Source organism: Prionailurus viverrinus, chromosome B4, assembly GCF_022837055.1.
Source record: "Prionailurus viverrinus isolate Anna chromosome B4, UM_Priviv_1.0, whole genome shotgun sequence".
In the NCBI taxonomy this organism is placed as follows: Eukaryota; Metazoa; Chordata; class Mammalia; order Carnivora; family Felidae; genus Prionailurus; species Prionailurus viverrinus.
This window is the reverse complement of record NC_062567.1, coordinates 129507883-129614615: the sequence shown is the minus strand read 5'-3', so window position 1 is coordinate 129614615 and position 106733 is coordinate 129507883. Positions and strand designations below refer to the sequence as shown.

General features: G+C 44.3%; 3 protein-coding genes across 13 annotated transcripts; 2 read left to right on the top strand and 1 right to left on the bottom strand.

Annotated features, from left to right (window-relative positions):
- The first annotated feature begins 7056 nt into the window (after positions 1-7056).
- On the top strand, positions 7057-57768 carry DMC1 (DNA meiotic recombinase 1). 9 transcript variants are annotated; one of them, XM_047868289.1, is made up of 14 exons: positions 7057-7225; positions 8500-8585; positions 9192-9236; positions 10151-10297; positions 12783-12865; positions 18612-18664; positions 20818-20859; positions 21981-22053; positions 26855-26946; positions 27759-27832; positions 27962-28076; positions 28432-28492; positions 40720-40836; positions 56223-57768. In XM_047868289.1, the coding sequence occupies exons 2-14, from the start codon at positions 8535-8537 to the stop codon at positions 56245-56247; spliced, it is 978 nt and encodes a 325-aa protein (XP_047724245.1). In that variant the 5' UTR covers positions 7057-7225; positions 8500-8534; the 3' UTR covers positions 56248-57768. The 9 variants fall into 9 exon arrangements, with proteins under 9 accessions (XP_047724245.1, XP_047724247.1, XP_047724241.1 ...); XM_047868291.1 differs by lacking the exon at positions 56223-57768 and adding an exon at positions 53896-54113; XM_047868285.1 differs by lacking the exon at positions 56223-57768 and adding an exon at positions 48349-49166.
- Positions 57769-66976: 9208 nt separating this feature from the next.
- DDX17 (DEAD-box helicase 17) lies at positions 66977-87675 on the top strand. 3 transcript variants are annotated; one of them, XM_047865106.1, is made up of 13 exons: positions 66977-67365; positions 71714-71864; positions 72747-72846; positions 73702-73835; positions 74130-74195; positions 75679-75820; positions 76179-76339; positions 76427-76599; positions 76919-77029; positions 77153-77214; positions 78854-78913; positions 82995-83237; positions 84616-87675. In XM_047865106.1, the coding sequence occupies exons 1-13, from the start codon at positions 67316-67318 to the stop codon at positions 85119-85121; spliced, it is 1959 nt and encodes a 652-aa protein (XP_047721062.1). In that variant the 5' UTR covers positions 66977-67315; the 3' UTR covers positions 85122-87675. The 3 variants fall into 3 exon arrangements, with proteins under 3 accessions (XP_047721062.1, XP_047721063.1, XP_047721064.1); XM_047865107.1 differs by having other exon boundaries at positions 66978-67365; positions 82995-83231; XM_047865108.1 differs by lacking the exon at positions 66977-67365 and adding an exon at positions 67439-67996.
- KDELR3 (KDEL endoplasmic reticulum protein retention receptor 3) lies at positions 87673-100068 on the bottom strand. The gene is made up of 5 exons (XM_047865109.1): positions 99747-100068; positions 94729-94829; positions 90298-90456; positions 89414-89666; positions 87673-88633 (listed from the first exon to the last, which is right to left on the bottom strand). The coding sequence occupies exons 1-5, from the start codon at positions 99835-99837 to the stop codon at positions 88593-88595; spliced, it is 645 nt and encodes a 214-aa protein (XP_047721065.1). The 5' UTR covers positions 99838-100068; the 3' UTR covers positions 87673-88592.
- Between the last annotated feature and the right edge of the window lie 6665 nt (positions 100069-106733).

The following is a 106733-nucleotide window of genomic DNA, read 5'->3' as shown; positions in this document are numbered from 1 at the left end:
TGCTAGAAATCTGTGCGGAATAAACAAAAAACCAAATCGAGAAAGACTTCACCGATGTTGGGGTTCTTGAGCAAATGGCTAAGAAAGAATTCTTGAGACATCCTTGGTGCAAAAAGGTGATTTTAATAAAGCATGCCAGGACCTGTGGACAGAAAGAGCTGCCCTGGGGTTGTGAGGAGTGGCTGATTATATACTTTTAAGTTTGTGGAGGGAGGGGTAAAGATAAAGTAAAGTTACTAAGGAACTTGGAAGCAAGGCTTTCGTGACCTTGAGGGGCTAGCTACTGGTAAGGTAAGGCTACTTTTAGTGTTTAATAAAACATCAAGGAAGTAAGGCAGCCATGAGCTGCTTGGGTAAGGTCACATTTTGCATGTTTCAGGTGTCTATCGGTGGGCTACAAGCTGTGAGATTTAATTTAAGCTACATTTCTCTTGCCTTTGTTCCCCTCACCAACTGAGACGCAGAGGGACAGGGGCCAGTGTGGGGAAGGACCTGTGGCTGGGCTGAGGGGCTTGGCTTTTATCACTTGGGCCTCAGGGCACAAGGGAGTGACCTGATCTGTTAGAGAGGTCTGCCTGGCAATGCCGAAAGGAAAGAAATCAAGCAGATGGCTATTTGCCTAAACCAAGAAGAAAGTAAGTGCGTTCTTGGGACCTAAGGTGTCTCCCACAGATATGCATATTCACTTGAACCCTGAGTGTAATCCTAGGTGACCCCCTTGGAGAATATCCCAGGTGAAGAGATGGAAGAAGGAGTTCGAGCTTTGGCCCCAGAAAATGCAGGGCCTTGAGTCCTGCTTCATAATAGATATAGGACTTTAGACCTAGTAGCTGTGGGGCTTGACCTTTCCTGAACTTGTTTTCTTTCTTTCTTTCTTTCTTTCTTTCTTTCTTTCTTTCTTTCTTTCTTTTCTTTTCTTTTCCTTTCTTTTTTCTTTTTTTTTAATTTAAATTTTTTTTTTTTTTAATTTACATCCAAATTAGTTAGCATCTAGGGCAACAATGATTTCAGGAGCAGATTCCTTAGTGCCCCTTCCCCATGGAGCCCCTCCCCCCTCCCACGACCCCTCCAGGAACCCTCAGTTTGTTCTCCGTATTTAGGAGTCTCTTCTGTTTGGTCCCCCTCCCTGTTTTTATATATTTTTTGTTTCCCTTCCCTTATGTTCATTTGTTTTGTCTCTTAAAGTCCTCATACGAGTGCAGTCATACGATTTTTGTCTTTCTCTGACTAATTTCGCTTAGCAGAACACCCTCCAGTTCCATCCAGGCACTGTCACAGTGCTTTACACAAGGGAAAAGACGGAAACCTATAGAATTTTCAGAAAAGGGTCCAAAGGCATCAGTCGGTTGCCACGCGTAGACATTTTCTTATCCCAGTTGAAACAGACAATATACGGCACTGATGAGATAATTGAATATTTGAACGCTGCCTATATATTTGATATTAAAAGTTATTATTTTTTAGGTGTGCTAATGGTATTATGGTTCTGTTTGAAAAGAGTCCTTATCTTTTAGGGATACATACTGAAATATTTCAGATGAAATTGTATGATGTATGAAATTTGCTTCAAGATAATATGAGAGGGATTGGGGCACCTGGTTGGCTCAGTCGGCTAAACACCCAACTTCCACTCGCCCAGGTCATGATCTCGTAGTTCATGAATTCGAGCCTCTTACTGGGCTCTCTGGTGTCAGCATGGGGCCCTCTTGGGATCCTCTGTCCCCTTCCTTCTCTGTCCCTCTCCTTCTCTCTCTCTCTCAAAAATAAATAGAGATTACAAAAAATAATAATATGAGAGGGAGTAAGTGGATGGAGTTATAAGTGAAATAAGATTGGCCATGTGACTTAAGAAATCTGTGAGCGTCTGGGTGGCTCAGTCAGTGGAGTGTCCGACTTTGGCTCAGGTCATGATCCTGTGGTTCATGGGTTCAACCCCAGCCTCGGACTCTGTGCTGAGCCTGATTTGGATTCTGTGTCTCCCTCTCCCTCTCCCTCCCCTGCTCTCTCTCTCTCTCTCTCAAAAATAAATAAACATTAAAAAAAAAAAAAAAAAGATTGGCCGTGTGTTAAAACTTGTTGAATCTGGGTGATGGAAATGTATTATTTTACCTTTGTATATATTAAAAATTATCCATAATAAAACAATTAAAGGTATTTACTATGAACTAAATAATTTTTTTGAGATTTTATTTATTTATTTTTTTTTAACGTTTATTTATTTTTGAGACAGAGAGAGACAGAGCATGAACAGGGGAGGGGCAGAGAGAGGGAGAAACAGAACCCGAAGCAGGCTCCAGGCTCCGAGCCATCAGCCCAGAGCCCAACACAGGGCTCGAACTCACAGACCGCAAGATCATGACCTGAGCTGAAGTCGGACGCTTACCCGACTGAGCCACTCAGGCGCCCCTGAGATTTTATTTTTAAGTAATCTCTACACCCAACGTGGGGCACCAACTCACAACGCCCTGATCAAGAGTCTCACACTCTACCAACTGAACCAGCCAGGTGTCCCTGAACTAAACACTTTTAAGCATGTTTTCACACATTATTTTATTGCCTTCTCACTATAGCCCTGCGCATGAGGCACAACTTTCCCCATTTTCAAGAGGCCTTTCTTGGATGAAGTCGCCCCCGGCTTTGACTTATACAGTCTTCTCCTAGGTACTCATTCTTGCCCTCTGTCTCTTGCCCCCTTCAATCCATTCTTCACACAGCAGCCCAAATACTTCAAGTGTATTAATTTAATTCTCACAACAACTCAGTACTATTATCATTATTGGTTTTCAGATGAGAAAATTAAGGCACAGACGTTAATGTCCCCAAGACTACACAGCTAGTAAATGGCTGAGCTGTACTATGTTAAGCCTGGCTCAGTTGCCACTCCTAAGTGTGCTTAAACCAGGCTCCTATAGGGGCGCCTGGGTGGCTCAGTCGGTTAAGCGGCCAACTTCGGCTCAGGTCATGATCTCGCGGTCTGTGAGTTTGAGCCCCGCGTCGGGCTCTGGGCTGACAGCTCAGAGCCTGGAGCCTGTTTCAGATTCTGTGTCTCCCTCTCTCTGACCCTCCCCCATTCATGCTCTGTCTCTCTCTGTCTCAAAAATAAATAAGCGTTAAAAAAAAAAAAAAAAAAAACCCAGGCTCCTATAAATGAAAAAAAAAAAATCATATATGAATATACAGGGTCTGCCATATACTGGTTTAGTGGATTGGTTAAGAACATGGGCACAGGAGCCAGACTGTGAGCCTTGAGCAAGTTATTGAAACTTGTGATGCCTCAGTGTCCTCATTTGTAAATAGGGGTAATAATAGTCCCTACCTCATGCTGTCTTTGTGACGAGTGGTTGCATTAATCTGTGGAAAGGAGTAAGTGCTATGAGTGTGGACTGTCATCAAATGTTACCTTGAGCTTCTCTCCTTTGCTTCTGAGAGCTGCTTTCTCCCTAGCACCTTCCACTCCAGCAAAACCACTTGCAGTTCCCTAAAAGAGCCTCTGAGTTGCCTCTGCCTTTCCCACCCGGCCGGGCCAGCAAACCCTCACCCATCCTCCCAGCCCCAAAGTACGGGTCACTACCTCTATGAGGATCCCGCGGGGAAAGGTTTCCTTGTTACCCGACTGCATGTCTGATCTCTTACCTTACCTTGCCCTGTGTGTGATTACCTGTTTCGGTATCTGTCTCCCCCTACTAGACTCAGGGCCCCTAAAGGGCAGAGACCTGCCCAGACCTGTCTTCATCTCCTTCTCCAGCAGAGAGCTGGGATCACGCAGTGCTTAATAAATGTTGGTTGAGGGGTGCCTGGGTGGCTCAGTCGGTTAAGCGGCCGACTTCAGCTCAGGTCACGATCTCACGGTCCGTGGGTTCGAGCCCCGCGTCGGGCTCTGGGCTGATGGCTCAGAGCCTGGAGTCTGTTTCCGATTCTGTGTCTCCCTCTCTCTCTGCCCCTCCCCTGTTCATGCTCTGTCTCTGTCTCAAAAATAAAATAAACGTTTAAAAAATAAATAAATAAATAAATAATAAATAAATGTTGGTTGAATAAACTGTCAGGAGCATGCCTCTCTGGGGAGCTGTGTGCTGAAGTTGGAAGGTGTTCAAATGTGGAAATAAATCTAAATAAATGAGAAAGCCCCCAAATGACTGGGGTGTGTCTGTGTGTTTCACTGTAATTGCCTAGAAACTTACCAATCTAGAGCCCCATTAGGGTTTGTATCTCCTTTGTTCTTTAAACCCTGGAACTCGGGGCGCCTGGGTGGCTCAGTCGGTTAAGCGTCCGACTTCAGCCAGGTCACGATCTCGCGGTCCGTGAGTTCGAGCCCCGCGTCGGGCTCTGGGCTGATGGCTCGGAGCCTGGAGCCTGTTTCCGATTCTGTGTCTCCCTCTCTCTCTGACCCTCCCCCGTTCATGCTCTGTCTCTCTCTGTCCCAAAAATAAATAAACATTAAAAAAAAATAAAAAATAAAAAAATAAACCCTGGTACTCAACACCTCCCAGTGTCTGACAAGTAGTAGGGATTCAGTAAACATCTTTTGGATGAACTATGTTTAAGGGGAGACGCGCCCAGTGAAGTTCTTTTTGTGTGCGTATGATGGTCTTTCATTCTTTAGTTCTCTACCAAAGCACTTCTCATATTTGAGCTCTTGAAACTCCCAGAACATACATCCGCAGGCACCGGTTTCCAGACGGTGGGATCATGTGCCTTTTTCTGATTATAAGGCAGTTGTCCACAGAGGGGCACTAAAGTGTAACGGTTTCAAATTCAGGTACTCCCACTGCCTGGTTGTTGTTGTTTTTAGAATCCCATAAAAATGACACAAATTTTTAAAATTCTGTATAGAACTTGTGGACTCACTGAAGGATTTGAGACACTGGGAAAGCTTTTTGTCACAATTACTAATTGATACACAAGCTCTGGCTTGCGGGACTCTGCATCTAAAATAGGAAAGTAGCATTTTGGAACCCAAGTTTTTCTGTTTTTGTTTTTTTAATGTGGTCGTTTTTATAAGTCTTTTGTGGCTTCTGGGTTTTGTGTCATATTTAAAAAGATTTTTCTTATTCTGAGATAATAAAAAAAAAGTCTCCTTTTCTTCTAGCACTTTTATTATTATATTCAGATTTAATTTCTTGATCCATCTGGCATTTATCTTGGTATAAGGTGTGAAGTTTGGTTCCAATTTTATTTTTCTTCCAGATGGCTACCTAGCTGTTCCAACACCAGTCACTGAATTCATCATTTCCCCACTGATTTGAAATACCACTGTCATCATATTCAAAATTTTTAGGTGATAGGAAAGGCTACTTTTTTTTTTTTTTTTTTTTTGGTCCTGATTTGAGTAGAAATGTCTTCAAGTGTACTTTTTAACTATCCTGCGTTTTGGGCTTAAAAAAAAATTTTTTTAAGTTGCATACACTCATCAGTATCCTATCCAAACATGATTTTTTATCCTCATTTCAAGGATCTGTCATTACCACGCTCATTTCAGTTTCTTTCGGTAAATGTACTGCACACAACCTTCAAATATTATGAACATTTCTCTCTCCCAGCTGTCACTACACCAAACTACATATGTTCTATTTCCCTAAATCATCTTGCTGTGCTCTTTGCAGCTCTACCATTACACTGGATGTCCTCACCTAACAAGTTGTGCAGAAGTTACTACAGTTATTTCAGGTGAGGTCACAGGGCGAAAGCCTACGGTCCCTACCCAGTTGACCCCAAAACTGGGCATCGGTTTCCATTCAACACGAAGGACAGGCTCTGTTTCTGGAAAATAAGACTTTGAAGAGCTGAGGCAGTTATTTGTTGGCCCTTTAATTTTTTTTTTTTTAATGCTCTTATTTATTTTTGAGACAGAGAGAGACAGAGCATGAGCGGGGGAGGGGCAGAGAGAGGGGGAGGCACAGAATCCGAAGCAGGCTCCAGGCTCCGAGCAGTCAGCACAGAGCCCGACGCGGGGCTCGAACTCACGGACCGCGAGATCATGACCTGAGCCGCAGTCGGACGCTTAACCGACTGAGCCACCCAGGCGCCCCATTTGCTGGTCCTTTAAAACAATCCACTGCGGGGGGGGGGGGGGGGCAGGAAATGTCCTATAAAATGCCAACTGCTATTGTGGGAACTTCTTTTTTTTTTTTTTTTTTTTTTTTTTTGCTCTTTATTCCTGCAAAATGATTCAGACGCCGAAGGAAAAGCGTCGCCCTGTACTGGGGCTTGAACTCCAAGAACTGTCCGCACAGATGTGCATCGTAGCCTCCACCTCAGCAGATGCTCGTTCAAATGCTTCCTGACTCTTGTCAACAGTCAGTCACCGTCTCAGGGGAGGAAGGCGACGCTGCCAGAGACGGCTGGGCTGGCAAGGAGGCGGCCCTAAAAGGTCTATTTAGAAGCTGGACCGAAATATGTTTGGCCGCCCTTGTCTATTTCACGTTGCGAGTTAAGTCGCAGCAAAATTCCTCTCCGTCCTGAATGGGCCTCGAGACGAGAGAGTGTCACAGAGAGAGATTAGGAATGCGGGGACATTGGCTAAGACCCCAGGTTCGACCTCCTCACCGGGGGTCCCCAGTAAGATAAGCATTTTGCCTGGCACCTGTCGCCGAGTACCCCCTCCCCGCCTTGGTTTTCCACCTCGTGACCCCTTCCCAGAGGCCTCTCTCCATCTCGGAACAACCCGCACCTTAGAACCCTTCTTTCTCACAGCAGCCCGCCTTCACCTCAGCGCCCGCCTCAGTGCCCCCGCTTTGGAGGCCTCTCCCTGACTTCAGCACTTCCCTCAGCTCCGGGGAGCCCCTCTCCTCAGCACATTTCTCCCCGCCTCAGAAGCCCTCCCTCACCCTAGGGAGCCCCCGCCCCCACCCCCCGCGAGAGGCTCCTTCGGTAGCCCCTCCTCCCCCATACCTGCCCCGCCCCGGACCCCGCCCACCGAGGGCCGGACCCTCCACCCCCTTGCTCTCTGCCCCCCGCCTCCGTCCCAGCCGCGTCCGGGGACCCGCCCACCGTGGACACACCCCCTCGCACTCCGCCCCGCCTCCACCCCGGCCCCGCCCCACCGTGGGCCCGCCCACTCCGGGCACGCGCCCGGACTTTCGTCGGTGGGCGCCAAACCCCGCGGTCAGCGACGCGCGGGCTGCGGCTCTCCGCTTTCGGGTTCCGAGTCAGAACCCCGGAGGATTCGAAAGCCCGGGCGGGGGGCGCGGAAGGGATTCCGCCTTGAAAACCTCGGGGAGACTGTGGGGTACGAGAGGGGTTTGTGGCAAAAAAAAAAAAAAAAAGGGTAAGCGCGTGAAGAATCTGAGGGGAAACCAAGGGTCCGTTTCTTTGGTGTCGCTTGGCGGTCGCCGCTGGGCCCCGGGCTCGTGACTTTGTGCGGCCCGTCCCCGCCCTGGGAGGGAACCGGAGGTGCGGAAAATGCCCGCGGGCGGCGCGGGGGTTTGGCCCTAACCCTGCTTTAAGATCCAGCTCTTCAGCCCATCAGTGGCCACTCGAGACAGAACCATCTTTTCGTTTTATCAAGGGGGAGAAGACACGGACGATTTTTTTTTTTTTTCCTCCTTCCATGAGCACAGCCAGTGTGGAATTTGTGGTGGTCATACACCTGATTTACCTATCCGGGGACAGTGTTCCAGAAGATTCCTTTTACGTGGTCTCCTCTTTACCTCAGCTATTTTGCTGTTTAGAGGTATTAGGTGGCAGCCGTCATACCTCTCTGTCCTTTCGTGGTTTGTTCCCCTTCTGCTGGACCCCACGCGTGACTCCGATGTGAAGCCAGAAAATGCAGTAGACCAAGAAAACGGATTGCTTGGGCTGCACTTCAGTCTCCAGTCATGCCCTGTAGATTCCTGAGATCTTGGAACGAACGCCACAGCGTTAGAGACTTCATGTAGCTGCTTATTGGTATCCTAATATTGGGTATCCACCATAATTGTACATCTTAAAAATAATTATGAAGCTAGCAAATACTATAAAGCAAAATGTGCCTAATGTCTTGTGAAAGAAATCTATTGCGAGAGATCCCGTTCATAATTAGGAAGCGGGAAGGCGTTCATCATCCCTGAGAAAAATAGATAATGTATTGACCGAGGGTAGACTAAGTTCTCGGAGCCAGGGAAGATTCAGGAAGAACGACATGAGGTCAACATTCCCAGAGCATTGTGAGCACAAACCTGAAAGGTTAAGTCGCAATGTGCAATACTAACTAGCAACCCAAGACGCACCAAAAAGGCATTATCAGACAGTCCTGATATCTGTGCTATAGGAAATCAAAAGATGAGGAAAAAGTTACCAGTTTTGAGGAAAAAGAGAAGAAACCAAGTCTCCCACCCTCACATACGTAATTTCAGGGGCCCAGCGAAAAGATGGGCCAGCCCAGTCATTCCAAACCAAATGTTTCCCTAATTGCTCTTCTGGTCCCTGGCGACTTTGAAATGAAGTCAAGGAGGCCTCCGGGCAAAGGCCCTTGGACTGTCTGATCTATGACCGCTTCTTGAATAGTATTTCTTTTTTTCCCAGAACTGATTCTTTTTTCTGCTTGCTCACCTTTCAATATGAAGGAGGATCAAGTTGTGCTGGAAGAACCAGGATTCCAAGATGAAGAGGTATGGCTAGAGTGTTGAACCGTGTAGACGTGCAGTCAGTCCACAAAAATGAAGTTCCTTCTCTGTTAGCTATTATTTTTAGAAGCTGAGAGTGGAAAGAAAGCATAGTTCCAGGGAGAGGCAATATTACAAATATGTGACAACTTGTTTGGCAAGGGATGCTAAGATTAGCTACTTAGCAACTAGCACGAAAGTATTTTAATAACCTAACAACTGGTGTGGCCATAATGGTAATCTTTGCATGCTGGTACCCAATAGCAGAGGAAGGAGTTCAAGGTCTGGTGGGGCAGAAAGCTGAGAAGACATATTTTAAAAGAGGTTAAGTGTTGTTCCATGCCTTTGGGTTAAGGTCTAAAAAATCTGGACAGGACAGGACAAAAGTATCGGGCTTCCCAGCCCTTTCAATGTTGGTGCACCTTCTAAGTCTATAGCACCGTGTTTGAAAAAAGCATATGGATCCTACCTCGATCTGTTTAGAGAAGTGGAATTGGAGGCGTTTTGGAGTGACTCATAATGCTGAATTAACTCTATAAAATATATGATACAGCTGGATATGAAGAATCAAAGCTCCTTTTTTTTTTTTTTTTTCTGTTGCATTTCCTTCAGGAATCTTTGTTTCAAGACATTGACCTGTTACAAAAACATGGGATTGTAAGTATTTTTTCGATGCTGTGTGAAATCCTCCAATTCAGGGTTTCTTAGCTTTGTCCCCATTGGACATTTGGGACTGGGCAGTTCTTAGTTGTGGGGGTTGTCCTATGCATCATAGGCTGTTCAGCAGCATCCCTGGCCCCTGACCCCTCACTACATACCAATAGCACCCCTCTAGTTGTGACCAACCAAAAATGTCTCCAGACATCGTCAAGTGTCCCAAGGGGGCAAAATGGACCCCAGTTGAGAACCCCTGGCCCAACGGGAGGTGTTCAGAGCTATCTACCCCTGTTTTCATCAACAAAAAATTCAGTTCTGTGGCAGGTGATTGGAGCAAATGATGATGACAGAAACCAGACTCGGAGTAACTAGATGAATTTCAACAGCAGTTCATTGATAGTAAAACTTCTCTGACATTTTCTTTTGAAGCCCTCACATTTAATCTCTTTCAGCTGGATTGAGAAAATAGGAGCAAGAGAAAATCCTGGCCCTTTGGCGATGTAGCTATTTGCATTCCCCAAGGGTAGAGGGAAAAAAATTTTAATTTTAAAAAGAACATATTCATAATGAAGTTCTCTAGAAGGAAAGCGCTGAACTGAGGGGGCGAACGTGTGATAAATTCGCTAGCTTTTCTACCAACAGACTTTTCTTTTGAATTCCTTGTTACATTGCCATGGTCTCACTAACATTCTCGGGAAATCAGGGCACAGCCAGAACATTTGGCAGCGTGCTGGGTATGTTCTACTCAGATATTTCCAGAACATTTGGCTACATGGTGGGTGGGTTCCACCTGGCTGCTTGTATAAAATTGGCATCGTGGTGGCAGGAGATGGACACAAAAGCACATGACATAGTATGGGAGCCTTGCAAGCTGGCATTTTATCAATCTGCTGCATCCATTCTTTTATTTACAGAATGTGGCTGACATTAAAAAACTGAAGTCAGTAGGAATCTGCACCATCAAAGGGATACAAATGACAACGAGAAGGGCACTATGCAATGTCAAAGGGCTCTCAGAAGCAAAAGTGGACAAGATTAAAGAGGCGGCCAACAAACTTATTGTAAGCAAAATCGATTCTTTGTTGTCTTAGCTTAGAAGGGCCCTGTGAGGGGCGCCTGGCTGGCTCAGTTGCTTAAATGGCCGACTCTTGATCTCAGCTCAGGTCTTCATCTCAGGGTTGTGAGTCCGGGACCCAGGTCAGGTGTGAAGCCTACTTAAAAAAAAAAAAAAAAAAAAAAAAGGAAGAGCCCTGTGAGACTCTATAGCCTTTCTCATTCAATGCTAGAAACTTCTGTAAATCACAATCTGTTATACTCCTCATGTTAACTTTTTATCACTTCAGTTTCAAAGTAACAGCAATTAATTTCTGACAGATTGAGACAGGGGTTAAGAGACTTCAATACTATAACGGCAGTTATTTTTACCACAACTTTCTTTTTTTGCTCTCTTTTTGTATTTTTTCTCCCTTTCTGTTTCTCTGTTTTAAGTCCTCTTTGGTTTTGCTTTGTCTCCTCAAGTAATATGTCTTTGGTTGTTTCAAAACACTCAGCACAAAAGAAATTGCACTCTCCTGGTATAAGCCAGTTGGTAAGAGAGCGTTGGGTTAGAAAAAGATTAGCAGTGTGGGTTTACCTGTGTACAGTTGAGATAAATATGACCAAGAAAAAAAAATGCTCAGTGAGGCAGATGAGCTAAAGCTAAGCTGAACTTGTACCTTGTAGCTGGTTCAGAGACCACGAAAGGCCCATGCAGCTAAGAGGTTCCAAGCAAAAACATACACCTTTGACACAACCTTTTGTGTAGAACTTTTGGGGACTGACAGAGACACTAACTCTGGAAACAGGAATGTGTAGAAAGATAGTCACCAAGTCTCTTTGCAAAAGAACAAGGCTCTCCATGTCTACATGTGTATATGAGGGTCTCATTCCCAGCAAGTCCTAGAAGCTCTCTTCACTGACAGCCATTTGGTTTCTTTCCCCAGGGGCAGTGGGGGTATGAGAGTGATGATGGTGGCAGTGTGGTCCTGAACTTGGAGAGGACTTGACCAAACTGCTCTGCACCCAGCTCAGTTGTTCTAACTTCTGAGTAAACTCAGGCAGTATACTCACAGGTCAATTCCACAACTGCCCTGAAGCAGTACCCAGAGTTTGGGAAACTGCCACTTGATAGCCCCTAGGCATTAGTCTTTTTTTTCTTTGCAAACTAAATCCCTTATCAAAGAAAAGAACCCCTCTCCTTCTTAAGCATCACTACTGTACCTAGAGTCTGCATCCTTTCTTAACTAAAGCTGTTTATTCTTAGAGATTTGAGAGGTACAAGGAGAGAGAAAAGGAAGTTAATTTCGTAGTACAGTGGTTCCAAATATTGGTGTGTATCGGAATAACCTGGAGTGGCTTCATAAAGAAAACATAAGCCCGGATTCATTGAAATAGGATAGGCCTGGGCTTTTTTTTACCCACCCCACCCCCCTTTAAGTTCTCCAAAATTTGAGAACCACTGTCATAGTATAAAACACAGAGGGAAATCCATTAGACCATGTCATTAGAGCACATCAGGGCCTAGTCTCACTAGTTCTTCTACTGCATCAGCTATAGCTCATTAATTCAGCAGATAAGTAGTATTCCTACCATGTGAAAGATAATGTCTCCTAAATAGTGAAAACTAGAATTTCTGTGCTCCTTGAAACTTGCCAAGCTGGGCGGGGGGGGGGGGGCATGATGCCATTCAATGAAATCAATGGAATCATTTAGTAAAATACCATTCTGCTTTATGACATAAATATACTTCATTTAAACTTTACAGCTACCCTATTAGAGAGACAGTTTCCTTATCCCCATTTGATCCAAAAGCGGAAGTTAAAGTATAGCCAGATTAAGTAGTTTACTCCAAATCATATAACTAGTGTTAGAGACATTTCATTTTTCTTAAATTTTTACTTATTTTGAGAGAGAGAGAGAAAGAAAGAGAGTGGGTGATCAGGGGAGGGGCAGAGAGAGAGGGAGAGAGAGAATCCCAAACTAGCTCCGAGCTCAGTGCCTGATGCAGGGCTTGATCTCACAACCGTGAGATCATACCTGAGCCGAAATCAAGAGTAGGATGCCCAACTGACGAGCCACCCAGGCTCCCAAGACATATTTTGAACCTAGATAGGATAGCTCCAGAGTCTGTTTTCTTTTTTTTTAATTTTTAATTTTAGAGAGAGAGTACAAGTGGGGGAGAGGGGGCAGAGGGGGAGAGAGAGAGAGAGAGAGAGAGAGAGAGAGAGAGAGAGAGAGAATCTCAAGCAGGCTCCACCCTCAGTGAGGAGCCCACTTGGGGCTTGATCCAACAACCCTGGAATCATGACCTGAGTTGAAATCAAGAGTCAGATGCTCAACTGACTGAGCCACCCAGGTGACCCCAGAGCCTGTTTTCTTAACTATGCTCTTGTGCTGCCTTCAAAGACAAATGAACTGTAGCTTGTATCAAACGATGACTCTGATAATCACGTGAATAGTTTTGGGCAACGTATACCCTTTTGAACCTTTCCTTTTGTCTTTCTGTAGGAACCAGGATTCTTGACTGCCTTTGAGTATAGTGAGAAGAGAAAGATGGTTTTCCATATTACCACTGGGAGCCAGGAATTTGAGTGTGTATCTCGTATTTTTTACAACTACTAGACACAATCTTCGGAATATAGTATTTCTTTTCTTGAGTTTGTTCAAAATAGCTTTTTCTTTTGAAGTAGTTTTTTTTTCCTCCTGAAAGGCTACTGAAGCAAACAAATTCCAAACGATTTGTAGAAGCAGGATTAAATTCCTTACAAGAAATTCAGATCCAAATTATAAGTAGTTTCTGAATCAGCCTGTATTTAAAAACCATTTTGAAAATCAGTTTAACTTTTCATTTCCTTTTCTTTTTGTTGATAAAGGCAATTCCATTTCACTTTGGGTTTTATTTAAAAATCAGTTGTTAGACTGAATATTTTAGAAGAAATAATTCAGGGTTGTTTTTGTTCTTTAGCATCAGCGGTTTTAACTTCCCCTTTTACTTAACTATCTCATGATTCCTGAGACGTAGTCATCATTTTCCTAATGCAAGTTGACTAGCATGTGTTTTTTTATTTTCCCTACCTTACTAGGCAGAATTACTAATTCATAAATTAGATGAGTGGCTAAGATTTGAACAAAAGCAGTATTTCCACAAAATATTCCTCAAAACCCTGGCCTCACAAGATACTCCAAGAAGAAAGGATTTCATAGTCAAATATTGCATCCAACTAATTGGATGTCTACTAGGCAACTCAGACTTCACAGATCCAAATCCAAACTTCTGATATCTGCCCCAGATCTGTACCTCTGAAAGCCTCCCTCATCTCAGATCTGCCTCTTTTCTGATCCTCAGAACTAAAATCTTGGTGTCATCCTTGGTGCTGTGTTTTTTTCCTTTCACTCCCTAACTCTTCCTCATTAACAGATCCTGATGCTCTACCTTCAACAACAAACCACCCAGTTTCTTCAACAAGTAAATCACAAGGAATCAAAACAGTCAGGAAGAAGACCCAGAGATTAAAAGAGATTTAGAACACCTTTTACCTAATCCCAATATGTGGATTTTATTTGGTTCCTGATTCAAGCACACTATAAAAAATAAGATATATATGAGACGGAAAATTGAACACTTACTAAATAGTTGATATTAAGGAATTACTACTCTTTTAGGTAATAATGGTACTGTGATTGATTATGTTAAGAATAAGAGTATTCATCTTTTAGAGATACCTACTGAGATATTTAGGATGAAATGGTATGTTGCCTAGTATCTACTTAAAATAATATGAGAAGAGAGGGAAGTGGTTGAAGGTTTATATGAAAAAAGATTGACATGAGTTCATAGTTGATAATAGTTGAAGCTAAGTGATAGGTACGTGATGGCTCATTATTATACTGTTTTTGTCTACTTTATGTTTGAGACTTTCCATAATAATGTTTATATATTTGTGTGTGTGTGTGTGTGTGTGTGTGTGTGTGTGTGTGTGCAGGAAAAAAGAGGAAATAAAAATTCTCACCACCTCCTCCACTGTTACTGTACTGGTTCAAACTACCTGTTAATATCTCCTCTTGAGTATTATAATAACTTCTAACTTCTCTCTTTCAGACCTTGCTGTTTGTTCTTCACACAGGAGCCAGAATGATCCCTTTAAAAGTTAGGTCAGATCATAACACTTCTCTGCCCAAAACTACTCCAGTGATGCCCGCAAAAGCCAAAATCCTCTCTAACTTCTAATCTAATCTCATCTTTTAATCTTTTTTTAGTTCGCTATGCACGAACTGTACTGACTTCTCTGCTATTCCTAGAACATGCCAGATACTCTCCTGCCTCAGGGCCTGTATACTTACCATTTCCTTTGCCTGGAACACTTTTTCCTCCTGTATCTACATGGCTTGCTGTCATTGCTTTCAGGTCTTTGATAAAATGTCCACTTCTCAGTGAGGTCTCTCATCACTTTATTTAAATATTTAAACCCCCTGCCTTCATCTTCTGTACTTCTTATCTCCTTTCTGGATCTAATTTTTATCCATACCATTTAATAATATCTGACATACTACATATTTTACTTAAGTATTTATTGCTATTTATTGTCTGTTCTCCCACTAGAATGTAAGCTCCACAAAGTAGAGAATTTCTGTCTTTTGTTCACTGCTTTACCCCAAGTGAATAAACCATCTCTAGCATGAACTAGGTTCTCAGTGAATATTTATTAAATGACTGAATGAATAAACAAATAGTGGATGAAATAAGTTGGTGAAGGGTAGTATACTATATATTACTCTTTTGGAGATTCACAGTGCACACTAGCCTATTAAAGGGTATGAAATCCTACTGTGAAACAAAACACCTCTTTAACTTAACATTGCCCTAAATTTAAAAAATCACAGGGGCGCCTGGGTGGCGCAGTCGGTTTAGCGTCCGACTTCAGCCAGGTCACGATCTCACGGTTCGTGGGTTCGAGCCCCGCGTCGGGCTCTGGGCTGATGGCTCAGAGCCTGGAGCCTGTTTCCGATTCTGTGTCTCCCTCTCTCTCTGCCCCTCCTCCGTTCATGCTCTGTCTCTCTCTGTCCCAAAAATAAATAAACGTTGAAAAAAAAAATTAAAAAAAAAATCACAGAATCTTTTTTTTCAAGTAACAGCTAAGGAAGAGTCTTTGGGAATTCCTACCCCAAAGTTAATTGGTCAAAATCAGGTCGGTCACCAAAACAACTTGACTCAAATAATAACTTGATATTCTCCAGTTGCTCTACCACATCCTGATTTAAGCAACGTTGGGCTAAAGAAACTATTACTGTCATAGTGAGTTTTCCGGTGTCCTCAGTATTGAGTTTTAGGCACAGAAAAGATTACTCAGGAACTAGGTTTTTAAAAATTAATATTTGACTTATTAACATGTTGTGCATTTTTCCTTAAGCTGCAAGTCCACTTATAGATCCAGCAAATTGTAAGGGGGCTTCTTTTTTTTTTTAATTTTTTTAATGTTTTTTATTTATTTTTGAGACAGAGAGAGACAGAGCATGAGCAGGGGAGGGGCAGAGAGAGGGGGAGACACAGAATCTGAAGCGGGCTCCAGGCTCTGAGCTGTCAGCACAGAGCCCGATGCGGGGCTCAAACTCACGGAGTGTGAGATCATGACCTGAGCTGAAGTCGGACGCTCAACAGACTGAGCCACCCAGGTACCCCAAGGGGGCTTTCATAACATGGTTAACTAAATTTCCTTAAACATTTTAGGTTATATTTGTGATTTTAATATATTTCCTTTAAGGACCTTATTGGTATAATTATTAAAATTTTCCAATTACCTGAATGTCTTTCTAAATCTAATAAATTAAACTTATAAGTATAATGAATCTTCAGCACTTTTAAATGTTCAGATACTTTGCATAAATTTAGTTATCAACTCATTTAGTCAATTAGAGGCTAATCTGTTCTAATAAAAAAGTCAAATTCTCTTAAACTTTAAAAGTTCTCAAACAGGGGCACCTGGGTGGCTCAGTTAGTTAAGCTTCCAACTCTTGATCTCTGCTCAGGTCTTGATCTCAGGGTCCTGAGTTCAAGCCCTGCACTGGGCTCCATGCTGGACATGAAGCCTACTTAAAATAATAATAATAATAATAATAATAATAATAATAAAAATGAAAGTTCTCAAATACTAAATATGTAGATTATTCCCAAATTTAATATGAAAATGGTCATCTGTGGGTGTGAGTTGTGGCTCTATTTTTAAATATCTAGCTTTAAAAACACTATTCCTATACTTAATTCTAAATTTTCTTGAGTTTCACAGTGAACAGTTATGCTATCCGAAGTAATTTGGGGTACCCTGTCAGGTAAACCTTGGGGTTACTTTTTCACCTGATTAAGATTGCATATCAACCAGAAATTTTGTCCTAGATTTTCTAAAGCCACAGCCTTTTAGAATTTTTCTCAAGGTGAGGAGGGACAAGTAAACCTCAATTTAATAGTTTATAGATTTATAGATCTTCAAGTGCAAGCCCTCCAAATGGGATGGTCTTTCAACCCATGGCCTTTAGATTCAAGTTATACAGGTGGTACCTAGATTTTTCTTTTTTTCATTAAAGTACATAGTCCTCATTAAATTTATGGGTAACTTCTGACATTGCCTCAGTTTACACTTAAATTGCCCTCTTAAACTATGTAAATATAAAATCTATTGGATTATCCATATCTATTAATGCTTTGTCTAATCTGTGATCATGTCTCAAAATTCATGCTAGTATAAACAGCGAAGTTTTTAAAAATTTTTTAAAATGTTTATTTTTGAGAGAGAGAGACAGACAGATGGAGCACAAGCTGGGGAGGGGCAGAGAGAAAGGGAAACACAGAATCTGAAGCAGGCTCCAGGCTCTGAACTGTCAGCACAGAGCCCGGCTGAGGGCTCAAACTCACAAACCATGATATCGTGACCAGAGCTGAAGTCAGACGCTCAACCAACTGAGCCACCAAGGCACCCTAAAACGACAAACCTTTTTAAAGCGCTCCTTCTGGGTCTTAGTAAACACAATATTTGTTGCATTTAATGAATGAATGACATAATGACTTAACCTTAGGTCTTTTCACATCAAGAATATTAAGTAGGGGCTTCTGGGTGGCTCAGTGAGTTAAGTATTCGGCTCAGGTCATAATCTCATGGTTCGTGGGTTTGAGCCCCATGTCAGGCTCAGTGCTGACAGCTCAGAGCCTAGAGCCTGCTTCAGATTCTGTGTGTGTCTCTCTCTCTGTTCCTTCCCCTGCTCATGCTCTGTCTCTCAAAAATAAATAAACGTTAAAAAAAAATTTTTTTTAAAGAATATTAAATACACTGAAACATTGGGTTACCAAATAAATGTATGCTGCCAAAATCTGACCATTATTCTCCTAACTGCTAGCATTACCTATAACACCTTTGAATATTTCCTATCCTGACATGTTCTTTTTTTTTTTTTTTTTTAATTTTTTTTCAACATTTTTATTTATTTTTGGGACAGAGAGAGACAGAGCATGAACGGGGGAGGGGCAGAGAGAGAGGGAGACACAGAATCGGAAAGAGGCTCCAGGCTCTGAGCCATCAGCCCAGAGCCTGACGCGGGGCTCAAACTCACGGACCGCGAGATCGTGACCTGGCTGAAGTCGGACGCTTAACCGACTGCGCCACCCGGGCGCCCCATCCTGACATGTTCTTCATAGAGTGGTTTGTGTGAAATAAACCAATCATGGTGACAGTCAGTGAATTCTCCTAATATCTATTTTACATACGTTTCTCCTTATATTTAAACACTGAATAGTCCCAAGCACAATATGAACAACCCAGTTAATAACTAAGACCGTTTATTCAAGCTTCAATTCAGTTGTAAAGAATGAGACTTAAGGGGCCCCTGGGGGGCTTAGTCTGACTTGGGCTCAGGTCATGATTGCATGGTTCCTGAGTTCAAGCTCTTGATCTGGACTCTGCTGTCAGCAAAGAGCCCTCCTGGATCCTGTCTCCCTCTCTCTCTCTGCCCCTCCCCTGCTTGTGTGCGTGCTCTCTCTCTCTCTCACTCTCTCAAAAATAAAATAAACGTTAAAAAAAAAAAAAGAAGAATGAGACTTAAAGCCCATTTCCTATTGGTATCCAGAAGTAAGAACAAGAACAGCAGGGCTTATATGTTGTTTTGTTGATCCACCCTGCCCACATGCAGCAGAACCTGTGGTCTAGACAGGAAGAGTGTCATCCATTCTGCCAAGAATTCCCATTCATGTTAGATGATAGATAGATAGATAGATAGGAGACGTATGATATGCTTTCTCCTTTCTTGATATTTCTATTTCTGTTCCTTTTACTAATGCTTACTTTCTATTTCCAGTAAGTTGCTAGGAGGTGGAATTGAAAGCATGGCAATCACAGAAGCTTTTGGAGGTTGGTAAAACCTTCGTATTTTGTTATATGAAAAGAAGTACACACACATGCATACATATATAATTAAACAAATAACAATTAGTAAATTGTATCTATTTTGAAACTTATGGTGAAGTCTTGGTTATACTACAGGATCATTCTGGGCAGCAGTTGAAACAAATTCCAACGTTAACAGATAGGTCTGGTTGGCATTTGTCCTCTTTTTCTCTGACTTCCCTAAAAGAGTAGACATTTTTTCTATCATTCCTTCAAAAGGTAGTTGAATACTGGGATCAATTTTATTTCTAGGATACGCATGTTCCATGAACGTAGAGAGTAGATTTTCTCTTCCCTGATCATATCTTCTATTTTTCTTCAAAACAATTCATGCATAGCTATTTTATATACTATGTCTGGCAATTCCAGTATCTGCAGTCCTTAGGGGAACAAAGTCGTTTTTTTTGTTGTTGTTGATGTTTCCGTCGATGTAGAGAAATAAATCTGGTTTTTGTTATTTCTGTTGACTGTCAGTCTTACTGGCTCACTCTCTTGTGTATTTACTGATATTTGTGACCTTATTGCCTGATTTTGATCTATGGGAGTTCACTGGACCTAAACTGGTGCATGGGGAAGTTTTTCTCTAGAAAGGATTTGCTTTTGTTGGGAGGTAGGGCATGCCACCAATCTGAGACTACTTCAGCTTTCCCTAAGAGGATCTCAGTGCAGTGGGAGGACCTGAGGCTCTCCTTCCTTAGTAGTAGGGTCTTAAACTTTCATTTATATGTCTAAAATGAAAAACCTCAGTATTTTTTTCCCTATGTAGTGAAAACTCAGTTCTTTCTTACTGTGTATTTTTTCCTGTGAGTCTCCTTTACTGCTCACACAATACACTTGACTTCTGACACTTCTGGTCACCAAATATATGGATGTTTTCCCCCACAACAGTAAGCAATTCTTGGATACCTGCAGGGTATCTAAGAACTCAACTCAATTCTGACACTATCTACCCAGAGATAGCATCAGATTCCATATGTTTACTAAGGGCTCAGTCCCATAAGAATCCCCTCCCCACCTGTCCCCTGCCTTCAGATGCCATTCACAAGCCCAGGTTATTACCTGCTTCTGACCAACCAGCTGTAGATCCAAGATTCCAACATCCGCCCCCTCCCCGCCCCCGGGGTTGATTAATTTGTTAGAGCAGCTCACAGAACTCGGGAAAACACTTACTTACATTTACTAGTTTATTAAAGATATGCTAAAGGATATGGATGAACATCAAGAGGGAAGAGATGAGTAGGAAAAGGTATGAGGGAAGAGGTGTGGAGTTTCCATGTCCTCTCCAGGCGTGCCCCTCTTCCAGCACCTCCATGTGCTCACCAACCCGGTAGCTCTGTGAACCCCATCCTGTTGGGACTTTTAGGAGGCTTCCTCACACAGGCATGATCAATTATTAACTCCACTTCCAGCCCTTCTCCCCTCTCTTCTCTCTAGAGAAGAAGAGTGCTGAAAATTCCAACCTTCTAATCATGGCTTGGTCTTTCTGGTGACCAGCCCCCATCCATCCATCAGAAGCCATCAGGAGTCCACCCAGAGTGGCCTCATTGAAACAAAAGATGCTTGTAGTGATCTTATCACTTAGGAAATTACAAGGGTTTTAGGAACTCTGTGCTAAGAACTAGAGGGCAGAGACCAAAATATACATATATTTTTTTTCTTTTTCTATTATCTCACAATGATTAATCAATCCTAAGGAAAACTTGGTTTAAATAATTTTTTTTTTCTAAAGGGCAGTTCTGTGAACAAATACCTTTAAAATGTTGTTTTTACTGGGGTGCCTGGGTGGCTCAGTTGGTTAAGCATCCAACACTTGATGCTCAGGTCATGATCTCACTGTTGTGAGATCCAGCCCTGTGTCAGGCTCTGTGTGCTGAGCATGGGGCCTGCTTGGGGTTCTCTCCTTCTCTCTCTTTACGCCGCTCAAAATAGATAAATGTTTTTTAAAGTTATTTTTACTACTGGTATTCATATTGTAGAATGCACCCATGACATACCAGTACTTTATATGTAAGTTTTGATAATTGGAAAGAAAATCATACTCGGAGGCTGTATTTTATTCTTTATGAAAACATCTAAAAATGAACTATGTGGTTTTTGTTTTTTTCTGTATTTTACAGAATTTCGTACTGGAAAAACCCAGCTCTCTCATACCCTCTGTGGTAAGGATGTATAACAACAATAACAATAATTATTGTAGCTATCACATACTAATTTTATTTTGTGCCTGGTACTTTATATGATCTCATGTAACCTGAACAAATTTGCAAGGAAACTAAAGCTCAAGAAGCTTAAGTAAACTGCCCATCGTTACACAAATATCAGAGCCAGTCTTTGAATGCGTGATGCTTGAGGTAATGGGATATGTGCTGCATTCTGAACACCTGAATGGAACCAGGGAGGAAGTGAATAGGTATATGAGGGTTGATGGTGGAGAGAGGCCCTCACTGTCTCCATTTTTCCCATTTCATCTTTTCTGTATTCTATTGACAAAAATGTCACAAAATCAGCTGAGACCTAGAATCTCTAACTTTCCATGGCGTAAGGTTGGCCTTAGCTACGACTTAAAAATAAACGTTACTAAAACAAATAAACAAACTATCTCCTTCTGTACAAAGACATTACTCTGCATTTCTTTGACCTGAGTGGAAGAAGCATGGCTAAGCAGTTAAGAATGGGATTCTGGAATCAAAATACCTGGCTCCAGTCTTGGCTCTACCACTGCTAACTGTGTGACCTTGGGCAAGTGGCTTCACCTGTCTTATTTTCCCATCAGTAAAATAGGAGTAATGATAATGCCAAGTTTAGGGTTGTTTTGAAAAATAAATGAAATAACACTTGAACCTAATATAAAGAAATTCCTTAGTGTCAGCTACTACTACCTAGAGAGACAATGCATTTTAAAATTTGACATGCATTAATTGAAAGCTTACTTAAATAAGTTATTTAGCATAAATTATATTTGTGATTGTTTCTTATAGGAAGAAAGTAATATTTAAATTCTCTTCTCTAGAAGAGAACTAACTTTCATGAATATCTCCCATTGTGAGAGATACTGATATTCTTTGTTGAATTGCTACCATGCTGGTGGAATATTTATGATTTTACCGTTGGTTAGTAATACAAGAATATAACACGCTTTTAGAAACTAAAGGATCATGATTCTTTGCCAGATTGACTACAGAGTTGCAACCAGTGCAAATCCTATGTTAATTTATATATTCACTTGTACAAAGGTTATTCAATCCTATTAATATTATTTAATTTTTTAATTGCTTCCTAGTGACAGCTCAACTTCCAGGAGCAGGTGGCTACTCAGGAGGAAAGATTATCTTCATTGATACAGAAAACACTTTGTAACCTTTTTATTTAAACAAGTTGCTAGCATAATTAGTATGATGTAGTAATGTTACTATAAAAGAAAGTCTGTTTGAAATATGTCATTTGTACAATCATCTCCTAAACCAGCAGTAATGAGAAAAGCCACAGGAAAAACAGTTGGTAGAGTTTTCAAGTCACTTTTTATTTCAAAAGGTTTCAGTTCTCCAGATGAGTTTGGTGTAAAATTCACAAAATGAATATATGGGAGAAAATTATATTTTATTCGTTTTTTATCCTCTTATTTCTCCAAAGATTGTACCTAATAGTTAGGAAGAAGATTGTTGACTCTCTCAAAGTCATGGTTCAAAATAAAGGGAAAGGTAAGAAGAGAACAGAAAAGCACAGAAGAGAAAAGGGCAGAACCTGGTTGGGTGACAGAAAGAATTGTAATTTAATTGAAATGTGTTTCAGAATTAAGGCTGGAAAGGTGATTTGGGTTTTAGATATGAAGGGCTTTAAAACCAGGTGAGGGGTGTAAATTGGATACTTTTGCGATATTGCAGGCAAGTAATGAGAGCTTGATCTAGGCTGGAAACAGTAGGAATAAAAAGAAAAGGACAAGGGTGCGTGACTGGCTCAATAGGTAGAGCGTGCCACTCTTGATCTTGAGGTTGTAGGTTTGAGCTCCATGTTGGGGGCAGAGATTACTTAAAAATAAGATTCTTTAAAAAAGTGGGGGACAAAAATATTAGGGAGGAAAATTGATAGGATTTGATGACTCTGTTTGGTAGACAGAAGAAGGAGAGGTTTGAAACACTACTGTCAGGTTTTTTGTCTAGATGCTGGGAGGATAATCATGCCGAAAGTAGAATTGGGAAGATCATGTTTCAGACAAATGGTGTGTTTCATTTTACTGTGTTAAATGTGAGGAACAGGAAGACATCCATGGAAATGTTGAATTCTACCCGAGAAGAGGTAGAACATAACTTTGGGGTGTGCCTCAGCTTAGGAAGAGGGACTAAAAAGAAGATGCCATACAGACAGAGGAAGTAGGAGAAAATCCAGCTGTAGAGGCTTAGCCAGAGAAAAATTTCAAGAAGAAAAGCGTTGTCAGTACTGTTCCACAAAGAAAGAGCGAGAAGGTGGAAGCTGAGAAAGATCACTGAGGTTTGACATTAGGAATCCAAGAGAGCATTTGCAGTAAAGTAAGATGATGGAAGCTTGTTGTGAATAAACAGTAAGGAATGGAGGCAGTGTTATTAACCAACAAATAGAAGATGAAATACAGTAGTTTGAGGTTATCAGGTTCAGAGGAAATTTTTTGGTTTTTTGTTTTACACGCATAGGGGGTGGGTGGGGGGGTGGAAGGGGGCAGAGGACAGAGACAGAATCTCAAGCAGGCTTGACACCCAGCCCTGACAAGGGACTTGATCTCATGACCGTGACATCATGACCTGAGCCAAAATTAAAAGTCGGACGCTCAACCGAGTCACCCCAGAGGAAATTGTTGTTGTTGTTTTAAATGTTTATTTATTTTGAGAAAGGGAGAACGTGATTGCTGGTAGGTAGGGACAGAGAGAGAGGGAGAGAGAGAATCCCAAGCAGGCTCCTCACTTTCAGTGCAGAGCCCGACTCGGGGCTTGATCCCACAAACCATGAGATCATGACCTGACTCCAAAACAAGAGTTGGTTGCTTAACCAATTGAGCCATCAAGGTACCCCAGGAAATTGTTTTTCTTTTTCTTTTTCTTTTTCTTTTTCTTTTTCTTTACTTTTTCTTTTTCTTTTTCTTAAATGCTTTTATTTATTTTTGAGAGAGAGAGAGAGATCAGGGGAGGGGCAGAGAGAGAGGGAGACAGAGGAACTAAAGAGGGCTCTGTGCTGACAGCAGAGAGCCCAATGTGGGGCACAAACTCATGAACCGTGAGATCATGACCTGAGCCAAAACCACGAGATGACGCTTAAGCAACTGAGCCCACCCAGGGTGCCCCGAAAATTACTTTTAACAATGGAAAAGTCTTGCACAAGTTTGTAAGGCCATTCACAATGAAGCCCCAGCCTAGCTCTCAGATCTCATTACTATTACTATTGTTAGAAACAAATGGATGCAGTCTGTTCTAGTCCAATGTTATTGTCTCTAAAACATGGAAACATTGTATATCAGCAGTTAGTTAGATTTAACTATAAAGGTACTCATTTCTCTGTTCATTATAGTTGCTTGCATCCCAAATCTTCCTTCCTGTATTTTTGTTTTATTGAAGTACCTGCTCAAGTCATTCTTTCAGAAAAGTAATGCAGGTGGTAAACTTTGAGCCCTAGCTTGTCTGAAAATGCCTTTATTTTGTTCTCACTCTTAAGTGTTAATTTGGCCAGTCCCAGAGAAATTTGTGGGCTATGTTTCTTTAATTAATTAATTAAGAGAGACAGAGTGCAAGCGAGGGAGGGGCAGAGAGAGGGGAGGCACAGAATCAGAAGCAGGCTCCAGGCTCTGAGCTGTCCGCACAGAGCTCGATGTGGGGCTCAAAATCACAAACCATGAGACCATGACCTGAGCAGAAAGTTGGACCTGTAACTGACTGAGCCACCCAGGAGCCCCTGCAGCCTATATTTCTATCCTCCTCCTTCATTATGTGATCCATCTACCCCTACCTCACAGTCTTTCTGAATCATACAAATCCTTTAAAGCTGTCCTTTGAAGGCCTGCCTTTTCTAATCTTCTCTAACTACTCAACTTAAAAAACCTGGTCCTTCCTAAGCTGTTATAGAATCTACTATCTAAAATACGCTAGTAGAAGGAAAAAAAAAAACCAGAACCGTGTGCAGAAGACTTTATTTGGAAATAGCAGGCATGAGAAGACTCTGAAGGAGACTCCAAACTTGGGGAAGGAGGGTGGAATGCTGTGTAGCGCTGTAGCAAGAGGAGCGCAGCTGGAGTTCAGCTAGTTTCAGAAATAGTTGATTAAGAATGGTTCTTAAAGAGGGAGGAATTGTTCTTGCAGATGAGCAGCCACTGTTTGGGCAATTTGGATTTTATCAAGAATGGTGGAGGGGACCGGTTTGGAGCTAAGTCATACGCAAGAGGGAGTAGGGAGGAACAGCTGGGGTTGGGGGGAACAAGGACATTCAAGAGCCCCATTGGAATGTCCTCATTCCTTTGGTTTCTCTTACAGGTACACTGCTCCCTCTTGATATTTTGTTTTTTATATGTTTATATTTTGCCTTCTTAATTTGTTTTATGTTTACCTATAATATGGATTGTCTTACAACTCCTTATGTTGTCTTACAACTCCTCCTTCCACAATGCATTGGTAATTGGTTAAAATGATTATCAATTCCATATGGTAATTGGTTAACAAATATTTTATAGGTTGATTTGAACCTTCTTCGGCATAAGCCCACCTTTTACACACCCAGTCACATAGTAACTGGGTTCTGTAAAAAGTAATGTAGTGAAAAACATTTTTATTAGTCTTCCAATTCTTTGTCTTCTTTGACTTGTCCACCAAAAACGTCTATGGGGTATAGTCAGTAGCAATGGAAGATTTTAGTGGTTATCACTGAAGCTCTGAAGAAAAGAACATACTACTGCATTAGAATATGCAGATTTCCCAGATGGCTGGGAAATCCTAAAGACAATCCAATTCAACGTATGTGGAACCAGTTGGAAATGTCACAAATAAGATTGTAAATTGTCCTTGTTTTACAGTTAGTTATAGTATGATCAGTATTATAAAAGCAGTGTAAACAAAGTGAAACGAGACCGTGGATAAGACCTAAAAGAATGTTTATTACTCCTATATAGTTCAGATAGATATAAGTGATTATTAGCATCTTCCAAAATACCTTTGCTGGTGCGCTGAATTTGCCTCCCAATGAATTTACTGATTTTAGAAAGCTAACACAAGTCCTTTAGAAGAAGGTAGATTTTAAACTCTAAATAAGCCAAAAACCATAGGTTGATAATTTCCTTTTGATCCTTAAAATTACTTTTTGATCCTTCGGTTCATGTAGTCAAATTTATCATTTGTTGAAAACTCATGGTTAATGATATATTAAATTATTTCATATTAAACACATAAGTAGTTTAAAGAGAGTGAATTAATTCACTGTGAAGTGACTTGAATTATATAATTCAGTGATATTATCTTCTTAGGATAGATCTATTTTTATAGAACTGAGATCAAAAGAGAGATACAAATCTTAGTCTCTAGTTTTCCTCTTGTAACTGATTTGCTGCATGATCCTGAGTCATTTGCCTAATCTCTATTGGTCAGTGTCCTTATTTGTAAAATGTAATATAGGCCATAACAAGCAGCTTCCAAAGTTATTGTGAAGATTAGATTATTTAATATTTATTTCATTTATTTATTTATTATTTATTTATTTATTTTAGAGAGAGAGTGTGTGCACAAGGTGGGGAGAGGGGCAGAGAGAGAATCTTAAGCAGGCTCCACGCTCAGTGTGGAGCCCCACACAGGGCTCGAGGGGGGCTCCATCCGATGACCCTGGGATTGTGACCTGAGCTGAATTCAAGAGTCCGAGGCTTAACCGATTAAGCCACCCAGGTTCCCCTAGATTATTTAATATTTAAATTCATCGCTGCCTCATCATTTCTATCCCTGTTATCACTACCTAAGGTATTTATTAATCTGGACACTTATGAAAAATAAAATCTGATATAGATTTTAAGTGATTATTAGTATCCTCCAGAACACCTTTGCAGGGATGTTGTTTGCCTCTGTTAGTTTACTTAATTAAGGTATTATTTTTTGTAGTTGTTACCTAAACTTTTTTTTGAAATTGATTTATTGGATCCTTAATCTTGGCATACTCCAGCCGTCCAGATCGTCTTCGGGACATTGCTGACCGCTTCAATGTAGACCATGATGCAGTACTGGACAATGTACTTTATGCACGTGCATATACTAGTAAGAGCCCCATGTTAATTTAATGCTTGAGCTGTTTTAAGGTTGGCAGCACTGATTTATTATTTGGGTGATACTTATAACATTTTGGCACTGTTCTTTTTCTTAATTTTACTTTCCTCCAAATATATTTAGCCCATAAATGTTACCTATCATCTGACAAGCCCTTAGATATTAAAATGCTCTCAAATGAGTCCTTGTTCTTTGTCTTTGAAATGGAGAGTAACATTCTTTTTAGATAATGTAGCATTTGGCATGCATGCTAAGGCAGAATGTGAAATCATATTTAATAAAGCCTTAAGTAGGGGTACCTGGGTGACTCAGCTGGTTGAGTGTCTGACTTCAGCTCAGGTTATGATTACATGGTTCATGAGTTCAAGCCCCACGTCAGGCTCACTGCTGTCAGCGTGGAGCCTGCTTTAGATCTTCTGTCCCCCCCTCTCTCTGCCCCTCCCCCCGCTCAAAACATGAATAAACATTTATTTTTAAAAATCCATAAATAATTAAGAAAATCCTTTCTTCTTTTTTTTTTTTTAAGTCTTATCTATTTATTTTGAGAGAGAGAACACAAGCAACAGAGGGGCAGAGAGAAAAGGGAAAAGGGAATGCACTGTCAACGTAGAGCTCAACACGGGGCTTGAACTCACAAAACCATGAGATTACAACCAAGAGTCACACACTTAACCGACTGAGCCACCCAGGTGCCCAAGAAAATCCTTTCAATACTCTCTTTTGCCTGACTGCAAGGACATACATGATCTTAGCCTCTGCTTCTTCTAGCTTTTGTAACATTTTCTCGCTGCATTTCCCACCAGGTGAACATCAGATGGAGCTACTTGATTATGTAGCAGCCAAGTTCCACGAAGAGGCTGGCATCTTCAAGCTATTGGTACAAGCTTTTAAATACTGCTCCCTCACAGAGCCACTTAGCATATTATTTTTCTTCTATTGATTCCAATTCAAATTAACTTCTTTCCTTTGCCGAATGCACATTTATTTTTACGTGAATCCTGTGTAGATCATTGATTCCATAATGGCCCTTTTCCGAGTGGATTTCAGCGGTCGTGGGGAGTTGGCTGAACGGCAACAAAAATTGGCCCAGATGTTGTCACGACTCCAAAAAATCTCAGAAGGTAGATTTTTAAAATAAATGGTACTATCAGAATAGCATCTGTGACTGTTGAGTAGGCTTTGCAGAGAACTCAGAATAATGTCAGGAGGCAGTACATTTTTAAAAACTAAAATTCATGGGACTACAACTCTTTTATTAAACCAAAATACTGACTTTAAACCAAAATAAGGTACCTAAAAATAATAATAACAATAATAACTTTAAATAAATTAATTTATGTTATCAATGAAAAAATAGGAATGTAATATTATTTACAAAATAAATTTAAAGCACAGTATTCCTAAACTCTGAAATCTAAACAATGAACTGTTTATATTGCCATTCTCTTAGTTTGTCAATTTTATTTATTGATGCAGAATATAATGTGGCTGTGTTTGTGACCAATCAAATGACTGCTGATCCAGGAGCAACTATGACGTAAGCCCCAATATTCTACTTTTGTGTTTCAATTAATATCAAAAAGGTTAGAGTGAAGAATAGAAAATAATTCCAGAATGATCAGTTCTGATGTGGGCACAAATATATCACAAATCACTTTATTGCACAGTGCATATTACTTTATAAATGCAAATATCACTTGTTTTCCAGAATCTCTAGTTCTTTACAGGATGAAGCAATAGTTTAACCATTTTCAGAGATACTTTGGGCTCCTCATTTGTCTCGGACTAAAAAGATATTGGAGGACAATAAGAAAAAGATAAAAATTTATATTGCATATACATGAATGGCTTCTATTGTGCTAATCTGTCAGCCAAAAACAAAAAGGGAGGCTCTCTATAGGAGATACATAAGAGGTCCTATGAGAGAAGTCTCCTGTTAGAAGAAACAGAACTTCAGTTCACACTAGGCATATTCAGAATCTATTGAGGTGTCTGTGCACGTTACATACTTATTGATGGCTCTGCTTGACAGATGGCAGTGAACAGAAAGGCAAGGAGACCTAAAATAGGATGATGAAAACAGAAGATTCAAAGAAAAATTAGTTGCCACCATCAAATATTTTGAACATTATGTATCTGAATAAGCAATCAAAATAACCCCACATTCGTGATGTCAGTCTTTTCAACAAGCCTATATTTAGAAAAAAATTTTAACCAGAGAAAATTTGCAAGACTAGTACAATGAATACACATATACAATTCACCAAGGGTCATCTATTCTTAACATTTGTCAGATTTTTTCTCTCTCATGATTGTGTGTGTGTGTGTGTGTGTGTGTGTGTACATGTGTGTAAAATCTCTTTCTCCATAGGTACACATGCATATTCAAATATGTGTGTGTGTGTGTGTGTGTGTGTGTGTGTGTGTGTATTTTCTAGTGAACCATTTGAGAGGTTTTCCACCGGAACAATTGAGAATTATTTACAGATGTTATGACACTTCAGTTCTTAATACTTCTGCATATTTCCTGTAAGAACAAGAACATTCTCCTACATAACCACAATATAAGTATCAGTCAGGAAATTTAACATCGGCACACTAGTGTTATCTGATATACATTTGTATCCAAGTGCCTCCACTTGTCTCAATAATGTCTGTTATAGCTGGTGGGGTTTTTACATTTTGTTTTTGATTCGGGACTAATGAGGATCACGCACTACATGGAGTTGTTCTGTCTCTTTGGTCTCCTTTAATCAAAACAACTCTTCAGTGTTTGTTAGGCTTTTATGACACTGACGGTTTTGAAGAGTACAGGCCAGCTGTTTTTCAGAATGTTCCTCAATTTGGAGGGTGTTTTTCCTCATTAGTTAAAATAGTAAACACTTTTGGCGGGAAAATTATTAAGCAATAATATGACCTTCTCTATAGATCGTATCAGGGGACACATGATGGCAGTTTGTCCCATTATTAATGATGAGAAGTTTGATCATGTGATTAAGATCGTGTTCACAAGATTTCCCACTGTAAAATACCTTTTCACCTTTTTAATGAATAAGCAGTTTGTGGGGTGATACTTTATGTGTGTAAATATCATGTTCTGCAATAAGCTTTCACCATTTGGTTTTAGCATCCATTGAAGATTCTTGGTTAAATCAATTATTACTCTGGTGATTGCAATATAGTTTTATTTAAAACCAAGATGGGGCACCTGGGTGGTTCAGTTGGTTAAGTGTCCGACTTCGGCCCAGGTCATGATTTCACAGTTCACGAGTTCGAGCCCCGTGTCTGGCTCTGTGCTGACAGTTCAGAGCCTGGAGCCTGTTTTGGATTCTGTGTCTCCCCCTCTCTCACTGCCCCTCCCCCACTCATGCTCTGTCTCTCTCAAAGCTAAATAAACATTAAAAAAAATTTAAACCAAAGCAATATATCATTTAATAACAGATAAATGGGTCATTGACATATGTTCTTGAGGATATTTGATATGCCAATGTAAATTTTGTAAATTGTACTGAAATGTATGTGTCTCTTTTTAGGCATTTTCTTTATTTTTTTAACTTTTTAACATTTTATTATTTTTTTATTTTAGAGAGAGAGAGCGCGCACAGGCAGGGGACAGGGGCAGACGGAGAGAGAGAATCTTTTTTTTTTTTTTTTTTTTGAGAGAGAGAGAGAGAGACAGAGAATCTTAAGCAGGCTCCACACTCAGCATAGAGCCCAATGCAGGGCTCTGTCTCACAACCATGAGATCATGACCTGAGCCGAAATCAAGAGTCTGAGGCTTAACCGACTGAGCCACCCAGGCACCCCAGGATTTTATTTTTAAGTAATCTCTGCACCCAATGTGGGGCTAGAACTCACAACCTCAAGAGAAAAAGTCACATGCTCCACCAACTGAGCCAGCCAGGCACCCCTCTTTAGGCATTTTCTAAACTAACCCTAAGAATATTGCTGCATCTTTTACAATTTATACTTGCACTTTTCAATACGCTTTTATGAGTATTTTCTACTTAATCACAGGAGATTCCAATGTGAAAGACATTAACTGCATGAATGGTATGAAGCAACTTAAAAAGATTGAGAAGGGGAAGCCGATCACTTATTCACTCAATAAATACTTATTGAAAAATCTACTATGTACCAACCTTCTGGGAATTCACTAGTGAGCAAAAGACTATGTGCCTTGCCTTCATAAAGAAGAAAATAAGTGATGTCCACTTAACTCAAAATTGTGAAGACTTGGTAGGTCACGCATTGCCTGTAGTCCTTGAGTGGTTAAGGCAATCTTCTCTGTTTTATAGGGTGTCTTTCATACACAGGACATGAAGTACTTCACAAAGAGTGTAATTTTAAACTGAAGAGAAATGGAAGATTTTTAGGGCTCACTTTAAAAAGAGAAAATGACTCATTGGCTCAGAGGGAGGAAGTGGGTTGCATTCAAATAAAACAGTACAAGTTAAAGAGCAATGTTCTTTCTTCAGGTGTGAGGAGGGAACACTGCAGAGGCCAAAACTGTCTATCTAGCGTTAGAAGGCAAAGGAGATCTGTGGAAATTGGGTCAGATAGGGGTTCTTTTTCTTCTATTTGTAGAAAGTTTCAAAAAGAGTAAAACCATTTTGAATGGACTCCAATAAGACACTAAAAGGAGAAATAGAGAGGTGACAGAGAGGAAATAATTGAAGGAACTGAAGAGAGGAGATTTATAACGAAGTGAGCCAAGAGCCAGAGAAAGTAACAAAGACTAGTATTTTTGCTGGGTGACTCTGCTTTGAAACATCATCTCCTCTATTGAGCCAAGTTGTGAGCAATCAAACTTCACTATAATTAGTATATTCTGAAGTATGTTAAATTATAACAATATAAATTAAATGCATGCCTTCATATAAAGCACATAAGTTGCCACAACTCAATCAACAACAACAACAACAACAACAACAACAACAGTACAGTTTTAAACTAAAGGATCTCAAATGCTATTAGAAAACCTCCCATAAAGAAAATCTTTGTTTCTCAGTGTTGAAGACCTCCAAGCTGCAGCTCGCCTGGGACCTGTCAGAGAAATAGCACTATAATTGGTATGAGTCCCCAAGTATACTGACAATAATTGAGGCTTATATCCCATGCATTATACTTGATGGCACATCGTATTAAAAAGGAACAAAATTATAGAGGCAAGGAGCTGCTGTATCATACAGCAGAGCGTTAGCTCTTAGACGAGGCTTACAGATACAGATTTTAGAACTAGAATGATCCAGCTGATGAAGGCTTGGAGATAAAAAGTGAAGGTATCAGCCTGCAAAGCCCCATGCCAGGGCAAATAATAGGAGCAACAAATAAGACCGTGATGTTGCCACCTACTCCATTTGTGTATTTGTTTTGCTAAGACAAGAAGTCATCTTAGAACATTTGTGGTCTTGTAAATGTGCAGTTTATTCTCTAGGGGTGTCACCCACTGATTCGACATCATTTGCATAAATTAAGAGGCAATATGGTTAAAGAGGAAATATTAAGCCAAGTCCACTAGCCTGGTGACCATGAGCAAGTCATTTAAACTATTTGAACTTCAGGGGTGCCTGGCTGTCTCAGTTAGAAGAACATTCCACTCTTGGTCTTGGGGTTGTGAGTTTGAGCCCTATGTTGAGTGTAGAGATTACTTAAATAAAATAAAAACTTAAATAAATAAAAATAAACTATTTGAATTCCATTAAGGGATTAAGAGAACTTTTATTTATTGATTGCTCACCATGTGCCAGATGCTTTTATGCATCATCTTACATAATTCTCATATCAACCCAGCAAATCTCAGGCTCCCTAGGCCTCCCTGTTCTTTCTATGAAGCAAATCTCAGAATGGTGCTATGTGTCCCCCTAGCTCAAAACCCAGAATTCCATCTTCAAACTTTTGAAAAAAGTGTAGATTTTTCTGCATACTTTATGAGAAAATGGTGGGAGTGGGGGGAATTACTTAACAAAACTTCTTAAACATAACCCTTTTAAAAAACCATCTTTTCTTGGGGCACCTGGCTGGCTTAGTCAGTGGAACATGACTCTTGATCTTGAGGTTGTGAGTTTGAGCCCCATGTTGGGTAGTGTAGAGATTACTTAAAAATAAAATCTTCTAGGGGAGCCTGGGTGGCTGAGTCAGTTGAGGGTCTGACCTCAGCTCAGGTCATGATCTCACAATTTGTGAGTTTGAGCCCCACATTAGGCTCTGTGACAACTCGGAGCCTGGAGCCTGCTTCGGATTCTGTGTCTCTCTCTCTGCCCCTCCCCTGCTCACACTCTGTCTTTCTCTCTCAAAAAAAAAAAAAAAAAAAAAGAATAAATGAACATTAAAAAATATTAAAAAAATCTTTTAAAGTAAAGTTTTGGGGGCACGTGGGTGGCTCAATCAGTTAAGCATCCAATTTTGGTTCAGGTCATGGTCTCACAGTTTGTGAATTTGAGCCCCATGTCAGATGACCTTGAGCCCTGCTTTGGGGTTCTTTCTCTCTCTCTTTCTCTCTCTCTCTCTCTCTCTCTTTCTCTCTCTGCTTGCTCACTCACACTCTCTCTTGGCCTCTCTTCATACCCACCCCTCTCTCTTCCTCCCACTCATCATATTCTCCCATCCCCTGAGAAAAGGAGGAAAGAAGAGAAGAAAATATGAAAGAAAGGGAAATAAGAATAGGCTAAAGGAGGGATGTGGGTGGTTTTCTGAAGCTGTTTTTACTGGATCAGAAATAGAAGTAAATTAAAGCCTTCTCAAAGGATGCGGAATTCTATACCTTGTCGTACTTAACTTCAGTCCTTAGTTATAACTGCTAGAATACTCAGGAAGTTCAAAGAAACTTTAAGAAAAGTTTCTTGGTTTACATGTCATTGAAAGAGTGACTGTTTTAACTGAATCATTTAATTAAATAATTAAGTTACCATTTATTTGGTATCTCTCATGTGCCGAGATTAGTGTAACGGTAGAGCTAATGTGCATAAGTGACCTGACTCAGCTCCTGGCATGTAGTAGGCTTTCAATGAGTTATATTAAATATATCTCGAGAGGCGCCTGAGTTGCTCAGTCGGTTGAGCGTCCGACTACGGCTCAGGTCATGATCTCGTGGTTTGTGAGTTCGAGCCCCGCGTCAGGCTCTGCGCTGACAGCTCAGAGCCTGGAGCCTGCTTGGGATTCTGTGTCTCCGTCTCTCTCTGCCCCTCCCCTGCTCACACTCTGTCTCTCTCTGTCTCTCAATAATAAATAAACACTTAAAAAATTATATATATATATATATATATATACATATACACATATATATATGTGTGTATATATATATATATATATATATATATATATATATCTTGAATCCCCATGGTAGCCCTAAGAGGTAAAGTCTTTTTGTTCCCATTATACAGTTAAAGAAACCAAAGTTCATAAAGCTAAGTAACTAGCCCATGGTTACACTGACAATATGTGTTTGAGTCAGGATTAGGAAAACAGATGATTGTAGCCACTGGGCTAATGCCTTACAGATACCCTGTATTCTTACAGATACCCTACCAGTTAGATACTTTTACTACCCCCCACCCCTTTCAAAATGAAGAAACAGACACTTACAATGCTTAAACTTGAACGTGGTCTAACTCCGAAGCTCATATATCACACAGTACATCAGGGCCCTATATGCTTGGGGAGAGGCTGGCGAGCTGTCATTTGAGAAACTTTGCAGGGATGTATCCATTACCCTGGTGAATTGACCAGAGTTCAGAGCCCTCAGCCTTACAGGCAGAGATTTAATTGGGTTGCCTACTGAAAACCAATCCATTTCTCAGGGGCAGACTCACAAGCTCAAGAGGCTCCATGAAAGATCAGAGGGCCAATGAAAAATGTAACTACATTTGGGGTTCTTATAACCAGTGCATTCTCTCCTTGTAGGCAGACCTCTGTAGGAATTCAAATTTTAATCCAAAGTTATTTACTAAATATGGAATTGAAGCAAAAGGAAATCACTGGATAAGTTAAGAAGGGCATCTGCCACATAGTAAGGATTCGATAAATCTTCACTGTTATTATTATAACTAATAGCCATTGACATCAGAGGAGAGAGAAACCATGAATCCCTTAAACTTACATGAAAAGTTTGGGTGTGTACACATGTGCATTTTTCTGGGGAAGAGTCTATATCTCTTAATAAATTAACAAAGTGTCAGTGACCTATAAGAAAAGTTAAGAGCATAAATTCTATGCAAAATTCTATACAGAATCCTGAACACCTTGATGGATGTAAAATTCAAGTAAAATTTGACTTGGCTTGGTATTCTCCCAGAGCTAAGGCTGTTATGGTATGTTGAAATCTATTTGAATGACATATAACCTCTTAGTTTATGAATCACTTTTGAGGACATTTTTCTTCCCATAATATCTTTGCTGTATGTTTTCTTAGTACTTTTGCATATTCTGTAATTTATTTCCCCTCTTAGTCCATTCCAAATCATCTCCCTTTGGAGATAATATTCTTAACATTCAGGCTCCTCACCTACAGTAATCAGTAATAAGCAGTAGTACCTATTCTCTTTTGTGCATAAGATACCACATTGGTAGGGGCGCCCGGGTGGCTCAGTCGGTTAAGCGGCCAACTTCGGCTCAGGTCATGATCTCACACTCCGTGAGTTCGAGCCCCGCATTGGGCTCTGTGCTGACAGCTCAGAGCCTGGAGCCTGTTTCGGATTCTGTGCCTCCTTCTCTCTCTGACCCTCCCCTGTTCATGCTCTGTCTGTCTCTGTCTCAAAAATAAATAAACATTAAAAAAATTTAAAAAAAAAAGATACCATATTGGTAACAGCAAACAATAATTTGCTAAGAAAACAACATGGCTATCCATCTAAATGCTCCACCTTTCTGTTCTTTAAATTATCTGTCATGGGGTGGGGTTGGATTACTTCCATTAGAGAGAAATTCTGTCTCCTTTTACATTTACCTTTCTGTCAGAACACCTTTCAAAATTTCCTTGAATTATAACTTCTTTGAAGGTGTGTCACAAAATCTGTATCCAGAAAGATCTAGACCAGGGATACCCAAACTGTCCTCCTCTCCGTTCATTCAACAGTATTTATCCAGTGCCTTTTACATTATTGGCACTTTCCTGGGCACTGGAATGGCAAAGATGAATAAGGATTTGGAGTATAGTAGGGGACTGAGACCCATGGATTTAAAATTCCAACGCACTATTCTTTGAAAGGAATGTGTGGTGGCATGAAAGCACAGACAAGGCAGGCTCTACTCTGTTTCAGAGAGTCAGGCAAGGTTTCCAAGAAGGGCTAACACTTGGTGGGTAAGTGGGTAAATGAACAAACACAGTGGGAAAGGGGCTTTTGTTTACAGGGAAGTATGTGTGCAAAGGCATCAAGGTGTGAGAGGACTTGGAATAAGAAAAAAGAAAAGTTGGAGAGGGAAGTAGGAAGGATGACTACAATCGTAGGTAAGTCTGTAAATGGCAGATAGGAAGAAGGGAAAGTTGAGGGAGTTTCTTCCTGAGAGCATTCATTTTTTTGTTACAAAGAAGCAGGCATTGTTATCCAAGATGAAGGGACAAGAATGGACAAGGGGGCTTAAGGACACCAACCATGCTCATATAGGAGAACTACTAAGCAGTACTGAGAGACCATCTGTGAGAAGCAGTAACCATAGCTGTTGAAACCTGTCCTCACCCATTTATTTAGCTTTACTCTCCTTGTCTCCCCTTGACAGAAATTTCTAATCGGTCTAACTTGTGGAAGCACTAATCTTTCTATCATCCAATATTCTTGATATTTTTTGTAACTTCCATATCTTATGTTCAAAAAAATTTTTTTTTATTTTTTTAATGTTTATTTTTGGGAGACAGAGCGTGAGCAAGCGAGGGGCAGAGAGAGAGGGGGAGACACAGAATCCAAAGCAGGCTCTAGGCTCTGAGCTATCAGCACAGAGCCCAATGTGGGGCTCAAACTCACGAACCGTGAGATCACCACCTGAGCCACCCAGACACCCCTCAAAAATGTTTTTGAGGACCCACTGTGTAGGTGCTTGCTACAAACTTAAATCCAGTTTTGTCTGCCCTTAAGGAGCTTAGTGACAGGTAATAGAAGAGAGATTGAGGGGGAATATAATAGGTGAATAATAATAGCACTAAGGGCACAACATGAAAAGTGCATTAGGGAAGTGTAAATATAGTATTTGCAAGTTCAGAGGGCACAGACCTGTTTGATATCATCAGCACCTCAAGCAGCCTATCTGTATAGAACATAGGATTCTTTTAAGACCTTGAAGAACCACTGATAATGTAGGATGACAATTTAATTCCATTAAAAAAGAGTGGTATCGATCTGTAAGCATTATACAGACAACTCACCTCCAGCTATTTTATCCAGCTGAGATCATTTTATTGCTTTCTACCCCTTCAGCTGCCTTGCAGAAAGCAACCTAACCTTCTGACTTTTTTTAAAGTTTTTATTTATATTCCATTAATTAACATACTGTGTGATACTAGTTTCAGGTGTAGAATTTAGTGACTCAACAGTTCATACAGCTCCCAGTGCTCATCACTCCTTAATCCCCATCACCTATTTAATCCATCCCCCTCCCCTTCCCTCTGGTAGCCATCAGTTTGTTATTTAAATCTTTTTTTTTTTTTTTAAGGTTATTTATTTTGGCAGAGAGAGAGAGCATGAGCAGGGGAGGGGCAGAGAGAGAGAATCCCAAGCAGGCTCCACGCGGTCAGCACAGAGCCCCACACGGGGCCTGAACCGACGAACCGACAAACCGTGAGATCGTGACCTGAGCTGAAATCAAGAGTCAGACTGGGCCACCCAGGCACTCCCATCAGTTTGCTTGCTATAGTTAAGAGTCTGTTTCTTGGTTTACTTGTCTTTTTCCCCCATTTGCTCATTTGTTTCTTAAATTCCACATATGAGTGATCATATGGTATTTGTCTTTCTCTGACTAACTTATTTTGCTTAGCATAACACTCTCTAGCTCCCTCGACATTGTTGCAAATGGCACTACTGGGTATTTACCTAGAGGATACAAAAATACTACATAGAAGGAAGGCATGCGCCCTGATTTTTATAGCATTGACAACAGCCGAATTATGGAAAGAGCTCAAATGTCCACTAACTGATGAATGGGTAAAGCGGATGTGGTATATAGCTTTCTGACTTTTTTTTTTTTAAGTTTATTTATTTTGAGAGCAATAGAGACAGAGCAAGTGGAGGAGGGGCAGAGAGAGAAGAAGAAGAATCTCAAGCAGGCTCCACACCAGCACAGAGCCTGGTGCAGGGCTTGAACTCACAAACGGTGAGATCATGACCTGAGCTGAAACCAAGAGCCGCTTAACCAGCTGAGCCACCCAGGTACCCCAAGTCTTCTGACTTAACTGCTGTCAGTCTCAACTTTCTGGCTGCTGCTTTCTTGATAGTGGTTCACTTCAAAATGAACGATCTGTGTTTGTTCCAACATTGGACCTGCTGAATCTTAACCAATCCTAACAGCCCCAGCCAGGGATCCTCCGGTCCTAACCCCCGAAACCATTTAATCGAGCAGCAGCTTATAATAGCAGATTCCTTTCCCAAAGAGCTTCTTATCCTCACTACCCTACAATCTATTTAACCTCATGCCAGTCAGCCACATCCTTACTACACCATGCTCATGCTTCGAGTAACTAGAATTCTCAACACCTTCACGGAACAAGCAGAATTTAAAATGACTTGTAACCATATTCTCCCAAAGCTGAGGTTAGTATGCTATGTCACAGTTTATTTTGATCAAGTATAACCTGTTAGTTTATATTCAGTTCCCCTTCTTTTTTTTTTTTTTAATTTTTTTTTTCAACATTTATTTATTTTTGGGACAGAGAGAGACAGAGCATGAACGGGGGAGGGGCAGAGAGAGAGGGGGAGACGCAGAATTGGAAACAGGCTCCAGGCTCTGAGCCATCAGCCCAGAGCCTGACGCGGGGCTCGAACTCACGGACCGCGAGATCGTGACCTGGCTGAAGTCGGACGTTTAACCGACTGCGCCACCCAGGCGCCCCTATTCAGTTCCCCTTCTTGATTTCAAAGCCTAGGTTTTCTTCTGCGTCAGCTGGGAAGATTATGTGGGGGTTTTTTTCTCCTCCATTCTGTTGATATGGTATGTTACACTGATGATTTTCCTATGTCGAACCACTCTTGTATTCCTAAGGCATATCCTACTTGTTCATGATGTATAATCCTTCTAATATGCTGCTGGGTTTGGTTTGCTAGTGTTTTAGTGAGGATTTTTGCACTTGGTTTTTGTAAAGGGTTCACTATTAGGGTTATTAAGAACCTTTCACTTCTTGCCAAGGAAGTGTTAGTCCCCTAGTGAGTAGATCTCTCATGGTGAGCATCAATAATATTTGTAACTACCTTGAAATCATATATTTTTTTAATCCATATGATCAAATGTAGTAAGAACTCCTCTGTTCTGCAACTTATTTTAGAAGAATAAACTTTAGGCTTAAGTAATAAAGACACAGATATTTCCAAGATTATTCTCACTGAAAATTCATAATGAGCGCAACATCGAAGGCTTCCAACATACAGTTAATGACTAAGAAGGAAGTTCTTTTTTTAAATTTTTTTTTTCAACGTTTATTTATTTTTGGGACAGAGAGAGACAGAGCGTGAACAGGGGAGGGGCAGAGAGAGAGGGAGACACAGAATTGGAAACAGGCTCCAGGCTCTGAGCCATCAGCCCAGAGCCCGACGCGGGGCTCGAACTCACGGACCGCGAGATCGTGACCTGGCTGAAGTCGGACGTTTAACCGACTGCGCCACCCAGGCGCCCCAAGAAGGAAGTTCTCAATCTGCTCTCATTTACATCATGTCCTCATAGGGATAACTGGGTATTTTTTATTCATTAGACTAGAATAGTGCTTGGGACATAGTAGGCCATTAATAAATATTTCTGATAAGTGAATGAATAAGTTCAATCTTTGTATTTTATAAAGAAGAAAAATCACTTACCCCCAAGAATTATCCTAAGACAGTGAATAATGTTTTATTTGTGTTTTGTCCTTTTAAAAAATTAATCAAAACATAAACAGTTCGGGGCGCCTGGGTGGCTCAGTCGGTTAAGCGGCCGACTTCGGCTCAGGTCATGATCTTGCGGTCCGTGAGTTCGAGCCCCGCGTCGGGCTCTGTGCTGACAGCTCAGAGCCTGGAGCCTGTTTCAGATTCTGTGTCTCCCTCTTTCTCTGACCCTCCCCCGTTCATGCTTTGTCTCTCTCTGTCTCAAAAATAAATAAAATGTTAAAAAAAATTAAAAAAGAAAAAAAAACATAAACAGTTCATCATAGGACTCTCAAAAGCCTGAAGTGGATGACAATGGGGTACATAGCAGCTCCAAACCCTACCCCACTCTATAGTTAACAAATGAGCCTCTGCTTGCTTAGAACACACACCAATCCCATCCCCTGCTGTTCTCCACAGAAAAATTCCCTCCTTATTGCAGATTTTACTGTATATAGTCCATATGATAAAACCTGAAAAGGTGTAGGGGCACCTGCATGGCTCAGTCTGTTAAGTGTCTGACTTCAGCTCAGGTCATGATCTCACAGTTCATGAGTTCGAGCCCCTTATCAGGCTCCACACTGACAGTGCAGAGCCTGCTTGGGATTCTCTCTCTCTCTCTCTCTCTCTCTCTCCCTTTCTCTCTCTGCCACTCCCCCACTTGTGCTCTGTCTCTCAAAATAAATAAATAAACTTTAAAAAAATCCTGACAAGGTGTTTATTAATTCAGTTTTCAGGCAGACCCCAAAAAACCCATCGGGGGACACATTCTGGCTCATGCTTCAACAACAAGAATAAGCCTAAGAAAAGGAAGAGGAGAACTGAGAATTGCCAAGATTTATGACAGGTAAATATTTTCTTTTCTTTTCTTTTCTTTCCTTTTTTTTTTTTTTTTTTTTTTGTTTATTTTTTGAGAGAGAGAGAGCACAAGCTGGGGAGGGGCAGAGAGAGGGAAAGAGAAATCCCAAACAGCCTTCGTGCTGTCAGTGCAGAGCCAGATGTGAGGCTCCATCTCACAAACCATGAGGTCATGACCTGAGCTGAAACCAAGAGTCAGACGCTTAACTGAGCCACCCAGGCGCCCAATATTTTCTTATTTTTAATCAGATTCTTGGGCATATGGCATTAAATAGAATTGCCTCTCCTAAGGGGCTGTAATTATGCCACTGGCAGATACTACGTGCTTGAATTTCCTTCTCAGAAAGTATTCAATTCATTGTGACGTCCCTACTATGGACTAGGTTCTAGGGATTCAGAGATTCTGTTGACACATAGACTTGGTCCCTGGCCTCCCAAAGTTACAGTAAACCTAGATAATGAAAGAATCAATTCCAACCAAATTGTGTCCGTGCAGGGAAAGCACAGAGTATGATAGAGATATATTATTCTCCTTTCTTCTGCCAGGTTTTGTTTTGTTTTTAGGTTTCAGTTTAAACATCCCTTCCTCAGGGAATCTTTCCCTAACCCTTACAGTCTAGGCTGTACCCTTTACTGTACTATATATTCTTTTGTGGTACTTTACGTATTTAATGAAAAATTATAAACAATAAATTTTAAAAAAAAATTTTTTTTAACATTTATTTATTTTTGAGACAGAGAGAGAGTGTGAACAGGGGAGGGTCAGAGAAAGAGGGAGACACAGAATCTGAAACAGGCTCCAGGCTCTGAGCTGTCAGCACAGAGCCCGACGCGGGGCTTGAACCTACAGACTGTGAGATCATGACCTGAGCCGAAGTCGGTCACTCAACCAACTGAGCCACCCAGGCACCCCAAACAATAAATTTTTACAGAGAGACATACTACATACCAGCTACTTGAGGTTCTGAGGATAGAACAATGACTAAAACAAAAAGTTAAGGCCCTACCATCATAGAGCTTATATTCCATTGGTAATGATTTATATAATGTATCTCATCCTTGCTAGACAGCAAATTCCCTGAGGATAGAGACACGATTCTCTTGCTCACTGCTGTATTCCATCAGTGCCTGAGATGTAATACGTGTGCAGTATTTGTGACTGATTTATTAGCCAACCCTGAGCAACAAGGCGAAGATTTGTAATAACTCTACCCAAAGGAGGAAAAATCAGCAAAAGGAAATCACATGAGCTCTTAATCTGGTTTTTGCCATGTATCACAGTACTTATTATGAGCTGTCATCAAATAAACATTAAATAATCAGTTTTCCCATTTATCTGATTTTTATTTAGACTATTTTTTCATGACCCGTCCCTATAAGCTATAATATACAAATTCTGTTTTATGAAGCTTCAGCAATCTAAATGTTCTTTATTGAATTAAATAGGTAGTAGGATTTTTCCATCTTTTCACAGATATAAATTTCTTGGTCTGCATCTTAGACAGATTGCTGTGCTTAGAACTTTCCCTAAACACTTTTCACTCTGAATTACATCAGCTGGCTACATGTACCTCTCCCTCACAATAGGAACTGAGTCTGGTTCACCAATGTCCCCAGCACCTAACATGGTATGTGGCACATAGTAGGAACTCAATTACTATTTGTTGAATTAACAAATGAATGAACTCCATCTATATGTTCAATCATTTGCATATTTTATCAGATCCTCCCTATTTGTAGGAACAAGTAACTCCTCAGTTCTACAGTCTTGAGAGAATACTAGGGTTCTGCATACTCAATAAAGGGTAATTAAAGTTATCATAGAGGTTAGTAATGTCAAATTTCCATAAATTTGAATAAAAACACCAAAACTAGATCAGAGCTTAAAATGTCAAAACTTAATTTGCTATGCAGCTTGTCCTCCCTTCTTTCTGGTCCCTAAAGATTTCCCACAAAGAATTCTTGACTTTAAAGGAAACTTTTTGGTTGAGAAGTTGATGATGCTAATAATAATGGTAGCTAATACCCATTGAGTGGCTGCCAAGTCCTGGGCTTTGCACCAAGTGCTTTATATATATATATTTCATCACTTATAACAACAACCCTAAGAGATGGAGGTCATTATCCATAGTTTCCACATGAGGAAACAGGTAACCATTGCCTCTCTACAGTCCATTCCATTTTTTTAAACTCTACTCATTTTGAGAGAGAGAGAGAGAGAGAACACAAGCAAGGGAGGGGCAGAGAGAGAGAATCCCAAGCAGGCTCCCAACTGTCAGTGCAGAGTCCGATGCGGGCCTCAAACCCATGAACTGTGAGATCCTGGCCTGAGCCGAAATCAAGAGTCAGACGCTTGAATGACTGAGCCACCCAGGCACCCCTACAGTCTATTTTAAACATAGAAGCCAGAGTGAACCTTTGTAAAATTAAGTCAGATCATATCTGTCCTCTGCTTTAAACCCTCCACTGGCTCCCCATTTTAACTCACAATAAAAGCTCAAGTCTCTGCAGTGGTTTACAGAGCACTATGTAAATATCCCTATCCTGTTTCCCCTGTTCTCCCCCTTCTCACAGCACTGCAACCCCAGAGGGCACTTTGCTGTTAGAAACATGCCAGGCACACTTCTACTTTAGGGGCCTTGCACTTAGTGTCATCCCTGCCTGGAATACTCTTTCCCCACATAGCCCTCATTCTGGTAACCAGTCTCTCCTCCTTCAAGTCTTTGATCAAATGTTACCTTCTCCGCAATACCTGTCTAGATCTCCCTATTTAAAATCGCAACTCCTCCCAGTTCCCACACTTCTGTCTCCCTCACCCAGCTCTATTTTTTCTTTCCCCATAACACTCATCATCTTCGAACATATTACATAATGTATTTATTATGTTCATTATTTATTATCCATTTCTTCTTCTTGCCAAATATAAGTTCCACAGGGCAGGAATCTTTGTCTATTTTTTTCACTTCTAGATCTCAAGCGCCTACAATAAGGATGTAGCAGGTCCTCAATAAATATTTTCTTAATGAGTAAATGAATGGACTCCCCCGAAATCAATCAATAAAGATTGGAATCAGGATTAGAATCTGTGCTGTCTGAATCTAGGGCTGACGCCTTTATTTGTTTCTTTTTCTTTTTTTTTTTTTAAGTTTATTTATTTTGAGAAAGAGAGAGAGCATGCATGAGCAGGGGAAGGTCAGAGAGACAGGGGGAGAGAGAGAATCCCAAGCAGGCTCCATGCTGTCAGCACTGAGCCTGACATGGGGCTCAAACTCACAGAATATGAGATTATGAAATCAAGAGTCAGACACCCAGCTAAGCCACCCAGGCACCCCTAAGGCCGACACTTTTTTTTTTTTTTAATTTTTTTTTCAACGTTTATTTATTTATTTGTGGGACAGAGAGAGACAGAGCATGAACGGGGGAGGGGCAGAGAGAGAGGGAGACACAGAATCGGAAACAGGCTCCAGGCTCTGAGCCATCAGCCCAGAGCCTGACGCGGGGCTCGAACCCACGGACTGCGAGATCGTGACCTGGCTGAAGTCGGACGCTTAACCGACTGCGCCACCCAGGCGCCCCCCGACACTTTTAATCTTACACCATTTTTTAATTTGTTGAAGATGATCTATTTAGGACAGTCATAGCTAGTCCCATGGCCTCAACTACTACTTTATACAGATGTAGTAGAAAGACATTTCCTGTTCAGAAAAAAAACACAAAATTCTCAAGGAATTGAACAGAAAGGGGTTATCAGAAGAATTCTCAGATGTACAGGAGTGACTACAAAAAGGGACTCAGTTCTTTCCGTAGGATGTCACTATAGTTATTGCTCCCATAAGTAACTATTGCTGGCCCCCAAGTATACATTATTCTCCCTTTAAAGCTTTTGAATCAAGAAAAACCCCATTTATTTTATTCTACTTAGCATATCTGAAGTCAGTGGACAGTAGAAACAAAGAATCCTGCTGAATTCAAAGGAAAAACAAATTTTAAATAATTACCAAAAATTGAAAAGGTACCCAAATGGTCAAGTTTCTGAAGTGATTTTTTTTTTCTGTTTCTAGAACAGAATAAAAAAAACACCAGTTCAACTTTGTAGATAGCTTGCGAAGCTTCCCTCTTTCTCATCTCCTTATCTCCCTGCCATTTGTAAGTGGCCAGCTGAGTATTTGCCATCAAACATTCTTTTCTCATTCTGTTTAGGCCTTTTTAGCAGCTGTAGTTTTAGCTTAGCAAGCCTTATTTATAGCCCATTTGCTATCCTCAGGGGAACCCCCCCCCTGCTATTTCCTAAGGGAAGTAACCTGACCCATAGGGTGCTCAGAGTGTATAGCCTAATCTCTACCCCTCTAACAAAACAAAACAAAACAAAACAAAACAAAAAACAAAAAACAACTTTGAGAGGTATTTTAGTCTAGTGGTTAAGAACATGACCTTTGGGGGCGTGGCTTAAGCGTCTTGCTCTTGATTTCAGCTCAGGTCACCATCTCACGGTTCGTGAGTTCAAGCCCCACATCAGGTTCTGCCCTGACAACACAGAGCCTGCATTGGATTCTCTCTCTGTCTCTCTCTCTCTGCCCCTCTGCCACTTGTTCTGTCTCTCTCTCTCTCAAAAAAAAAAAAAAAAAAAAAAAAAAAAGAACATGAGCTTTGGAGTCAAATACTTTAGTCTCTAATCTGGCATGATCATTTACCAGCAGTGTGCCCCCTGGTTACTTCTCTCTGAACCTCAATCTTCTCTGTAAAATGTGGATAATAATACATACCCAAGGGTTCTCATAAGATTTAAGTAAAATAATATAAAGGAGCCTGTAGTAAATTAGTAAATACTTAATAAATGAAAGCTATTAATATTACTAAACAGTCACCACAACTTGGATATAATAACAGTACAAAGTAGCAGTAGGCTCTTTCTCTTGTGATCAGTGATTTTCCAATTTTTATTTCTTGTTTATTAACCTTTTACTCAAGCTTTAGATATTCACTTCCAACTGCTTATAGAACTCCTCTACAGGAGTATCCCACAGGTACTTTAAACAGAACATATCTAAAGCTAACTTCTTAGTTTTCTCTTTCTTATCTACAAAACAAGTATCTCCATTCCAATTTTTTATTCATGCTATTCCCTCTACTTGGAATACCACCCAATTCTGCCTCAAAAGCCTCTTCAGAGGCTTATCTATGAGGCCTTCCCTAATCAACCTAGTTGGGATAATGCCTCCTCTCTTCAGAGTTCTATAATATATATATTGACTTTATGAAATTTACCTTACTTTGCATATCTGTCATTTGTCATAGTTCCACCTGTTAGACTTTTTTTTTCTTTTTCTTTTTCTTTTTTTTTTTTTTTTGAGAGAGAGAGAGAGAGAGAGAGGGCACAAGTGAGCAAGGGAGAGAGAGAGAAGCAGGGTTTGTGCTCACCCAAAGCAGGGCTCAAACTCACTCATCCCAAAGCGGGGCTCATGCTCATGAACTGTGAGATCGTGACCTGAAACAAATTCTCATGCTAAACTGACTGAGCCACCCAGGCGCCCCTCACCTGGTAGACTGTCTATTTTTGTGAAATCTGTAGGATCTAGTATATAATAAGGTATGATTTTCATAAGCTTAAAAACATTACTTTCTTGCAAGTAAATATAAAACATATGTCAAAGTCTTGTTTCAACTCCTTAATTGATGAAGACATTGATTCAAAGGATAATTTGACAGAAATTTACGTAGTCAATCAAAGGAGTGATGAAATAAATTTGCAAATAGATGGAAAACTGGTTAGTATCCTACAAGGTGATAAATTATAACATTTGAAGTTGTCTTTTCTACTGGAGGGAAATCAGTTGCTTCTCTACACAATGATTCCAGTGCTATAGCCTGGCATCATTTGCATTACCCCCAGACAAAACTCATCTCCATTGCTATCGGTTTCCTACAAATTAACCTTGACTCCTACAGTGTTGTAGAATAAATTAAAAGGTAAAATTTTAGGGGTGCCTGGGTGGCTTGGTCGGTTAAGCGTCTGACTTCGGCTCAGGTCATGATCTCACGGTCCATGAGTTTGAGCCCCGCGTCGGGCTCTGTGCTGACGGCTCAGAGCCTGGAGCCTGTTTCAGATTCTTTGTCTCCCTCTCTCTCTGCACCTCCCCTGTTCATGCTCTGTCTCTCTCTGTCTCAAAAATAAATAAACGTTAGGGGCGCCTGGGTGGCGCAGTCGGTTAAGCGTCCGACTTCAGCCAGGTCACGATCTCGCGGTCCGTGAGTTCGAGCCCCGCGTCAGGCTCTGGGGCTGATGGCTCAGAGCCTGGAGCCTGTTTCCGATTCTGTGTCTCCCTCTCTCTCTCTGCCCCTCCCCCGTTCATGCTCTGTCTCTCTCTGTCCCAAAAATAAACGTTGAAAAAAAAATTTAAAAAAAAAATAAATAAATAAATAAATAAATAAACGTTAAAAAAAAAATTAAAAAAAAAAAAGGTAAAATTTTAAAGACCATACAATCACATACAAATATGAAATGTCAAAGATTTTATTTAACTCATTAATTAATGCAGGAACCAATACAATTTTATAACCAGATCAAAGAAAAAATCAAATGAGCACACATATGGAGCCAAATGAGGAATGCTAACATGAATTATAAATTGATCAAAAGCAGGTCAGTATCCACAGGACAATAATCCATTGTATTCCTCCTCATACAATTTACATTTCTATGGACAAGAATAATTTGTATTACTCTTGGTTACCTACAATTTACAGAGTTGTAAATAGCTCAAAGACAATGGAAGGCAGAGTCCTCACAGAACTGGGGAACTGGGAAGGGTGTCCTGGGCAACCTATTTTTCTTTTCTTTTCTTTTTTCTTTTTTTTAATGTTTATTTTTGAGAGAGAAAGAGAAAGTGAGAGAGAGACAGAGTGTGAGTGGAGGAGGGGCAGAGAGAGAGGGAGACACAGAATCCAAAGCAGGCTCCAGGCTGTGAGCTCTGAGCTGTCTTCACAGAGCCTGACGTGGGGCTCAAATCCATGGACCGCAAGATCATGACCTGAGCCCAAGGCAGACAGACGCTCAGTTGACTGAGCCACCCAAGCACCCCAACCTATTTTTCCACTGAAGGCCCTCAGTAATCTTTCAGTTCGCTTCAAAGCCTTTCACAATTTTCCCCTGCGTTAGTTTAGTCAGTAGAAATGTGCACATCCCTTTCAAATCGGGGCCCCTAAAGGTCTGCTACCCAATGCCTGAGAGTATACTAAAAGAACTCCCTAGTTATTCCTTCTGCCTATTTCCAAGTTTGGGGTAATTTTTCTTGATATTCAGAACCTTGCAAATGGAAGTTGTTCAGTAAGTGTGAGAGTTGATAATACTTGTGGGTAAATTTCTGTAGTCCACATTTAGCTCTAGCAACTCTGAAATGTCTCTGGAGACTCAGACTGATAGGAGTGTGATGCTTGTGACATGAATATGGTATTTATAGAAATGGAGCTTTTTATAAACTTCTGTTCCCTTGTATTCTGTTAGCCCCGAGATGCCTGAAAATGAAGCCACCTTCGCAATAACTGCTGGAGGAATTGGGGATGCCAAGGAGTAGGTGGCGAATTGATGCAAATTGCTTCTTAGTGCTTATTAGGAGCTAAAGAAATGGCAAAGCAGTCTCAAATTTCAGGTCTCGAAGTAAGAGTTTGTTTTTTTCATGTGTTATTGTTAAAGGAAAGTCAGCAAAAGAAATTGAAATCTTACATTTATGCTAAAAGTCTCTGATGTGTAATAACTATACATTGAATGTCAATTCAGGAATATATATAAACTATTGAAATATATATAAACCTATTGAAAACTAACAGGGATAACTGATCCCCTCACTTTAGTGTCCAAATGAGACACTAAACAGATGGAAAACCTGAGTTCGAAAATGTCCCATTCCCTCTTGAACACTTAACAGGGATAGATACACTTCCAAAGGAGGGAACCATTTAAGGAAGGAATGTTTACAGGACACACAAAAAAGTTTTTGTTGTATTTACAGCATTAAATTGTATATTCACCTTTAGCAACAGAAAGGAAATATTAAACTAAATTTTAAACCATTTGACTTTTTGACAAGTTGAAATTACTTTTAAAAAACGTGTTTTTTAATTTTTTATTTTTTACAAACATTTTTTATTGGGAAGATAAAGAGGAAGGTAGCTAGGATCTTTATAGTTCGGGGTAATCAATAGTGCATGAGTTTTATATTTTAAGTTTGGGGTAGAGAATTCAAAATATTAAAAAGATATATTAAAGTTAATTTCATGTAAAATTTCTGAGTACTAATTTTAGAAATGTACAAAAAAATATTATTTTTCTGTGACACAAAAATAAAATGTAGTTTTCAAAATGATATATGATTAAAAGTATTTAAAAATTAAAATACTAGCAATATTTACAATGACAATCTTTATTGACCACAAAAAGATTTCATAGCTTATGTTGCATCACTTCATATCACTTCATATGAAAATACAAGTATTGAAAGTACCATTTGTTACAAAAGGTATTTGATTATCCATTGTCATTCACTCACCAATGCTTGGAGCTACAAGATGTACAAGGAAAGTATGATTCCTGTCCTCAAAGAATGTGAACACTAGTTAAGATACTAGTGTTAAAATACTAATAGTTGTGAAAGAATGAGAGAGAGCAAGTGATTATATAATTAATCAGTAGTGTGGTCTTGGATTATAGGATTGCAAAAATGGGAGAGGAAAGGTTAAGCTGTGGGACAGCATGTGCAAAGGCAGAGAAGCTGGGATTTGGAAACAGAGACCCGCCTGACAGGCAGAAATTGTTCAGAGTGGTGTACTGGGAAATAAGAGCTTTTTTTTTTTTTTTTTTTTTTTTACTTTTTTTAAACCACAGAAGCCGCTTCTCTGAATAAGCAGAGACAAAGTCATCTAGGAGCAGATTTTCTGTATTCAGCAAAGTCAAATGGCTTCTTTTCGTATACAAATATAAATGCATCCTTTTGTCCTGGGGAAGGGAAGATTTTGTTACTTGATAAAAACTGAATAACAACTAAAGATACCTCGGTAGGTAGAGCCCTGGAGGGGAATGGACTAATTTATGTAGAAGCCCAGAGCCTTTTTGGTAGGAAAGAAAATAAAAGTCCCAAGATTGGAAATTCAGAAAAATTTTCTGGGTTAAACTGAGTAATCCCCTCACCAGTGAGAATTTACCAAGAGGTGGGTAGTGGGTTTGGAAACCAGGGCTTAATACAAGAAAGAGCCTATATAGTTCTGTGGAGAGGCTAGTTTTAATATGGCATGTAGCTAAAGCTCTCTGGGTCCAGCTACTCTTTTGTGTCCTGCTCTGGAGAACAGTAGCTGAGAACTGAGGACAGTGAATTAAGAAGCTGTGACCTTGGGGCCCAACTTTGGGACAGCACAGCAGATTGTGTGGCACCCATGGAATTCTGCTAGGCCAGGGTTCAGTTTGTCAGGGCTTTCAGTCCTCCCTCTCCACCTGACTATAGAAACAGCTCTCGCCCCTTATTCTAAGGGGGACAGAAGAGCTCAAAAAAGAGATTTTATTGGTCAGAATTCGTTTGGTTGCAAGCCACAGAAACTCAGGGCGGCAAATGGAAGACACGAATACATTGGCTCATGAAACTGAAAAGTCCAGAAGTAGTGCTGACATTGGCCACAGATGGAGCCAAGATCTCAAAAAGCATCATCAGGACTTACTCTTCTTGCCTCCTTTTCCTGTTCTGATGATTTCCATGCTGCTATTGTTTTCAGACAGGCTTTCCCCACACAGTAGCCAAGAAGCTGCTTGCAGCTCTAGGCTTACATCCCACGAAATTAAAAAAACCCACTAGAAAAAGCATGCCTTCTTCCCTCCATTATTCATTCTGTAGAAAAACAAAAAACAAAACCAAAAAACAAAGACTACCAAATGAGGACAGAGGCTATGTATTCGCAGTTTGCTATGGCAAGAGAGTTAGTGACCTCCATTTGCTTTTGGTAGAGACTCAAAGGCAGGCAGAGGAACAGGAAAGCTTTATAGTAGAAAAAAGGAAAGGCTTTAGGTGTGCTCTGGTTGGAAGTTGTGGCCATGGGAAGTTGGGGGATTAATCTGATGGTGATGTGGAAAATGGATAAAGGAAATACCATTGGCATCAGGGAGACAATTAGGAAACAGTTATAATAACAAAATTGTGAGATAAAGAATGGGACTGGAGGGGTAGCAGTGAAATAGACATTTCAAAAGTAATTAATGGGGCACCTGTGTGGCTCAGTCGGTTGAATGTCAGAATCTTTGATTTCGGCTCAGGTCTCATGATTCCAGGATGGTGAGATCAAGCCCCATGTCGGGCTCCTCACTGAGCATGGAGCCTGCTTAAGATTCTCTCCCTCTCTCCCTCTCCCTCTCCCTCCCTCTCTCTCTCTCTCTCTCTCTCTCTCTCTCTCCACCCCCCCCCGCCTGCCTCTCCCCTGCTCACATTCTCTCTCTCTCTCAAATAAATAAATTAAAAAAATATATTTTAGAAAAAAAACAAAAGGTAGTTAAGAATTGGTGTGAGATTCAGTAAAAAACACGAGTCACAGGTGACAAAGTTCTCTGACCTATGAGAGGAGATTATGTTTGTATCATGAACAGGAATGAGGAAGTGTCAAATAGAGATTAGGGCTTTTACCTCGGAAGGTTAGTGTATTTGTTTGCTAGGACTGCCAAAACAAAGTACTACAACCTAGATAGCTTAAACAACAGAATTTTATTGTCTCATGGTTCTGGAGGCTAGAAGTCCAAGGTCAAGGTTGGTTCCTTCTGAGGTCCATGAGGGAGAATCTGTTCCATGCCTCTTCCCTAGCTTCTGGTGGTTTCCTGGTGATCTTCAGCATTCCTTGGCTTGTAGAAGAATCACCCCATCTCTGCCTTCATCTTCACATGACATTCTTACTGTGTGTGTGTCTTTGTGTTCAAATTGGCCCTTTTTAAGGATATCAGTCATGTTAGATTAGATGCCCACCCTACTCTAGTATGACCTCAATTTAACTAATTACATCCATAATGACCTTATCCCCAAATAAGATCACATTCTGAGGTTAGGACTTCAATATATGAATTTTAGGGGGGGGACACAAACCCATAATAGCAGTGAGTAAGAATCAGGTGCAGTCAAGGGTCAACCACTGATGGCTTGTAACTTCCTCAGGAGCTTCCTGGGGGTCATCTGAAATCGGTTCCCAAGGTGGAAGGCAGGGGGAGACTGAAGAAAGAGGCAGGGCTTTCTGTTGGTGGGTGGTCATGTTAGTAAGCAAAAGGAGCTTAAATATGAGGCTTGTCTTGGGCAGCAGTAAGACAAATGGATCCCTGCCCCTGCCGGCCAAATCTTAAAAGTATATGTAGAGGCCTTAACTGGGTTCAATTACGTATTATACCATGCAGGTGTTCTCAACTTCACATCACCATCTCAAGGCTATGTCCTTGGCAAAATGGGAAATACAAGTGAAATCCATACTCCAAGGACAGAGGAAGGGCAAGGAGCCTCTGATCACCTGAGTCCAGCTCACAGGTCAATAGGCATTCAGGTCTTCTCCATGACCTCCCTGCAAACCCTCCATGACCATCCCCCCAGGATGCACAAGACACAACCTCTACTCAATACTGGCTACAGTCAGAAACATGTAAGTCAAGATCTGGGGAAACCTAGTATCTATTTAGAAAATGAAGAGGTTGAGGGGCCCCTAGGTGCCTCAGTCGGTAAAGCATCTGGCCGACTCTTGATTTTGGCTCAGGTCATGACCTCACAGTCATGAGATTGAGCCCTGCCTTGTGTTCCTCGTTGGGTGTGGAGCCTGCTTAAGATTCTCTTTCTCCTTCTCCCTCCATCCCTCCTCTGTGCACTCTCTCTCTCTCTCAAAACATAAAAATAAAAAATAAAATAAAATAAAAATGGCCTTAGAAAATGAAGGCGTTGAAACAGAGTATCTCTGCCACCCCTTTCTTACTTTCCTGTTCAATTGTTCCTTAAAGAGCAAAGAAAAACCAAGTTCAGAAAGCCAGAAGATCAGAATAAGGTGGCCAAGTCAAAAATAGGGAATCCAGTAGACAAGACACCCGAGAAGAGATATCTTTCATGGAGAAAAGAGGGGTTGGGACCTTGGAAACCAAGCTGCGGCCAGTCAAGTGTTCTTCACCTGACACTGACTTGGATATAGTGAATATGTATACTTTTTTGGTTGTGCAGTTTCCATTTCTCCATCATAATAGCACCCTGGTTTTCTTTTCTTTTCTTTTTTTTAAGTTCTTCTTTATTTTTGAGAGAGAGAGCACACAGGGAGGAGCAGAGAGAAAGGGAGACAGCACAGAGCCCAACGTGGGGCTCAAACTCATGAACCACGAGATCATGACATGAGCCTAAACCAAGAGTTGGATGCTTAATGACTAAGCCACCCAGGTACCCCACTCTGGTTTTCTTTTAAAGAGTTACCTCTCAAAAAAAAAAAAAAGAGTTACCTCTCCCCTAAAAAGATTTTTTTTTAACAAAAGGGGAGGGCAACTGGGTGACTCAGTCGGTTAAGCATCCAAGTCTTGGTTTCGGCTCAGGTCATGATCTCACCATGATCTCATGGTTCATGAGTTTGAGCCCTGTGTCAGGCTCTGCACTCATAGTGCAGAGCCTGCTTGGGATTCTCTGTCTCCCTGTCTCTGCCCCTCCCCCACTCACAGTCTCTCTGTCCCTCTGTCTCTCTCTCTCTCTCAAAATAAATAAACTTAAAAAAAATTGTTAAAAAGAGTTACCTCTCCCCAATTCATATGGTCTATCCTGAGACATTGGACACTGAGTGACAGTTGCAAGGATTAAAACATGGGTTAGAAGCTATTCATTCGTGCAGTGACAGCAGGGCGGCAGAGCCAGCAGCAGTGGCAGTGACCTGGCAGTCTGTTCCTGCTGCTAGACTGCAGGTTTCTGAAACCTAAACTGCAGTGTCGCTCAGACTCCCGTCCATTCCCAGGGTGGTTTTCCAGCCTCCTGCCAATTCAGTGACTCCTAATGTCCTTCTGACAAATTTTCCTTTGTTTCAGTTAGCCAGAGTTGGACTATACTACTTGCAACCTAGAATTCCAACCAAGGCACAAAGAAAGTGACTCCCAAATGCTGCTTCTGGGGAATGGAGAAAAAAGAAGCCAGGAGAGGCTTGCTTAACACTCAGATGAGAGATTCCTCCTCTATACCGGTCTTTAATGGTTTAATTTTTTTAACATTTCTTTCTTTTTTTTTTTAACTTTTTTTTAACGTTTTATTTATTTTTGAGACAGAGAGAGACAGAGCATGAATGGGGGGAGGGGCAGAGAGAGAGGGAGACACAGAATCAGAAGCAGGCTCCAGGCTCTGAGCCATCAGCCCAGAGCCCGACACGGGGCTCGAACTCACGGACCGCGAGATGGTGACCTGAACTGAAGTCGGGCACTTAACCGACTGAGCCACCCAGGCGCCCCAACATTTATTTCTTATTGAGAGACAGAGAGAGAGAGAACATGAGCATGGGAGGGGCAGAGAGAGGAGGAGACACAGAATCCGAAGCAGGCTCCAGACTCCGAGCTGTCAGCACAGACCCTGACACGGGGCTCGAACTCACAAACCACGAGATCATGACCTGAGCCGAAGTCAGACGCTTAACCCACTGAGCCACCCAGGCGCCCCAACCAGTCATCAATAGTTTAAAAGGAAAGTTGAGATTTTACGTGGCTGAATATAAAAGAAAAACTGAAAGATAGCAGTGTCTTAAAATCAAGGTTTGTATTTCTCTCATCGGCAAGTAGCCTGAAGCCAGGCAGTCCAGAGATGCTATGGTGCCTCTACTTTCTCCTCAGGACCCCTGCTTTGTCATTAGGCTCTGTCTTTCTGCTTGACCACCCTAGCTCTTGGCTTCCGTCCTCAAGGTCACCTTATGGCCTAAGATAGTGCTTGGAACTCTAGTCAGAGAAACCAAGCTGGGGGAAGAAGCATGAAAGGCAGAAGGGAAAAAAAAAAAAAAAAAAGGTTCCTTCCAGCTGAGTCAGCCCCTGTGAAGCAGCCCTCCCACACAACACTTCTGCTTGTGTGTCATTGACTTGAACTCAGTCACACGGCCTACAAAGAAGTAGGGAACTAGTCTTTTGTTCTAGACGGCAATATGCCCAGCTAGAATTTAGAGTTCTGTAATTAAGGGGGAAGGGGAGAACGGCTGTTGGGTAAGCACACTAGCAGTCTGTACCACAAAATCTTTCACTTTCTCAGCAAAGACACACTGATCAGTAGTCTGTCTACTTGTTTTCTACTTGTACAGGTAGAGCTGGTTGAAGAGTGTATCAGTTAGAATGCCTTCAGCTGCGGGGGCACTTGGCTGGCTCAGTGGAGCATGTGACTCTTGAGCTCAAGGTCATGCGCTGAAGCCCCACATTGTGTGTAGAGATTACTTTAAAAAAAAAAACAAACAAAAGAATGCCTTCAGCTGCAAATAACAGAAAACCCAGCTCAAAGGAACTTAAGCAATGACGAAATATGCCATTTCATATAATAAAAATTTCAGAAGTTGACCTTACTAATCAACTAGTAAGTTCATTAATGTAACTAATATTAAGTTAATAGCAACTATATCATGTCATCAAGGGCTCACACTCTTCCTGTTTCTTCACTTTCCCATCCTCAGTGCTGGTTTGTTCTCCAAAAGTTCCTCTCATAGTCAAAAGATGGCAACAGCTGTTGTACCTTCACATCCTAGCATGACAACACCTAGATAAAGTGGCAAGAAAGCAGCCCACCTGCACAGCTGCATTCAGCTCGTGGGTTGCCTGGAGGGTCTAAGATGGCCTCACCCGTATGTCTGGGGTCTTGGCAGGGATGGAGGGGTGAAAGGGTAGGACTTCTCTCTGTCATCATTCAGTAGTCTAGCCAGAGCTTCCACCTGGGAGCTGGGTTTCAAGAGAGCAAGTGCTTATCAAACCTCTGCTCGTCTCATGCGTGCTAATGTCCCATTGGCCAGAGCAAGCCAGGCACCAAGCCCAGAGTCCTAGTGGGAGGGGACTGCCCAGGGGCTTGAATGCCAGGAGCTGGAGTTCCTTGGAAGTCATCAGGATAACAGTCTTCTACAGGGTATTCTGTTGGGCCTTTGCAGGTAGGGAGACTTCATCTTCAAGAGCTTACAATAGGGTCAGAAACATGAGACACAAGCTCTTAGAAAGTTAAACAGCAACACGGGATTTAAATATTTAAATAACATTTTAAGACGATGTAAGTCTGATGGTAGGCTCAGAGAAAGGGTTTTGACCTGGGAAGGCTAGCTGGAATTTTCCCAAGAGGTCTTATATAGTGGTGAATGTTTCATGCTTCAGGGGCAGGCCTTCAAAGTCTTCCTCTTCAATGTGTTTAGTGCCCCAGTATTGATTAATTTCTAAAGAAATGGCTCAGTCTGACTAAGCAACATAAGCTGCCAAGGAGAGTATACCAGAATGCCTGTGATACGGAAGAATGGGCTTTAATGGCAAGCAGACCGGATGTAAAGATTGACCTGAACTACGCATTGCCTCCGGTGAGCAAGTTCAAGTGAAGTTAAGGTTGCTTGATGAACATGGAATCAAAATAAGGTTTCTTGGGTATAAATCTTAAATTCTTAATGGGCTCTGATGGCCCACTGCATTTATCCTCATTCATTCATTCACATGTATATTTTAAATATGTTATGGAGTACTTAAGACAAAAAAGTATAAGAAATAATGCAATGAATTATTTGTGAAATGAAATATTACCAATATAACTGGAAGACCCCTGAATATCCTCTAGGATCGAATCTCTTTCCTCCCCCACAGAATTATTCACTTTTATGAATTTGTTTTCAAATACTCCCATATATTTCTTTATTCTTACATTACATATATGTGCATCCCTAAGTTACGAAGCATACTGTCTTGTATTCCACCAATACTGAAACACCAGTTAGTTGCCAAGTACAACAGATACAGTAATGATTAATCAAGACAGTCTCTGAGGCATGAACTTGCAGGGAAAATCACCCAAATCACCCAAATCACCACAAAGCAAACAGCAAACAGCTACAAAGCAAAAGGCCAGGTAGCTATGAGAGTATGCACTGAGGGAACTGCCTTGTCTGGGGTTGACCTGACCAGGTTTGGGGCAGATACGAAGACCTGCCAGGCAGCCTGGACATTCACATTGTCTGGACAAGGCACCCTCTGCCTTGGGTAGCTCTTGGATGGCTACTTTGCCAACCTTCCCTCCACCCACTTCCTCAAATACTTTCACTCCTTGTTGGCAGAGAGCAAAAAAACCTGTCCTGAACACTACAGTCCCAATTCAATTCACAAGTACTGCCCAGGGAGTCAACTCCCTCATTTCCCAATCTAAGAACTGGTCTTTGCAGCAATTCCAATAGGTAGAGGAGGTAAAGCCATGTGAATCTACTCGCCCTGACTTCTCTACTCTGAGCAGGAGTCCGTTAGGGGAAACAACAGGGCTGCAGTACCCCCATAAATTCTCAAACATATATGCCTAGGATTATATATGTATTTAAAAGCAAAAGTCTTCCCTTTTGATTCGATCTGAACCACCCCCAGATCAGGTAGGTATATGTGTGAAGGGGTGTGTGTGTGTGTGTGTGTGTGTGTGTGTGTGTGTTTAGGCTTGATGTCCTTGTTTGACACAGTCCTTCCCTAAGAGATAACCCTGATGCTAGTTGGTTTTCCTCCAAGTGTGTGCAAACTGCATTTTGTCCCTGTGATCAAAATTATTTAAACACCAGAGATTTCCTTCTCATTATATAATGCCTTAGAGACACCAGTTGGTGTTTAACTGACCCATCGATGTTTTCACTCTTTGTCCTTATGTTCTGATTTTTGGTGCCAGCCTGTTTTTCTTCACATTATTGTCTATGTAATTCCAAAGTACGATTGTATTTCTAAAGCGCAATTCTAAATGTACAATTAAAGTACATAATTATATACTTTCTGGTCAATTCTTTTCATTCTGTTCTTCAGCAGGACATTGCCAAGTTTCCTCTCAGATTCTCTCCTCAGCTCTGGACCTGATCAACATCCCTACATCTGTCTGGAGGACACAGAGGAATCTATTTAAACACATGAACTCATTCCTCTAACTCTTGCTTGGCTGCTTTAACATATACCTACTCCCTCCCCTCCAGGGTATGAAGGCTGACTTTTCCTCTCTATGATTGTCAGAAGTAAACCAAGATTGCCAATCACTGGTTCTTCAGGTTTGTCTTCCCCAGGAAAGATAAGGCCCTGCTGCGGGTTCCGGGTTCCGAGACTGTCAGGGCCTCCCAGGCACCAGTGGTGCTAGTCACACAGCTCTGGCAGGTCTGATCTTGAACCCTTGAGCCACACCCAGGAGAGCTCGGAGATTGGGGCCCAGCTGTGACATGGCAGATGGTTCTTGGCCAGAGTGACCCAGAAATTTGCTTGGGTCAGTTTTATGCTTCTCCAGAGCCAAGAAGGTACCATGGAAATCACCTTGGTCACTCAGTCTGTGGTCAGTCCAAGCCTGTGACAGTTGTTTTCTATTGCTAACATGCACAGAAGAGCCAGTAACGTCAGCCATACCGGGACCCCCAACTGCTGAAAACCCCGGGATTGGCCGCAACCTTTGCAACAGGGGACATGGGGGCGGCGAGGGGGCGGGGGAGACAGGGGCTATAGGAGTGAGGAGCAAAAGAGAATTCAGGGAAGCGGAATCTAAAGAAAATTAGCTCCCTGTGCTTTACAATCTACTGGAACATCTCGGAACTTTCTCTGGACCGAGAACCAATTAGTTACCTCCTTTGTGGCTTCGAAAACACCGACCGTCTCTGCTCTCAACCAGTATCCATCTTGAAGAGGAACTCAGCTCCCCATGGCATTTTAATGGCACCTCCGTTAAACAAACACCCTCTGCTGAGCACTAGAGAACATTACCGATTTTACTGAAGGTGAAGCCATTGCCTTACTGCCTCCTCTCCCACTTCCCCATGCAAAACTTTTTTACCTTCTCTGGCTTCTCAGATTTTGCGCTCCCATACACATCATTTCACCCTGTCTTTAAATTCATTTATATTCGCAAAACAAAGAGCCTTCCGCTACTAGGATCCCTTGACTTAGAAGGAGGCTGCTGGGGAACTGTAACAACTTTTTCTGTCACCAAAAAAAAAAAAAAAAAAAAAAAGTTTCTTGTCCCACCCTAATTAGAAAGGTACATTTGCCGAGGGAAAGGGCAGGGTGGGTGTATCATCCTGTGTATTCCAAAAGATAAGTGCCAAGCGTTTGTGTATGCGAGTGTAGTATTTGTCACACCTTGTTAATTATAATACCCCCTTTCTCATTTAGACTCTTTAAGACGAAGTAACACTGTTAATCTCTAGGCTTGTGAGTCATTCTCTTTAATTCTTGTCTATGTCACCCCTAGTGCGCTGACTGTATAGTCTCAACTCTCTTCTTCCTCAGCCTGCTTGCATGCTGTGTTGAGGGGAGGAACCGAACAGCTGCCCCCGTTGTCTATCAAGAGAACAGAAAAAATGTTTCCAGGTGGTGATTAATGCCTCCAAATGCCAGAGCACAGGAGATCGCTTCTCCAAGTTTCCAAGCAGGGAGGGGACAGAAGTAGACCTTGAGTTTTTCTACTCGCATGTATAGACAAGGATTAACAAAAATCACAAACGTTAGCATAAATATTTTATTTTATTTATTTAAGCATAAATATTTTAAATGTGGGTGAAGGCTAGAGAATAGAGATTTGCTGGAACAGGGAGGTGGTGAGAGGTTGGAGCCAGAATTTGGAAGGCCTTCAATGTCAGACTATGGAACGAAAACGGGGTCTTCAGGCCATGGCGAGCCGTGGAAAGTTTTTAAGCAAGAGACTTATACAGAATAGCGAAGTTGAAAAGCAGTGACAGTGGGATTCCATTCTCCTATGTCTCTCTAATACAAAAGCCACAAACACACACATTCAACTCGAGTCCATAATTAACACCTCTCGGCCTAAATTTCTACCTAGCAACAATTAGCTGGACAGTGAAGCACCCGTTCTAGATGGAGCATGGCCACCTGGTCTGGGTTCACCTTTTTGGAATAGCAGTCTTCAAATAGGACCCTAAGAAAATTCTGAAAACAGAATATATGCTGACACCTAAACTTCTTCATTGTAGGTTTAAATTGTTTTAAAGGATGAAATTTATGATATGGTGAAGTATTGACATTTTATTTTATTTTTTAATTTTTAAAAATTTTATTTTATCCCTTCCCCAGAGCATTGACATTAAAAAAATATTTTTTTTAAAGTTTATCTATTTTTGAGAGAGAGAGAGAGAGCGCACATGAGTGAGGGAGGCACGGAGAGAATCCCAAGCATGCTCCTTGCTGTCAGCATAGAGCCCCACGTGGGGCTTGAATTCATGAACCCTGAGTCACGATCTGAGTCAAAATCAAGAGTTGGATGCTTAACCAACTGAGCCACAAGGCACCCCAAATGTTGACATTTTAAAATGAAACTGTCACATCACTCTTTTAAATGTATCCCGCTGTAATTTAAATACCATAGCAGTTTGATACCCAGCATCTCCCTTTAAAAATACATGAATAGGAGGGGCTGGCTAAATTGGTAGAGCATTTAGACTCTTGACCTCGGGGTTGTTGGTTCAAGCCCCACGCTGAGTGTAGAGATTAAAAATTTTTTAAATCTTAAAAAAAATAAAAATATATGACTAAGTTCTTAAGAGTTGGACATTTTATATGGTTTTCTTTCTTCTTTGAACTCTTATTTCCTTTCCAGAATTCTATCCCATGTTTTTATATCCAATGCCTTATTCATCATTTAATTTTATTTCTCTGTCACCCAGAATTGTGGCACAAATATTAATTTTTTTTCTCATTCCCTATGATTCTAAGGCTATACGTATTAAAATTTCTTCTGGATTAAGTTATCATTATAATTATTAGAACACAATTAAACAAAGCATCATAAATACATTAAACCTCGTAATAACTATTAAACATACTACATTTTTTATTGGGAATGTATCTTTTTTTTTTAACTTTTTAAAAAATTTACTTATTTATTTAAGTAATCTCTATACCCAACATGGGGCTTGAACTCACAACCCTGAGATCAAGAGTTGCATGCTCTTCCTACTGAGCCAGCCGAGTGTCCTGGGAATGTATCTTTTAAAAACAAGATGGAGGCAGATTAAGAAAAAAAGATCCTGTATCCATGGAATAGTATTACTTTTGGCTATTTTTTTTATTTTTTATAGCTATAAGTGCTGAGATTCTTTGATCACATAATTTAGTAGGTAGGAATGGAAAGAATTTTGTTATAGTAATGTCACTCAGTTCTTTAATCTTTCAAGTTGTATGCCAAAAAGCTAGTAATCTATCTTAAATTATTTTTAACAATCTATTGGCTGAAAATTCTACGTGGTCCTCTTTCCATTTGTTGAAAGCAAAGAACTGGAATTCTCTTTGCAAAAGGATGTGTTACCAAGTCATTAGAATCATTTACTTTTCTCACTTCAATATCATCATTTCTTTTTTTTTTTTTTTTTTAAAGATTTTTTTTTTCAAAGTTTATTTTTGGGACAGAGAGAGACAGAGCATGAACGGGGGAGGGGCAGAGAGAGAGGGAGACACAGAATCGGAAACAGGCTCCAGGCTCTGGGCCATCAGCCCAGAGCCCGACGCGGGGCTCGAACTCACGGACCGCGAGATCGTGACCTGGCTAAAGTCGGACGCTTAACCGACTGCGCCACCCAGGTGCCCCAATATCATCATTTCTAATTGTCCCTGTACTCAGCACCTCTGAGGTTTTACATGCATAGCAAAGTCCATAGTGAGATTAAAAAAAAATTTTTTTTAATGTTTATTTATTTTTAATCTTTATTTGAGAGAGAGAGAGGACAGAGTGTGAGCAGGGAAGGAGCAGAAAGAGAGGAAGATACAGAATCCGAAACAGGCTCCAGGCCCTGAGCTATCAGCACAGAGCCCAATGCGGGGGCTCAGAATTCGCGAACCGTTGAGATCATGACCTGAGCCGAAGTCGGATGTTCAACCGACTGAGCCACCCAGGTGCCCCAAAGTTTATTTTTGAAAGACAGAGAGAGACAGAGCACGAGCAGGGGAGGGACAGAGAGAGAAGGAGACATAGAATTTGAAGCAGGCTCCAGGCTCTGAGCTGTCCGCACAGAATCTGACACGGGGCTTGAACCTACTAACTGCGAAACCATGACTTGAGCGTACGTCAGATGCTTAACTGACTGAGCCACCCAGGCGCCCCCCATAGTGAGATCTTGGATAGAAGAGAAATACTCTTTTTGTTTGTAAAATCTGAGGGTGACATTTTAAATATATTTCTCAGTTTTACCCAATTTTAGAAAAAAGTATATATGAAAGTTCATGCTTTGGAAATCGATTTCCTAAAAACTCTGTTTCAGTGTGTCCCTCACATACCATAGTTTAAAGGCAACTTCTTTAAGTTACCTTTGTTGCCTTAAGTATGTCCGCATTCTCAACTTCTTATATCTAAAGAACAATGAGCCAAGCTAGCAAAAAACTCACGTCAGTCCTACCAAGACAGAAAGCAGGGCAACTGCATTTCACCTCTGGGTGAGTTTAATGACCCAAATTGCAGAGTTGTATCACTGAGAAGAGAGAATGTATGTATAGAACTTAGCATAGGTGGTTGATAGTAAATGTAGCTTAAAAACAAAAACCTATGGCTTTAAATCTAAACAAGAGGAATAACTCTTCGTGGTTGGAAATTGGGTTTTGAATATAAATTTTACTGCTGTAATAACAAGAAAACAGATAAAATTGAAAATGGCATCGGTATTGGCACATGGAGTGCAGAAGGCAAACCAAACTTGCAGGAAAACTTGACAACTGAAAGAGAATGATCATCCTGGGATCCCGCAGGGAGGGAGTGTAGCATAGGGGTCCTAAAACAGTGGTTCCCAATTGGAGTCATTCTCAATGTTCCCGAGGAGACATTTTGTTGTCACAACTTGGAGGAGGGGGGGAGATTCCATGGGCCTGTAGTGGGTGGAGTTGAGGAATGCTGCTAAACAGCTTACACTGCATGAGACACCACCCCCCCCCCCCCCCCCCCCCCGCCCCGCAACAAATTCTCTGGCCCAAACTGTCACTAGTCCTATGTGAAAACCTTCTCCGAGCACCTAGGTTTGAGTCCCAGCTATGCCAATGGCTCTGTGACCCTGGCTGAGTGACTGAATCTTCCCAAGCCTCAGCTTTTTTTTCTGAGAAAGTGATATTTCCCTTGATTCTGAGAAAGTGATCTCTTCTGAGAGATGATAACAGGCAACGCCACTCTGAATGGATTTTTATTGGCTCTAAAATCCTATGAGGTACTGTTACCTCGTTTACAGATGAGAATAAAATAAAATAACAGCTCATAGCACATGCCTAGGATATGGTGAGCATGAGCATTCCATGGTTGTCTGTTCTCAGGGTTTTGGTGTTTTTTTTTTAAGGGTTTATATATTTTTTTTTTTCAACGTTTATTTATTTTGGGGACAGAGAGAGACAGAGCATGAACGGGGGAGGGGCAGAGAGAGAGGGAGACACAGAATCGGAAACAGGCTCCAGGCTCTGAGCCATCAGCCCAGAGCCCGACGCGGGGCTCGAACTCCCGGACCGCGAGATCGTGACCTGGCTGAAGTCGGACGCTTAACCGACTGCGCCACCCAGGCGCCCCAAGGGTTTATATTTTAAGGGAAGTTTTAGAATTACAACAAAATTGAGAGGAAGGAACAGAGAGTTCCTATCTACCTCCTGTCCTGCACATAGAGCCCCCCGCCATTATCAACCCTTTCCATATTCGTTACAATTGATGAACTTACGTTGATGTATCATCATCACCCCAAGTCTGTAGTTTACATTATGGTTCATTCTTTTTTTTTAATTTTTTTTTTTTCAACGTTTATTTATTTTTGGGACAGAGAGACAGAGCATGAACGGGGGAGGGGCAGAGAGAGAGGGAGACACAGAATCGGAAACAGGCTCTAGGCTCTGAGCCATCAGCCCAGAGCCTGACGCGGGGCTCGAACTCACGGACCGCGAGATCGTGACCTGGCTGAAGTCGGACGCTTAACCGACTGCGCCACCCAGGCGCCCCAACATTATGGTTCATTCTTAATGTTGTACATTCTCTGGGTTTCGATAAATGTATAATAATACGTATTCACACCATCATGGTACCATACAGAATAGTTTCACTGTCCTAAAATTCCTCTGTACTCCCATCTTCTTATTCTTCCTCCCCCCCACCACCACCAGTATCCCCTGATACAATCACTGATCTGTTTATTATCTCCATTGTTTTGCCTTTTCCAAAAGGTCATGCAGTTAGAATCATACAGTATGTAACCTTTTTAGATTGGCTTCACTTAGAAATACACAATTACGGTTTCTCAAGGTCTCTTCGTGTCTGGATAGTGCATTTCTTTCTGGTGCTGAATAATATTCCATTCCCCTGATGTACCACAGTTTATCTGTCCACCTACTGAAGGACATCGGGGTTGCTTCCAAGTTTTGGCAACTGTGAATAAAGCTGCTATAGCCACCCGTGTGCAAATTTTTGTGCGGACTGAAGTTTCAAATCTTACGGGTGATACCAAGGGGCACTTGCTGGATCATACAGTAAGCGCTTAGGTTTTCAAATAAAGATGAATTGAGCAAAGCACATTTCCTTTTTCTCAACAGTCGTGGCTGTTACTGATGAAATTCCTAGGTTCTCTGACCGCTCTACTTAATAAAAATCTTTCTCTGTGTTTAGAAAAAATTTAATAAGCTTCAACCATCTTTGGTAAGAAAACAGACATGTATCAAGAATGAGAAATGCATACTGTGAATTCACTTTATAATCAAAAACTTGTCTGACGTAGGAAGACTAAAAGTTCACTTTTTTTGGACGTGGTATTCATCAAATAATGACATAAATATATAATTGCATGCCGTGAAAAGTTTTATAAAGACAGAGGAGCTATGAGATGCTGTCAGACAAGGACCTGATCTCGTAGCAAAATACAGATTATTTCTCCTCAGCAAAATGTAGGGAGGGTTTCAGTGGAGCTACCTTACTTTATAAATTGTTATATGGAGAGCCTCAGATTTAATTACTTAGCATACATGATAAATAGGCAAACTAGTCCAAAGTATTCCTTCAGTGCCCATACGTTCTAAATCACGGGAGCTTGACCATTGTGCCACTCCTACGAGATTCATCCTTGAGTCTTTTTTATTTCATATCCCACCCATTAGCAAATCACTGGCTAAATTTCCAGACCATTCCTCTTTCACCCAGTGCTATTAACCTGCACCAAGCCCATCATCTCTTGCCTGGACTACTGCACCAACCTCCTCATTAACCTGCCTGCTGCTGCACTAGCCCACTCTCAATTTTTTCTCTACGCTGTCATCATAGGGGGTCCTCTCATTACGTCACTCGGCTGAAAACTTTCCGGAGATTTCCATTTTACCAAAAGGAAAAGGTAAAGCTCACAATCTGGCCCTCTCTCTTTCTTCCTCCTCAAAATACGCCGGGCCACATTCTGCCTCAGGGCCTTTGCACATGTTCCTTCCCTGTAGTTCTCTGCTTAAATGTCACTTACTTAGGGAGGCCTTCCCCAGGGCATTCTAGGCAAGTAACGCTATGACACCTACACATTCCCCTCTCCCACAGGCACACAGGTACTATGCCCTTCCTCTCTTTTTTCTGTTTTAGTTGGCGATACTTAACCTAACATTTGTCTCCTCTCCCCCACTACAGTATAAACGCCATGAGTTCAGGAACCCGTAAGTTCACTGCTCTAACCCCAGGGCCTAGCACAGTGCTTGGCCCATTAGGCGTTCGACACTTGTCCAGTGATTCCCACTGCCCATTCGCGTCCACGGTCCCAGAGACACCTGAACGGCTCGTCACCAAAGCTCCTCTCCCTATGCTCTTAAAGGAATTTGGGAAACATTCTTAACAGAGCAGGAGACAACACTCAGCCCCACAGCGAGGGACCTCAAATCTCCCATCTGTAGAAAGAAACAAGAGAGACGACAGATGAGCTGTTCGGAGGGCCCTAGCTGCTTGACGATTCTGCGACACCATCCGGCCTTGCTTGGGAGACTGAAGTTCAGTCCGGGACAGAAGCAAGCAGGAGGCTGGACGCCAGCTTAGAAGGAATTGAGGGAGAGGAACGCCGTCCGGCCTGGTTAGAAACACGTGCTTATGCCTTCACCTCTTCCGTGTCTACAGGCCACAGCTTTTGAGCCTTTTCGTCTCCGGAGAGCGCCAAGGGTCTCCCGAGAGCCTCCGGAGGCCGCGCCGAGATGAACGGCGGCCAACGGACCCCGGCGTCTATCTCAACAGGGACCCCACCCACGTTTTGGTTCGTTGCTAGCCGACTGCGCTCAGCCGGGGACAGCGGGAACATTCGGCTCAGAAACAGCACTTCGGTGTGGACCGGGCGTAGTGGAGAGGACTTGAACCCAACTGAGACGTCGTCGACTGACCACCCCCCGAAAAAACGGACGAGGCGCATCCATCATGGCTGCCGGCGACGGCGCAGCCAGAGGCAACCGAAAGAAAATGGCGCCGAGGCGCGCGGCCCGTGACGGCAGGCCCAGGCCGGCGGGGCCAGGGAGCCGGCAGCGCTGTTTAGGAGCGCCGGCCAGGGACCCTGAAGACCCTCCTGGGCTTAAGGCGCCTGAAGGCCCTGACACCTGGCGACTGCAATATGGAGGACAGTTATTGTCTCCGCAAAGCAACTTGCACAAGGAGGACGGGAGACCGTCCCGCGTTCGGAGCACGGCAAAACCTTCTATTCTCCAAACAGAATGCGTTACGCACACTGCGCATCTCCGCAATAGTGGGCCGGCTAACGACGCAAAGAATGTTACGTCGCGCCGGAGGCTCTTCCCCTCACCCCACCCCACGTTCTAGTTCAGGTGGCGCGAGAACTCTACGCCCGCTTCGTACTTTCTTTTTCTTCTACTGAACGCAAAACGGGCTTGTCTGCGCAACTGACGTAAAGTGCTTCCAAGAATACCCTTAGGACTCCGCGAAGCCCTCGGGCCATTCCAAGACGCTGTTTACGTATCGTCTCCGACGTACGTAGCGTTAAGCTGGAGCAGTCTCAGCGCCGGCCGCCATTTTGTGCAGTCGCTGGGAAGGAAGGAGACGCCTAGACCGCGGCACTGCCGGGTTTGAGCGTAGCCAAACCTACCCACTGCTTTTATAACCCCGATTCTCTGTGTTTTGCTCCCGTCTCCGACGAGAGAGGCGGCGACGGTGGCGTCTGCGACGGGAGACAGCGCGTCGGAGCGAGAGAGCGCCGCGCCTGCCGCCGCCCCAACAGCGGAGGCGCCGCCGCCATCGGTCGTCACCAGACCGGAGCCGCAGGCCCTCCCGAGCCCGGCCATCCGTGCCCCGCTCCCAGATCTCTATCCGTTTGGGACCATGCGCGGAGGCGGCTTTGGGGACCGGGACCGGGACCGTGACCGTGGAGGGTAAGGGGGGAGGGGGAGAGGGAAGGCCTCGCGTGTGCGTGGGCCGGGGGGGGGGGGGGGGGAGGGGGAAGGTTGTTTCCTGAGGAGACCGCAGCCTCCGGCCCAGCGGGAGACCTGGAGCGGACCGCGGGCCCGGGAGCGACGCTCCCGACTCCGGGAGGCGAGGCGACCGGGGACCTAATGGCGGTGTGGGGCGCGGGTCTGCGGGTGGGCCTGCGCCCCGGGATCGCGGGTGAGCCGGCGGGGGGCGGCGGCCTGGCGACGCCCCAGCCCCTCCTCTGCGGACCGCCGTCGTGGCGGGGAGCGGCAGCGGCCGCCCCAGCGCCGCAGACCCGGCCCGGCCTCGCCTCGCCGCCCGGCATTTCGAGCCCGGCCAATTTGGTCAAGTCATTTGATCTCCAGGCCTCAGCGCTCATCTGTGAAACCACGGATGTTCTTGCTGAGAAGAGGAGGAGGAGGTCTCCGAGTTCGGCCTGGGAAAAGTCTTGACGCCAAATGGCTTCCCTTATGTTGTCGGCCGCCAGAGATCACTGTTAATGGAGCTGGAAACCTGGTTGGAAACTAACTAGAGACCCTAAGGCTGACTTCTCGTTTTAAACGTATTTTTAGATCACCTTTAGTCGTATTTCAGGTAATTCGAAGGAAGCGCATTGGACAGTAAAGCAGTGGAATTGCTAGCGATCTAAATGATCTTGTTGGAGGAGGGAGGGGTGTTTTTTTTTTTAATCGTGAGTTTAGGGTCCCACCCACCCCCTACCCCCCCCGTGTTTCGGTCTCTTTTTCTCCGCTTGGTGTCGGGTATTAGCTTCGCGGCCTAGCCTGAAAGTTTTTGGTGGGGTAATGCCACGGTTCCTGGGTTGAAAAGTTAATAAAATTAGGCCCGACGTCTTCGCAGATACTGAGATTCAACTTAAAATCCGTAAAAAGAAGAAGTTGCTTAAGAGCTCCGTGTTGGTTTGTGCTGTTACTTTTATGTAATAAAAGTCTTAACCTCTGGATAAAAAGTAATGGAACGCCACTTATTAACATATATGTGACCTTGGGCAAGATCCTGGACCTTTGTGAGCCTGTTTTCTCAACTGAAGACGGGCATAACGCTTGCCTTTACTTTGCATTGTTCTCTGGAATTAAGATGCCATGTGAAATTGTGTCTTTGTAGTAGGGTGTTCTGTTACTTGATGTTTTCTTCAAACATTTTTGTTTTTTGTGGCTCAGATACACACGTCCCAGACGGACTAGTCACAAGCACTTCAGTTATCATTTGAGTTGCAAGATAAAAGATTATTTATGCATTGTTAGGAAGGAAAATATTTGATCTTAGTGTTAAATTTGGAGGGCTAGAAGTGGAATGCTTGCTTAGTGTTTCACAGTATAGCTAAATTTAGAAGTGAGTGAGTTTCTGTGCAACCATTTAGGAAAGGGAATTTGAGGTTAGCTAGGAAATTTGAAAATGACCAAGTAATTCCCCTCTTAAGCTTTATACTGTAGACATTCAAATGCAGAGACACCTTGTACACCTTCCCCAGCATTTGTATACAAAAACGTTTATACCAGCGTTGTTCATGTTAATAGTGGACGCAGCTCCTGTGTATGTCTGGATAAAGTGTGGGTATTTATACAAGTAGAATACAACACAACAGTGAAAAGAAAAAACTGAACATCAACATGGATGACTCACAAACATTAAGTAAAAAAATCGTGGTAAAAGGATAATAGCTATAAAGACGTATATGACAAAACTATTAAGCAAAATTTGAGATGGTGGTTAGGGGGTTTGTGAACTTGAAGTGGGCACAGGGAGCTACCAAGGTACTGATAATGTCCTCTTTACTGTGGGTGTTTGGTTTAATACTTAATTTCACCGTATATATGCTGTAACAATAAAAATAAATTATTTTAAAAGAGGAAAAAGTGAATTACTGATCCCTACTTTATCCCATATTGACTATCAGATGACATTTTAGGCTTTAAAAATGGTTCATATCAACAAAATGACACTTTTTCATAATGTCTGTGTCTTAATTCTACCTTTACCATGAAATTTCATTTACGATTTAAATTGCTGTTTTTCTTAACTGAGTGTTAACAGAGCTGAAATGGATTATTAGTTTGAACAATGGATTATTTGAACATTTTATACATTGTAAATTTAAACTGGCATGATGTTGCTGAATCTTAAGAGCTGCATTTATTGCAAAGTCAAACTTAATATGCAATCAAGACATTAATGAACAGTATGGTATGTCAGGGATTAGGATATGTGCTCAAAAATTCTGTGAAAGTAAAAGGCTATCTTATTTGGGTTAGCTTTATAAAGGTGCAGCATATTTTTGAAGAATCCCGTGTTTCAAAATATATTTGTAGTATAGAGTATATGTCTTGGAGAACGAAATAGTCAAGATGATACGGGGGAAAAAAACCTCTTCCTTTGAATAAGCCTTTAAAGGAACCTGACTTTCCAAAGTTCTCTTGTAGATCGTTAGTTTAAGGTCTGGACAGCATTGGAATGCAGCAGCATTGAAAGAGCACCTAGGAACTACATAAATTAGTAATAGTATAAACTAGGCTGATAGTCTCTCAAAATTGGTACTATAATTCTTTGCAAACCTGACAATCAAAATACTTACCTACTTATTTAGAACTGTTGCTTCCTTTATAGGGAGGAAAGTTGACCCAGGTGGTCTTTGATCTATTGACCTTTGGGCCTGAGGGCAAGTTGAAGAAGTCATTGATCCTATGTCTTCCATATATGTAACTTTGTAACTTGCTTCAGTTTTGATTCCTGATTTCTGTTAACAGTTCAGTAGTATACATGGAATCTGTCAAGTTCTGCCTGTTGAGTGTAGGTACTCAGTGGTCCCAAGAAAATTTCCTGCGGTCAGTCTTTGTATTTAGAGAACTATCTAGTTGGGTAAGTTTTAGGAACACTTTGAATTCTAGGAAATTGAAGCCCTTTAAAATAATACAGCTACTGCCTGTCAGTTGTGATGTGGAACCATCTGCAAGATGATGATGTGAGTGGGTTAGAGTGGAAAGGGGAAGTTAAATTCAGTATAGTATTTTGGGAGGTAAAGAAATGGAATGGAAACATCATGTAAGTGTATACTACTTGTATTCAAAACAATGGCCCACACTTCCAATAGGTTGAAATACAGAAATGAAGATCATCTTTGTGGTCTAAGAAGAGTAGGACATTGCAAGTTGGCCTAGTGGTCATATCTGTATTCCAGTTGAACTTGTCTGTTACGAATGTTGGATAAAACAAAGGTTGGCCTTAAATCTGAGTTTTTAAAACCCTAAGTAAGGGGTTCCCTGTCTGGCTCAGTCAGTGGAGCATGTGATTCTTGATCTTGGGATTGTGAGTTCGAGCCCCATGTTGGGCATAGAAGTTACTAAATAAAAAAAGACAAAAAAGAAAAACTTAAATAAGACTCAGTAGTGTTTTCTTCGGCACATTTATAGTTAACAGTACTATTTCCCTGGGAACAAAGAGGAGAAGGTAAAGGTGGCAGTTAAGAGGAAGGAGAGGTCATAAATCATTTCTGGCTATTCATTAGCATTAACTAAAGGTGAAGAGTAGCCTCCTGCCTGGCCTTATAGGGGCCCTGGTAGTTTTCCTTAGCTTAGCAGACAACAGGAGTACTTATCACAGTTATGGATAAGGAGTCCACGAAACTGTTGCAGGTATGGGGCGACTTGCTTCAAGTGGATCTTTCTACCTGTCCACCTGCTTGCCTTTAATTTAAACATAAACTAATGTCTTCCTTTGCCTATGTGTCTGATTGTTATACGAGAGTAGAGAATCTCTGTTTCATTCAGTTTAATATCTCCAGGAACCGCTTAAAACAGTACCTGGTACAGTAACTTTGTTGAATGAATACAGTTACGCTAACTTGTATTGAATACTATGCCAGATACTTTTTTTTAATACTTCTCACACATTCGTTTCATCTTCATAGCGGTCGCTGAAATAGGTGGTGGTAGTAGTATTTCCACTTACATAAGAAATGGGTACAGAGAAGCTAAATTGTTCAAAACAGCATCTTAAGTGGTAGAATCAAAATTCAAGCCTTTTCAGTGATTCCAGAATCTGGTTGTAATCCCTATGATACATATCTGTAAGCATAAAAGAGTTTTTAATTTTTCACCCCTCATAACCATACCTGTAACAATATTAGTAAAGGAAGTTTTATGAACCCTTTTCCTCCATACCTTTGAGTAAGAAAAACATATTCTTGGAGGGGCCTGGTAGTATCCTAAGAGAAGAGTTTTTTGCTTGTTTTTTTTATGGCACCTAAGGTGCCACCCTCATAAGTAAATAGTAAAGTAAAAATTTTGGTGCTTCTAGATTTGGAGCAAGAGGTGGCGGTGGCCTTCCCCCGAAGAAATTTGGTAATCCTGGGGAACGTTTACGTAAAAAGAAGTGGGATTTGAGTGAGCTCCCCAAGTTTGAGAAGAATTTTTATGTAGAGCATCCGGAAGTGGCAAGGCTGACTCCGGTAAGTTTTGGGGGTTTATTTCACCTTTTTTGTATACACAGTAATGAACTAAGTTGACATATTAGGCAGTCTTGACTCACTGCTATTACTTGTTTTATTTTAGTGTGGTACCTAGATTCTTACTTGTTTGGTTTTCATTTATTGGTATACTTCCCAATTGGTCATGTAGGAGATTTTAACTGTATAGGAGGTTCATGTTTTTTCATCTCTGAAGTTAAAATTAAAACATTGGCATAAATATAGGGGCACTTGGCTGTCTCAGTCAGTTAAGTTGTCTGACTGTTGATTTCACCTCAGGTCATCATCTTAACCGTTGGTGAGTTCAAGCCCCGTGTCAGGCTCTGTGCTGACAGCATGGAGCCTGCTTGGGATTCTCGCTCTCTGCCCCTCCCCCCACTTAGACTCTTGTGTGTGCTGTCTCAATAAACTTGAAAACATAAATTAAAAAAATAAAACATTGGTATAAATATACTTCTGTTTGTCTTTTTTTTAACCTCATTGTGATTGTTTTGGACTCTACTCATGAAATGGTTACTTGTTCAGAAGAAGGTGTAATGGAAAGAGCATTTGGTTCCAAGTTCCACTGTTTCTCCTTCCTACTTCTGCCCTTGGGCACGTTACTTAATATTTTGAAGTGTCTCGTTTTCTCATGGGGAAAATGGAACTCTTACCATTATCACTTCGTGGACTCACAAAGTTGGGAGGATCCTTACAAATTGGGTGACGTTGAATGTACGCGAAAGAGCTGTTAGAAGTGTTAGATATATTTTCCAGTGTAATCGTGGAATGGATGATAATTGTTGAGCTTGATTGGCAAGTAAAGTTTTGCATGTTTAGAATAATTTTGTTCGCTTACTTGTTTTACTTTGTTTTCTTCCATAGTATGAGGTTGATGAACTACGCCGAAAGAAAGAAATTACAGTGAGAGGGGGAGATGTTTGTCCTAAACCTGTGTTTGCCTTCCATCACGCTAACTTCCCACGTAAGTGTTCTTTAATCCAGGATTTTACTTGTTAGTTTTTATTGAACCGTAAACATGGGTAATGGGTTATTCAAAGGTTTTCATTCGGGCTCAGGATTTTGTTGAAGAGGCAAATAGAAATCCTTCACAAAGGTGATGATAAATGTTTTGTTTTATAATGTCAAGGCTTGGAAGTAAATGCTGTATTAATTGAATAAGAGATTTTTTTTTTATGCTTATCTGTTCATTTATTTATTTATTTCATCTTCCCCTAGACCTTTTGTCTCCTTTCAGAAAGTAGAATGAAATTGCTTTCTAGCTGGATATGACTTGGCAGACAATACATGACTGACAGCCATGTGCCCACTCTATACCTTAGGGCGGTGGTTTTTAAAGTATTAAAGGGGGGGGGGGGCGCCTGGGTGGCTCAGTCGGTTGAGCGGCTGACTTTGGCTCTGGCCATGATCATGCAGTTCATGGGTTCGAGCCCTCATTGGGCTCTGTGCTGACAGCTCAGAGCCTGGAGCCTGTTTCAGATTCTGTGTCCCTCTCTCTCTGACCTTCCCCCACTCATGCTCGCTCGCTCGCTCTCTCTCTCTCTCTCTCTCTCTCCCTCTCTCCCTCTCTCAAAAATAAACATTAAAAAAATTTTTTTTAAGTATTGAGGGGAAGGGTAGATATATCCAGCAGCAGCATTCAGAGAGGTAGTCGTCATCGGGTCAGAGATTCAGTAACTAAAGAAAGAAACAGCACTTTCCTTGGAGGGATGTAAAGCCGGGTAAATCTTTTCTTTGATGAGTTGAACAGTTTTTTAGAATTCTCTTGGCCGTGTTCTTAGTTTTTTATCTAAAAGCGGTAACGGTTGTTCTCTTACAGAATATGTAATGGATGTGTTGATGGATCAGCACTTCACAGAACCGACTCCGATTCAGTGCCAGGGATTTCCGTTGGCTCTCAGTGGCCGAGATATGGTGGGCATTGCGCAGACTGGGTCTGGGAAGACATTGGCGGTACGTACCACCAGGAGGGGAAGGTTAATATTGTGGTGACTTATTTTGCTATTCTGATTATCCCATTAATTCTTAATTCTTAAAAAGTTCTGATTCAGATGGTATAGGTAGTATTTCAGCTTTCTTAGTTATGTGAGATATGTGCAAGTATTTTGTGTTCAAATTTACATTGCATGTGTGTTTAACAGTTGTGAGTTCTGTTTTCATTTTTGTGATTAGGCGTTATCAGTTACTGTGATAATTTAAGATAATGGCTTAGTTTTGGAATAAGACTGTCATTCTTTCCCCCCCCAGTATTTGCTGCCTGCAATTGTTCATATTAACCACCAGCCATACTTGGAAAGGGGAGACGGCCCAATTGTAAGTGTGTTTATAATTATAAAATTAACTATAATTTATTGATCACTGTGTTTCAGGCACTGTGCTTTGCATGTGTTTTCAGATTTCATTCTCAAGTCCATCCTCCAGATCTGAAAGTGATACTTTCTTACTGATAAATTTTAACAGTGCAATTAAATGACTAGTCCAAATAGCTATTTTTTATTTATTTTGAGAGAGAGCATGCGCAAGTTGGGGAGGGGCAGAGAAAGGTGGGGAGAGACAGAGAGAATCCCAAGCGGATTCCTCACTATCAGTGGGGAGCCCGATGTCAGGCTCAAACTCGCAGACTGCGAGATCCTGACCTGAACTGAAGTCTGACATTCAACCAACTGAGCCACCCAGGCGCCCCTAGCCAAAACAGCTATTAAATGGCTGAACTTGAGTTTGAACCGATGTTACTTTTAACCATTATATATACTGCTTTCATATATAGGCATTTACTGTGTAGTAAATTCAAATACAGTTCTTAATTGCTCAATGGTGCTGTGAGGGATTAAAGGAAGTATGAAATGATGTCACTTGTCTGCATGTCAGTCAGATTTGGGGTGTGTATTCTTTGTGGTTAAGTAGTATTTCTGTAAGTGTTTCTGGGGCAGGATGATTATCTGGTTTGATTGTTTTCACTTAGTGCTATTTCCTGTAAGTTTTGTGTAGTGGTTTTCAAACATTTTGAATGTACATTCTTACTTTTTTTTTAAAAATTGAGGGGTGCCTTACTGGCTCGGCGCAATCAGTAGAGCATGCAACTCTTGATGTCAGAGTTGTGAGTTTGAGCCCCACGTTGGGTGTAGAGATTACTTAAATCTTTAAAAAATTGGGCTCGCATTTGATAATGTGTTTACAAACAGGTACGTCTCAAAATATTCGCAAAAAGAAGTAACACATTACTTTGCATTATGTGATACATCACATATTCCATATGGCTAATAGAATTAGCTTTATTATTGTTAGCTAATACTTAACGGGTCTGTACACAAAACAGGAGTCATTGATAACCATGTACACGATACCTATTTAAAAGAGTCCTAATTTTGTATTGTTTTGAGTGTTCTGGAAGTCATCATTGTTTTTGCCTTATGTGTCTGGCTAAAAGTGTAAACTGGAATTCAGAAAAGTGTCTGCTTCTTTCTTATTTATCTCTTTTTACTAATATTTAATCCGTGGTTAAAGCCACTTGTTCATTTTGTGAGTTGTTAAAACTAGGTGATAAAATCTGTAAATCCACTTAAATAGCAATAAACTGTAATGAATCCTGTATCAAAAGTAAACCATCATTCCATATGCTAAATATTGTCACAATTTTTTGCCACACTCCGGTGCACAGTCTTAAACTCTCTGCCTTCTCTCCCCATCGTGTAATTTTTAAAGTATCAGATTAGGCAGTAGAAAGAATTAGATAACCTTTTTGTTCTTTTTCTTTTTTAACTTGGGAGAGGTGTATTAATATGCATGTTTGTTTCAGTGTCTAGTTCTGGCTCCTACGAGAGAGCTTGCCCAGCAAGTACAGCAGGTGGCTGATGACTATGGCAAATGTTCTAGATTGAAGAGTACTTGCATTTATGGAGGTGCTCCTAAAGGCCCCCAGATTCGAGACTTGGAGAGAGGTAATCTCTTTTAAAATTAGCACGTAAGAATTTTATCAATTTTTATGAATGAAATCGAAGAGGAAAATAGTGGGTCCTTGTGGGAAAAAATTCAGTATTCCAGCAGGTTAGAAATTCTCAGGTATGGTTGAAATGCTATTAGGGGAAAGTTTAACATCATTAGAGACAAACTTGGTGGAGATTTGATAATTACACATTATGTGTCTTTACATCATGCTTTTCCAGGTATGGTGTTAAATGTAGCTAGTGCTCTGTGGTATTGAGCGCAGCCACCGGAGCTGGTGCTTCTCAGTTTGTTGAGGCTTGGAGAGCGTATAAAGAATTCTTAGTTGACTAGACCTGTGGTTTTGTTTTATAGGTGTCGAGATCTGTATAGCTACTCCTGGACGCCTGATAGATTTCCTCGAGTCAGGAAAGACAAATCTTCGCCGATGTACTTACCTTGTATTGGATGAGGCCGACCGGATGCTTGATATGGGCTTTGAACCTCAGATCCGCAAAATTGTTGACCAAATCAGGGTGTGTGAAGCTGATGGTCTGCCGTCTTTATGCCTAGTGCCTGTTGCAATCCTTAGCCTAAAAGAAAGCTTTTTCTTTTCCTGGTAGCCTGATAGGCAGACACTGATGTGGAGCGCAACCTGGCCAAAAGAAGTAAGACAGCTTGCAGAGGATTTCCTTCGTGATTACACCCAGATCAACGTGGGCAATCTGGAGTTGAGTGCCAACCACAACATCCTCCAGATTGTGGATGTCTGCATGGAAAGTGAAAAAGACCACAAGTAAGCGAGATTTGACTGTTTGGGTGCTATTAATCCTTTCCTAATTATCCTCCAAAATTAAAGCATTTGAGAAGCCTGACATTTTTTGAGGCCCCAAAACATCAAAAGCATTACTAGCTTTCTTTGTATCATTCATCAGAGCACTGTCGTTAGAAGCAAGGATTCCGGATCCTTAGTTGCGATAGTTACCAGCTGTATAGAACATAACGTGAAAAAGAAGTACCGTAGTTTTGGGGAGTTACGTTGTAGACCTCCCTTCTACGTAGTGTATGGGGAGGCCTTCTCTGAATGACTGCATTTTTGCTCGTCTTGTTTTCAGGTTGATCCAACTCATGGAGGAAATAATGGCTGAAAAGGAAAATAAGACAATAATATTTGTAGAGACCAAGAGACGCTGTGATGACCTCACTCGAAGGATGCGCAGAGATGGGTGAGTGCAGCGCTGAGGTAATTAGCCTCAGGTTTTATATTTATAGTTCCGTAGGAATTTTTAAAGTTTAGATTTCCTCTTTTTTAAAGATTTTTGAAATACTGGTTACTTTTCCTCTGACAGTTGGCCAGCTATGTGTATCCATGGAGACAAGAGTCAACCGGAAAGAGATTGGGTGCTTAATGGTGAGTTCAGAACTAAATATTGTCCGTACTGTTTCCGAGATGGGCACGCTTTCTGTAAAGGACCAGGTAGTAAAGATTTTCTGCTTTGCAGACTCTATGGGGGTTTGTGTCATAGTCGTTCAGGTCTTATGTTACAGCAAAAAGATGGTCAAGAACCACATGAAAAAAAATGGTCTGGCTGCGTTGCAGTAAAAGTAAAAATAGATATTGCCAGATTTGATCCATAGGCCAGCGTTTGCCAAACTCTGCTCTTGTTTATTGAATATTAGGGGCATTTTTGCATATCTCTACTGTCCTTTAAAGTCAATAATGCGGGCTGTTTACACTTTTTCATAACTTACACCACATTTTCTTTCATAAGGTCTTTTTTTTTTTTTTTTTTTTTTAAGCTTATTTTGAGAGAGTGAGAACGCCAGCAGGGAAGAGGGAAAGAGAGGGGGAGAGAGTGTGGGGCTCGAACTCACTGTGAGATCATGACCTGAGGCAAAACCAAGAGTTGGACACTTAACTGACTGAGCCACCCAGGCGCCCCTAAGGTCTTATCTTTAAAATACATACGTTTGGGGTGCCTGGGTGGCGCAGTCGGTTAAGCGTCCGACTTCAGCCAGGTCACGATCTCGCGGCCCGTGAGTTCGAGCCCCGCGTCAGGCTCTGGGCTGATGGCTCGGAGCCTGGAGCCTGCTTCCGATTCTGTGTCTCCCTCTCTCTCTGCCCCTCCCCCCGTTCATGCTCTCTCTCTGTCCCAAAAATAAATAAAAATGTTGGAAAAAAAATAAATAAAATAAAATAAAATACATACGTTCACCAGCCTGTAAAGTTCCCCAAACCCTGTACTTCTGGAATTTTTATGAAGGCTTTATAACATAGGCCTAATTGATTATTAACTCGATCTCCATCCTCTCCTCTGAGGATGAGGGGTAGGGCTGAAAGTTCCAAGCTCTTATAATCATGGCTTGGTCTTCCTGGTGACCAGCCCCCATCCTGAAGTTTTCCAGGATTCCACCAAGCATTGCCTCAGCACAAAAGATACTTCCGTCACCCAGGATCCTCCGAGAGACTTGGGGTCTGTGTGTCAGGACCTAAGGTCAAAGACTAAGAATAAAAGACTCTCCTAGCATTTCTGTTTACAAGCGGTTTAGGAGCTGAGTGCCAGGAGTTGGGGGCAGAGACGAATACACATATTTTCTGTTATTTCACAGAGGAAAGTAGGGTGCCTCCTTTCATTTCACGTCTTTCAAAGTTGTTTCCTTCTCCTGCCCCTTACTTTTGGTTTTATTTCATGTGAAAGGTAACTTCAGTGTCATAATTTAAGGGCAAAAAATTCTAGCTCATTTAAATTTTGTTACAAATTGCTGTTACAATTTGTTACAAACATAGTTTTAACAGTCCTTTTCAGTAGAGGTAGCTTTTGGTCTGTTGCCTCTCTGCTAAAAGTGAGGAGAGTGAAGATTTTCAAAGAATCACTGTTTTCCTTTGAATTTAAAAGAGCTTGGCATGTTCTTGACACCATCACTTGAAATTTAACATGGTACAGTGAAAAGGCCAGATAGCTAGGAATGTGTGTGTGGTCATTTTTAAAGATAATCATTTGGCCTTGATTGTATAACTTGGCTTTCGTGGTACTATTCTTGTTTTGCAGAGTTCCGTTCAGGAAAGGCTCCCATCCTCATTGCCACAGATGTAGCCTCCCGTGGGCTAGGTTTGTATAGATAGGCGTCTCTGTCAATGGTATATGTATCTTTTGGTTTAAAGATTTCTTTGTCATTTCAAATTAGAGTCGTGTATACATGTGTTTAGATAAATATCTGAAAGAGAAGAACACAAAGTGTGATAATTTCCCTTCCCCCCACAACTTTTTTTAACCTTGGTGTTTTTTGTTTTTTGTTTTCTTTTATTTTCAAAGTCTCTTCCTGCTCCTGACAAACAGGCTTTGGTCTGCAGCAAGGCCTAGGCATGACTATTCAAATGGTTAGAGGGGACAGGAGACATTCAGTTGAACAGCTCAGCTTTTTCCTGGTTTTATTCTGTTTTCTGGCTGGCTAGGATGAGTCTGATTGAACCTAACTTATTAGAAGCTAGTTTCGGCAGATACTCCCCTCCCCTCCCCTCCTCTCTCTCTCTCGTGCTCTCTCTCTCTCTCTCTCTCTCTCTCTCCCTCTCTCTCCCTCTCTCTCTCTCCCCCTCTCTCCCCCTCTCCCCCCCCCATTTCCCTCTCCCTCCTCCTCCCCCGCCCCTCTCCCTCTCTCCCCCCCGTATATGCATATACATATGTGGAGTTCCGATTCCATGAATGCTAACATAATCTTGGTATTTAATGAGTCCATAAATATGTTATCATTCAGTAATTAAATCTGCATTGCCCAATTTTATTTACTGAAGTAAGATAATTGTGTACGCTCAGTTGTCCCCTCCTCCCACCTATGCTCCTATCATCAATGTGCTGTCTTCCAATTTAAGAACTTAACTTGAAGCTCATGTTCTTTTGGAGGTTTCCACCCATTATGATTTAAATTTATAGAACTATTTTGTGGTACTTGATCCCATTATTTTCTGAGGTACACAGGTACATCTCGAAATTTTTATATTAAAAAAGATGACATTATGTCTGTCACAAAGATATTTTTAAATTACTGACAGGTGTTTAATTTCTTGCCCAGTAAGGTGAGAAGTACCATATTCCCTTGTAATGCGTAGCGTAAAGAGAAAGTGTTCAACCGGAATACAAGAGAATGAAGGCTTTTTATACATTGCATTCATCATTCCCTCCTTCAGAGGTGGTGGCCTGCAGCCATGACTGAAAATTGTCTCTGCCCTCAGAGGTCATGTCTGGATCTGTGCGGTTAGAACTTGGGCCTGTTGGGAGAAGAGGCTGAGGCCTGAAAGCAGTTTACACAAAAGCTTTCAGTGATGGTGGTTTTTAAACAGGCTTGCTATGTGCTGGTAGCTTCTTTGTGCATCTTGCCTAGACAATTAAAAATACTTCCTCCCTTTCCCCTTGCATTTCTAAACCAATATCAATTGGCTACCATTAGAATAACTTAGACTCTTCATCCCACCCCCACTCATCCAAGTGTGAGGGGAGAGGGAAGGTACCTGAGTCTGTTTCTTGTTACTCAGCATCAGTGCTTGTTTTGGGCCCCTTTGTTTGCTGCCTTGTAAAAATCAAAAGGAGGGGGAAAACCCACCAAAATGGCAGAATGCTGACCAAGGTCCTACAAGATCCTGGAAAGTGAAGGCTTCTACCTCATAGACAGGGGTGCAATTTTCAGCTGAGTCACCAGGCCTTTTTTCACTTCCTGTCCAGCGATGGCCTCTTAAATGTTCCCTTCAGGTAAGTTCTTCAATTCCCATAGTTTTATGATAGTCGTCCTCAGGAAACCACTATTCCCTTTGCACTGGGATATTTTTAATTTTTCTTTTTCTTTTTTTTTCGTTTAAACTACACGCTGTTAAACTAAAAGTATTGAATTGATTTTGTTTTGTTTTTTAACAGAAGCTTTGATATCAGCTGCAGATCACTCAGTACATGGCCGAGGCAAATCTACATTGGCCCGAAGCAGCTCTAGATGAGCCTGTTGGCTAGTCTCAGTCCCTCCCAATTAGTGATTGGGAGGGGTTTGTCAGACAAAAAGTTGTTATCCCGGGCAGCTGGCCAAAACATTAACTTTTCAGTGTCTTACCCTGCTACAGCATCTCCTCTAAAGGCAGCAAGATCATATTGTGGCAGTGCGCAGATCAGATCAGGGCAGGCCTGACTGGAGAAAACCAAATTCTGCGCTTGCCCTTTGGTGCCCTCAGCCAGCTCTGTGTGCACACACACAGGACCCCTTTCTAGGGTGAAGAACTTGCAACATGTCCGTCCCCTATCGAACCCCTCCAGAAATACTCCCGACTAAAAGTTTCTGAACGGTTGACTCCAGTCCCCAGTGCTTTCTGCTAGGAAAGCACACGACTGTGCCTCCAGTGCAGTAATTCAACTTGCTCTGCTGCCCACGGTCCTACACCGTGGGATTGACTCTGAGGAGCATTACCATAGGTCTGAAGATGTGGTCCTGGAGCGTAATTTCCCAGCCCTTCAGCCCACATCCATCCTAGCCCTGGCAATTTTTATTTTTCCTTTGTTGCATCAACGACCCTAGCCGGAGACTCACGCTGCCCCCTGTGATAACTGCCTTCTCGTCTTTCTGGTGTGATTTCAGGACTTTAGGGGTCAGTAAAGACTGAGGAGCCTTTATCGTAATAAGAAACAGACCTAATGCCCCTTTCTTCACAGGCCCTTTAACAACAGCTGAATTTTTTTTTTTTTTTTTTAATCATCTCCCCTTTCCCCTGAAATTGATCCAGTCTGGGCAATAGATGCAGTCTGACCCTTTGGATGTAACTTACATTTTTTAATTAATTATTTTTTTCTACAATCACCCCAATTATCCTTGGGGGAGGCGTTGGAGGACCTGAAATTTTTACCCGAACCCAGGTTCTCCGGCGCTTGGCAACCAAATGGGGCTACAGAGAAGCATCTAAGCCAGTTCACAGAGCGAGCGTGTGTGGGGACTTCTCACTGCCACGGACCCTTGATGCATGCTCCCCGCGCTCCAGTGGTCCCGTGTCAGAAGGCGGAGTTTTCGAAAGGAGGCCGCCAAAAATAAAAGGCAAAGAGACGGGATCGGCTGCAGCGGTTTCCCAAAGGAGGAGGGAGTGTGCATCGGTCTGGTAACAAACAGAGAATGTTTTTTAATTATTTATATCACAAAAATCTGTGTTTTATCTAGGATATTTTCTGAATATTCTTTGTAAAATGCAGATTTTTTTCCACAAAACATTAGGATTCTTTGTTATATTAGACTTGTTTGTTTAAGTAGGTGAAAATCTACATTTAGCTGAAAGCATTACACTAACATTTACATACTTGAAGCATTAGGAGGTTATTCAACCCAATTCCCAGCAGTGGATAGAACATTAAACTTGTGTCTCAAGGTTTCATGGTTTTTCCCACCCTCTTTGGCTATTTTAATTTCCCAGGTTATGTAGACAATCTTTGACAATTGAAGCAAGTACTGAGTTGAAATAACCTTGAGTTGAGCAAAAAAACCTCATTTGGCAGAGCTGGGCTTGGTAGTACAGTGAAATTTTAGTGTAATGTGCTCTTGTGGTAATTGAATGGGGAAAGATAATTCGGATATTTCTGCAAAGGAAAATAGGTGCGTACTGTACTTTGGCTCTGATCAGTTTTTTAAATAACGAGAGCAAAAATTCTTTTAATCTATTCTGATTGAGTCTCCTTGAAAATGTAGTAAAGTATATATGAAGTTTCTTTTTTCATTTTGCTCTGTGACTGGTTTAAAGGTAAGTTTGTTATATTACTGGTAGATTTTGCCAGGCTTCTCCCAACAGAGTAGAAGTAATTTGATCTTGCAGCTTATCGGTGGTACCGCTTTTTTTCTACATTTCCGGTTTTGAAAAGGAGCTGGAATTCGATACAACTCCTGCCAGTACGTTGGTTAAAATAAAGAGGCAAGAGTTCGGGTGGTTGAATGGGATTCCATTAGGATTTCATAGCTGATAAAGATGCCGCTTCCTGTGCATGTCCCAAGAATCAGTAATCCTCTTTTACTCTGTTGGGATGAGTCTTTTTTTGTTCCTGTTCAGAGTGGTTACTAACTTGATCTTCTTTCCTCTTGCTGTCATCTGCATTCGTGCTTCCCACCTGTTGTTGGCATGTCCTTTACCTTCTCTTTCCCTGCCACATCAACCTACACACCGATTCGTCGTTGGCCTCGAAGATGTGGAAGATGTCAAGTTTGTGATCAACTATGACTATCCAAACAGCTCTGAGGATTATGTGCACCGTATTGGCCGAACAGCCCGTAGCACCAACAAGGGCACTGCCTACACCTTCTTCACCCCAGGGAACCTAAAGCAGGCCAGAGAGCTGATCAAAGTGCTGGAAGAGGCTAATCAGGCTATCAATCCAAAACTGATGCAGCTGGTGGACCACAGAGGAGGCGGCGGAGGAGGGGGTAAGGGTAAGTCCTGGAGTTTTCCAGGTACTGCCAAGGTATCTTTTTGGGCTCATTGGGCCTTTTTTTGGTTTGTTTAAGTCCTGTGAAGACTTTTAAGCGTTACTGAATAACAGAGGATAGTGATTAATAGGTTTTCATAATTGTTTCTAAGTAAGACCATGTGATTGGGGGGGGGGGGGGCGGCTGTCATGTTTGGCCTCCTAGCAGCATGGTATTTCCATAGACAGTAATATAAAACTGACTTTTGTGTTGTGAAGTATATGGTGCATGTTCAAAATTAAGGTGAATTACGGTTATTTTTAATACCTTCAAAAACTTTAGTGTATTAGGCTTTCAGTTTCTCATGTGAAGAGATCAGTAATTTTATATCGTTTTGTGGCAGTAGAAACAGGTACAGTTAACGAATATAAAAATTGGATAGTTCTGGGACACCTGCGTGACTCAGTTGGTTAAGCATCCCAACTCTTGATCTCAGCTCGGGTCTTGATCTCAGGGGCATGAGGTCGAGCTCCGCCTTGGGCTCCTCACTAGGCATGAAGCCTACTTAAAAAAAAAATTGGATAGTTGCAAAATAGGCTAGGGTCATAGCTTCTGAACTACTATTTTGGTATTCTTTTGTCCCAAACTTAACTGCATGCTGAAGCTCTGTGTCTGAATTACCTGAACGGTTTTTAAAATACAAGGTTTTTTGGTTTATTTGTAAGTGGGTTTGGAATTGAGCCTAGGAACTTCAAGTTTGTGAGATAACTTTGACGCAGCTAGGCCCACGGAGCAACGCACGAGCTGGTGTGCGCTAGTAGACGGTCCTCGTAGGGTCATACCAACTTGGCTGCTTATTATCTTTTTGTTTTTAATGTTTATTTATTTTTGAAGGAGAGACAGAGCGTGAGCAGGGGTGGGGCAGAGAGAGGGAGAAACAGAATCTGAAGCACGCTCCAGGAGCTGAGCTGTCAGCACAGAGCCCAGTGCAGGACTTAAACTCACGAGCTGTGAGATCATGACCTGAGTCCAAGTCAGACGCTTAACTGACTGAGCCACCCAGGCGCCCCACTGTCTTTTTATTTTTAATCTATGGTAAGTCACCTCAACTTCTTTACCATTGTTGCTACATTTGTAAGATTGTGTCTCTTAATCCTCAAAGAAAAGGATTTACAATGGTGAGAAGTTGAATGTCTTTTCGTGTTTACCATTCTTCTGAATATGTCCTATTAAAGAATCAAATGATGGGTATATTTTAAAGTAACGGATTTGGAGGCTGGCCTGGGTAAAAATCAGATCAAGAAAGAACGTTGACTGCTTTTGTACCTGGTAGAAGTTTTTACACGTGGTCGTGTGTGGACTGTATTTCTGGCATTAAAAACTCCTCGTGTCCTCCCATCAGGAGGTCGTTCTCGATACCGGACCACTTCTTCTGCCAACAATCCCAATCTGATGTATCAGGATGAGTGTGACCGGAGGCTTCGAGGAGTCAAGGATGGTGGCCGGAGAGACTCTGCGAGCTATCGGGATCGTAGTGAAACCGATAGAGCCGGTTATGCTAACGGCAGTGGCTATGGAAGTCCAAATTCTGCCTTTGGAGCGCAAGCAGGCCAATACACCTATGGTCAAGGCACCTATGGGGCAGCTGCTTATGGCACCAGTGGCTATACAGCCCAGGAATATGGCGCTGGCACTTACGGGGCTGGTAGCACCACCTCAACTGGGAGAAGTTCACAGAGCTCTAGCCAGCAGTTTAGTGGGATAGGCCGGTCTGGGCAGCAGCCACAGCCACTGATGTCACAACAGTTCGCACAGCCTCCGGGAGCTACCAATATGATAGGTTACATGGGGCAGACGGCCTATCAATACCCCCCTCCCCCTCCTCCCCCTCCCCCTTCACGTAAATGAAACCACTCGAGTGGTAGTGACTTGCGCAGACTTAACTACATTTAAAGGAACGCTGTCTTTCCCTTTTATTTCTCTTCCCCTTTTCTTTCTTTTTTTTATTTTCCCCCCAACCATTGTGATTTGTCTTTCATGCAGATTAGTTAGAATTCACTGCCAGGTTTCTTCTGTCCGCCAAAATGATCCAGTCTGAAATAACAGATTTTGTAAAAACATATATACAGCCGACTGGAAGAGATTCTTTTTTTTTCTTTTTTTTTTTTTTCCCCCCCAACTTCTTGCATGTTGAGGATACTTGAGCTATTTTTCATCTTAAAAGAAAAAGTAAGGTATTAGGCCCTTTTGTGGGAGCCCATTTTTGTTGTCCTGAGTTGGGGGTAGGGGGGGAGGGTAGAGGGTTGAATTCTGCAGAAGAAGGTGGCATCTGTGCTTTAGATTGCTCTCATTACTGGGTTAGAAAACCAGGAGGGAATTCCCTGCACATTCTGTAATACTTTTTAATGTTCCTTGAGCCTGATGAGTATTTAAGACAATGCACTGGCCATTGTCATTTTGGCTGATTGCTCGTTAAGTGCATTTGACAGTTAAAAAAATTCCTAATTGGTTTTGTCTCCCTTATATTCTGCCTTGCCCCTTCCCAATTACTGAAAAATAACCATTTTAGTAAGGTTAGACATTGAATTGCTGAGTCTGAGTTTCTTAAGTGTGTCTTTTAAAAACCCCAAGTGTTTATTGAAATGGTTAAACGTAGCATCTCGGCGCCTGGGTGGAAGCTGCCCGATTTTCTTCCCCACATAACCAGGGACCATCTGTGAAATTCATTTTCCAACTAGATAGTTGCTCGGGGCAGAATGAACGTAAATGCTCACTGAAAATTTATTAACCAGTTAAATAATTTAACCAGTTACATATGCGTTCACCTGCAGTGTAAAAACCACTTTTAATTATAAACAATATACTCGGTGGCAAAGTTTCTTTTTAAACTCCGTATCTGTAAAGCTAGAATAAAAGCAACTCTTGCCAGCTACTCTGCCCTTTCGGCCAAATTCTCTTGAATAAAGAACCTTCGGGGTCTGTTAAGAAAGAACTCTTAATTCTCTTCATACTCTTCTCTGCAGTGCTTTGTTGTAACAGCTTTGGGATGCACATTTTCTTCAGCATCCTTTTGCACTCAGCTTTTTACAGGTAGGTAGTGCTTAAGAGAAGTTACAGAGGACTAAAGCCTAAGTCCTTTCACTTTTCCTCCTTCCGAAGGTAGGTGAGTTTGTCCCCTTTAGAATGATACTGTTTAACTGAGACTTCCTGTAGCACGCGGGCCTAGAAAGAATTCTCTGCCCTTGTGGTCACCGTAACAGGACAGGGAAACCAGACAGCCCCAGAAACCTCTTCCATATCCAGTGTTGGACTATTAATTTTTTTATGCTATTGGTATCGTTCATTAACAATGTAGTTAAAGGGGGAAGGCTCCACTGCGTCCTTTGGCTAAGGCCTGAGGGTGCTTGCTGGTTTGTAATATCTAAATACTTGAGGTTCTTTTGTTTTTTTCTTTTCTTTTTAAAATTCTTCAGGGAGAGAGAAGGGATGGTTTCTGAGGGGTTCTGAAAAGTATGGTTGAATGTGCAACATACAGGTAGGTTGTCAGCATAAGCTGAAATCTGTGCATGTGAGAACTTTGACATGTCGTCTCCCCCCAGTCCCCCCACACTTTCTTCTTCCTTTACTTCTCATTTTTCCCCCCTTATAGAAGTTGAGGCCGAGGGAGGATGGTAGGCACAGGAAAACTTGGGCAGAACTGCTCTGTGCTTTCAAACCAAAGTGCCCCCCGCCACAGAAAAACTTTGTCCGAGCACTGACCAGTCCGTTGTAGACATTTCTTTCTACATCAGACTTGTGACTAGTTTTAAACGGAGGTGCCACTGTAAGGGGTGCCATTTACTCTCTCGCAGGTCTTAAAGGCTCCCTTGGTGGCGAAGGCCTCTGGGCCCGCAGGCGGCATTTGGTCTGCCACTCGCTTCCCTTTTTCCACCAGGGATATTGTGGTCATAAAGTCAAAATAACAGCATATCCCGAATCTCAAAAGCTATCGTGGCCTGAGCGCAGCTGAGATCGAGCAGAGTTTTTCCTAAATGGCTTTAGAGTAACTCTTCTGCCTCTGCGTCTGTCCCTCATAATTCAGGCTCTGCCTTTGCTTCAGAACATGAGCAGAAGAGTCCTCGTGTGAGGCTAGTTACTGCAGTCACGGTCGAAACTCATTTAGGGAAAGGATTTCAATATTAAGCTCTGGGGCTGCTTCTCCCCAGTTCCTCCCTAACCATTCGTTGTGTGGACTTCTCTCATCTAAAAGGTTGGTGGCTTTTGCTTGGGATCAGTGCTCTATTCATGTTCTTGCTGGTCTCTGAACACATTCCTGTCGCATTAAGACTTGAAAGATTTGTAGATGTGTGATGTTCAGGCACAGGATTCTAAGAGCTATGTTACTATTCTTAGTTTGTCAATTGTCCTTTTGATACCATCTTGTTTTCTTTTGTAGGTATAAATAAAACACTGTTGACAATAAGGTGTAAGCTTTTTATTGCTTAAAACTTCTCTGACCACAGGACAGCGGTGGTTGCCTTACGGTTTTTATTCGCTTCAAGACCAAGTTTGGGGCGTGTTGGGTTGAGTAGTAACCTTAGCACCTAAAAACGTGGACAGGAGGTGGGGTTGATGGGTCTTACTGGGAAGATCTGAATCCCAAAGCAACGAGGCAGGACACCTAGTAGGTTAAGGCTTCAGCATTGGTTTCCTCACTGATAGAATGGTCCTCATGGTAGCAGTACCCACCTAGGTTATTGCTTGGATGTAAGTACTCCGTGTGGAGCTGCCGTAGCCGTGGCAAGACGCAAGGCCATTTTCGAGCTGAGGCACACGACTACTGAAGTCTGGCCGAAGCCGATCCATTTGGCTTTGGTCTGGCTTTTGGAGGCGGGTTAGAAGTGAAGTGAAGTAACGACACTTCATCCCTGTGAGACCGTCAGCTTTGGATCCCTGCCTAAACTTGGTCTCCTGTCTGGGAAGTGAAAATCGCCACAGCAGCCTGCGTTTCTTGAAGTCTGGTCTTTGGGGGCCTTTGTCTTCTACACAGAGAGACATCTTTCCAGGTGGGACTGACTGTTCCTTAGTGGGAGGCTCACACTAGGGCCATAGAGAGCAAGGTTATTTCACCCGTATATGGGTTAAGCACCTAAGATTTCCTGATGTCCAGCTGACAGGCACCATGCTCGTATAATTGGCCTGGGTTTCTCACTGCAGCTATAATTCAAGGGAGAGATTGGTGGGAACGTCTTCTACGTAGATCAGTGCTCTGCTGAGATAGCCCCACTAAGCATTTTTCTGACTGACATTAGGCCTGAGTCCTGTAGAAGTCGTCCAGGAGACTATTTCAAAGAGTTTATTCTGTGTCCTCGTGAAGGCGTAGAACCATCTGTGGGGCCCTCAAATTGGCATTGGAAGACTTAACTTCTTTCCTTTAAGGACTAGGAGAAAATAGAGACGAAATGAGAATTCACCACACTGATAACTCCCTTTTAACTACATAACCTTAGGATCTCTAATGCCCAGTCCACAGTAGCTACATGTTACAGCCAAGGGGGAAGCTTCATCACGGATTACCTACAGACTCCCTCACCCCTACGCCCCACCTATGTTCCTGATCCCACTCTCCCTTAGGCCACAAATGCAGTTGGCCTCCACTTCGGTTTCACATCTATCCAGTTCCTCTCCGCTCAAGATGGCCCACCCACTGGTGGCCTCTTCCAACAACCACACCTGCCCCATAACAAGTCTCCCTGCTTCGGCCGCCCTTCACTCTGCCCAGCAGCTGCTGGCTCTGTAGATGAGCCCTCCGGTGGCTGCCCTGTGCGACGCAAAACCCATTATTACCCTCTGATCTCTCCAGGTTCATAGATTCTGAACACGCTAGCCTTTCTGTCCTTTAGCACACCAAGCTGGTTCCTGCCTTAGGGCTCCTGCACAAGCTATTCTTCTGGAATGTTCCTTGTATATCTTTCTAACAAGCATTCTGTCCGATGTCCTCTCACAGTCGACCTCTCTATGTATATCATGTGTGTCCGTGTCCTGGTCTGTAGTTCTTCATGGTGCTTGTTTCTTAACAACACTTGTTCGTCTCATCCCACTGAAACAAAAGCACCACGAGGGGCAGAGACTTGGAGCTATGTTCACTTCCCAAATTCCCTCAACTAGTCAACGGGTGACACCTGCCAGTGCCAGCAACACTGCTGTGGGCGCGCACCTACCTTTGGTCACATACAAGTAGAAGAAGTCACAGTAGAAGATGGTTTGTACTACTCCAGACACCACTGCAATTTGGTCGTAGAAGTTCTCAGTCTGGTACCGCCTGATCCAGTTAGCCAGGTAGAGTGCCCGGTACAGCCCGAGAAAGAACAGGTAGTGAGTAGTGATGGTCTCAGCCTCTCCGGTTTTGCTGATCATGAAAAGCTGGGGCAGGATGGCCACGGATTCCAGGTAGATCGAGAAAGTCCAGAGGATCTGAACCAAAGAGGGAAGAGGCCGGAGGAGGCTGATCAAGACCAAGAAGGGGGCCATCTCTTCACAAGAAGGTAATTACTAAAATGTTCACGGGACAGGATATAACGAAACAAAAAAGTTCCCGAAATGTAATCCGTTCCACCCCCTTTGCTCTGTAAGTAGGAAATATTTGAAAAGTTCCAAGTAAGCTGCTTTTTTTTCACATCACATGGACATTTTCAAACATAATTTTTTAATCGGAGAACTTTAGTGTATAAACTCGCCTTAACGGAGGCCATAGTTTCTCACAGTGCACGAGCATCGCAAGTTCATGTTTGTTGGTCCACAGCCCAGACTTCCTGAGTTACGTTCTCGGCCTGGACTGTGCTCAGGTGTCCACCTTTGGGACAGAAGTTCTCAATAACCATAAGTGGTGCTGTGATGCCTGCTCTGTTTATCCACAGGACTATTTGGATGCGCACGTTTCCAAATGGAGTCGTGTGAATAGCTTATTACCGATTTCTCAACAATATACGAGTGATGGTCACGGTTGTACCAAAACACAAGCCCAGACGTTACAAAAGATCAGCGGGAAGGATGTTCGGCAATGTGTTTACCCTTAGCAATTAGTATTCCGCGTCCCTTCACTTACCTCCAAGGGAGTGAAACTGTAGTTCTCAAGGAAGGAGAGACCAATGACAGGGACCAGAAGAAATTCCAGGCGGAACGTGTCATTCTCACTGTCAAATGTTTTCCGAAATTTCCCATAGATCATGTACACTGTGACGTAGGCACAGAGGAGAAAAACCACCTAACAAGGGAAAGAGCCACAGGGGAATCCATAATGAAGTCATTTCCCACTCTATTGGCTGGGCTTCCAAGCTACCTTGAGTTGGGACCAGCCTAACTAAAGGGCCAGTGCTCTTGCCCCAAGGGGGAAGAAGTGAAATGCGTACAATCTCTCCGGAGTCATTGCCCTTGATTCCGAAACTAATGACCCTTTTGTTAAGTAACTCCTTGCTTCTAATTAGGACCACTGGCACTAACCGTGTGAGGACCCAAAGGTGCCTGGGCATCTCCTTACTGGAGAGCCTCAGGCAGGAGATGGGGGGGGGGGGGAGGGTTGGTCTCTGTCGGGGGATTTAGCAGTGGCATTCCAGGGCTCTTAAATGTCAAATTCCTAGATCTGCATCAGTGACCTGTGAGCATTCTTCCACTAGAACTAACGTCCTTTGAATCATTTGGTCATTGCTCCTGCGGAAAAGCACTCTCTTTAAAAAAAAAATTTTTTTTTAACATTTACTTTTCAGAGAGAGAGAGAGCACAAGCAGGAGACGGGCAGAGAGAGACGGAGACACAGAATCTGAAGCAGGCTGCAGGCTCTGAGCTGTCAGCACAGAGCCCGACGTGAGGCTCGAACTCACAGACCGCGAGATCATGACCTGAGCCAAAGTCAGACACTTACCGATTGAGCCACCTGGGCACTGCTCTTTTTTTTTTTATTTTGAAAGAGAGAGAGAGAGCAAGCGGAGGATGGGCAGAGAAGAGAGGGAGACAGAATCCCAAGCAGGTGCTACACTGTCAGTGCAGAACCCGATGCAGGGCTCAAACTCACGAACCGTGAGATCATGACCTGAGCCGAAGTCAAGAGTCAGACGCTTAACTGGCTGAGCCACCCAAGCGCCCCAGAAAAGCTCTAATTGCAGTAGCCGTCCTCCAGCATGTGACGTTATGGTTTGGCCTCTAACTTTCTAGGCCAGAGGTTCTCCACTTTGTGCATCAGAATCACATAAGTAGCCACCTTTTTTCCCCTCCTGCCCCCAGAGTTACTGATTTAGTAGGTCTGAGTAGGCCTGTTGTATTTCTAGCAGGTTCCTATGTGATGCTGATGCTGTTGGTCCAGGAACTCACTGGCCTAGAGAACTCCTATGTGAACTTCAAAACTCAGTTTCTCACCAGAATGAGGCAAATACACTTGGTGTCACCATAGCTCCATGGGAACATATACGATGTCCCCCATAATCACATGCTCTGGAAATGTCTGTGTACCTGGTCTCTTTCCCCCATTTTCTGTAAGCGGGTCCTAACTGTCCTGTCCACCTCTGAACACCCAGCCCCTAACTCAGGGCCCGGCACAAAACATCCCAGAATGAATGAATGAATCAATGAAGTGGTGATCACTTCCTCACTTCACCAATGCAGAAACTGGCCTGTCTGAGGTTTCTACAACTAACTCATGCTGCCACGCCAAGCGCTGGGTCCTCAGCCCCTCCCAGGACCGTTCAAGTCCGACCCTCAGGCAGAAAAATGAACCGAGCAGGTGGTGGTTGCTATTTCCGTGTTGAATTTAAGCAGACTCTGATTTCAGGACCTCAGACAAGTTCACACAGTTCGACGCCCCACAGGCAACAACATCTTCCATTCCAGCAAGATGCCTGGAATCCCAAAGTCACATCCCTGATGTGGAGGAGAAAGTACCTTCTGGGTGCTAGGCGCTTTACCTAAATCATCTCATACGGTCTTCACAATAGCCCTGCGAGATGGGTAGAGTTCCCCATTATGTAGCCTTCCTTCCTTAAAAAGGGAACTGTTAGTGGGGCGCCTGGGTGGCTCAGTTAAGCATCCAACTCTTGATCGCAGCTCGGGTCATGAGCTCACAGTTCATGAGATCGAGGCCTGCATCGGGCTCCGCGCCGGGAGTGTGGAGCCTGCCTGGGATGTTCTCTCTCTGTCCCTCCCCTGCTCATGATTGCTTGTGCTCGCTCAGAAATAAACTTTAGGAAAAAAAAAATGGAACTATTAGATGATGTGCCCAACTGAAAACTACATTTCTCAGCCTCCTTTGCAGATAAGGATGGTCAGTGACGCGCAGTCACTGGCTAGGGTTAGGGAAAGCTCTTTACAAAGGGCTTACCCAGATGGCAGGTACACTGTTGCTCTTTTTTCCTTTCCTCTTCCTTCCTGCCCAGAATGTGATGTGATGGTAGGAGCCCTGGCATCAATTTTGTGACCCTGAGGCAACCTTGAGGCTAAATGCCACATTAGGACTTGCTATCTAACTTGCAGGGCCTCTTTAAAAATTAAAAATTTCAAGGGGTGCCTGGGTGGCCCAGTTGGTTGAGCATCTGGCTTCGGCTCAGGTCATGATCTCACAGTTCGTGGGTTTGAGCCCCACGTCGGGGTCTGTGCTGACAGCTCAGGGCCTGGAGCCTGCTTTGGATTCTGTGTCTCCCTCTCTCTCTGCCCCTCCGCTGCTTGCATGCTATCTCTCAAAATAAATACACTTAAACAAACAAAGGAGCTGCCATCCCAGCCCTGGATGGCCCACGTCCAGATTCCACATTATGAGTAAAGAAAAAATAAACCTTCATCTTACTAAAATCACTCTTATTTTATTTTTAATTTAGTTTTAACGTCTTTATTTATTCTTGAGACAGAGACAGAGCATGAATGGGGGAGGGTCAGAGAGAGAGGGACACACAGAATCTGAAACAGGCTCCAGGCTCTGAGCTGTCAGCACAGAGCCCGACGCGGGGCTCGAACTCATGGACTGTGAGATCATGACCCGAGCCCAAGTCAGACGCTTAACCGCTTAACCGACTGAGCCACCCAGGTGACCCTACTGGGACCACTCTTCTGTTAAGTCTCTGTTACCAGCATCCAAGCAGGAACATTCCACTTCCCTCTGAAACCCGGCCTCCTTCCACTAACCTGTGTTGCCTTAAAGAGTTAAGATGGCTGAGGGAGATGTTCCTGGCCGCTCGCTCAGTCGGTGGACTGCGTGACTCTCGATCTGGGGGTCGCGAGTGCAAGCCCCACGTTGGGTGCGGAGTTTAAAAAGACGTGGGATGGCTAATTTGCAAAAACTCACCCCAACGTAACCTCCAACGGTTGTGGCCCGGGGCCCAAGATGTCAGAATAGGACCGAGACATTCTCAGTTTCCCCTGTGAAACGGGACCATGCTTCAAAGCAACAGTTTCCCATCACAAAGTTAAGTCCAAGTTAACCTGCGCCCTCCCCCAGCCCTCGGCGGCAGAGCCCCTGCCTGTCCCCTGAATACAGCAGGCTTGGTCCCACCTGGGTGGTTTCTGAACCAGCTCTTCTCTCTGCTTGGAACGCTCTTCCTCTGATCGCCTCGTGGCTGGTTCCTTGTGTCACACAGACCTTGGCTTACGTGTCACCTCCTCAGAGAGGCCCCTCCTGGTCACACCCCCTGAACACTTTCCTGTTCCTTCTCTATCACGTAGCCCAGGTATTAAAACTTCTTTTATTATAACCAAAGGAGGGGCGCCTGGGGGGGGGGGGGGCTCAGTCGGTGAAGCATCTGACTTCAGCTCCGGTCACGATCTCGCGGTCCGTGGGTTCCAGCCCCGCGTCGGGCTCTGTGCTGACAGCTCGGAGCCTGGCGCCTGCTTCGGGTTCTGTGTCTCCTGCTCTCTGTGCCCCCTCCCCCGCTTGCACTCTGTCTCTCAAAATAAATAAACATTAAAAAACAGAATGAAAGCCAAGGTCACCCTATCTTAATAATATCTGCATAACCTCACCCCTAACCAAAGTTTTGCTGGCCGTTTTATTATCTGTCTCCCCAGTGAGAATGTAGGTTCCGTGAGAACAGGAGCCTCACGGGTCTTCTTCAAGTACCTGGCTCCCAGGAGGTGCTCAAGAAATATGGGTGTTTGTCAAATGCGTGTCGGATGAATAACCTCTCTGCAAGATCAGGGTACCAGGTTTGATTTCTGGCTCATTTTTGGGAACCGGCATAATAAAGCGACCCTTTATCGAATATTTGATATACGATAGCTATGGTGTATTTGCATTTATTACCTCATTTCGTGTTCACAACAGAACCCGCCGAGGCGAGTACTGGCACTGTCTTCAGTCTGAAGATGAAGTGCCCAGGGCCCAGGGCCTCGCCCAAGCCCAGGGCCCCCAGCGGCTGTCAACACAGTCAGGATTCCCATCCATCCAGGTCTGCCCGGCTCCACAGCCCGTGTTCCCGAGCGCACGGTCTCGGTCTGCGGGGCTCAGGGGACCTTGCCACCACAGCCACCTCCCTCCCCTCCTCCCCCCCACTGCCCTCACCTTCATCACTGTGTTGTAGACGGAGATGAAGTTGGTGAACAGGTCCAGGTACCTGGTGGTGAAGACGAGAGCAAAAAGGATCTGGCTCTTCCCAGAGATGCCTGTAGCCAAACGAGAAGAGGGGAAAGTGAGACCCGGACTCCTAGGCCCCACGACACTCAAGAAGCCTAGTGCCCGGGGTCGCCCCGGCGGGGGGGGGTGCTCCGTCCTGTAAGCGTCCGACTCTTGACCTCAGCTCAGGTCTCGATCTCAGGGATCCCGGTGTCCCTGCGTGTGCCTGCCCGGATTTCAGCTCTGGAGAGGGTGTGTGTAGTGGTGGGGGTAGGGGGGTCCGGGCTTTGCTTCGCATCACCCTCACACTTCCACTGAGTCCCCAAAGTTCTGCCTTTTAGACGGCAACTCACTGAGAGTTGATTCATCAGGGAGTTGATTCATCACGGAGACCAGAGCGGGCAGAGGAAGAAGCAGGGCCAGAGGACCATCCTATTTTATTTTCCACATTTTAAACATTCAAAACGCGGGGCGCCCGGGTGGCTCAGTCGGTGAAGCGTCCGACTTCGGCTCGGGTCATGATCTCATGGTGCGTGGGTTCGGGCCCCGCGTCGGGCTCTGGGCTGACAGCTCGGAGCCCGGAACCTGCTTTGGATTCTGTCTCTCCCGCTCTCTCTCTCTGCCCCTCCCCCACTCATGCTCTGTTTCTCTCTGTCTCAAAAATAAACATAAGAAATTTTTAAAAAGAAAGTCAATTAAGAAAACAAAGATTCGGGGCGCCTGGGTGGCGCAGACGGTTAAGCATCCGACTTCAGCCAGGTCACGATCTCGCGGTCCGTGGGTTCGAGCCCCGCATCGGGCTCTGGGCTGATGGCTCAGAGCCTGGAGCCTGTTTCTGATTCTGTGTCTCCCTCTCTCTCTGCCCCTCCCCCGTTCATGCTCTGTCTCTCCCTGTCCCAAAAAAAAAAAAAAAAAAAAAAAAAAAAGTTGAAAAGAAGTGTCCCACATATGTTTAAAAAAAAAAAAGAGGGGCGCCTGGGTGGCGCAGTCGGTTAAGCGTCCGACTTCAGCCAGGTCACGATCTCGCGGTCCGGGAGTTCAAGCCCCGCGTCGGGCTCTGGGCTGATGGCTCAGAGCCTGGAGCCTGTTTCTGATTCTGTGTCTCCCTCTCTCTCTGCCCCTCCCCCGTTCATGCTCTGTCTCTCTCTCTCCCAAAAATAAATAAACGTTGAAAAAAAAAAAAATTATAAAAAAAAAAAAAAGAAAAAAAAAAGAAAACAAAGATTCAAAATGCTTTTTTTTTTTCAGCAATAAAAGGAGTAACTATTTTTGCTCTTTGTACAACAAAAAGCAGCTGGTCATAAAGACAGTGCAGAGGGTTCCCATATACCCGTCACCCAGCTTCCTCCCGCAGAACATTTACCAAAACTAAGACATTCACCCTCGTATGGCACTATCGACCGAACGCCAGGCTTCAGTCAGGTTTCACCCATTTTCCCACTGACACCCTCCTCCTGTCCCGCGAGCCAATCCAGGGATCGATGCTGCATTTAGCGGCCACGTTCCTTAGTCGCCCTTCAGCCACTTCTGCTATGTCACCGAGGTGGGGGAGGCAAGGACAGTCTGGACACCTCACCAAACCATCCCCATCGACGCTGCCCGCGTGTCTGATCCAAAGGTCAACTCACCCAACCTCCCCAGAGGCGGCTGAGGACTGCGTTCAGAACCACATCCTTCCCCGGGCTTCTGCGACTGTCCTCATGGCTAGCTCACCGCCCCTGGCCGCTCCCGTCCTCACCACCTAATCGTTGAGGGCTCCCCGGGCTTCTCCCTGGCCCCGTGCCGTCTCAGGGACGCCCCAGCTCCGGACTCTCCTCCGAGTTGTGACCCCTATATTCCAGCCTGACCAGACTCACCATCTCCCCGCGAGCCCTGCTCGTGTCTCCCCTCCTTCGAGAATGCCGCCACGGCCCCCTCCAAGCTCACGCCAGGAAAGCAAGAGCCATCCACCTCCACCGCCCCCACTCCCGTGCCCCTCGCCGGCCCAGCACCCTACCTCAGGGCTCCCACCCGTCTCCCCAAGTCCTTCCTTGCTGCCCCCCCCACCCCCATTCCACTTGCCAACCAACGGGCTATTTTTAAAATAAAATTCCACTTAGAGCCCTTAAGTGGCTCCCAAATGCCCTTTAAAATAGAGACTCATATCCTCCTCGTGGCTCCTGAGGTCCCGCCCAACCTTTCCTGGCGGCCTGCCTGGCCCCATATCTCATCACTGTCCCCCTCAGTCCCTCCCTCCAGTCACGATGATAACATCTGGGTTTTACTCTACGTGTAACCGAGTGACTGGGGACTTTGGCACCCAGAAGTGACATTACCTGATTAAGGGCCCGCTTCCTTCATACGCCTGAACTGTGCCTTATCTATTTCTCTGGTGCTGCACATTTTGGGGAGGGAGACAACTGCTGACGCCCCCCAACATTCTGGGGGGCACCGGACCCCTGTGCCGGCTTTCCTGCCAGTGTGGCGAGCCTGAGCCCCACACTCCTCATCTGTAGGATGAACACCCCCCCCCACGGGTGGGACAGCACTGACTTGAGGCCTATGCAGGATTCAGTGAGGGTGTGAGTGCCCCCTGGGGGGGTCTGGGACTTGGACTTGAGGCAATGGGGCTGGCTGTGGTGATGGAGCCCACTGCTGGGAGTGGGGCCTGGGGTCCAGGCGGCAATGCCGACCCGAGGCCAGCTCCGGGCCATGCCTGTGGCCACCCCATCTCACTGAGCCCTCCCAGAGGCCTCTCCAGGGAGGTCCTCGGTGCCACTTAGGAGGGTCCAGGAGGAGGCAACCCCGGCGGGGGACAGCTACCCTCCCGGCACATGGCCTTCCTCCCCCGCTCCCCTCTGCATCCTCAGCCTGCTGGGTTCCTGGGCTTCACTCACACCTCAGCGCTCCAGAGCCCCACAGTCAGGAGCACAAAGGTTTTCACGCTCCTTTGGAAGCAGTGACACATTTCCACCGAAGGGAGCCAGGCACAGAGACCTGGGACAAGGAAGGGAATGCGCCCCGGTACCTGGCCAGAGTCCCCCCCCCCCCGCCCCCTCACCCCGGGGATCCACTGAGCACACAGCAGCCCTCCTTCCATTTGACGGATGGCAAAACTGAGGCCCGAGGTGACACAGGGAGTCGGTGGCTGGGCGAGACCTAAGCCCCAGTCTCCTACCTTTTGGGGTGGGTCAGTGAGGGTCACACCAGGCTCCGCGTCTCGGGGCAGACGGGGCTGGCGTCCAGGCACCTCACCTCCTCAGATCCCAGCCAGGCGTGTGCCAATCGCGCAGCACACACACACACACACACACACACACACACACACGCTTCACCGCCCAGCTGCCCTTTTTCTTTCCCCGTAGCACTTAGCACCTCTAAGAAACCGTATCATTTACTTGGCTGCTACGACTGTTGCTGGCTGGCACGTCTCCACTGCTAGAAAGTCCCCTCCACCAGGCGCGGGGCCCAAGTTGTCGGTGTTCCGTCTGGGGGGCCAAGGGCCGGGCGGGGCAGCGTGGGTTGGGGAACAGCGCCCCCTCCCGGTCATGGTTGCTCACTCCCGCCTAGGGCCCTCCGTGGAAGTGCAGGGACAGGTCCGAGCTAGACTCCCCCCGCCCACACACACACACCGGAGCCCCTCGCAGGGCTCCTGCCTCACTTTCCCAAGTGGGAACTTGAGGGGCCCAGAGTGCCCATCTCTCCAGAGACTGGAAACCGGAATGGCCTGCAGGTCCAGGACCACACCCTCTTGTAATGCCTCTCTCGCCAGCACCCAGCCCCTCCTCCGTGGCCAGTACACGAGGGAGTGACCTGCTTCACGTCCCTTCCGAGCCCCCCTCCCCTGCTCCCCACACTTCCGCCGCTCCCCAGTCCAGACTCCCTAGCCTGACCGACAAGGCGCTTTCACATTTGGACCCCCCACCCCTCTGCCACTCATCTCCCTTGTGGACCTCCCCCACATCGGGCTGCTAGCTCTCCCTGGGACAATCCCTGTGGGCTTTGGCACCCCCAGCACCCTCCACACAGCACACCCTTCCTGGTGACAGCCCGCCCATCCTCCAGGACCCAGCACAGAGCTGCTCCCTCCACCAATACTTCAGGGGTCTGCTCTCTGCCTCCTCGGGCCCCCACTCCGCCTGCATTCATCTCTGTATCCCCTGACCCCAGTGCCAAGCACAGGGTGGGCCCCTCCAGGACACCAGCGGGGCAAAGATGGCTGCAGGAGGCCTGAGCAGCCTTTTTGACGCACGGGGTCCTTTTGGCCACCACCAGTCCCACCCTGAAACGTCTCCAAACCCCCCAGGGAGGGCAGCCAGACTGCTGGGCAAAAGGGGGACTTTTCCTGCCCTCCCGGGGCTTCTGCTACGGGGGCAGGTCCGGGCTTGCCAGGGCCCAGCCTGGTGTCCTTCCTGCCACATCACAGCCTCGTGTGCCACGCGCAGGCAGAGGAGGGAAGAGGGCCCAACCTGAGGGGATGTCTGGAAGGGGCCGTGGAGAGTGGTGGGGGGAGGAAAGAGAAGCCCTGAGAACTGGAGGCCAGTCCTGGGTGCAGACCCCCCCTCCACCTTCGGATCCCACTCTGGGCCTGAGTGAGGGTACACAGAGTCACAGGCCGCCAGCTCCTGAGAAGCAGAAAGAGCAAACTGTCCAACAAGCCAGACTAGCGGAAGCAAGAGGGTATCACCTCCTGCGCACCCCCTCCTCTTCCCACTGGCAGGGGTGGGGCAGGGGTAAATCACCCTCCCTCCAGAATCTCCGAGGGTCCTCCTTCTTTGATGGGGTGCACCTTTCCATGTTCTCTGGAAGCTGAGCTGTGCGAAGACAGTCTCAAGCACCCTCAGGCCGAAGTCCCCACCCTGAACGGAAATTCAGCAGCCCCCCACCCAGGGCTTGCAGGCAGGCGGCACCGGCTGGGGCCCGGGCGGCCCAGGCCCTCCCTCCCCCACCCCACCCCGTCGCACACCTCCGCCCGGGGCGACCCTCACCGGAGCAGCACTTGGACCTCCAGATCTTCCCCAGGAGCAAGATCATGGCCAGGAGGTGGCTCAGGTCGCCGAGGATCCGGAACACGTTCATGGTTCCCCGGGCGGGCGGCCCCCACCCCCGCCCCCGCACCGCGCGCGGCCAACTCCTGGGAAACTTTCTGGCGGGAGAGGCGGCTGCCACGTCCCCGGGCCGGACTCTGGGTCCCGCGCTCCGAGCCCCGCGCTCCCCGCCGGCGCCGCCGCCGCTCCGCCAGCGCACCCTCGGCCGGGCGGTGACGTGGCCAGGCCGGCAGCCGTGCCGGGCGAGCCAGGAAGCGCCGCCGCCCGAGATCCCGCCTCCCTCCCGTCCCAGCTCCGCGGCCCCGGGGCCTCCCGCACGTGACCTTGGGCGGGCCACCGCGCCCCTCCCGCCGCCGGGGGCCCCCTCATCCGCCTCCAGGGTTTATAACTCGGGGGCCAGGGTGGATGGGGGCGGGGGCGGGGCGCGCGCCAGCGTTTGGCCTAAGCCTAGAGGGTTGGCAGCGCCCCGCGAATGTGACCCACTGCCGCTGTCAGCATCCGCCTGGGGTTCAAGGCCTCCCTCCTTTCCCGCGCTCTTACCTGTCCACTGCCAGAGCCCCCTTGTCCTGACCCGCCCAGTCGGGGCGGTGAAGCTGGTGAAAGATGGCCCTCGGGTTTGGGGTCAGGCTGACCTCTGTTCCGGCCTGAGTGCTGTGGGCCTCCCTCCCCGGCTCTTGGCCTCAGTGGTTTCATCTGTGAAAGGAGGTTGCTGTGAGTATGAAAGATGTCCGTCAGGGAGACCCCGGGGGCCGCGACTAGTGTCTCCCTCTTCTTGGTGTGACAGGATGTAAACCGGGAACACAGGCCGGGAGACTCCAGGGGGCTGCGGGCTGTAGGCCGGCAGGCTGGGAGGCGGGAAGGGTGAAGGGCCTGCAGGGGTCTTTCCAGTGCTGTGCCTTGGTCTCTGGGCCTTGGTCTCTGTGTCTGTAAGAGCCGACGGCATGAGCTAAGGCCCCTCGTTACCACCCTCCTTTTGACCCCAGGATCTTCTCTCCCAAACACCGGCCTCCTCCCAGGCTCATCCCTGCCCCGGCCAGAGAGGCTCTGCTACCATGGAATCTGTCTCCCCCCTACTCATCACCCTTCCGTGGCTCCCTCACCACGACTCCTAGGGCAAGGCAGCCCTTCGAGACTCAAAATGCGGTCCTCGGGCCAGCAACATTCGTATCGCCTGCTGGGAATGCAGAATCTCAAGCCCCCGGGGCTCCTGGGGGGGGGGGGCTCAGTCGGTTAAGCAACTGACTTCAGCTGAGCTCACGATCTCATGGTTTGTGGGTTCGAGCCCCGCACGGGGCTCCGTCCTGACGGCGCGAAGCCTGCTCGGGATTCTCTCTCTCTCTCTCTCTCTCTCTCTCTCTCTCTCTCGAGCCCTCTCTCTGCCCCTCCCCCACTTTCTCTCTCTCCAAAACAAATAAATAAACTTAAAAAAAAAAAAAGATTTTGCGTTTAAGTCATCTCTACACCCAACGTGGGGCTCAAACTCACGACCCTGAGATCAAGAGTCGCGTGCTTCTCTTACCGAGCCAGCCAGGCACCCCCAGGGTTTATGCAATTCAATGAATGTACGACACTGTGGGTTGTCAATGGGGGATGATGAGATAGATCCCTGTCACCAGAGGTGGGTGAACAGAGAGTGGGTGTCCATTTGTCAAGGATGCCGCCCGGGGGGACTTCTGCCCTGGCAGGGAGGTTGGAGTAACAACAGCCGCCAAGTGCCAAGTATTGAGCAGTGACCGGGTGCCTTGCATGCGTCGGGCACGTTTAGTTGCTTCTATCCGTTCAGCCTCCACAGACACGCTCCGAAGCAGGCTTGAAAACCTCGTTTTGCAGGTGACAGCTGTGGAGGTCCAGGGAGGTGAGGTGCGGAAGCCAAGTGTTTCTGGAAGGAGGAGCCAGGCACTCGTCTCGGGGCTGTGACAGGTTCTGAATGGGCTGCTCTGCTCTCTCCTCCCCCCCCAACCCCGCCGCCCCCCCCCCCCCCCCCCGCCGCCAGTCCTGCCCAGATGCCTCTCTTCCAGCGTCGCCCAGAGAAGGCGGTGGCTATTTAAACCCCTCAGGTGTGGCTACGGTTCTCTGCCCTACCAGCTGGCATCTCCTTCTCAGCGCCCACCTCCTCCCCAAGCCAGGGAAAAGCACGTGCATTTGCCATTTGGTGAAACATCTGTCCTCCCGAGAAGCAGCCCCAACTGCCAGCGGGGGCTGGAACAAGGCTAGAATTCTCCTCTTCCCTCTCTTTCTCCAAGCCCCCTCCCCGTCCCAGGGGAACTGGCTGAGACCAGGGTAGGTTTGAGGAATGGCCACCGTGCTGGTGGTGGAGGAGAGAGATCCCAGGCTGGGTGGCCCCCGTGGCCTTGAGCCTCCCAGGGCCCCTCTTTGGGCCTCGCTTTCCCACCTGTTAATGGGGACAATGAAGGGAAAAGTATTGCTGACGGGGGACGTGGTCCTCCTGGCCTCTAGTCTCCAGCGTCTCCAGGAAACTGGTACTCCCTAGGTCTCAAGACAGGGAGCTCATCACGCCCATTTTACAGATGAGGAAACTGAGGCTCAAACTTGTCTCTTGCTCCCCCAGCTCCCTCCAAAGTCCTACCACTCTGTTCTTAGTGACCCGCCCTGCCTTTCTCATACTCACCCCATCTTTAAGCTGGAACACTTTTCAAAGCTCCTCGTGGAGGAGAGGGAAAGCCCTGGGCTCTGGCTCATGCCCGCGCTTAGGCCACCTGCACCAGCTGACACTGTCCTTCCCTGATGCTGGGTGGTTCTGGGCACATCCCTCATCCCGGCAAGCCTCACTTTCCCGACACCCGACATGTGTCTGCGGTCGGTGGGTGGGTGTGTCGGGGATGCAGTGGGGGGGGGTGGGGGGGGGCGCCCCGAGGGAAATGTCCTTCAACTCAAAGGGCAAGGGTTCTGTTTCCCTCATTAACAATGCAAATTGTACATTCAGAGTCAAAGGAGAGAGCATGGGGGAGTTACTGAGTTACAGGGGGAAAAGCAAATGGGTGTAACAATCTCTTTTCCCCCCCGGTCCTCGCCCTTTGTTACACTTTGTTACACGCCCAGTTGAATAGCTGCCTCAAATTCCTCATGGAAGGAAAGTGCGGCTATCGAGTGAAAAGCACTGTCCCGAGGATACCCACCAGTGAATTGGCTGCCTCTCGCTGGGCAGGGCCCTGGAAACACTGGGGAGCTATGGGCCCCAGCTCCTGGGACTCCCTTAGGGTCACCGGGGGCCGCTATGGCATCCTCTGGCCTACACGAGTGGGCGCCCCCAGTAGGAGGAATGAACTCTTCCCCGGGGAGCCCCTCCCCGGGGCGTCATTCGGGAGGGGCGGACAAGTCCATTCCCTCACCTAATCTGGGTGGGCTGCGGGCAGCCTTTCTCCTCCTGCAGTTCTGCCCAGGTGTTCTGGAAGCTTCCCACCCCCCAGTATCTCTTGAGCGACGTTCCGCAGAGCGAGTGCGGCCCTATTTTTAACACAGTGGGAAACCAAGGCTCCAAAACCTCTGCTTTTAGTTCCGAGCACGTCTGTTGAAGACCAGCTGTGTGCTGGTGCCTTGCAGGGTGAACAAAGAGGCAGCCTCAAGGAGCCCCTGGGGCACCGTGGGAGGCGGGGTCCGTGCAAGAGTTAAATATGACACAGGGGAGAGACTAATGACCCTTGGCTGTGGGGGGAGTCGTGAGGGAGGACTGCAGTTAGGAAGGCTTCAGACGATGCCCCAGTGGGTTTTGCAGCATGAGTAGGAGCTTGCCTGAAGGACAAAACCTGGGAGAAAAGAGTAGGAGTCCCAAATAGAAGGAACGATGTGCCCCAAGGCACAGAAATGGGATACGACCCGCTCTCCCAGCGTATTTTATTTGTATAGATCTTTAAAAGAGGCCAATAGGGGCGCCTGGGTGGCGCAGTCGGTTAAGCGTCCGACTTCAGCTCAGGTCACAATCTCGCGGTCCGTGAGTTCGACGATCTCGTGGTCCGTGAGTTCGAGCCCCGCGTCGGGCTCTGTGCTGACAGCTCAGAACCTGGAGCCTGTTTCCGATTCTGTGTCTCCCTCTCTCTCTGCCCCTCCCCCGTTCATGCTCTGTCTCTCTCTGTCCCGAAAATAAATAAACGTTGAAAAAAAAATTTTAAATAAAAGAGGCCAATAAATGGGGGAAAGGGGAGGGGGGTGAAGAATGACCATCAAGGTTAGACAGATCTTTGTTCAAGTCTCAAGTTTCACCACTTACTGAGGAGCTGTCCGAATCTGGGCAATTCGCTTTCTCTTTCCAAGTCACACGGTTCTCATGGGTAACCTGGGTGTGAACCGAGTACTGACTTCATAGGTTAGTTATCGGAGTCAAAGTTAGCTAAGTCTCTAAAGTACTTTGCAAGCAGGAAACCACTCAACAAGGGGAACCAGTCCCTGGCTTCCATGAGGGGACACCAAGGCCCAAAGAGGGCCTGGCGAGGCAGAGCCGGGAGAAAAGAAGAAAATTCCGAAAATTCCGTGTTCTCAGAAGGCGATCATCCCCTCGCCGGTTTATTCCAGGAGAAGTGCAAAAAAGACAATTAAAAATAACCTCTGGGCCCGAGGAAGCCTTCTGGGGCGCTAGAAGCGTTGTGTGTTTTGATCCGGGCGGTGATCACAGGTTTTATGCACACGTAAAAATCCACTGAGTTGGACCCTTTAAGATGTAGGTATTACGGCTTGTAAGTTACACCTCAATTAATAGAAAAAGGAAACATACCAAACCTTGCGACACCCCCTCCCTTCGCTCCTGGCGACAGGTGTCCTTCTGAGACATCAAAGGCCACACTCCGCGCGCGCGGTTGCAGGCCCCGCGCCCCGCGCTCCGAGAGTCGTGCGCCGCGCGCCTGGGCCGCCGCGAGGTTCCCAAGGCAACCGCGAGCCGCTCGCCGCGTCTCCCGAGTGACGAGGCGTCAGCGAAGACCCGGAACCCGGATCGATGAACCGGAGCCACGGAGCGCGTGGTGCGCGGGGGCGGGGGGTGTGGGAAAGGGGTGGCTGGCCAAGTGCGGAGGCGAGCGACCGGTGCCCTTCCTCCTTGCGGTGCCGTTCTGAGGGCATCCGGCAGGCACCTCTCTCTAGCCCTGTGGCTACAAACTACTGAGCGTATTCACCCCCGGGGTCGGCTCTCAGCTTTTCCGGCGGGGAGATGGAGGGCTTGGCTGCTCCCCAATATCACGGGGCGAATCAGGGGCCAAGACAAGCCCTGCACCCCGCTGGCCTGCTTTCCAGCTCGTGCAGTGCAGCCGAGTGGCAGGCGCGTGGAGCTGGGTGCTGGCACCTGCTTGGGCTCCGGCTCCAGCTCTGCTAGTGCCTCGCCGCGGGGTCTTCCAGTCCCCTCTCCCTCCTGTGCCGCAGAGATGGGACAGCACCACGGATAACTCAGAGTAGCCGCTACCAACTATGTGGAATGACAAGTGTCAGGTGGCTTGTAAACTGCAAAGCGCTGTGCGCATGTTAAGGACCATCACTGCTGCCACTCCAGTGTCCTCTTGTCTTCATCCTCACCCCGGCCCCCCCCCCCCCCCCCCCCCCGCTGCAGGCCTGGTGACATCCAGATGCCCGGTGAACCTGGGGCTCCCAACTCTCCAGGCCCGGAGGTTTCCGGTCTGCAGTTCCCTCCCAGAATTGCCCCCTTCCCAAGAAGTGGACCCAGGTTAGTTCTCCCAGGCACCAGGGATCCTCTGGTCCCCCCACCGCCTACTGGAGGGATTCGCAGAGACATCGACCTCTACTCACGCTCCTGTACACCTCCTCCTAATCTACTCCGTGGCCGCATCACAGGAGTTCTCCACTAAGTGAGGATGTCTGGAGAGCCCGGGGCGCGCGTGGCTTCTGCACAGAACCCGACGGTAACACCACTCGGGGCTCTCTGGACGCCACGTGCTGGGCACGTGTTTGTCCACTTGTATATTCACGGGCTGTGAGACTGTGTATACATCGGGGTGTGTGTGTGTGTGTGCGCGCGCGCGTGTGCCAGGCATGCGTGCATGCACTGGTGTTTGTGTGTACTTGGGATTCATATTTGAGTATGTGTATGTCAATGTGCGTATTTATGGCTGTGGGTATGTTTTTGCAGGTGTGTGTTGTGTATTTGAGGCATATGTGTTTACCCGTGCGTCTATTTGTGTCTTGGGTGGTGAATAGGCATATCTGGGGGGGGGGGCATTTGTGCGTTTGTACTTGTGGTGTGCACAAGTGGATGTGTAAAACGGTGAGGTCTGTGATGGTGCACGTAGAGGAGTGTGCCGGGGGGGTGGGGGTGCAGCGGCTCTTTTCTCCCCCACCTCCCCTCATCTGGGTGACCTTCCTCCAGCCGAGGACTGTGGTCGAGGCCACGGGCCAGCCCTTGCCCCCTCTGCAGACCTGTGGCTGCCCAGGTCATTGGTTTGCCCCGGTGTTGGGACAGCGTGGCAGCAGGAGCAAGGGTGGGTGGGTGAAGCTGGGTCCGGGGTTCGTGTGCCACCCCCTCCCCTCCTGGCCTCCTCCCCTCCCCACAGCAGGAGCAGCAGCGGGAAAGGTTGGCGGAGGGGGGCTATTTTGGGAGCGTTTCCTTAGCAACAGCTGCCACAGGCCGTCTGTGGCGGTTTTTCTATAGGTGCTAAAATATTCCACCCTGGTGACTACTGAGTGCTGGGGGGTGGGCGAGGGTGGGAGTGGAGGGCGGGAGAGACCCCTTCGGTCCTCCATACCCAGGGCACAGCCTGCTGGGCTGGGTCTTGGCCCGCTGGACCCCCGTGGCCCCTTTCCCCACCGTGGGTCCTCACCCCCTCGGGGCTGCTGGGACTTTAGAGTTCTGAGGCAGGCCAGCTGTGTCCTGGTCTGATTACCAAGCTCAGCGGCTGGGCTGCCTCAGTTTGTCCCATCTGTAGAATGGGCTGGCCAGATGTTAAGGAACTCTCTAAGCCCCAAACCCCTGGG

Bases quoted from the DNA above. Each gene is read 5' to 3' on its own strand.
- DMC1 (XM_047868285.1), top strand. From the start codon at position 8,535: ATGAAGGAGGATCAAGTTGTGCTGGAAGAACCAGGATTCCAAGATGAA. The intron at 18,665-20,817 runs GTTGGTAAAACC...TGTATTTTACAG, and splicing joins AATCACAGAAGCTTTTGGAG to AATTTCGTACTGGAAAAACC. The intron at 28,493-40,719 runs GTAAGCCCCAAT...TTATTAATTCAG, and splicing joins GATCCAGGAGCAACTATGAC to TTTTCAGGCAGACCCCAAAA.
- DDX17 (XM_047865106.1), top strand. From the start codon at position 67,316: ATGCGCGGAGGCGGCTTTGGGGACCGGGACCGGGACCGTGACCGTGGA. The intron at 72,847-73,701 runs GTAAGTGTTCTT...GTTCTCTTACAG, and splicing joins CCATCACGCTAACTTCCCAC to AATATGTAATGGATGTGTTG. The intron at 77,030-77,152 runs GTGAGTGCAGCG...TTCCTCTGACAG, and splicing joins CGAAGGATGCGCAGAGATGG to TTGGCCAGCTATGTGTATCC.
- KDELR3 (XM_047865109.1), bottom strand. From the start codon at position 99,837: ATGAACGTGTTCCGGATCCTCGGCGACCTGAGCCACCTCCTGGCCATG. The intron at 90,457-94,728 runs GTGAGGGCAGTG...TTCCCTTGTTAG, and splicing joins TCTACAACACAGTGATGAAG to GTGGTTTTTCTCCTCTGTGC. The intron at 89,667-90,297 runs GTAAGTGAAGGG...TCTTTGGTTCAG, and splicing joins ACAGTTTCACTCCCTTGGAG to ATCCTCTGGACTTTCTCGAT.